We start from the raw sequence: 124,673 nt of genomic DNA, 5'->3' as shown, positions 1-124,673 counted from the left end.
TTCAGCAGTATGGCGGTCCCGTTCTGTGAGCTTGTGTGGCCTACCACTTCACGGATGAGCCGTTGTTTCTCCTAGACGTTTCCATTTCACAATAACAGCACTTACAGTTGACTGGGGCAGCTCTAGTAGGGCAGAAATTTGACGAACTGACTTGTTGGAAAGGTGGCATCCTTTGACGGTGACATGTTGAAAGTCACTCAGCTCTTCAGTAAGGCCATTCTACTGCCAATGTTTGTCTATGGAGTTTGCATGGCTGTGCTCTCGATTTTATACACCTGTCAGCAACGGGTGTGGCTGAAATAGCCAAATCCACTAATTTGAAGGGGGTGTCCACATACTTTTGTGTGTATGTACAGTAGTGTATTATGTAGTATGAGCAGAATTACTGTCTTACCTTAATTAGCCAGGAAGTTCGTAGTTTGACAGCGACTGTTTTTCTGGAAGCTGTGCTGCGCCATTTTCCCTACATTTCCCCCACGTGGGCCAGCCCCCTAGCAATTTCAGTTCAACCAATGAGCTTCAGCACCTCGCCATGTGAGTGACAGCTAGCAAGAGGCACATCATGCACCCACAGCAGAGTGAGAGAGAGAGCAATCTGCACATATGTGAAGTAGTATGCAATTTTCAAGGACCACTTTTGGCTTGTGAGCGATACTTTCACAACTACTGGCTAAATAGTGTACAAAAGTACCGGTTAATCTCTTTAATGTTATACAGTGAGGGAAAAAAATATTTGAAACCCTGCTGATTTTGTACGTTTGCCCACTGACAAAGACATGATCAGTCTATAATTTTAATGGTAGGTTTATTTGAACAGTGAGAGACAATAACAACAACAAAATCCAGAAAAACGCATGTCAAAAATGTTATAAATGGATTTGCATTTTAATGAGGGAAATAAGTATTTGACCCCTCTGCAAAACATGACTTAGTACTTGGTGGCAAAACCCTTGTTGGCAATCACAGAGGTCAGACGTTTCTTGTAGTTGGCCACCAGGTTTGCACACATCTCAGGAGGGATTTTGTTCCACTCCTCTTTGCAGATCTTCTCCAAGTCATTAAGGTTTCGAGGCTGACGTTTGGCAACTCAAACCTTCAGCTCCCTCCACAGATTTTCTATGGGATTAAGGTCTGGAGACTGGCTAGGCCACTCCAGGACCTTAATGTGCTTCTTCTTGAGCCACTCCTTTGTTGCCTTGGCCATGTGTTGGGTCATTGTCATGCTGGAATACCCATCCACGACCCATTTTCAATGCCCTGGCTGAGCGAAGGAGGATCTCACCCAAGATTTGACGGTACATGGCCCTGTCCATCTTCCCTTTGATGCGGGGAAATTGTCCTGTCCCCTTAGCAGAAAAACACCCCCAAAGCATAACGTTTCCACCTCCATGTTTGACGGTGCAGATGGTGTTCTTGGGGTCATAGGCAGCATTCCTCCTCCTCCAAACATAGCGAGTTGAGTTGATGGCAAAGAGCTCGATTTTGTGTTGTGGTCTCATCTGACCACAACACTTTCACCCAGTTCTCCTCTGAATCATTCGGATGTTCATTGGCAAACTTCAGACGGGCCTGTATATGTGCTTTCTTGAGCAGCGGGACCTTTCTGCCTTGAGATCATTGACAAGATCCTCCTGTGTAGTTCTGGGCTGATTCCTCACCGTTCTCATGATCATTGCAACTCCACGAGGTGAGATCTTGCATGGAGCCCCAGGCCGAGGGAGATTGACAGTTCTTTTGTGTTTCTTCCATTTGCGAATAATCGCACCAACTGTTGTCACCTTCTCACCAAGCTGCTTGGCGATGGTCTTGTAGCCCATTCCAACCTTGTGTAGGTCTACAATCTTGTCCCTGACATCCTTGGAGAGCTCTTTGGTCTTGGCCATGGTGGATAGTTTGGAATCTGATTGATTGATTGCTTCTGTGGACAGGTGTCTTTTATACAGGTAACAAGCTGAGATTAGGAGCACTCCCTTTAATAGTGTGCTCCTAATCTTAGCTTGTTAGCTGTATAAAAGACACCTGGGAGCCATACATCTTTCTGATTGAGAGGGGGTCAAATACTTATTTCCCTCATTAAAATGCAAATCAATTTATAACATTTTTGACATGCGTTTTTCTGGATTTTGTTGTTGTTATTCTGTCTCTCACTGTTCAAGTACACCTACCATTAAAATTATAGACTGATCATGTCTTTGTCAGTAGGCAAACATACAAAATCAGCAGGGGATCAAATACTTTTTTCCCTCACTGTATACCCATTGAATATTGAAGAATATAACTTATAAATGCCTCATGAGCTTAGTTCAACTGCTGTATCCCATCAGCTGAAGACCCATTGAGAATTTCATAATTACTTTTTAGGGAAGGGTGTGCCTGAAAAGGGCAGTTTTCTAATGTCCTCTCTGCAGCAGTTCTGAGGAGCTGGTCAGTACTGGTACTGTGTATCACTTCCTCTTTAACAAACCAGGAAAAGTGCTGGGGTGGCAACATTTCAGAGTTTCAACCACATTACTGAAGACAAAACTCAATAATTGAATGTCTGGCATTGAGATTGGAAAACCTGGTAATAAAACAGAATAGAATAGTATAGACTATTAGAGAAGAGAAGAGAAGAGAAGAGAAGAGAAGAGAAGAGAAGAGAAGAGAAGAGAAGAGAAGAGAAGAGAAGAGAAGAGAAGAGAAGAGAAGAGAAGAGAAGAGAAGAGAAATGTCAAAAGAGAACTCTCCAAACTAGTACTTTAGGTTGATCAGTTATGGTTTAGTTGCAACATCAGGAAATACTAACAGAAATACATATCAAGAACTTGAGACACGTGACGTCCTTTCTCTGATAAAAATAGTGATGTGAAACATTTTATAACCGCCCCCTCATCTAAGAAAGCAAGGACCTCTCACTATACTTTAACATTAACCTGCTGTAGTTCTACAACCAACACACACAAATGTCTTGTGTGTTTTTAAAACTGAAATGTGATTGCAAAGAAAGAGGTCGTTCAAGTAAGAATAGATTTCGATACTTTTTCATAATGGTCCCCGAGGAATCGAACCCACAACCCCTATTCCATTACTGTGCTACATTCCACGTGTAAACTACCTGACCAGGTCTTGCTCATATTCTCACCATCCTACAGACAAGGTCTTAATGACTAATGGCATCACAGTTCCAGTTAGGGGGTTTCTGTGTCTGTGTTTATATCTATGTGGTCAGACAGACAGACAGACAGACAGACAGACAGACAGACAGACAGACTCACTGTCTGTCTGTCTGTCTGTCTGTCTGTCTGTCGTCTCTTCTTTTCGTCTGTCTTTTGTGTCTGTCTCTGTCTGTCTGTCTGTCTGTCTGTCTGTCTGTCTGTCTGTCTGTCTGTCTGTCTGTCTGTCTGTCTGTCTGTCTGTCTGTCTGTCTGTCTGTCTGTCTGTCTGTCTGTCTGTCTGTCTGTCTGTCTGTCTGTCTGTCTGTGTGTGTGTGTGTGTGTGTGTGTGTGTGTGTGTGTGTGTGTGTGTGTGTGTGTAACGGAGACCAACAGACAGGAAGTGACACAAGATGTTACATGAAACGTAGAAGGGGGCCTTTGTCAGTAAGCTAGGACCCACATCCTCACAAAAAACACACTGAACAATGAGCATGCAGGATAACTCATGCAAACCCTTCTGCAGGCATACGACGCCTACATGAAAATACACACACACACCGTTCTGATACCATCAGCCTGATCATCGCATAACAGACCCCGAAAACGCACTCCTCATTGTCTAACTCTCAAGCTGAGTGAAGGGGTATTTTCAGAGAACGATTATAGATTGTGACTTCCTTTTCAACTAACATACAGGGAGTCTTTTTTAGAACAGCAGCTCTCATCAAAATAAGTCTCTACTCTCTCTTCTCTACTCTCTCTCTCTCCTCTGTGTGTTTTGGTGAGTCTAGCTAGCTACCAGTCAGTCACAGAGAGATAGGGAGGACGTACAGCCAGAGGAAACAGACACACAACACCTAACAGAGATGTCTGGTGGTCCCCTCTCCTGCTTCTCCAAACAGGGAATACTCCTAATCTCTATCCTCCACTATGGTTAGTATTGTATGGATTCTTTACTTTCTCCTGTTCATGTTTTGTATCTATTACATGTACTTGCTTGCATAATAAAGTTAGGAAAACTGTTAAACGGTTAACTTCCTTGTTGGTTTGTACATGGTGTGTGTTGAATTTGAAGTGCCTTGTCAGTGATTGGTTGGATATCTCAAAACATTTACTTTGTTACTGTGTGATAACACCTCTGCCTATATTCAGACAAACATATATGGTGTTTTGATGCTGCATTTTTTAATGAAACACATTCCGTCTGTGATGGTGTGGTTGGATCAATAGCTTTTGCAGTGCCTCTGGAAAGCAGGAGATCTTACGATCATGTTCTAGATGCATGTCATTCATTAAATGTAAGGTGATACTGGATTGTATCCAATGTTTTTAAGGCGTCCCTTACAAAAATAACTCGCTATCACTTTATTTGGATAGTCCCAAGTAGGTCGTTTGTAGATGGTTTTTAGATGTTCAATAACTGTCAACAACATTTCCACTAACTATCTACTAACCCTAACCCTAGCCCTAACTCTAACTTTAACTCTTATCCTAACCTTAACCTTTACCCTAACCATTATTCTAAACCTAACCTTAACTTGAACTTAGCAAGCAGTTGCTTTTCAACAGATAGTTTGTTGATAGTATGACCATCTGTAGATCATCTACAGTGCAATCGGAAAGTATTCAGACCCCTTCCCTTTTTCCACATTTTCTGACATTACAGCCTTATTCTAAAATGGAATAAATAAATACAAATTCTCATCAGTCTACATACAATACCCCATAATAACAATGCGAAAACAGGTTTTTTGACATTTTTGCAAATGTATTAAAAATGAAAAAACAGATACTTTACTTACATAAGTATTCAGAACCTATGCTATGAGACTTGAAATTAAGCTCAGGTGCATCCTGTTTCCATCGATCATCCTTGAGATGTGTCTAAAACTTGATTGGAGTCCACCTGCTGTACATTCAATTGATTGGACATGATTTGGAAAACACACACCTGTCTATATAAGGTCCCACAGTTGACAGTGCATGTCAGAGCAAAAACCAAGCCATGAGGTCGAAGGAATTGTCCGTAGAGCTCCGAGACAGGATTGTGTCGAGGCCCAGATCTGTGGAATGTTACCAAAAAATATCTGCAGCAATGAAGGTCACCAAGAACACAGCGGCCTCGATCATTCTTAATTGGAAGAAGTTTGGAACCACCAAGACTCTTCCTAGAGCTGGCCGCCCGGCCAAACTGAGCAATCAGGGGAGAAGGGCCTTGGTCAGGGAGGTGACCAAGAACCCGATGGTCACTCTGACAGAGCTCCAGAGTTCTTCTATGGAGATGGGTGAAACTTCCAGAAGGACAACAATCTCTGCAGCACTCCACCAATCAGGCCTTTATGGTAGAGTGGCCAGATGGAAGCCACTCCTCAGTAAAATGCACAAGACAGCCCGCTTGGAGTTTGCCAAAAGGCACCTAAAGAACTCTCAGACCATGAGAAACAAGATTCTCTGGTCTGATGAAACCAAAATTGAACTCTTTGGCCTGAATGCCAAGCGTCACATCTGGAAGAAACCTGGCACCATCTCTACGGTGAAGCATGGTGGCATCAGCATCATGCTATGGGGATTTTATCCAGCGGCAAGGACTGGCAGACTATTCAGGATCGAGGGAAAGATGAACGGAGCAAAGTAAAAAGAGGTCATTGATGAAAACCTGCTCCAGAGTGCTCAGGACCTCAGACTGGGGCGACGGTTCACCTTCCAACAGGACAACAACCCTAAGCACATAACCAAGACAATGCAGGAGTGGCTTTGGGACAAGTCTCTGAATGTCCTTGAGTGGCCCAGCCGGAGCCCACACTTGAACCCGATTGAACATCTCTGGAGAGACCTGAAAATAGCTGTGCAGCGACGATCCCCATCCAACCTGACAGAGCTTGAGAGGATCTGCAGAGAAGAATGGAGAAAATGCCCAAATACAGGTGTGCCAAGCTTGTAGCGTCATACCCTAGAAGACTCGAGGCTGTAATCGCTGCCAAAGTTGCTTCAACAAAGTACTGAGTAAAGAGTCTGAATACTTATGTAAATGTGATATTTCAGTTTTTAATTATTTATTAATTTGTACACATTTCTAACAACCTGTTTTTGCTTTGTCATTATGGGGTATTGTGTGTAGATTGATGAGGGAAAAAAACAATTGAATCAATTTTTGAATAAGGCTGTAACGTAACAAAATGTGGAAAAAGTCAAGCGGTCTGAATACTTTCCGAATGCACTGTATCTGGGACTATCCAAATAAAGTGTGACCAAGTAACTCTTGCATAATAAGTTCCACTGCAGGACAAGAAAAACTGCTGATATGTCCTACATATTAAAGTTTGCTTCATTGTAACTGCATTATTTTTTTCATAATTAATTAAAGAATACATTTTTTAAAGGTTAATAATACATGATTGATTGTTGCCCATGGAGTGTATGATGCATTTCTGGTGCATAATTACACAGTAAAAACATTATATAATATTAATAAAATAATAAATAATAATAATAGTAATTATAGTAATATTAGTAATAATAAAAAGAATAGTAACAATACAAATAACAGTAATAATAGTATTACAAATATATATATATATATATATATATATATATATATATATTTTAATAGTAATAACAATAATAATAACAACAATAATAATGACAATAGTAATAATAATAATAATAATAATAATAATGATAATAATACATGGTATTTATATAGAGCTTTTCATGGATCCAAAATGTTTGCATTTCCACATACAGTGGGGGAAAAAAGTATTTAGTCAGCCACCAATTGTGCAAGTTCTCCCACTTAAAAAGATGAGTAAGGCCTGTAATTTTCATCATAGGTACTCGTCAACTATGACAGACAAAATGAGAATTTTTTTTCCAGAATATCACATTGTAGGATTTTTAATGAATTTATTTGCAAATTATGGTGGAAAATAACTATTTGGTCAATAACAAAAGTTTCTCAATACTTTGTTATATACCCTTTGTTGGCAAAGACACAGGTCAAACGTTTTCTGTAAGTCTTCACAAGGTTTTCACACACTGTTGCTGGTATTTTGGCCCATTCCTCCATGCAGATCTCCTCTAGAGCAGTGATGTTTTGGGGCTGTCGCTGGGCAACACAGACTTTCAACTCCCTCCAAAGATTTTCTATGGGGTTGAGATCTGGAGACTGGCTAGGCCACTCCAGGACCTTGAGATGCATCTTACGAAGCCACTCCTTTGTTGCCCGGGCGGTGTGTTTGGGATCATTGTCATGCTGAAAGACCCAGCCACGTTTCATCTTCAATGCCCTTGCTGATGGAAGGAGGTTTTCACTCAAAATCTCACGATACATGGCCCCATTCATTCTTTCCTTTACACGGATCAGTCGTCCTGGTCCCTTTGCAGAAAAAACAGCCCCAAAGCATGATGTTTCCACCCCCATGCTTCACAGTAGGTATGGTGTTCTTTGGATGCAACTCAGCATTCTTTGTCCTCCAAACACGACGAGTTGAGTTTTTACCAAAAAGTTCTATTTTGGTTTCATCTGACCATATGACATTCTCCCAATCCTCTTCTGGATCATCCAAATGCACTCTAGCAAACTTCAGACGGGCCTGGACATGTACTGGCTTAAGCAGGGGGACACATCTGTCACTGCAGGATTTGAGTCCCTGGCAGCGTAATGTGTTACTGATGGTAGGCTTTGTTACTTTGGTCCCAGCTCTCTGCAGGTCATTCACTAGGTCCCCCCGTGTGGTTCTGGGATTTTTGCTCACCGTTCTTGTGATCATTTTGACCCCACGGGGTGAGATCTTGCGTGGAGCCCCAGATCGAGGGGAGATTATCAGTGGTCTTGTATGTCTTCCATTTCCTAATAATTGCTCCCACAGTTGATTTCTTCAAACCAAGCTGCTTACCTATTACAGATTCAGTCTTCCCAGCCTGGTGCAGGTCTACAATTTTGTTTCTGGTGTCCTTTGACAGCTCTTTGGTCTTGGCCATAGTGGAGTTTGGAGTATGACTGTTTGAGGTTGTGGACAGGTGTCTTTTATACTGATAACAAGTTCAAACAGGTGCCATTAATACAGGTAACGAGTGGAGGACAGAGGAGCCTCTTAAAGAAGAAGTTACAGGTCTGTGAGAGCCAGAAGTCTTGCTTGTTTGTAGGTGACCAAATACTTATTTTCCACCATAATTTGCAAATAAATTCATTGAAAATCCTACAATGTGATTTTCTGGATTTTTTTTCTCAATTGTCTGTCATAGTTGACGTGTACCTATGATGAAAATTACAGGCCTCTCTCATCTTTTTAAGTGGGAGAACTTGCACAATTGGTGGCTGACTAAATACTTTTTTTCCCCACTGTTGTTGATTTGTACTTAGACGTGAGCAGAGGATCATTTATTGATAAAGATCCACCCCACTTCTCTTTTTCTGTAATCTCATCCTGTTCTGCTGAATGTGGGGGAGGAGTGGACTTTAATAAAGTAAAGTATAGGACCCACACACTCAAATATGTAAAGATATGTTAAATGTGGATATTTAAAGTGTCATACAGTATAAATGACACCTGGAAAAGTGCTATTTAAATTAAATCCATTATTATCTATTCATTGATGGGGTAACACTCTACATTGCAGTGTATTATTGTGTCATTATTTGTGTAGGCACACTGTAGGTACACTGTGTACAGTGTAACAATGAGTAACTACAATACTTTCTACACTGTACTTACATGAATAATAAATACACAGTAATTACAGCCCTGTAGTGTAAGTGTAACCATTGATTGATGTCAGAATGTCATGTTGTGTATTTGTGTGTTTCAGGTGTGGGTATTTCTAGGTTGTTCAACAAAGGAGTGGGGGACTCAGTGGAGCTGCCCTCAGGCTTAGAAAGGAAAGATTTAATGTCAATGGAGTGGAAGTATAACAAAATGGTCATTGCAGAATTTGAAGATAACTTTACCTTACCAAGATCCCAGTTTGAGGGGAGACTAGAGATGAACGAAAATAACTTCAGTTTAACAATCAGAGAACTGACACTGCAAGACTCAGGGGAATTTCTAGTTTCTGCCGCGTCAAACGAAGGAAAACAGACTCCAACCATGACCATCCATCTTCAGATCCATGGTATGCTGCTTTGTGTTATTCCAAAGTTGTATCCTGTATTTCTCCTGAAGGTATGGTCCATTTAGAATGATTTAGAATGATTCTCTCTCTCTCTCTCTCTCTCTCTCTCTCTCTCTCTCTCTCTCTCTCTCTCTCTCTCTCTCTCTCTCTCTCTCTCTCTCTCTCTCTCTCTCTCTCTCTCTCTCTCTCTCTCTCTCTCTCTCTCTCTCTCTCTCTCTCTCTCTCTCTCTCTCTCTCTCTCTCTCTATCTCTGTGTTTCTCTCTCTGTTTATCTCTCTGTTTCTCTCTCTCTCTTGCTCTCGCTCTCTCTCAGAGCCTATATCCAAGGTGGCGATCCAGAAGAAGATGAAACTATTGGCCAACCAGTCCTGTTCAGTGTGGCTGCTGTGCAACGTGTCTGTCTGCTCCAACCTCTCCTACACCTGGGAGAGAGGGAATGAGACGTACAGGGACGACCAGCAGATACACTTCTCTCTGTCACCAGCAGATGGAGACATCAGTGTAACCTGCAACGCCTCCAACTCAGTCAGTTGGAAATCTGCATCTACAACAGTAAAGTGTAGTAATGACACAACAACCCCAGGTAACCAGATATCATAATAATCCACTCCATACACTTTTCATACAGTGTGCTTCTGTGCTTATGTTGTCAAATATAATATACAGTATTATGTAGTACATGTGATGACATTGGGGAGATATAATATACAGTATTATGTAGTACACGTGATGACATTGGGTAGATATAATATACAGTATTATGTAATACATGTGATTACATTGGGTAGATATAATATAGAACTCTGTAGGCTTTAGCATATTGCAGAGTCTAATCCAGTGGTTCCCAGCTCCAGTCCTCCAGTACCCCCAACAGTACACATTTTTATTGTAGCCCGGGACAAGCACACCTGATTATACTTGTCATTAATCATCAGGCCCTCATTGAGTTAATTCAGGTTTTTTTTTTGGTCTGGGACTACAACATAAAATGTTTGCTGTTGGGGGTACTAGAGGACTGGAGTTGGGAACCACTGGTCTAATCCAGTGTTTCTTAGTCCTGGTCCTGGGGACCCAAAGGGGGGCACAATTTAGTTGTTGCCCTAACACTACATGCTTGATTCCACTAAGGTATGATGATGAGTTGATTAGTGGAATCAGGTGTGTTAGTGCTAGGGCAAAAAAGAAAACGTGGACCCCTTTGGGTCTCCATGACCAGGTTTAAGAAACACCAGTCTAATCACATCTGTATTATAGAGGATGATACATTGCTGGCCTGGTATTGGAACTACATCGGGGTACCAGTAGGTGGCGCTGTGGTGCTGATCCTCACTGTAGCTGTGGCAGTGTATTACTGCAGGGGCCGCTGTAACACAGGTTTGTACAGCATAGGGGCCTCATCTATACTTAAAGGGACATTTTAGGCTCTGGGTGTATTCTTAGGATGTTTATGATGTGGCATAAGCATAATTAGATATTTTGTTCAAAATGTTGGGCTTAGGGATATTATGGAAATCGGAAAGAGAGTGTGGAACCTCATAAGTGGGTAATTTATTAATAACTGGGTATGTTTGTGGATATCCTGTTTAGTATCTGTCTGATTGGTTTATATTTTGTTCTTGTCATAAACAACAGATCTAACTGACAACACAAGAATGAAAGATGTAAGTATGCATTGCCATTATTATGTATCTGAATGTGTGTAAGCCAATGTGGGTCGTTCCACCCAGGGTTGCAAAGGGAATTTTGGTAACTTTCAAGAATTGTATGTAATTTATCACTAGACAACTAGAGCCCCTTTTTGGTATTTCAGATTATCACAGGTATCTGTAATTATCTCTGGCCTTCTGTGTGGCCTTATCACATGTAAAATATATGAAATAATTTAATAAGATGATTTTAAAGTAATACAATTGAATCACAAAGCTGTAAAAAAAAATCCAAAATCCAAACCATCAACTTGATGTTTAATATGAGGGTTTTAGCACAAATATCCTTTATATTTGTTTTACACGCTTAAAAAAACTGGGGTCAAACTGGTGGCACTTGTGAAGAAAGTTAATAGCGGGAAGAGTTACAGAGTTAATTGAAAATATGGCCACTGTTGATTAGATACTTTTTTTTATTAATTAGGCTAGTTTATCTTGAACCATATGGTCTATCCACTAGAAACTCACAGACAATATGGACACAGAAGAGGTGTAAAGTACTTAAGTAAAAATACTTTAAAGTACTACATAAGTAGTCATTTTGGGTATCTGTACTTTACTTTTCTATTTATATTTATGACAACTTTTACTTTTACTCCGCTACATTCCTAAAGAAAATAATGTACTTTTTACTCCATACACATCCCTGACACCCAAAAGTATTCATTACATTTTGAATGCTTAGCAGGACAGGAAAATGGTCCAATTCACACACTTATCAACAGAACATCCCTGGTCATCCCTACTGCCTCTGATCTGGTGGACTCACTAAACACAAATACTTTGTTTGTAAATTATGTCTGAGTGTTGGAGTGTGCCCATGGCTATCTGGTTTGCTTAATATAAGGAATTTGAAATGAGTTATACTTTTACTTTTGATACTTAAGTATATTTTAGCAATTACATTTACTTTTGATACTTGAGTGTATTTAAAACCAAATAGTTTTAGACTTTCACTCAAGTAGTATTTTACTAGGTGACTTTCACATTTTCTACTAAGGTAGCTTTACTTTTACTAAAGTATGACTCACCTGTTTTTACACTATGATTTGAGTACTAGACTATTAGATGAAAATAGTTTATTTTGAAAAGCGTATTTAAAAGGAATAGTTTCATCATATTAAAATGAGAGTTCAGTTCACATAACAGGGTTGTCCTTAAAATGAGGGACAGGCATCAATGAATCCCTAATTGCATTAAATAAATAATCATGTTCAGAAATTACTGCTAAAGCAACAAAACAACTAGAGCTTTACAATAATGGTGAAAACTTGGAGAAATGTTGGGGTTAAGTGGGTCAGTATCTTCCTAGAAGGGCTTCCCGAGTGGTGCAGTGCTGAGGCACCACTACAGCCTTGGGTTCGATCCCTGGCTGTGTCACAGCCGGCCGTGACCGGGAGATCCATGGGGCGGCTCACAATTGGCCCAGCGTCGTACGGGTTACGGGAGGGTTTAAAAAAAAGAATATTCCTAGAAGTCACAAGGTGCATGGAGGGACATGTCAAAATGTTGAATTTTGCCACATTAGCAAATATTTATTCATATAGAAAATCAGATGTATTCAATTCTCCACGTGGTCTAAAGGGCACATAATGTAATATAACAGGCTTTTTAAAATTCAAATGTACAATTTATACATAAAATATCAAAGGGATGTTCCTCTGGATTATATGTATAAAGTGGTTACTATGGAGACTCTGATGTCCAAGCACTGTTTTCATGGAACGACCCATCTACAGTGGGGAAAAAAAGTATTTACTCAGCCACCAATTGTGCAAGTTCTCCCACTTAAAAAGATGAGAGAGGCCTGTAATTTTCATCATAGGTACACGTCAACTATGACAGACAAAATGAGAAAAAAAATCCAGAAAATCACATTGTAGGATTTTTAATGAATTTATTTGCAAATTATGGTGGAAAATAAGTATTTGGTCACCTACAAACAAGCAAGATTTCTGGCTCTCACAGACCTGTAACTTCTTCTTTAAGAGGCTCCTCTGTCCTCCACTCGTTACCTGTATTAATGGCACCTGTTTGAACTTGTTATCAGTATAAAAGACACCTGTCCACAACCTCAAACAGTCACACTCCAAACTCCACTATGGCCAAGACCAAAGAGCTGTCAAAGGACACCAGAAACAAAATTGTAGACCTGCACCAGGCTGGGAAGACTGAATCTGCAATAGGTAAGCAGCTTGGTTTGAAGAAATCAACTCTGGGAGCAATTATTAGGAAATGGAAGACATACAAGACCACTGATAATCTCCCTCGATCTGGGGCTCCACGCAAGATCTCACCTCGTGGGGTCAAAATGATCACAAGAATGGTGAGCAAAAATCCCAGAACCACACAGGGGGACCTAGTGAATGACCCGCAGAGAGCTGGGACCAAAGTAACAAAGCCTACCATCAGTAACACACTACGCCGCCAGGGACTCAAATCCTGCAGTGGCAGACGTGTCCCCCTGCTTAAGCCAGTACATGTCCAGGCCCGTCTGAAGTTTGCTAGAGTGCATTTGGATGATCCAGAAGAGGATTGGGAGAATGTCATATGGTCAGATGAAACCAAAATAGAACTTTTTGGTAAAAACTCAACTCGTCGTGTTTGGAGGACAAAGAATGCTGAGTTGCATCCAAAGAACACCATACCTACTGTGAAGCATGGGGGTGGAAACATCATGCTTTGGGGCTGTTTTTCTGCAAAGGGACCAGGACGACTGATCCGTGTAAAGGAAAGAATGAATGGGGCCATGTATCGTGAGATTTTGAGTGTAAACCTCCTTCCATCAGCAAGGGCATTGAAGATGAAACGTGCCTGGGTCTTTCAGCATGACAATGATCCCAAACACACCGCCCGGGCAACGAAGGAGTGGCTTCGTAAGAAGCATTTCAAGGTCCTGGAGTGGCCTAGCCAGTCTCCAGATCTCAACCCCATAGAAAATCTTTGGAGGGAGTTGAAAGTCCGTGTTGCCCAGCGACAGCCCCAAAACATCACTGCTCTAGAGGAGATCTGCATGGAGGAATGGGCCAAAATACCAGCAACAGTGTGTGAAAACCTTGTGAAGACTTGCAGAAAACGTTTGACCTGTGTCATTGCCAACAAAGGGTATATAACACAGTATTGAGAAACTTTTGTTATTGACCAAATACTTATTTTCCACCATAATTTGCAAATAAATTCATTAAAAATCCTACAATGTGATTTTCAGGATTTTTTTTCTCATTTTGTCTGTCATAGTTGACGTGTACCTATGATGAAAATTACAGGCCTCTCTCATCTTTTTAAGTGGGAGAACTTGCACAATTGGTGGCTGACTAAATACTGTTTTTCCCCACTGTATGTGTACTGTATTCCACTATACTGTGTACTGTAATTGCTGATAGGCAGTGTTTTTGTGCAATGTTCATCCATTTTGTTTATAGGTTTAAGTACCTTGTTCTGTATATATTCCAGACAAGATCAAACAGTCAGGCAATGTCCATCTATGAGACCGTAGGTGATCTGGCTGTCCCAAGACTGAACACGGTGAGAGCGAGACATGAATGGTCATACCTGATATCTTTGAACATAAATAAAATAAAACTGTCTCTGCGTGAATAGGAGACTATGTAGTCTACTTGGAAATTGTCTACATTTCATAATGCTGAAACAGTTTCTTCTTGGTTGCCTGTCACATTTAGCCGCAGACTCTGTATGACAAGATCACATTTGGACGCCAGCCAGAAGCCCCTTCTTCTTCCAACCAGGAAGTACTGTGAGCTGAACAGGATGTGGTCATAAGCTGGGCTTCTATAGATATAGACCCCTCTGCATCCTCAGCATCCTTCATGTGTACCTTCTGTACATAGATGTTACTGTTTCATTTCATCACGACCTGCACATTTCTGTTTTGTTTTGCTTACTTTTTCAGAACTACAATCTTCGTCTGTTCATGATCATTATGTGGTACAACCTGTTATTTTCAAGATATTCAGAGTTACATAACTAATTCTTAGGTTCTAATAGCAATACAAAACTATTTTCTTAAATATTACCGGTGATACTGTTTCAACAAGAGTTGAAAACAATTTATTTGTATTTGTATGTATTGTAGTTTAGATGTGTATTGTACAGTAAAACATTTTACATTCCACAGACATGCTTTGTAGAAATCACATAGGACACATTCCCATCAATTCAACATATGCTCACAAACTATATTTTCTTGTTGTGTGAAAGTAGACAATGAATAGACCTTAAAACAATAATACTGTCTTTACATATTGAGAAAAAGGAGAGAACATCCTAATAAATATAATGATTTGTAGAAATCATAACGCATAGATCATATAATGATTCACAGTCACAAAAGTGCAGTATTTGAGAAAGGCTACCTTCAAGTGATAGAAAAACATGAATTACAACATAAATTACATTTTTGTATTTCAGGTGTATTATCCTCTTCATTACAGAATAATAATAATAATAATAATAATAATAATAATAATAATAATATATGTATTTTATTTAGCGATTTCATTTAAGAATCTCAAAGTCACTTTAAAAAACGATCACAAAAACAAAAGGATCTGGCAGATTCTTGGGCGATTGGCTTCAACAGCATCAGATGATAAGGCATTGAGGCAGTATGGATAGACAGTAGGTTGAGTGGGGGAGCATAGATGGAACAACCAGGGAGAAATGTCAGTCAGGGCAGGTGCTCTTCATCAGGCACTTTGTCAAGTACGATGTTCAGCTCCTCTCTATAGGTAGACTGGATTTTCTTTCAACTTCCGAAAGTGTAGCACCCACCTGGTTGATGCTTCGACGCCTGTAAAAACGCCAAAGAATACCAACAAACCTTGGTATAGAAATTTGATGTACATACCCACTGGTCAAACAGTCAAACACTGGTTGAATCAACATTGTTTCCACGTCATTTCAACCAAAACAATCTATGTGAGGAGATTGAATCAATGTGGAAAAGTGATTGGATTTGAAAAAAATCAGCAATGTAAGGGCATTTCATATTTTTTTCACCAACCTTTTAACCTAAATCCAATGACATGCTGATTTTTTGGGGTTGATTTCACATTGAATTCATATTAGTTGACAACCAAACTCAACCAAACGTAAATCAAAACTAGACGTTGAGCTGTTTGATGTCTGTGCACAGGGGGAAGTTGTTTCTAAAGAAAAGCTACTTACTTGTTGAACCTGATTGATGAGCATGTGAGGGACTCTATGACAAACATAAAACAAGGCAGTCAGTGATATCTTCTATTTTGCACCTAGCACACAAAATATAGGTTGTAACACGTCTTCATTTCAGCTAGAACTTAAATTAAGGGAACGTTTATTTATACACAAGACACTGTGAAATTTGATAGAAATTAAAATTAGTTGTAATTTAACTCCCACTCACCTCTGAAAATATATGTTAAAAGACATCCAAACAGAAATCCTAAGAGCAACTTTATGATCCCGGGGACACGGGTCTCCCCGTCCACCACCACGTCAGGCTTAAGCTGTTCATCTGAGGACATAGGAGAGAACAAAAGAGTGTGGTAACAAGGTAAGAACACAAATAAGGCCTCACTTTGTTCACAAATTCAACCGCAAGCTTGACCAGCATCTACAATAATTCCTCCCTGTCTTACTGCATAGCTGGCTGGCCTAAGAATTCCCTGCCCAAAGGTTCATGAATACACCAGTTTTTCCTGGTCAGGTCATGTGTTACAGAAATAAATCCTGGCCCTAGAAATGACTGTACCTTGGCATGTCTCCCTCACAACCCTAGAGGCGTTAGTGAGCCCATTGCTGGCAGTACATATGAAGGTGACATTTCTGTTGGGGCTGTAAGACGACCAGACAACAGATATGTTGGCATTGGGACTCCCCCTCCAGAAGGAGCCGTCAAACGAAGCCTCTGGTTCCCAAGAAAAGCTGGTGTCCTTCACTGTAGAGGAGCACTGAAGAGCCATCACGCAGTAGCCGTCCTTCAAAACGCTGAAGACCTTACGAACACTAGGCTCAATGAGACGCTCTGGACATTTGAACAGAAACAAAGGAAGGTCTTGTGAATAGATAACACATTTTACATAACCAAAACTGGCAATGAAATTTGAATAAAGTAGATATAAAAATTAGCAACACTTTGAAATGATTTTAAAGAACAGTTTTGCCTATAATAAATAGGCTATCAAACTAGTGAAATGTACAAAACGTAAAATTCCCAAACTTTTACTTCTGGGTGTGGAGGGTCAATTATGTCCAATGATTGCATTTTGTCTCACTTGCGCCCCTAGAGGCAAATCTTGTATAAATCCTACAGAGTGCACATTTAAAACAGGGCACGGTTGTGATTGAGACCCTTACCTGTCACAGTGAGCCGTACCTTACTGATCTGCTGCTCTCCCTGACCGTGTGTGAGGAGAACAGAGTAAACCATGTCATCCCCTCTCCTAACATCTCTGATCTCCAAGTCACCAGACGAGGTGTTGATACTCAGTCGACCCTTAAACGGCCCGAACCATTCTGTGTTGCGATTTTTGCCCTTGAACGTTGCAATCCAGGTATCGTTATTGTATATGGACCACGTTATCTTGGTGATGTGCCAGGATGGGTTGGCTCCAGAAGATAAGGTGACAGACTCTCCCAGGTAACCAATGGTATCTCCCATCACCACTGAAACATAACAACCAATCTGTTACTGTAATGGAATGTCTGGTCTGATGATGGCGGTAATGTTTACAGGAATAACCAAATAACTAGATGAAACACATAATTGATATAATAGTAATATAACAGTATATGTTTCTCTTTGGATATAAAATAATCATCAACTTAATCATCATCATCATCATCATCATCAATATTCTGAGGGTATGAACATAAATTACTACATACATTACTAGCTATATTAATAATTATTCAGCAGAAGAAAAAAAAAGAGCATAACAGGTTTTATGATAACTGTCAATTAATTGAGACTAGAATAGTATAGATATTATCTCATTCACATGACCATGTTTTTTAAGTCTGGAACTTTCTCTGAGTTTCCTTTTTCTGTTTCGTTCATGGGGTGAGACTTTCGCAATACATATCAAATGGAGGTTTGACATCTTAACCTTAAACACATTGTATCAAAACTAGTACATTTTGCCTAAACAACTTTTTCTCATACACGTACAACTATTTTTTGGAACAATGTTGTAAATCTTCAAAACAGAGTCCACGAGACACAGAACTCTGTGGCCTTTTGCAAAACAGGAAATGTGTTTTCAAAATGTAGTTGCCTTCTCAAAGCCTAAATGCATTCATCCAAACTACATTATACCGTCAAAATTGCAAATACATTAATCAAAAGAACACGACTGCCTGCAAAAAGATCTCTTGAGTCCAAGCAGACCAAACAGTGTGTTTTAAAAATCCCAGTAGATCAATACATTTTCTTTGCAGTCACTAAAAACTGTAATACTAGACAGAGGAAAGTTGATGTGTGCTACACACCATCAGCAGTGGAAAAAGTACTCAATTGTCATTCTTGAGTAAAAGTGAATATACCTTAATAGAAAATGACTCAAGTAAAAGTGAAAGTCATCCAGTAAAATGTTACTTATGTTAAAGTCTAAAAGTATTTGGTTTTAAATATACTTTAGTACAAAAAGTTAATGTAATTGCTAAAATATACCTGATTATCAAAAGTAAAAGTAAAAGTATAAATAATTTCAGATTCCTTATATTAAGCAAACCAGACAGCACCATTTTCTTGTTTTATTATTTTACAGATAGCCAGGGGCACACTCCAACACTCATAAAGTGATAACGGTGACATCATGGCAAGTGCCCTCATCAGGGTTTGAGGTCAATCCCATTTCAATTCAGGAGATAATTTAAAAGTCCAATTCAAAGATTTTCTTTACATTCCTGTAATATAATTTCAATTGACATCCTAGATTGAAATAGAATTCACCCCAATCCTGCCTCTTGTAGCTAATTCCTCAAAGATGACAGACAATATCAACAACAACAGACATTTAGAGAGGCTCTCAACACTATCAAGCAAAATGGAAAAGTAGAGTAAGAAGCCTACCTGGTAAGACTGTTAGGAGAGAGAGAACTAAAAGTTCTACACGTATCATCTTCAACAAGACTTTAAAAATGGACCCTGTTCCTCTCTGACACAGAGTCTTATTTCTAGTATCAACTTCCTTCTGTGGTTATATTTCTGTTATATACAAGGCCTCCAGAATGTATTCACACCCCTTTACTTGTTCCACATTCTTTTGTGTTACAGCCTGAATTTAAAATTGATTAAATTGACATTTTGTGTCACTGATCAACACACTGATTGACCCCATAATGTCAAATTATTGTTTGTAGAACATTTTTAAATAAATAATTTAAAGCTGAAATGTGTTGAGTCAATAAGTATTAAACTTTGTTATGGCAAGCCTAAATAAGTTCAGGAGTAAAAATGTGCTTAACAAATTGCATAATAAGTTGCATAGACTTATTCTGTGTTCAACAATAGTGGTTAACATCATTTTTGAATGACTACCCCATCTCTATACCCAACACATACAATTATCTGTAAGGTCCCTCAATCGAGTAATGAATTTCAGGCACAGATTCAACTACAAAGACCAGGGAGCTTTTTCATTGCCTCACAAAGAAGGGCACCGATTGGTAGATGTGTTAAACATAAAACAAAATAAAAAGCAGACACTGAATGTCCCTTTGAGCATGGTGAATTTACTAATTAGGCGGTGGATGGTGTATCAATACAACCAGTCACTACAACGATACAGGCGTCCTTCCTAACTCAGTTGCCGGAGAGGAAGGAAACTGCTCAGGGATTTCACCATGAGGCCAATGGTGTTTTTAAAACTGTTAAAGAGTTTAATGGTTGTGATATACGTGTGACGAGGTGTGAATGAAGGAGTCAGTGTCACGAACGTTGAGAGATGGGTCAGACCAAGGTGCAGCGTGGTATGCGAACATGTTTATTAAATCAAATAAACATAAACAAAACAAGAAACAACGGAACGTGAAGTCCTCAGGCTACACACATACAAGCCTAACACGGAACACAAACAAGATCCCACAACTCAGGCAGGAAAACTGGCTGCCTAAGTATGATCCCCAATCAGAGACAACGAGCGACAGCTGCCTCTGATTGGGAACCACACCCGGCCAAACATAGAAATACAAACATAGAGTTTCACACCCTGACTCAACCTAGCCACTCGCTCTCACAATAAACAATCACTCACAAAGGACAAGGGGGCAGAGGGAACACTTATACACAGACTAATGAGGGAACAAGTACCAGGTGTGTGTGTTTGACAAGACAAGACAAGACAAATGGAGTGATGATAAATGGAGCGGTGACGACGAACACCGAAACCTGCCCGAGCAAGGAGGAGGGGCAGCCTCGGCTGAATTCGTGACAATAAGAAAACTGAGGATGGATCAACAACATTGTAGTTACTCCACAATACTAACCTAAATGACAATGAAAATAAGGAAGCCTGTACAGAATACAAATATTCGAAAACATGCATCCTGTTTGTAAAAGGGCACTTAAGTAATACTGCAAAAGCTAAATTACCTTTTTGTCCTGAATACAAAGTGTTATGTTTGGGACAAATCCGACAACACATCACTGAGTACCACTCTTCATATTGTCAAGCATGGTGGCGGCTGCATCATGTATGCTTGTCATCGGCAAGGACTAGGGAGTTTTGTAGTATAAAAAGAAACAGAATACAGCTATAAACACAGGCAAAATCCTTGAGGAAAACCTGGTTCAGTCTGCTTTCCAACAAACACTGGGAGACTAATTCACCTAGCAGAAGGACAAGAACCTAAAACACAAGGCCAAATCTACACGAGTTGCTTACCAAGACGACATTGAATGTGCCTGAGTGGCCTAGTTACATTTTTTTTTCTTCAAATCAGCTTGAAAATCTATGGCAAGACGTAAAAATGGCTGTTTAGCATTGATCAACAATCAACTTGAAATAGCTTGAAGAATTTTTTTAAGAATAATGGGCAAATATTGTACATTTCAAGAGTGCAAAGCTCTTAGAGACTAACCCCAAAAGACTCACAGCTGTAATCGCCACCAAAGGTGCTTCTACAAAGTATTGACTCAGGGTTGTGAATACTTATGGAAATTTGACACTTCTGTATTTCATTTTTAATACATTTGGCAAAAATTCCGAAAGCCTGTTTTCACTTTGTCAGTGTAAGATATTGTGTGTAGATGGGTGAGAGGAATAAAAATAAAAATATATTTTTTTGAATTCAGGCTGTAACACACCAAAATGTGAAATAAGTCAAGGGGTATGAATACTTTCTGAAGGCACTGTACGTACTTTTAAAATAAGTTTGTCAAAGCGCAAGACAAAAATTATTGCACACAGTTCCTTTTGCACACAGTTCCTTTTGAATGCATTATTACTAAGCATGAACTCGAACTATGAAAATAATTATCAATATCATCCCAATACGCGGCTAGCATAAACAAAACGATGCTCATTTGAGAACTATTCTAGAGCATGTGTTATAAGCCTATCAAGGCGTATTACAGAAACGTTCCTCTCCCACCCCCTTTCACACTAGTTAACCACAGTAAATGTCTGTTAAACTTGCACCTGCAAAATGTTCAGTGGTGGAAAAAGCACACAATTGTCATACTTGAGTAGAGTAAAGATACCTTAATAGAAAATGGCTCAAGTAAAAGTGAATGCCACCCAGTAAAATACTACTTGAGTAAAAGACTAAAAGTATTTTGGTTTTAAATATACTTAAGTATCAAAAGTAAATGTAATTGCTAAAATATACTTCAGAATCAAAGTAAAAGTATAAATAAATTCAGATTCCTTATATTAAGCAAACCAGACGGCACAATATTTTTATTTTTTTATTATTAACGGATAGCCAGGGGCACTCTCCAAATCTCAGACATAATTTACAAACGAAGCATTTGTGTTTAGTGAGTCTGCCAGATCAGAGGCAGTAGGGATGACTAGGGATGTTCTCTTAATAAGTGTGTGAATTGGACCATTTCTGTCCTGCTAAGCATTCAAAATGTAACAAGTACTTTTGGGTTTCAGGGAAAATGTATGGAGTAAAAAGTTCATTCTTTTATTCAGGAATGTAGTGAAGTAAAAGTAAAAGTTGTCAAAAATATCAATAGTAAAGTACAGATACCCCAAAAAACAACTTACTTTAAGTAGTACTTTAAAGTATTTTTACTTAAGTACTTTACACCACTGAAAATGTTTACAGAGAGGTGATGACGGCCCAGTGGAAGCAGTTTACAATATTTAAGACCATTTATTTATTTATATTAGCAGAATTGAGAAGTGTTTCAGTAGAGGAAGAAGGTATCTTCTGCGTGACCGGCGTAACACTTCTTGTTTCCACACACGCCTTTTTCTAAAGAACTGACTGACATTTAAACAGCGAATAAATCATGCCCCCACACACACCCCCGCACAAGGTCAGCTTCCATGACGATGCTTGTGGTCTGTAGGGTCTCTCCTGACGTGAAACTCCTCCCCGTCCTCAACTTCCCTCCTGTTCCAAAAAACGTTGAGGTCAACTCTGCTCACACTAAGAACATACAATATATTGTGATAGAGAGAGAAAGAGAGAGAGGGAGAGAGAGAGAGAGAAAGAAATTGAGAGAAACAGACAGAGAAAGGGAGAGAGAGACAGAGAGAGAACAACGCCACATACCATCATATCAAGAGAGATCATTTATTAAAAAGGCTGTAACAATTTAGTCCTAAAATTATCCAAAATTAAAACATTTTTCAACTTCATAACCGCAATCTACAAATGTCTTTACAACACATTGGTCTTAAAAAAAAGGTTAGGGACTTTACTTCGACATGAAATGATACAAAACATTGCAGCAAAAATGTAACTTTACAAAACGTCATGTAACTACATGCATGCATCAGGGTTTATAATGAAATGAAGGTGGAATGAACACTTTTTCAGCCATTGGCTAATAAACATACGGTACACATATAAAAAGCGATAAAACCATTTATATACAACATAGGAGACTACAGTAGCTGTAAGCCGCCAAAAAGCACAAGAACCGTTGTGTGTGCAGGACCCATTAGGACTGTTACTGATAGTCACCTCAGCCTATGAATCGAACAAATCATCAAACACAATGTTTCCATCTTAAACCACACACTCAACACAAGAGGCTGCTGAGGGGAGGACGGCTCTTTATAATGGCTGGAATGGAGTGAATGGAATGGTATCAAACACGGAAACCATGTGTTTGAGGAGTTCGATACTATTCCATTAATTCCATTCCAGCCATTACTATGAGCCCCTCCTCCCAAATAAGGTGCCACCATCCTCCTGTGACACTCAAGTACAGGTTAATAAAAGCAACTGTGTTTTGGTCACATGTTCAGAACAGTACAGTAGTCATGTGGTACACTAGTCATCGCTCCTTCCTCAAACAGTGTGCACCAAAAAGTGTAGACTTGTTTACTTCGCTTCACTTCACTGATGACTGGTATAAGAAAGATGGTGGGAACTCCCTCTAGCCCATGCCTCCACCAATCCAATGCTTTTAGACTCGTGGGAAGTAGTAAAAAAGCACTTCAGGAGAAAATTGATATTATTGTGACATGCCCCTGTTTCTGGAATGGAGTGGGATTTGGCAGGAAAAACTAAAATAATGTCTCATGATGTGACAAGTGGTTCAGTTTTTTTTTTTGTATCTGTTCCTCCTCCTTCATTATAAAACCAACACTGGAATACACATAAAAAGTCCCCAACATAATATTATCCATTAACGTCACAAAACATGTCCAAAACATTGTATTTCTTGTTAAAAAAAAAACAGCCGGTTAGTGTTTCAGCTAAACATTCGTCAGCTGTCTCTAGAAGAACCCACTTCCTTGGGACCAGTAAGCAGATTTAGTCCAATGAAAATAGTTCCACTATCAGGAAGCAGTCCATATATTGGTTGATTCAGTGATATTTCAATCACCTGATTGGTTGATGTAGTAGCTTATTTCCAACTTTTGCAAGCACATATAGTTTCTACTTGACTAGTTATTTTTCATATATGTGTTCCTATTCACATGTATCTCTTCGTTGAGCCTATACTGCTAAACAGCCCATCAGCTTATTGGTTAGTAACATCAGGGCCGCAACTTTAGTTTTAGAAGTGGGGGGGACCTAATTATTATTATTTTATTTTTCTATCCTGTCGGATAAACACTACAAACAGCCTACCCGACCGCTTTGAGGCGTCCGCATGGTCCTAAAGCACACCACAGCCTCGTTTTGTATCACATTTCAATGCTAAAACTGTGGGGGACAAAAATGCAATCTCAGAATGTGGGGGGGACATGTTCCCCCAGTCCCCAGTGAAAGTTGCGTCCCTGAGTAACATAGTAATGTCAACTTCAATTGGCCGGTTGTGAATGTAGTGCAGTTATTGCCAAGGAATGAGAAACATACAGGTACCAATGACTGTAACAAAGTAACACACACACACCGTTAATAAAACAGGACAGCCACAGAGGTCTCTCCTCCAGCCCTTGGTGGCAGACGCCACATTTCCACTGCTTTGTGTGAAAACAGAGAGATAGCTGTCTAGACAGTGCTACACCTAGGATGTGTCTGAAAAAGCACCCAATTTCCTATATAGTGCAATACTTTTGACCAGGGCCCCCATAGGAAATAGGGTGCAAAAGTAGCGCACTATATAGGGAATAGGGTGACATTTCGGACTGAGCCTTAGAATTGGGAGGTATATATGCTGTGGAATGTAGAACTAAGGACGTCTACTATGAGGTTTTCTAACCAAAATCCAGGGATTTTGAGAAAACACAGCAATTGAGTTGTGTTGAACAGTCATCATCATCGTAAAGGGTTTGGGGTGGATTTAAATCACATAAGGTGGTTATTACATTGTTATAAACAGAGATAATAGGCGCTATGAGCTGTATTAAGGTCTGTGTAAGTGTAATAAATCCCTATGTCCCAGTCATGGGAACAGTATCAAGCTACATGGTGTCAACACGCTCAGGTCTAGGTGAGGCTGATGCATTGTGGGAATGATCAGCTCATGGGAGTGTCTGATTGGTCAGTCATAAACAGTAAGAGAGGACCCAGAGAGAGTTGGGCTCTGAGTAAAGTTGAAAATGTGTCTCTCTCTGTTCTTTTCCCCATCTCATTCTCTCCCTCTCTCTTTTTTCACCTTTGTGTCTTCTCTCTCTCTCACACAGAGGTCAACACTGAGAGAGTTGGGCTTTGAGCAAAGTTTAAACATAGTCTCTCTCTTCCTCGCTCATATCTTCTCTTCTCCGCTCTCTACCCTTTACTTCCTCTCTACCGTTGTGTCTTTCTCTCCCTCTCTACACAGAGGTCTCCGACTGCAGCCTCATGACGAACTTGTGGCTCTTGGGGTCGATAAACTCCTCCCCCAGGTGGAGGAATGGAAGGGGCGTCACTGTGACGACCAGGGAGAAGTCGAGACGCCGCAGAGAGAAAACCAGACCCGGGCGCAGGGCGGACGTCACCGGCTCCTCGCTCACCAGGGTCCACTGGCGCCCCCTACCATTCTCCCGCTGGTACTGCATAGTAGGGCCTGGGGAGAGGTAGCGCTCTAGAAAGGCCTGAGAGAAACACACAGAGAGAATGAGATAGACAGTCTGACAGGGTGCGACATCTTGTCATATCGAAAGTGGGTTCACGTTTGTGGTGAACACTTTCTCTCAGGTGAATGTTAAGTAGGCTAGATATGATTCATCAAGTGAATCATGCTTATTCTAATCCCTTTAAGGTCATGAATACCTCAAGTTTAATATTAGGTCATGTATGGTTATGTCAAGGGTATAGGTATCACATGAAGAATGTATGAATCATATCTTACTGCCTGAGAGGCATCTAAGGGGTCATGTTGTAAGTGTGTAGGGGACATATTAAGGGGGTATAGGGGCTCACCTTGGGGGTCATGGTAAGGGTGTAGTGGTAATGTTAAGGCAGTGGTGGTCATGTTAAGGGTGTAGTGGTCATGTTAAGGGTGTAGTGGTCATGTTAAGGGTGTAGTGGTCATGTTAAGGGTGTAGTGGTCTTGTTAAGGGTGTAGTGGTCATGCTAAGGGTGTAGTGGTCATGTTAAGGGTGTAGTGGTCATGTTAAGGGAGTAGTGGTCATGTTAAGGGTGTAGTGGTTAGGTTAAGGGTGAAGTGGTCATGTTAAGGGTGTAGTGGTCATGTTAAGGGTGTAGTGGTCATGTTAAGGGTGTAGTGGTCATGTTAAGGGTGTAGCGGTCATGTTAAGGGTGTACTGGTCATGTTAAGGGTGTAGTGGTCATGTTAAGGGAGTAGTGGTCATGTTAAGGGTGTAGGGGTCATGTTAATGGTGTAGTGGTCATGTTAAGGGAGTAGTGGTCATGTTAAGGGAGTAGTGGTCATGTTAAGGGTGTAGTGGTTTGGTTAAGGGTGTAGTGGTCATGTTAAGGGTGTAGTGGTCATGTTAAGGGTGTAGTGGTCATGTTAAGGGAGTAGTGGTCATGTTAAGGGTGTAGTGGTTAGGTTAAGGGTGTAGTGGTCATGTTAAGGGTGTAGTGGTCATGTTAAGGGTGCAGTGGTCATGTTAAGCGTGTAGTGGTCATGTTAAAGGTGTAGTGGTCATGTTAAGAGTGTAGTGGTCATGTTAAGGGTGTAGTGGTCATGTTAAGGGAGTAGTGGTCATGTTAAGGGTGTAGTGGTCATGTTAAGGGAGTAGTGGTCATGTTAAGGGTGTAGTGGCTCACCATGGGGGTCATGTTGTGCGTGATGCAGAACTGCAGGTGGTTGATAATGCTCTCCATGCTGTGGTAGGGCTGCTGGCGCGTGGTCCTCAGGTACTTCTGCATGGCCCGGGCCATGGGGGCGAAGATGGCCTGAGCCGCCTCCCGGGGGTCCATCACCTCACGGGGGTGTTTGGGGGATGAGGCGGCCGGCTCGTCATCCTGGAGACGCTTGATGTGCGTAAAAGCCTCCTCTACCGCCACCACCAGTCTGGGAGGAGGTCGGGCACGTGTTATGGATATTACATTTTAGACTGGTATACAGTTCCTGTATATCTTGTCTTGGGGGCACCAATGGCAGCCTTTTTAAGCATAATTGGCAAGTTTTAAATATTGCCATCCCTGTCTGACAAGCTCACCTGGCCTTACGCTTGCGGACCCTGCGCTCCATCTCTGCCTCCTCATAGTAATACTCATTGTGGGAGTTATCTCTCCTGCGGGCCGCCGCAGCGATCATCGCTCTGGACTGACCTGTAGAGTTATTGGTGCTGTTCTCTGGAAGATAAATCACAATAAAGAAAAAGCAAGCAACATATTCATTTAGCAAAGAACTTGTATCACTATGCGAAGACAATAAAGAGAGGGGTGAAAAGCGACTGAGGGAAAATAGGTATGAAAGGAGGAGAAGAGGAGAGAAGGAAGGAAGGATAGTATCGAGTCTTACCTTCTCCCAGAGTGTAGACTTTGAAGCCAGAAATCTTCTTAGAGAGGATGGACTTGGGCAGGTTGAGGAGAGCAGGGTTGTAGACTGGGAAATCACTGTAGTACTGGTCCAACACCCACACTGCTGCTCTCTGGATACTGGAGAGAGACAAACAAATCTGTCATTACTATGGAAAACATTCTAATTATCATCATAATCATCACCACCAAGATCAACATCATCCTCATCAACATTACCATCATTATCATTATCATCAGTAGCATCATCGTCATTATCCCTTCTGCAACATATTCAAACAAGTGTTTTACCTTCAATAGTAGCACCTGTAGCACAGACTATAGGACAGATGTGGTACTGCGGCTATTTTAGATCAGCTGTCAGCTTCACTACTTCAGTGCCTCTCTAAACAGACTAGGGTGGGAACCAGATAACTACTGGAGCAGACACAACCTCCCCCATTGGATCATACGCATGAGTGCTATCCAAATAACCTGATGCAACCTAAACACTCACACCATTCAAATGACACACGCAACAAACCGGCTGATGAGGTAATGCAGGTTTCAGTTCAACTGATTGAATGGTGGGCTAACCACATTGTTATCATAACGGTCTCAGAAACTAAAACCAATGCTGAGGGTATAGTATGAAACATGCAAATTAACACCCAAAAAAACAAACATTTGATAGCACCTGCAGAGACAGGAAAACCACACTGATATTAACATGAAACATAACACACTAAAACACACACACATTCCATGCTTTATGAAAAACTACACATGCACAAGTAACATTCATGAAACTTCACATACACACTGTAATAAACACCCACCTGAGGTGTCCCACGTTGTAGAAGCGACTAGCCCCGTCGGTGGTACGCACCATCTTGAGGCAGAAGGCAGGCTGCAGGTGTCTGACCTCCAGCAGCACTAGGGCCAGGTACTGGATGAAGAGCAGCGCGTCCACCAGCGACGCCGCGTACCCCACGATACCCCTGTAGTCCCTCTCCCGGGGCTCCAGCACACGCACGCCGTAGAACAGCCAGTAGGACGCTACGAACAGGAAGACGAGTGCCAGCAGCAGGCAGCGGAAGACGTAGAAGCGGGGCAGGGTGGCACGCGGCGGGCGTAGGAACAGAGCCCAGGTAGAGATCAGGAGGACCAGGAGTTTGAAGGCCAGTGAGACGTAGAGGCCCTCGCAGGGTGTGCCGCAGGGCTCCAGGGACTCACGCCACAGCAGCTGGGGCAGAGCCAGGAAGGCCAGGGGGGTGACCAGAGCGAAGAGGCCCAGGAGGGCACCCAACGCAGGGCCAAGGAAACGACGGCATTCCAACGGGGAGGACTCCTCGAGCTCCTTGGAGACGCGCGTCAAGTCCTCGTTAGAGACGCTGTGTTCTGATGTGCCAGTCTGCACGGTGGTGGTTTCACCCCAGTTATCATCCTGGAGTAGGGAGAAAGAGGGGGGAGAGAGAGAGAGAGATTGAGAGAGATTTATTTGAGCATACGTTGGGAGGTCATAGAGGAGAGGAAATATTACCTGAACAAATGGGAGAGGACAAGAGGATAATGAGAAAGAGACAGACTAGAGAAAGACAGCCTAGAGAAAGACAGATTACAGAAAGACAGACTAGAGAAAGACAGACTAAAGAAAGACAGACTAAAGAAAGACAGACTAGAGAAAGACGGACTAGAGAAAGACAGACTAGAGAAAGACAGATTAGAGAAAAACAGACTAGAAAAAGACAGACTAGAGAAAGCCTGACTAGAGAAAGCCTGACTATAAAAAGACAGATTAGAGGAAGAAAGACTAGAGAAAGAGACAGACTAGAGAAAGCCAGACTATAGAAAGACAGACTAGAGAAAGACAGACTAGAGAAAGACAGACTAAAGAAAGACAGACTAGAGAAAGACGGACTAGAGAAAGACAGACTAGAGAAAGCCTGACTAGAGAAAGCCTGACTATAAAAAGACAGATTAGAGGAAGAAAGACTAGAGAAAGAGACAGACTAGAGAAAGATGGACTAGAGAAAGACAGACTAGAGAAAGACAGACTAGAGAAAGACAGATTAGAGAAAGACATATTAGAGAAAGACAGACTAGAGAAAGACAGATTAGAGAACGACATATTAGAGAAAGACAGACTAGAGAAAGACAGAGAGAAAGTCAAGTAAAGGTGGAGGATAACAGGATACAGACAGATAGAAGATAGTGTTGATAGTGATGGGAAATGTATTGTAGGAAAGGACTGAACTCTGACCCTGTCATCTCCACGGGTGGACTCTGTGTCCAGTAGAGGCTCTCCAGGGGCCTGGATGGTGACTGACTTGTCTCCACGACTACTGCCGTCTCTGCTCTTGGAGCGGTGCCTGTCCCGCCTGTCCCTGAACATCACACACAGAGACAGAAACAAAGGGTTAACCCTAATATAGGTCCTAGACTCTACTTTCTAGAGGTTAACCAAACCCCATCGTCAAAATATTATACACACTAAAAGCTTCTATAATGTAGGATGTGGTCACACGCAAGTGAAAGTGAATTTACAGTGTGTGTGAGAGTGTGTGTGTGTGTGTGTCCTGATTGAGAAGGAGGCAAGGAGATATGATCCAGGGAAAGATGTCCCTGCCCTATACCACTCCTCTTTACACTCTCCTCCTACAGTGAGGGAAAAAAGTATTTGATCCCCTGCTGATTTTGTACGTTTGCCCACTGACAAAGAAATGATCAGTCTATAATTTTAATGGTAGGTTTATTTGAACAGAGAGTCAGAATAACAACAAAAAAATCCAGAAAAACGCATGTCAAAAATGTTATACATTTATTTGCATTTTAATGAGGGAAATAAGTATTTGACCCCCTCTCAATCAGAAAGATTTCTGGCTCCCAGGTGTCTTTTACACAGGTAACGAGCTGAGATTAGGAGCACACTCTTAAAGGGAGTGCTCCTAATCTCAGCTTGTTACCTGTATAAAAGACACCTGTCCACAGAAGCAATCAATCAATCAGATTCCAAACTTTTGCAGAGGGGTCAAATACTTATTTCCCTCATTAAAATGCAAATCAATTGATAACATTTTTGACATGCGTTTTTCTGGATTTTTTTGTTGTTATTCTGTCTCTCACTGTTCAAATAAACCTACCATTAAAATTATGTCTTTGTCAGTGAGCAAACGTACAAAATCAGCAGGGGATCAAATACTTTTTCCCTCACTGTAAGTATATACTGAGTACACAAAACATTCGGAACACCTTCCTAATATTGAGTTGTACAGTCAGTGTATATATATCATGTACAGTGGGGGAAAAAAGTATTTAGTCAGCCACCAATTGTGCAAGTTCTCCCACTTAAAAAGATGAGAGAGGCCTGTAATTTTCATCATAGGTACACGTCAACTATGACAGACAAACTAAGAAAAAAATATCCAGAAAATCACATTGTAGGATTTTTTATGAATTTATTTGCAAATGATGGTGGAAAATAAGTATTTGGTCACCTACAAACAAGCAAGATTTCTGGCTCTCACAGACCTGTAACTTCTTCTTTAAGAGGCTCCTCTGTCCTCCACTCATTACCTGTATTAATGGCACCTGTTTGAACTTGTTATCAGTATAAAAGACACCTGTCCACAACCTCAAACAGTCACACTCCAAACTCCACTATGGCCAAGACCAAAGAGCTGTCAAAGGACACCAGAAACAAAATTGTAGACCTGCACCAGGCTGGGAAGACTGAATCTGCAATAGGTAAGCAGCTTGGTTTGAAGAAATCAACTGTGGGAGCAATTATTAGGAAATGGAAGACATACAAGACCACTGATAATCTCCCTCGATCTGGGGCTCCACGCAAGATCTCAACCTGTGGGGTCAAAATGATCACAAGAACGGTGAGCAAAAATCCCAGAACCACACAGGGGGACCTAGTGAATGACCTGCAGAGAGCTGGGACCAAAGTAACAAAGCCTACCATCAGTAACACACTACGCCGCCAGGGACTCAAATCCTGCAGTGCCAGACGTGTCCCCCTGCTTAAGCCAGTACATGTCCAGGCCCGTCTGAAGTTTGCTAGAGTGCATTTGGATGATCCAGAAGAGGATTGGGAGAATGTCATATGGTCAGATGAAACCAAAATAGAACTTTTTGGTAAAAACTCAACTCGTCGTGTTTGGAGGACAAAGAATGCTGAGTTGCATCCAAAGAACACCATACCTACTGTGAAGCATGGGGGTGGAAACATCATGCTTTGGGGCTGTTTTTCTGCAAAGGGACCAGGACGACTGATCCGTGTAAAGGAAAGAATGAATGGGGCCATGTATCGTGAGATTTTGAGTGAAAACCTCCTTCCATCAGCAAGGGCATTGAAGATGAAACGTGGCTGGGTCTTTCAGCATGACAATGATCCCAAACACACCGCCCGGTAACGAAGGAGTGTCTTCGTAAGAAGCATTTCAAGGTCCTGGAGTGGCCTAGCCAGTCTCCAGATCTCAACCCCATAGAAAATCTTTGGAGGGAGTTGAAAGTCTGTGTTGCCCAGCGACAGCCCCAAAACATCACTGCTCTAGAGGAGATCTGCATGGAGGAATGGGCCAAAATACCAGCAACAGTGTGTGAAAACCTTGTGAAGACTTACAGAAAACGTTTGACCTGTGTCATTGCCAACAAAGGGTATATAACAAAATATTGAGAAACTTTTGCTATTGACCAAATACTTATTTTCCACCATCATTTGCAAATAAATTCATAAAAAATCCTACAATGTGATTTTCTGGATTTTTTTTCTCAGTTTGTCTGTCATAGAGTACGTGTACCTATGATAAAAATTACAGGCCTCTCTCATCTTTTTAAGTGGGAGAACTTGCACAATTGGTGGCTGACTAAATACTTTTTTCCCCACTGTATATGTTACCCACCTGTGCTTCCTGGAGCTGCGGGAGTGCGAGGACTTATAGGAGTAGCCTGAGTACTGCGACTCGTTGTCCATGTCGGAGGCCGGTGGGCGGGGTTTGCCCCTGTGGGCCCCTCCTCCCCCCGTGCCGCGCTCCCCGGCTCCGCCCAGCTGACTCTTGCGGTGGCTGATGGACTTGGAGGAGAGGGCCAGAGGCAGGCGGAGGAGCTCAACCTTACTCCTGAGGGAATCTATCTTGGAGGCCGGAGGAGAGCGGGAGGACAGACCTGACAGCGAGAGGGAGATGGGGAGGAAGAGCGAAGGGAGAGAGAATGGAGAGAGAAGGAGGGGAGCGAGGGCGGAGGAAGAGAGAGAGGTGATGGGTGAAAGAGAGGAAGAGATAGAAAACTGTTTATTAACATTTCATTACCATGTAATTTATGCTATTACCATGTTATTAGTCCTATCAGATAGGCAGGCTGTCACAACAGGACTAAAGGGAAAACATGAGAGCTCAAAGGGATGTAACCTTGATATAGCGCTCTTTAAATATGATTCAAAACAGCAATGTTGAAAAAACTAAAAAGAAATATGATCGCATTGCCTATTCACTCTGTCTGGGATATTGTCATGAAAGAACTCAGTGAGTTGTCAGTTTGCTTTCATCCGATAAACGTGGATTATTTCACAGCCTGCTCTCACAAGACACACACATGGAAGCAAGGATTGTCCATCATTGGGAGCTGGGTTAGAATAAGAGATGGGTTAAAATAAAGTCATTTTTAGAAGCAGCTGAAGAATCCTCACGATGAAGTTGTGGTAGAACTTCAGAGGTTTTAACCTCTATGGTTTTCCCTTGGATAGCCCAATAGTCCCCCTCATATGTTAGTTCAGATGGAAAATACACACCATTTAACAGCAACAAATTAGTTTCACCAAGCTGATAGGAGCTTGTTACTGCCTTTCATAATCCCAATTGTGCATGCACTACACACACACACACACACAGACACACACACTGCATTCCCCTACCATCCCCTGTGGTCTCCAGGGCAACAGAGCTTGGCTATTACTATGGGGATGAATGAGAGGTGATGGGTGAGAGGGGATGGGGGGCATGTTACCATGGTGACCTGACTATCAACTCCCCACCCTCTATCTCCCTTGCCTCTTCGTCTCACTAGAACGTGTTGCAAAGAACATGTCCAATGCCATTTTTGCTGGACCAGCACGGCTCTCTCTTGTCAGAGAGGCATTGACTCCTAATGTGATAATGTGTAGTGAATAACCACCTCTTTGCACTCTATTTCAGTCGTTCTCCGTCGCTCTCTCACTCCAATTCACTCAACTGTTTATGGAACCACATAATAGGTTTCATGTGAGAGTCAGACATGAGCTCCCTGGTTAAACACACACACACACACACACACACACTATCTATTCATTCAAATGCCAATGACATTAGCTAGAATTCTACACAGGGTATTTCGAGGCCTAAGAGGCTTGATGTGAGTTACAACCAAACCATTTAAAGAGCAACGAGAACAAAGTGAGGACTTTTGCAGAAACACCTACCCTGAAATATCAACTGCGTGCCCAGGCATTTTAAACATTGAATGAAATTGCTGAAGAAGAATTAAACGTTTATAAGCGACAGCAACCCATATCTAAAAACAGATATGGACATCATTCCCAGGGGAATAGGGTTGTTTTGAGAAGAACTGAGCTACACGAGCCTCGCAGGAATCATTGGTCTAATCAAATGAATCAGGACAGACAGCTATAGAAACAGAATAATGTTAAGATGTTATACCTTGGGTTATTAACACTGCTAACAGAGGGTGTAAGCTAATAGTAATGTCAGCTATAACGGTTATTATAAGACAGCTGCTATAACTTGAGAGTATCCTCCTTAACCCTTAAACCACTGGCGAGGATCACCATTACTGAGTTCAATCAGAGTTCATCCTCTGAACTGTTCCATAGATGCAGTGAGAATTATGTTTAAGATGTCTTCCACTTGGTCAGATTGGACTATTGTCGATTACCTCCGCACCCCTCCCCCACCATGGGCTCTCTCTCCCAAAAGCAAAACTGGCTTCATTCTTGACCTGATTTTCTACGTGAATCACGGCTAAAAGTAGTACGACCCCCTTAAGCTTGGTTTATTCGATGATTCATCAACTCAGAACTGAACTCTGCGCCTCTCTCTCTCTCTCTCTCTCTCTCTCTCTCTCTCTCTCTCTCTCTCTCTCTCTCTCTCTCTCTCTCTCAGCAGCAGGGTATTATTGTGATTGGTGTGTGTGTGGAGGTGTGGTCATTGGAATGTGTTGTAGCCCAGTGGGGAGATCACATTACCTATTATTCTCCATTTCCCCTGACCCATTTAACCCCAAACGCCTGTTAGTATTAATACAATGCAACAAAAAAGTATATAACCCAACCACTAGCGTGCGTGGAATATTGTGTGTGGTAGGCTGTGTGTTCCAGCCTTCTGCAACCATTTAACTGTAGGTCCCTGATTTAAGCAACACACAAATGTTCTGAGTGTTCCATCTGAAACCTCAATAGGTACCACCTGTGACTTCAACATAGTTTTGTGGGCTAAAAACAACCCAATTTTGGGTTATTTGGTAAACCAGCGCTGGTTTAATAGTGGACAGAACACATGTTGGGTTATTTTGACCCAGCCAGTTGGATTGTTGGGAATAGGTTATTTTCAGGAGGCATGACTTATTAGGGGCGTGTCTTTCAGCTAGCTCTTATTGGTCACCCATGAGAGTAAATGTCATTCCTGTTCATCATGTTAAGTTTACATACTACAAATAAAGACTTGATTATTATTATTTTACATACTATAATAAGGTATACCATCTTATTGTATCCCAACCATGGGATTTACATAGGTTTTTAGGGAATTCATACACTTCTGTAAGCATCATTAAAAATGTCCATGTTCAACCTTAACATATGATAACTATGCAACGGAACAGATTAACAGGAATGACATTTACTCTCATGGGTGGCTAAAAACAACTATCTGAATGCCACGCCCCTACTAAACACGCTGGGTCATATCTCAATAACCCAGCAGTTTTTAAAGAAAACAACCGAACAAAGTGACCCAACACCTGCAACCCAGCAGTTGGGTCAACCAAACAAACAACCCAGCATTTTTGTGTGCATAATAGGCTGTAAAAGTTATACAGTCCCATGTGGCAGTGCTGTGTCTGAATGCCTGCAGCTCCCATCCCTTCCACAGGCCTAGATGAAAGCCTCGGTGACGCAGCCGGGATCTGGGGCGTGGCGGCGCCTCAACCCAGAATAACTAAACTAATCGAGCCACAGGCTTCATGGGGCCTATCCATTACGCACCGGCTCATTCCTCTGGTTGACACAATGAGCCGCATGCAACTCAGACACGCAGGAATTACGAAAGGGTGAGAATAGTCTATTTTACTGTAAACCTATTATTGGTCTTTACCCAAAATATTACGTTTCTCGGTAAAGGTTAATGCAAGGCGACATGTCAAACACCGACTTGAAACAAAGTATCAAATCTCACGCCCATGCAGCAGCACAGAGATGTAGGTTGTCGATACAGATTTTAGGGAACTAGGCTACATTGAGTCTGGTTGGAAAACCACAGCATGCTCGCATTCATCAACATAAGCTATTCTAAACGAGTTTTATACCTATGCGCGTCTTTGGCTCACATGCGTGAAAGTGCAATTTGGGTGAAATACTTCATGTTGTTGCCTGGAGACATGCAACTCAAACTCATCATGAGATAAATCTGACATTACTTTTTTTGACTGAACCGCAAATCAAGCCAGATGGGCGCATTACCTGTAAAACAATGTCGACGGATGATGTTATAATTAAATGTGCAAATATGTTGACCAATTATCCTATCCATCAATGCCACTTATTCATTAATGATAAACAACCAGCCAGCAATTCAAGGATTTGAATGGAAAAATTAACGGTCTGAGTGCTTTTAATAGAGGCGGTGAATGACACAAACCTGGCAGGAGAAATAAAAAATATTTTGAAATTAATTTTACCAAAAAATAACACTCCGAGCAGTTCAGAAAGCTTACCTTTCTTTTCAAATGTGCTACCCAAATTGGTAAAAAGTGAATTGTAGCCAAAAAATCTCGACACAAAGAAAATCCCAAACAGAGATTCAAATCAGGCGGCTGGGATGTACACATATCCACATTCAGTTTCCATCCCAACTGCACCTTCCAGGGAAGAAGGGTTTGTAATTTAATCCCTCTTCAAATACGATATCCTTTTCTCAGTTGAAAATCATCCAGGCTATACAAAAGACATGAGACGCATCCCATTCTCGGTTTCTGCATCTGTTCTTCGCTGGGAGCCCCGCTGCGCGTGTGAATACGGACATTCATCACGGAGAGGGGTGCGCAAGACAGTTAAACGCTCCACATGAGACGCAATGCTTTTGTGTCGCATTAATAATCACAGAATAAAATCCATAGAGAAAATCCAAGTGTATGTTATATCAGGTAAATTATATAAATTCCATTTTGCAGTTATGAGAAGTCAAAATATCTTGCGCTTTTGTTCTGTAGTTCCTTCTAACCGCAAAACACCGTCGCCGGGTTTGGGACAAATGCTCGCCCCCCTATCCAAAGGGCGAAAATCCGCTGCAAGGTCCCTTCAGCCACCGTTTTTCTTTTGGTTTCTGTGTCCTAGTATGGAAACGGTTACCCGTTCACTCTTTCTAGATAACTAGGATCCGGATTCGATTAGTATTTTCTTCATTCAAAACCCTATTGCTCTTTGCTTTCCAACCGTAAAATCAATGGCCGGCCTCCCTCCCCTCTCCGGAGTCCCCAACAACGGTGCTCCGCCTCTTTACTCCTCCACCGCCCCCTCTTCGCTCTCTCTCTCCCCCTCCTGGTTCTGTTAAATCTCACCTTCACTTCGCTGGTAGACGAGCCGAGTGCAGGGCATAATCCTTGCTCCCATTTCACCTTTATGAAGGACAATCACAGAACTGCAGTTTGTCCAATGAGCTTTACTACAGATGCGTAGACCTAATCCTCCCCAAACTGTCCGTTTAATTTAAAGCTGACTGACCCGTGGATGCTCCCTCAATTTAGCAAACCTAACAGATGTAGGCCTATTCCCCGTATTCTGTGCTCCAGAATTAGGCCTATCACCCAAATCCTACAATTATGAATTAATTAAATGTCCGAGCTCTTGAATGTAACTGAATATGTATTTGGACAGACATATAGATAGGGCTCAACCCATAGGAAAATAATGAATACATTCATTTTGATTTCTATGGCTCAACAGCTCCAGTCAGCGCGTGGCCCGGGGCATGCGCAGCAGTACTGAATGCGATTTCTCGTGCCTCAATTGTAGTGCAACACCTGTGCCGCATTACTAAACACATCATCACGTTTAAACACACTTTACTCTGACATGCATTGTCTGCTCGACTGGAAAGTGCGTTAGGCCTACTCAGCAGAAACCTACCACCCATGCACAAGTCCTCATAAAGGGTCAAATATATCCTCTTCCAACTCCGACATCAGGTGAATCTCAATTGTTTTTCCTCTCTCCTCACCTTCTTTTCCAAATGCATTGGAGAAAGTCCTCATAAACTACATTACCAAAAGTATGTGGACACCTGCTCGTCGAAGATCTCATTCCAAAATCATGGGCATTAATATGGAGTTGGTCCCCCCTTTGCTGCTATAACAGCGTCCACTCTTATGTTAGGGCTTTCCTCTAGATGTTGGAACATTGCTGCAGGGACTTGCTTCCATTCAGCCACAAGAGCATTAGTGAGGTCGGGCACTGATGTTGGGAGATTAGGCCTGGCTCGCAGTCTGCTTTCCAATTCATCCCAAAGGTGTTCGATGGGGTTGAGGTCAGGGCTTTGTGCAGGCCAGTCAAGTTCTTCCACACCGGCCTCGACAAACCATTTCTGTATGGACCTCGCTTTTTGCACGGGGGCATTGTCATGCTGAAACAGGAAAGGGCATTCCCCAAACTGTTGCCACAAAGTTGAAAGCACAGAATCGTCTAGAATGTCATATTGTATGCTGTAGCATTAAGATTTTCCTTCACTGGAACTAAGGGGCCAAGCCCGAACAATGAAAAACAGCCCCAGACCATTATTCCTCATCCACCAAACTTTACAGTTGGCACTATGCATTTGGGCAGGTAGCGTTCTCCTGGCATCTGCCAAAGCCAGATTTGTCTGCCGGACTGCCAGATGGTGAACCGTGATTCATCACTCCAGAGAACACATTTCCACTGCTCCAGAGTCCAATGGCGGCAAGCTTTACACCCCTCCAGCTTACACTTGTGCATGGTTATCTTAGGCTTGTGTGTGGCTGCTCGGCCATGGAAACACATTTCATGAAGCTCCCAACGAACAGTTCTTGTGCTGACGTTACTTCCAGAGGCAGTTTGGAACTCGGTAGTGAGTGTTGCAAATGAGGACAGATGATTTTTACGCACTACACGCTTCAGCGGTCCGTTCTGTGAGCTTGTTGCGATCCCGTTCTACCACTTTGCTGGTTGCTCCTAGAGGTTGCTACTTCACAATAACAGCACTTACAGTTGACCGGGGCAGCTCTAGCAGGGCAGAAATTTGACGAACTGACTTGTTGGAAAGGTGGCATCCTATGACTGAGCTCTTCAGTAAGGCATTTTCTACTGCCAATGTTTGTCTATGGAGATTGCATGGCTGCGTGCACGATTTTATACACCTGTCAGAAACGGGTGTGGCTGAAATAGCCGAATCCACTAATTTGATGGGTGTCTATATACTTTTGTATATATAGTGTACCTTCTCCTCCAATGCATTTTGAGAAGGAAGCAAGGAGAGAGGACATGAGGAGTCAAGGAAATACAATTGAGATTCACCCATCATGTTAATTGCCCTTGGACTAAGGTCAGTTTGGATTTCCCTTACTGAGTAGAATATTTCCTGGCCCTCAACATCAATACTTGGCTTACTTTACTTAAGCCCTTGGCTCCTTTCCTATAAGGCGAATACAGTAGGCCGTTGACAAATGTCCATCTTCCTCAGTTTGGGGCAAGTTTTCCCAGGTCAAACCAATTGAGGCTGCTCACGGTCACCTCCGCCTGGACAGCTCTCCTCCAAGTGGTCAACTTCAATATGGGAGGCCCTAAAAGGCAATACATTTGTCGGGCCCTTGAGAGAGAAATTGGCCCGATATTGCTGTACTCAATAGTGGATGTATAATGTTTGAATACATATGCTTACTGGTAGCTTCATTTGATTCAGGATCTGTAAATGTTCAAGGTAGAGTTAGTGTCTTTCTCATATCAATGAGGGTGGGCGAGAGGACTCAAGTTTCAGGACTCAATCCTTTTTTCAAACAGTTATTTTTAATGTCATCACATTTTCCTTCTTTGCAGCTAACAATCTCACAATTTTTTTATACGGGAGAGAAAATAATTTACACTTTTTTCTTATTCATTTCTACAAAAATAAAATCTAAGAAAGGACTAAGGCTTTACAGAAGAAAAAAAACTACATAAAACAAGGTTGTAATTTCTATATTACAGGAGTGAACGAGATTTAAAATGAGAAAAGGATCATTAAAGACCTGTGTATGCATACCATAGTTTGTTGTGCAGCGGTTTGACAAAGGGAGGAAACATCAGTTCTAACCTCTATACGAGAGAGAGGTGGTTACAGAACTCAAGACCGAAATGTAGGAAAAACACAGAAGAAAAAGAAGCTACTCAAATGAGAGGGTAAACGAACGTAGAGATGAAAGTAAAAGTCTGGGATCGTCCACCATGCCTAGGTAAACGAAAAAACTGCATCCCTTCCGGAGCCCCAACACACACTTTAGTGTCACAGACATATCGTATGCTCACCACACACTTGAACAAGGGATTACATACGGTTAACAGACTTCCTCTCCCAATAAATACAAGTTGTCTGTGCAGTAGGTGTCTTTCAGTTCAAACCTATGCTACTCTGTATAAAGTAATATCCCTTCAGTTTTTGGTGTGGCAGTACAGCAAACACTACTCATGGTATCGTAGGGAGGAGGGGATTCACAGTATTATACACACACAATACAGTAGAGCATTCTTTAGGAAATAATGACGACATGATAGACAGAAATCTGTGTATTCATTGAACATGTTTCCTTTTTCGTAGTGGTGATCCCTCTATGTCTAGTAGTGCTGTTGACCAGACAACAGCCATTCAGTAGAGAACAGAGCAGTAGCAGTGTTACCACGGCTTGTCACTGTAGTAACCAGGAATACGTCGTCGCTACAGACAACCCATCCCGTAGCTTAGCAGCTGTACATACATGCAGGACTTGCTGCATTCGTCAGCATGACTGACCGACCGCAATCTTGGTTATCCCTAAACAACAACAACAAACCACCTCTTCCTTCATGGTGTTTCTCTCCTCTTGTGTGATTATGAAAACATATGTATCACATAACATGAGTGATATTATGGATGAATGAGGACTGTGCATGTTGTGATCTCTTTATGCAATTAACCTGAATACATAGATATATAGACACAGTCCTTCGATCAGCCTCCATGGCAGGCATATTGTAAAGCAACCAGTGGTAAAGAACTACCATCTTGGCTCAAACTAGGTGCAGCTTTGACTCACAATGGAGCCGGTGATCTGTCCAGTGTCCTGTCCCTCACCAATCCAATCAGCTGTGGCGTATGGATACATGACAGAGGATGCATTGTGGGTAAAGTGCTGGGTTCCTTCAGTTGTCCATTTGTTGTTATTTTCTCAAAACTTTTCACTTCTCAACTCTCTCCCTTGAACCCTGTCTTCTTTTCAAAGTATACTGACTTTTCCTTCAAATGTAGCCAACCTTATTCATTCCATTCAACATTTCATCCTTGACATTACTCCTTGTCAATTTAGATTCCTCTCACTTCTAGTACTCTCTCTTTGCTTCTTCACTGCTTCTTTACTTCTCAGTTTCTTCCTGTTTTCCCCTTCATCCTCTCGTCCCCGGACTCCTTCCTGCTCCACAGAGGTCAGGGGGCGGGAGCATCAATCCTGCATCACGTCCTGGTCTCCCAGGGCAACACCAATGACATCCCGGTACTTCATGGATTCTGCTCCCATGAGCAGTGCCTGCTGGGATTGGGGTGAGGGATGTGAGAGGGGGTTAGGGGGTAAAGGCTGGGGTCCCAGTCCATCAGTGTGTGTGTGCGTATGTCTACGGCAGGGTGGAGGTAAGTCTGTTAAGTCCTCACTGAGATGACAACTTTAGAATCCAGTGGAGAGGATCTTAGGCTTGGCTGGCTGTGCTGGGCTCGCCTCCTTTCCTGGAGGGAGGGGGGGGAGACAGAGAGAGAGGGAGGGAGGGGGGAGAAGAGAGAGACATAGAAAGAGAGAGAAAAAGGCGGGGAGAGAAAGAGAGAGGGGGGGAGAGAGAGACATAGAAAGAGAGAGGGGGGAGGGAGAGAGAGAGATAAAGAGAGGAAGAAAGAGAGAGATAGATAGATGTCAATAACAGAGTTGATGTAAACACAGACAAACCAACAACCAGAATGGCCCATATTGAATTTCAAGGTTTAAGAAATGCCTTTATGAAAAGGTGGTATCCAGACCAAATCTTTCAACAAAACCTATTCTGTATGACCCTGACATCTGCTATCTGACCCCTGAACTCACCGTCCCCCAGGTCCCGGTCCAGAAACGGTGTCCTGGCGATGGTTCCCTGGTTACGAAAGAGGTCACCAGACTCCGGATAGACAGGTGGCTCTCTCAGTGTTTTCAGGAGCTGGTGATGAGCCGTCTCTATGTCCTGAGGGGGTTATGAGTGGAGAAAATGAAAAGTAAAGGTTAGCGTGGAAATAATGTCGGTGTGTGTGTGTGTGTGTTTAAACGCCTTACCCTCAGCTGGTGCAGCTTGCTCATCAACTCCTCGATGGTGTGGAAAATCTCATCCACGTTCTTGATCACATGGCTCTGGTGGCTCTTTTGTGATTGGCCCTGCCCTTCCTCCCGACTCAGATTTCCCCTCTCTGATTGGTTGTCCGCAGACATGATGGAAACGACCTGCCCTTCTTTCTCATGAGTCTGTACGGGCGATGACATCACTTCCTGTTCCAGATCAGGAAGTTCAGTGGAGGTCGGGGTGGTGGGGTCGTCAACCTCATCTGTGTGACTCTCGTCCAGCAGTCCCTCTCCCTGCACTGGTGGCATCACCAGGTAGAACAAGTTTCCTACAGCACAGTCGGTTTACAGAGTTGCAATGAGCACCCTCAGGAACGAAAGACAATCTTCATGGTAAATCTTCACTGTGAAATCTTATAGTATGCAGCTATAGAGTATGCCCAGAGGGTTCTGTTCAGTAGGTATGAATTGGAAAACGTTTTGGAAATGGAAAAGTGAAAATGAGTGTTCTTATTGGACAAATTCAGGTAGAACCAAACTATCTGCGTTTCAAAATAGTTCTCTGAACATGACGCTGGTGTAGTAGTCAAACATGCTCAGACAGAGAGAATTGGACCTAATGGAAGATATTCAATGAAGGTTTGACGAGGGCAACTAGACTGTCTACTGGAGCGGTACCTCGTACACTGGCCTCGCCTCTCGGCTCAGAGGATTGGTCAGAGATGGAGTGAAAGACAGAGTGTGTGTGTGTGTGTGTGTCAGGCAGTAGATTTGTGTGTGTGTAGGGGAGCAGCTTCGTAGTGTCAAGGGGTGAGAGTTTGAGTGTAAGTAGAGGGAGATGATGTGATATTGTATGAGAGTGTGACAGAAGGTGGTGAGACAGAAGAAAATAAAGAAAGAAAGAACGAAAGAAGAGATCAGAAGAAAACCAGATCAGTTGAATCTAAGAGCTTTGTGACCCTGTAGAAGGAAGAGGAGGAGTGTGTGACCCTGTAGAAGGAAGAGGAGGAGTGTGACACGCAGAAGGAAGAGGAGGAGTGTGTGACCCTGTAGAAGGAAGAGGAGGAGTGTGTGACCCTGTAGAAGGAAGAGGAGGAGTGTGTGACCCTGTAGAAGGAAGAGGAGGAGTGTGTGACCCTGTAGAAGGAAGAGGAGGAGTGTGTGACCCTGTAGAAGGAAGTGGAGGAGTGTGTAACACGCAGAAGGAAGAGGAGGTGTGTGACCCTGTAGAAGGAAGAGGAGGAGTGTGTAACACGCAGAAGGAAGAGGAGGAGTGTGTGACCCTGTAGAAGGAAGAGGAGGAGTGTGTGACCCTGTAGAAGGAAGAGGAGGAGTGTGTGACCCTGTAGAAGGAAGAGGAGGAGTGTGTGACCCTGTAGAAGGAAGAGGAGGAGTGTGTGACCCTGTAGAAGGAAGAGGAGGAGTGTGTGACCCTGTAGAAGGAAGAGGAGGAGTGTGTGACCCTGCAGAAGGAAGAGGAGGAGTGTGTGACCCTGTAGAAGGAAGAGGAGGAGTGTGTGACCCTGTAGAAGGAAGAGGAGGAGTGTGTGACCCTGCAGAAGGAAGAGGAGGAGTGTGTGACCCTGTAGAAGGAAGAGGAGTGTGTAACACGCAGAAGGAAGAGGAGGAGTGTATATTATAAACAACCAGAGGCATTTAGTTGTCATTCAGTAGTCTGACTTGATTTGACCATATATTAGACACTAAGGTGTCTCCACAAAGAAACAAGCAGTCATTTAATTAAAATGGACAACAATAGGAGGTTACTGTCTAAATCTTCTGTCCTCGTTACCTTTCCTCACAACATGCACACTGGGGGACTCCACCTCCGAGGGCGGGGCTTCTGCATGCTCAGCCTCCCATTGGCTGGGACTGACGCTAAGGAGCGTCTCAGAGGACGCCGGCCTCTGTCTGTCATTGAACGGGCTCCTCTCATTGGCTGCCTCGTTTGTGGGCGTGCCGACTGAGTCGTGACTCCACCCATCTTCCTCCAGGTCGCGTAAAATCAGCTGCCTTAGCATCTCCACTGAAAAGGCAGAAAAGAGGTATTGAATAAGTGGAAAGTTGATTCTCAACCAAACACATTCTAGTGACGCTAGTACATACTTATACAAAATCATATTTTAACATGTTGAAGTCAAGTCTCTTGCTTTCTCACCGTCTTCAAGAGCTGCCTCTGCTACGCCAATTTGTTTCTTGACGTAGTCCCGCCCCTCACCATAGAGGAAAGCCCCTGATTGGTCCGTTGGTGTGGTGGGCGTAAGCTCGTTGTCCTCATCGTTAGGGGAGTCCGTCTCCATGAAAACCACCTGCTCCGTCATCGAGTTGTCTAGGGAGATGAAAGATAATCAATGTGATGAACGACAGAGGAGAGTAGGGGAATATCCTACAGAAATAAATATTTATATCTGTACTCACTATAATCCACTTCAAAAACATACATTTCCTTACTAAGACGATTTGTCTCACCTGATTGATAGACATGGCTGCCAGTTGAGACAGGGGAAGCATTGCCAAGACTTGGGGAGCTGAGTGAGTGAGAGAGAGAGAGAGGAGAGAGAGAGAAGAGAAGAGAGAGAGAGAGAGGAGAGAGAGATGGAATTAGTACGGCTTAGGACAACTATAGAGAATGGTCTGCAATGCTATCAGTCTATAGGTCTTCAATGGTAATTGATAGAAATGGGCCAGTTTAGGAATACTCACAAAATAGGTGTGGATCTGTTATTGGTCGAAGGTGAGGAGCCAGCAGCCAATGAGATGGTCTTTTCAAGTTGGTCCTTCCAGCTGTGAAAAATAAAAAATAAATAAAATGTCACTCAAAATGTCCACCAAAGCTTTTCCATGTGATGAGTAAAATGCTGCAGGTCAAAATCCTGATGAACCTCTCATGTATATTATCTGTAAATTGGTGGACTATATTCCTGGTATAGATATGGATGATGTAGATGTACTTACGTGTTTTTCTCTGAGGACGACCCTGCGACCAGTTCATAGATCTGTCTCTCTGTGGTGCTGATGACGTACAGGGCCTTGTTGTCTGAGGAGGGAATCATAGACACAATCAAACCATCATCATCACAGGGATAATAAAGCCATTATCTTATCATTATCTTGCACAATTCTCATAACGCAAAATTATTGAGATCCCATTTTCTGTTACTACATTGTTGTTTCAGCATTAACAAAAACTGTTGTCTAAATCTAACCCCAACCACTGATTCATCTATACACAACCATTGGCCACTCCACACTTTGTCCCATAACCCCTGACCTCTAACCTCTTACCTGTGGCCACAGAGCGCACCAGGAGAGAGTCTAGCTGGACCACGGGGCTGAAGGAGGCCTTGGTGTCTCCGCTACCCCCTCCTCCTCCCCCCAGCCAGCGGGACGGGCAGCGCAGCAGCAGCCGGTCGTCTGGACCTCTCTGGAGCAGAACCAGCAGGTCTGACAGCAGTAGGGCCTGGATCTCTGGGAGATGAGGGAGAACCAGAACCACATGGTTAGAACCCTTACAGAACACTGATAACTAGAACCTGCAGGTCTGACAGCAGTAGGGCCTGGATCTCTGGGAGAACCAGAACCACACGGTTAGAACCCTTACAGAACACTGATAACTAGAACCTAGAACCTGCAGGTCTGACAGCAGTAGGGCCTGGATCTCTGGGAGAACCAGAACCACACGGTTAGAACCCTTACAGAACACTGATAACTAGAACCTAGAACCTGCAGGTCTGACAGCAGTAGGGCCTGGATCTCTGGGAGAACCAGAACCACATGGTTAGAACCCTTGCAGAACACTGATAACTAGAACCTAGAACCTGCAGGTCTGACAGCAGTAGGGACTGGATCTCTGGGAGAACCAGAACCACATGGTTAGAACCCTTACAGAACACTGATAACTATAACCTATAACCTGCAGGTCTGACAGCATTAGGGCCTGGATCTCTGGGAGAATCAGAACTACATGGTTAGAACCCTTACAGAACATGGATAACTAGAACCTAAAACCTGCAGGTCTGACAGCAGTAGGGCCTGGATCTCTGGGAAAGGGAAAAATTGAAGATAGTCACCCAAAAAGTTAACAAGGCACAAAAGATTCAACTCCCAGTTTATTATCTTGTGACTGAAGCAACATTTCAGCAGAATCAGAACAGTGACTTCAATATGGAATACATGTCTAGGACAGTGTCGCCCAAATGGTAACTCGCAGCTGATTCTTTTTAGCTCTGGACAGAGTAGCCAACAGAAACTAAGGCACAACAGTTTTATCTGTGGCGTGTAGTGGGTCTTACCTAAGGTTTTGTCTTTATTGACTTTCCAGGTGAGAGGACCCTCATGGATCATTGTCTTACTGGTCAGGTCCAGACTCTGACAGGACAGAGGACATCATCATAACAGCGCTGTTCTATTATGTGTTGGAGGGAAAGATTAACTTTGAAGAGGAGGAAAATACTAACTTTGAAGTGGAGGAAAATAGGACAAAAAGAGATCAAATCTGGGCGGTACCTTGAACTGTGGCGTGGGGTCCAGCCTGCGCTGGTATTGGTTGAGCCGTTGCCGGTGTTCCGTCTCCCTGACGACTTCATTGACGGCCTGCAGTATCCCGCGGCAACAGGCCTGTGCCCGTTGGAGAGGCGGGAGGTCTGTGGAGCCACCTGTAGGAAGAGGCGGACGTTACACCCAGTGACATCACAAAATCAAATAGGACCAGTTAGTTCAAAGCAGTAGCTACTCTTACTACCACTACTAAGACTAACACACTCACCTAACTACTAAGACTAACACACTCGGCTAACTACTAAGACTAACATACTCACCTAACTACTAAGACTAACACACTCACCTAACTACTAAGACTAACACACTCACCTAACTACTAAGACTAACACATCACCTAACTACTAAGACTAACATACTCACCTAACTACTAAGACTAACACACTCACCTAACTACTAAGACTAACACACTCACCTAACTACTAAGACTAACACATCACCTAACTACTAAGACTAACACACTCGGCTAACTACTAAGACTAACACACTCACCTAACTACTAAGACTAACACATCACCTAACTACTAAGACTAACACATCCCTTAACTACTAAGACATCACCTACCTACTAAGACTAACACATCACCTACCTACTAAGACTAACACATCACCTAACTACTAAGACTAACACACTCACCTAACTACTAAGACTAACACATCACCTAACTACTAAGACTAACATACTCACCTAACTACTAAGACATCACCTAACTACTAAGACTAACACATCCCTTAACTACTAAGACATCACCTACCTACTAAGACTAACACATCACCTACCTACTAAGACTAACACATCACCTAACTACTAAGACTAACACACTCACCTAACTACTAAGACTAACACATCACCTAACTACTAAGACTAACATACTCACCTAACTACTAAGACATCACCTAACTACTAAGACTAACACATCCCTTAACTACTAAGACATCACCTACCTACTAAGACTAACACATCACCTACCTACTAAGACTAACACATCACCTAACTACTAAGACTAACACACTCACCTAACTACTAAGACTAACACATCACCTAACTACTAAGACTAACACATCCCTTAACTACTAAGACATCACCTACCTACTAAGACTAAGACATCACCTACCTACTAAGACTAACACATCACCTAACTACTAAGACTAACACATCACCTAACTACTAAGACATCACCTACCTACTAAGACTAACACATCACCTAACTACTAAGACTAACACATCACCTAACTACTAAGACTAACACATCACCTAACTACTAAGACTAACACATCACCTAACTACTAAGACTAACACATCACCTAACTACTAAGACTAACACATCACCTAACTACTAAGACTAACACATCACCTAACTACTAAGACTAACACATCACCTAACTACTAAGACTAACACATCACCTAACTACTAAGACTAACACATCACCTAACTACTAAGACTAACACATCACCTAACTACTAAGACTAACACATCCCCTAACTACTAAGACTAACACATCACCTAACTACTAAGACTAACACATCACCTAACTACTAAGACTAACACATCACCTAACTACTAAGACTAACACACTCGGCTAACTACTAAGACTAACACACTCACCTAACTACTAAGACTAACACATCACCTAACTACTAAGACTAACACATCCCTTAACTACTAAGACATCACCTACCTACTAAGACTAACACATCACCTACCTACTAAGACTAACACATCACCTAACTACTAAGACTAACACACTCACCTAACTACTAAGACTAACACATCACCTAACTACTAAGACTAACATACTCACCTAACTACTAACACATCACCTACCTACTAAGACTAACACATCACCTAACTACTAAGACTAACACATCACCTAACTACTAAGACTAACACATCACCTACCTACTAAGACTAACACATCACCTAACTACTAAGACTAACACACTCACCTAACTACTAAGACTAACACATCACCTAACTACTAAGACTAACACATCCCTTAACTACTAAGACATCACCTACCTACTAAGACTAAGACATCACCTACCTACTAAGACTAACACATCACCTAACTACTAAGACTAACACATCACCTAACTACTAAGACATCACCTACCTACTAAGACTAACACATCACCTACCTACTAAGACTAACACATCACCTAACTACTAAGACTAACACATCACCTAACTACTAAGACTAACACATCACCTAACTACTAAGACTAACACATCACCTAACTACTAAGACTAACACATCACCTAACTACTAAGACTAACACATCGCCTAACTACTAAGACTAACACATCGCCTAACTACTAAGACTAACATATCACCCAACAGTAACCTAATAAAGACCACTGGTGCTAAACTGTCAGACTGTGTGAGTGATAGAGAGATGGATCCTACGTACCTTCTGTGTTTGATGTTGTCCAGTAACAGAAGAGAGTGATAAAGAGAGAGTGATAGAGAGAGAGTGATAGAGAGAGAGATAGAGAGAGAGTGATAGAGAGAGAGATAGAGAGAGAGTGATAGAGAGAGAGTGATAGAGAGAGTGATAGAGAGAGAGTGATAGAGAGAGAGTGATAGAGAGACAGATGATGGATCCTACGTACCCTCTGTGTGTTTGATGATGTTGTCCAGTAACAGAGGGTATTTGGTAAGTCTCTGTGTCTCAGACACCAGCAGGTCCTTCAGCTGCAGTCTCCTACAGTGAGGACTGGCCTCACACTCCTGTTAATACGTCAATACATCCATCCATCAAATCAATTAACGGAAAAGCCATTGTGACTGCATGTGTGTGTGTGTTACCTGGATGATGTGTGTGTGTGTGTTACCTGGATGATGTGTGTGTGAGTGTTACCTGGATGATGCGTGTGTTACCTGGATGATGTGTGTGTGTGTGAGTGTTACCTGGATGATGCGTGTGTGTGTGTGTTACCTGGATGATGCGTGTGTGTGTGTGTGTTACCTGGATGATGAGTGTGTTTGTGTGTTACCTGGATTATGCGTGTGTGTGTGTGTGTGTTACCTGGATGATGTGTGTGTGTGTGTGTGTTACCTGGATGATGTGTGTGTGTGTGTTACCTGGATGATGATGTGTGTGTGTGTGTGTTACCTGGATGATGCGTGTGTGTGTGTGTGTGTGTTTTACCTGGATGATGTGTGTGTGTGTGTTACCTGGATGATGTGTGTGTGTGTGTTACCTGGATGATGTGTCTGTGTGTGTGTTACCTGTGTGTGTGTGTGTGTGTTACCTGGATGATGCGTGTGTGTGTGTGTGTGTGTGTGTGTGTGTGTGTTACCTGGATGATGTGTGTGTGTGTGTTACCTGTGTGTGTGTGTGAGTGTTACCTGGATGATGCGTGTGTGTGTGTGTGTGTGTGTTACCTGGATGATGTGTGTGTGTGTGTTACCTGGATGATGTGTGTGTGTGTGTTACCTGTGTGTGTGTGTGAGTGTTACCTGGATGATGCGTGTGTGTGTGTGTGTTACCTGGATGATGTGTGTGTGTGTGTGTGTTACCTGGATGATGCGTGTGTGTGTGTGTTACCTGGATGATGTGTGTGTGTGTGTGTGTGTTACCTGGATGATGCGTGTGTGTGTGTGTTACCTGGATGATGAGTGTGTGTGTGTGCGTGTGTGTTACCTGGATGATGCGTGTGTGTGTGTGTGTTACCTGGATGATGTGTGTGTGTGTGTGTGTGTGTGTTACCTGGATGATGTGTGTGTGTGTGTGTGTGTGTGTTACCTGGATGATGCGTGTGTGTGTGTGTGTGTTACCTGGATGATGTGTGTGTGTGTGTGTGTGTGTGTGTTACCTGGATGATGTGTGTGTGTGTGTGTGTGTTACCTGGATGATGTGTGTGTGTGTGTGTGTTACCTGGATGATGTGTGTGTGTGTGTGTGTTACCTGGATGATGTGTGTGTGTGTGTGTGTGTTACCTGGATGATGTGTGTGTGTGCGTGTGTGTGTTACCTGGATGATGCGTGTGTGTGTGTGTGTGTGTGTTACCTGGATGATGTGTGTGTGTGTGTGTGTTACCTGGATGATGTGTGTGTGTGTGTGTGTGTGTGTGTACCTGGATGATGTGTGTGTGTGTGTGTGTGTGTGTGTTACCTGGATGATGTGTGTGTGTGTGTGTGTGTGTGTTACCTGGATGATGTGTGTGTGTGTGTGTGTGTGTGTTACCTGGATGATGCGTGTGTGTGTGTGTGTTACCTGGATGATGTGTGTGTGTGTGTGTGTGTGTTTACCTGGATGATGCGTGTGTGTGTGTGTTACCTGGATGATGATGTGTGTGTGAGTTTGTGTGTGTGTGTGTGTTACCTGGATGATGATGTGTGTGTGAGTGTGTGTGTGTGTGTTACCTGGATGATGATGTGTGTGTGTGTGTGTTACCTGGATGATGATGTGTGTGTGTGTGTGTGTGTTACCTGGATGATGATGTGTGTGTGTGTGTGTGTGTGTGTGTGTGTGTGTTACCTGGATGATGATGTGTGTGTGTGTGTGTGTTACCTGGATGATGTGTGTGTGTGTGTGTTACCTGGATGATGCGTGTGTGTGTGTGTTACCTGGATGATGTGTGTGTTACCTGGATGATGTGTGTGTGTGTGTGTGTGTTACCTGGATGATGTGTGTGTGTGTGTGTTACCTGGATGATGCGTGTGTGTGTGTGTTACCTGGATGATGATGTGTGTGTGAGTGTGTGTGTGTGTGTGTGTGTGTTACCTGGATGATGATGTGTGTGTGAGTGTGTGTGTGTGTGTGTTACCTGGATGATGATGATGTGTGTGTGTGTGTGTGTTACCTGGATGATGATGTGTGTGTGAGTGTGTGTGTGTGTGTGTGTTACCTGGATGATGATGTGTGTGTGTGTGTGTGTGTGTGTGTGTGTGTGTGTGTGTGTGTGTGTGTGTGTGTGTGTGTGTGTGTTACCTGGATGATGATGATGTGTGTGTGTGTGTGTTACCTGGATGATGATGTGTGTGTGAGTGTGTGTGTGTGTGTGTGTTACCTGGATGATGATGTGTGTGTGTGTGTGTGTGTGTGTGTGTGTGTGTGTTTACCTGGATGATGATGATGTGTGTGTGTGTGTGTTACCTGGATGATGATGTCTGTGTGTGTGTGTGTGTGTGTGTGTGTGTGTGTTACCTGGATGATGATGTGTGTGTGTGTGTGTGTGTGTGTGTGTGTGTTTACCTGGATGATGATGTGTGTGTGTGTTACCTGGATGATGATGATGATGTGTGTGTGTGTGTGTGTGTGTGTGTGTGTGTGTGTGTGTGTGTGTGTGTGTGTGTGTGTGCGTTACCTGGATGATGATGTGTGTGTGTGTTACCTGGATGATGATGTGTGTGTGTGTGTGTGTGTTACCTGGATGATGCGTGTGTGTGTGTGTGTGTTACCTGGATGATGTGTGTGTGTGTGTGTTACCTGAATGATGCGTGTGTGTTACCTGGATGATGCGTGTGTGTGTGTGTGTTACCTGGATGATGCGTGTGTGTGTGTGTGTGTTACCTGGATGATGTGTGTGTTACCTGGATGACGTGTGTGTGTGTGTGTTACCTGGGGAATGTGTGTGTGTGTGTGTATTACCTGGATGATGTGTGTGTGTGTGTGTGTGTTACCTGGATGATGTGTGTGTGTGTGTGTGTGTTACCTGGATGATGTGTGTGTGTGTTACCTGGATGATTTGTGTTTTACCTGGATGATGTGTGTGAAGCGGGGGTCTTTGCGCTGCTTGTTCTTGATGAGCTCCAGAGCCTGAGACTGCTGGCTGCACAGGTGGGACGCCTGCTCCTGAAACTCCTCCCCCGCCACGCCCTCAAACTAACACCCAGGTACACACAGATATCCCATTCAAAACACACCACTAGACAGTATACACTGAGTGTACAAAACATTATGCTCTTTCCAGGACATAGACTGACCAGGTGAATCCAGGTGAAAGCTATGATCCCTTATTGATGTCACTTGTTAAATCCACTTCAATCAGTGTAGATGAAGGGGAGGAGACAGGTTAAAGAAGGATTTTTAAGCCTTGAGACAATTGAGACATGAATTGTGTATATGTGCCATTCAGAGGGTGAATGGGCAAGACAAAAGATTGAAGTGCCTTTGAACGGGGTATGTTAGTAGGTGCCAGGCGCACCGGTTTGTGTCAAGAACAGCAACACTGCTGGGTTTTTCACTCACAACAGTTTCCCGTGTGTATCAAGAATGGTCCACCACCCAAAGGATATCCAGCCAACTTGACACAACTGTGGAAGCATTGGAGTCAACATGGGCCAGTATCCCTGTGGAACGCTTTCAACACCTTGTAGAGTCCATGCACTGATGAATTGAGGCTATTCTGAGGGCAAAAGTGGGTGCAACTCAATATTAGGAAGGTGTTCCTAATGTTTTGTACACTCAGGTGTATACCCCTATAAGCATATGATTGAAAACAATTGGACAGGTATTATCAATAGCTAAGCCCTCAAACTGACAGCTAACAATGTAACCCTCCAGCCCACTGATGAACATGCTAACACTGCTAAACATGTGACCAATAACATTTGATTTGATGGAAAAGTAAAACAAAGACTGAGGGAGGGATGGAGAGATGTCATTTTTTACATTTGAGTCATTTAGCAGACGCTCTTATCCAGAGCGACTTACAGTTAGTGAGTTCATACATTTTCATACTTTTTTCGTACTGGTGGCCTGCGGGAATAGAACCCACAACCCTGGTGTTGCAAGCGCCATGCTCCACCTGCTGAGTCACACGGGACCGGGATGACGTGATTAGTTAGTTAAACTCACCCTGGCCAGCATGATGTCACCGATGCCCTGAACGATGGGAGATTCCCTTTTCTTCTTCATGGCTTCACACAGACTCTCTGCAACGCAATAACAACGTTGGAACAACGTTGATCAAACAATAAAAACATTGAAGCAAGATTGATCAAACACAATAACAACATTGAGCTTAATGTCAATGAGACTGACAACCAATCAAAGGCAACGCTAAAACATTGCTTCTCTACCATGCAGCAACTAAATCAAATAAAACATATGATATTTACACAGCAATGCCACAAACAGAGAACCTCTTTAATGCAACACAATCTTATCAGATCTTAAAATCCACATTGCCTGAATACATAGACAGAACTGAGAAACACACAAGCACAGACACAGACACACACTGACCATGGAGTTCGTAGACCTGAGGCAGGTTGGGGAAGATGCAGGCCAGCTCGTCAGAGTTCAGAACACATCTCATCTTCCGGAAGAACACCTGATCCAACACCCTGAGAGTACGCAGGTGAGACGCCTCTGTCGTCAACAACTCTGAGAGAGGAGAGAGAGAGGGGGAGAGAGGATGGATGGAGGGAGATAGAGGGAGAGAGAAAGAGAGAGGAATGTAAATATAATAATCGAATGATATTTCCTTCTGAAAATAACAGAATAGAAGCTGTCAGTTACAGTCAGATAGCCACTGTCTATGTTTAGAGAGGATATAGGCCCAGCTCTAGATGTATAACGTTTTCCCGTGTTCCTCTAGGCCTGAATGTATCCTTGCACATTCCTCTGCTCCTACCCAAAGTTCAATCAGTGGTTATTTACCGTAGATGACGGCCTGTCGGTCCACCTCTCGGGGACAGAGAGTGGCCAGGACCTGCGGGGCCACCGTCTCCTGCCAGTTGTGACTGTCTACCACGTCCTCCTCTAGGGCTGGGGCGTCAGGGAGCAGGGCCACAGGGGACTCCTCAATCCTACACACACACACACACACACACACAGATGCATACGCACACACACACACACACACACAGAGAGAGAAATATGTTTTAATATACTTACAGGTCCCTCATCAAAGATGAAGACCTCAGTAGGTTGTAGTGGTGACTTACTGTCGTCTAGACGACCGAGGGGTGTATGGAGGCGTGGGGTTCTCCAAGGATCTGAGGAGGAAAACCCAATCAGATCCGTTTCTATTCGGTTTTCTTTATTCTGTGCTACAATGCTGCTGCTCAACCCCCCTTCAGGAGTATGTGGATCATACAGTGTGTTCCGAAACCGTGTCTGTGTGTAAGTTTCAGCTATGTGTGTATGAGCCAGACGTGTGTGTGTGTGTGTGTGTGTGTGTGTGTGTGTAGTCTCACCGTGCGGAGCTGCTGGTGGCTGAGGAGGAGGTGCTATGGTGTAGGGGTCTCAGGCCCGGCCCCTCCATCTCCTCCCCACAGTCCTCCATGTCCACGTCGCTACGGGAACGAGGGACTGTCTCCACTACCGAGGCCCCGCCCCGCCGACGCCCCTCCCCCTGTGCCTTCAGAGACTCACTACGAGCCAGACGCACCGACACCATAGGGCTGAGAGAGAGAGCAAAAGAGAGAGAGAGTGGGGAGAGAAATAGAGAGTGAGAGAGAGAGAGAGAGGGGGAGGAGAAATAGAGAGTGAGAGAGAGAGGGAGAGAGAGAGAGAGAGAGAGAGAGAGAGGGGGGGAGAGAAATAGAGAGTGAGAGAAGGGGGGGAGAGAGAGAGAGAGAGAGAGAAAGGGGGAGAGAGATTAAGAGAGAGAGAGAGAAAGGGGGAGAGAGATTGAGAGAGAAAGGGGGAGAGAGATTAAGAGAGAGAGAAAGGGGGAGAGAGATTAAGAGAGAGAGAGAGAGAGAGAGAGAGAGAGAGAGAGAGAGAGAGGGGGGAGAAATAGAGAGAGAGAGAGAGACAAACACATAAGTAAACATGTACAATCTTGACAAACAAACAATTATGCTCAATAGGCCTGAGACACTCTCTCTCTGATACCTGTCCATGCTGTCCTCTCCCAGGCTGCTGGAGGACAGTCTCTGGGGGTCTCCCTCGGCCCCCTCCTCCCCGGGGATCTCTGTGTGGTTCTCAAACTGCTGGATGATGTTCCTCACACTGCCAGGACGCACTGAGGACAGGAGACGAGACAGGAGACACACACAGAACATCAATCAATCAAATGTATTTTATAAAGCCTGTATTATAATCAGCAGTTATTACAGAGTGCTTTACTGATACCCAGCATAAAACCCCAAAGTGAAAGCAATAACAGCACATCATGTATGCAAGCATGACTGTAAGTCTCTTTGGATAAAAAAAGTGTTATTATTATATATTGTCGTGTTTTAAAATAAGCTGAGAAAAAACTTTGAAGAACAAAGGCGATATAATAAGATATTCAAAACAATAAATACAAATAAATGATATACCTTCAGTGGGAGACAAGGGGACATGGAATGCTGGGAAATCAAAGTGAACCAAAAGAAACCATGAGACAAAAAAAGTATCAGTAAGGGTGAAAATGAAGGATAAGGTGACGGGAATTCAATCATACTGTTAGATGAAAACAGAATGTGTGTGTGTGTTTGTCTGTGAGTGTGTGTGTGTGTGTAGTTACTGGACTGGGAGGTGCTACTGGGCTTGCCGATATACTTCAGGATGGGGTTTCTCTTCCTGTCCTCTCCATCCTTCTCTTTCTTTGCACTGCTCAGCTGTAGTAGACAACAGTAAAGCTCTGTGATGTGAACCAATCATTTCAAGCACAACTTGGACATTGAGAACTTTAATAAACGTAGTATTCAGTAGTACACAGTGCCTAATGAATATGACCCAGAACACAGTATTCGACCTAGGACTCCAGCTCCTACCTTCTTGGTCTTGGGGATGAAGGCGAGCCACTTCTCCTTCTCAGAGCTGAGTCCTGGAAACACCCTGGAGTCCCTCAGCTTAATGCCTGAGTGACGGAGGTGCAGCAGTACCGCAGAGGCTAGAGGAGAACTGAGGACGGGGAGGGAGAGGCAGTGAGAGGGCGAGAAGGGGGAGAGCGAGCGAGTGAGAAAAAGGTAACAGGGGAAAGATAAAGAAAGGGGGGAAAGAGGGAGACAGAAAGAGAGGGAGAAATAACAGAAGTGAGAAGGGTATGTTTACACAAACAAACAAGCGTTATTATTCAATCATGTTCCAGCAACACAGACATGAGACGCTCCGATTTTTATTACCTTCTGTCGTCTTCGTGCTTCGAGCTGCAACACAGAAAAACAACTGTTCGCTTATTCACTTTCACTCTCACTCTCACTCTTCTGCACAAAAACAACAACCTCTCTTTTAATAAGGTCTCTGGCTTATTTCCAAAGTGTCTCGGTCCTGTTGAACAAGGTGCAAAATTTATTATCTTGGCTGATAAAAATCAAGGTGACCTGTTTTGTGTCTACCTAGTAGTGAGTCATGTGATAGGAGTGGGTAGGTGTGTGTAAAAACGTAATGTGGCTAGGACGGCCACAGCTACCTGCAGAGCCTCCCAGTGATCAGCGATCACAATCTGACCTTTGGTACGGTGAGAGGTTGAGGCTAGTTGAGCTCCCTCTACTGTCAGCTGGCCCGGTCACTGTCACATGCTGCAATACTGTTTTATTGGCCATCTATCTATCTAGGACTAGCGTGTCCTACCGTAGTTACTGTTTTGCTAATATTGAACCATCACAGCAAAGTACAAAAGTAACAATGTGTGTTATTTGTTGCCATCTTAGTAGTCATATTTACTCTCCCTTGGAATGCATTGCATATATAGGGGCCCAGAGTTTTTCCTGGTAAGGTCACATGGGATAAACATTATGTATCATAGCTAGATATTCCAACTTACAGTATCTCCCAGAGAGCAGTGACCTGTCTGTCCACCACCTGTTTTTCCTTGGCTGGGTCTCCATCCAGCTGCTGCAGGTCTCCCTCTCCAAACAGAGAGCCCAGACCCATCATCTGCTTGTTCCTACACACAAACACGTCATAGTACACAAGGTCATTGGTCACACAACCTTCAATACACACAAACTAGAGCTGGGACGATACACTGAAAATGATAGAAACCGACCACTCAATGCAGGCATTTTTGCTGATATGGTTCCGAGCTGACAAGGTAAAAATCTGTCGTTCTGCCCCTGAGCAAGGAAGTTAACCCACTGTTCTCCGGGCGCCGATGACATGGATGTTGATCAAGGCAGCCTCCCACACCTCTCTGATTCAGAGGGGTTGGGTTAAATGCGGAAGACACATTTCTGTTGAATTCATTCAGTTGTGTAACTGACTAGATATCCCCTTTCCTTTTCATTACGATAAGTAGCCTATAATAGAGAAATGTGAAGTTTGAAATGAAAAAATATTGCTAATATGGGTGATTGTTAATGGGACAATTGATTGCTACAACCATTAAACTAGTACTAGTTCTTTAAAGGATCATTTTAAAAACCTGTGGTGCACATTAATGATGTAAACCTATCGTTCTATTTATCATTATCTCATCAATTCAAGCAATTTATCACAATCTGGATTTTTGTCCATATCGCCCAGCTCTAACAAACACAATAACACACACACGGCCACTATCTGCATTTAACACAAGCCTCCATGCACACAACAATGGTTTCATATACACACACACTGTCAAACACAGACACACCTCCAGATGATTCAGCTAGGCTTGTCCCATAGACTGTACTGTACCTGTAGTCCTGTATTGGGTCCTGAATGTCAGGCAGCACCTGCTGTTGGAGCTCAGACAGTGGTCCTCTGATGTCCTCCTGGGCATTAAGACGGCTCTCTGAGACAGGACACAACACCAGACAGTAAGACTTACTGCAGACTGAACTAGAATCACAACCCTGTACTGACAGAGTTGACTTACCGCTTTACACAACTACCATAACTGGTCATGCTCTGGAGTGGTATGTGAACTACCAATCAAATCGAACCCAGTGTGTTAAGGCAGATGGTTGTAAGGCTTACACCATAGAGCTGCACTCAGGTGTGCCTCAAGGATCCATTTTAGGTCCCCTGTGGTTTATTATCTAGATCAACAACATTGGGAGACATATTGAGACAACTGATGTACATTTTTATGCAGATGATACTGTTCTGTATTCAAGTGGCAGCAGTTTGGCTTTTGACAATGCTCAAACAGCTTTAAAACATCATTCCAGATAATCTGTACGATTTGAAGCTTGTTCTGAATTCCTCTTAAACAAAATGCATGGTATTTTCCAATGCGAAACACTCTGAAAACCATGTAATTACTACCTCGGAAGGACATTCTACAGAGCATGTCAAAACGTAATATCTGGGAGTTTGGGTGGATGAGAAGTTGAGCTTCACCAGCCATGTAGAGAACCTTATCAGGAAACTCAAGCTGCATATTGGGTTTTATTACCGGCACAAAGCTTGTTTTTCCTTTGCCACCAGAAAGAAGTTGATTAGTTGTGCTTTTCTCTCTGTGTTGGACTATGGTGATACTGTTTCTGTGCGAACTTCAAGCTCTACACTGAAGGCTCTTGACTCTGTGTATCATTCTGCCTTAGTTTTGTCACAAATCTCTACAGTGTTCAGACTAGCTCAAACACTGCCCATTTTTGGAAAACTCTCTTCTAGCTCGAAATTAAAACACATACAAGCTCAGATCTCAATTTTGTTTTATGCTAACAGTCCTGAAAATGTGAAACAAGCATGGAAAAAGGTCATTTCATTCCTCAGACCCCTGGTCTTGGAATTCCCTCCAAGCCAACCTATCACTCCAGGACCTGGTGTCCCTGGAGGAGGTTAAAGGGCAAATAGATGAACAGGTTGTGGAGACATGTATTTGTTTTTAGTTGCCACCCGATGTCACTAGTTTGCTTTGCCTTCTGTAAGGAAGCATGTTGTTTTACTTCACACCACACACGCCTGCACGCACACACTGTTTGTTTGCTGTTGCCAGTGTCTTCTGTCTGAGTTGTCCATTTTGTCTTATATTGTTTAGGTTTTTATCGTAAACCCTGTCCCCACAGGAGGACTTTTGCATCTTGCCAGGCCTTCATTGTAAATAAGAATTTGTTCTTAATTGACTTGCCTGGTTAAATCTAAATAAAACCATCACAGTAACGTTAGTATGTTGAGTGGCAGCTTACCTATATCAGTCAGGTACTCTTCTCGTACTCTGATTTTTAACGGCTGAAAATTAAATCAAACATTTAAGGAACCGTTAATACAACCGTTAATACAAGAGTACAAAAATGTTTCACGATTATTAAATGGTCCGGTCTTATTAAGACTAATTCACTGAATTAATTAACTGAATAAACCCATGAGAGACGCACAGCGTCAGGGTCCAGGAAGTAGGAGCAGATCTGAGGGGCGAGGGCACGGGCGTCTTTAGGGCTGGAGCCCAGGTAGGCCTCCAACGACAGGTAGAACAGCTGTTGTAGAGAGACAAGCACAGACATACACACAGACAGACACACCAGATTAGTTCCCATGTAAGAGGTCGAACTACAGTAAATAGCAGTCCTCAGGGTCAGAGCACTGACCAGTGGGTTGGGATCCAGTAGCTGGCTGAAGATATATCTCATGAACACCGTCATGTGGGCTGGTCGCGACTTGAGAAGCTGTCCTGAAATGGACCGTCCATCTGAAGGAGGGAAAGAGAGAGGAAGGAGAAAGAGAGAGAGAGAGAGAGATTCATACCTATGTGAGATGCAGGGTACGTAGATGAGGTAAGTGATGTTTGCTGATAAAGACTGTCTCACCTCATTGAGTGTATAGCCGTCTTCCTCTTCTTCCTCTTCCTCAGGGCCAATGATCTGAGTCTTCCCAGCCTGCCAAGAGACATGTCAGAGGTCAGGATGAGGAAAATGGAACCTTTGGCATGTGTGTTTTTGTGTAGGAGAGACATTGTTCACATCACTGAGTCAGAGTAGAGGGTATATGCAGTGCACATGTGCAAATCTTCTCACTGAATCAGAATGTGTGTGAGTTTGTGAGTGAGTGGAAGAGTGTGTGTGTTGGTCTCACCGAGTCGGAGAAGGTGTGTGTGTCGGAGCCCTGTCTCCGGTGTAGGGGGGTCCTGAAGAAGAAGGGGTGAGAAGGACCATCTTTCCCAGTTTAGCATTTTCCCCACCAATGGTTAAGGTTAAGATTGGGGGAGGGGAAGCTGATCCTAGATCAGTACATAGGGGAAACTTCACCCCAGAGCAGTGTTAGGAGGCTGCTGTCATGCATTTTTTATATATATATATTTTATTTTAATTTTTTTGTCATTTAGCAGACGCTCTTATCCAGAGCGACTTACAGGAGCAATTAGGGTTAAGTGCCTTGCTTAAGGGCACATCGATAGATGTTTCACCTAGTCGGCTCGGGGATTAGAACCAGCAACCATTCGGTTACTGGCACAACGCTCTTACCCACTAAGCTACCTGCCGCCCGTAGTTTGCACACAGGCATCTCACCAGATCTTGCTGGATTTTAACCCGCACTTGTTGCGCCTGCCTCTTGGCACTTTCGATTCGCTCCTCCAGTGATGGGGAGGGGTTACATGACAGCTCCTCCATCAAGTCCTGCGGGATTGGTCAGAGTGACATTATCAGAGGCACTGATAATGGTCAATGATGATTGGTCAAACTAAATAGATACTCTCATAAGCAGTGTGTCCTTACCATTGCATATTCAGTGGGCCACAATGTTACAGCTAGAAATGCAACATATAGAACAGATATGTCTATATTCCAGATGACTGAACAGTGTCCATTCTAAGTGGGTTTGATTGTTTGGGGTTGCAACATTTACCCAAATTCCCAGAAATCTTGGTTGGAGAATTACGGATTTCCTGCTTATTCTCTACTGATTCTGGGAATCGTTTAACAGAGATTTGAAACACTGTGACTGTTGATTTTATTTTTTGGAATTTTCAGTTCCTTGTTTATATTGTCATGATCAGCAAGGCCCCGCCCCAAAGGGACTTTCCAAGGGCGGGAAAAACCAAACCCTATGGAAGCGAGCGCACCCCTGAAAACGAGCGCACCCAAATGACTGTTATCTGGAGCTCAGCCTCTCCCTGTTCCAACGTGTTCCTGTACATCTAGGTTCTAACACAATGACAGAAGAGGAGAGGGTAAAGAAACGTGTTCCTCCTCCTTATTGTTGACCCATGTTATACCACATTGGTTTGAACATCTGGTCAGTAATATGGTCAAGCTGGTATACCAGGCAATGGTCCAGGACCAGTATTTATAAAGTGTCTCAGAGTCAGAGTACCGATCTAAGATCAAGTCCCCCTTGTCCATATAATCGTATTCCTTATGATCCAGAAGGTAAAACCGATCCTAGATCAGTACTCACAGTCTGAGACACTTTATGAATACAGATCGAGGTGTGGCGTTCACCTGTAGCGGTTTGTTGAGTCTTTGGGAGGGGGTGCTGGTAAGTCCGGGGGGGAGGTGGTGGAGGCGGGGCTTCACCTCCCAGTGACATCCTCTGATTGGGTAAGAGGTCAGCGGGGAGGGGCTGTAGGAGGGGGACGGCTGCTGAAGGGGGCGGTCCTTGAAGTGTCAGAGCAACATACGTCCCAGCTGGAAGGAGAGAGAGAGTGAGAGAGAGAGACAAGATTTAATAAACAGCTGTTGGCAACGACATTTTACTGACAGCATAGACCTAAAGTCATCATAACCTTAACCATCATCATCGTTATAGAAACCAGTGACACTCACACTTGATGAGCTTCACCACCTCCTGGTGAGACATGGACGACACCAGTGAGCCGTTCACCTGAGAGAAAGAGAGAGAGAAGGAGAGAGATGAGAGAGAGATGAGAGAGAAGGAGAGAGATGAGAGAGAGAAGGAGAGAGAGAAGGAGAGAGATGAGAGAGAGAAGGAGAGAGAAGGAGAGAGTGAAGGAGAGAGGAGAGAGAGGAGAGAGATGAGAGAGAGAAGGAGAGAGATGAGAGAGAGAGAAGGAGAGAGATGAGAGAGAGATGAGAGAGAGAAGGAGAGAGATGAGAGAGAGAGAAGGAGAGAGAGAGAAGGAGAGAGATGAGAGAGATGAGAGAGAGAAGGAGAGAGATGAGAGAGAGAAGGAGAGAGAGAGAAGGAGAGAGATGAGAGAGAGAAGGAGAGAGATGAGAGAGAGAAGGAGAGAGATGAGAGAGAGAAGGAGAGAGATGAGAGAGAGAAGGAGAGAGAAAGAGAGCGAAAGAGAGAAGGAGAGAGATGAGAGAGAGGAGAGAGATGAGAGAGATGAGAGAGAGAGGAGAGAGATGAGAGAGAGAGAAGGAGAGAGATGAGAGAGAGATGGAGAGAGAGAAGGAGAGAGAAGAGAGAGAGAAGGAGAGAGATGAGAGAGAGAAGGAGAGAGATGAGAGAGCGTAAGAAAGAGAGAAGAGTCTTGAGTCTCTGACGGTTTTTAGTTGAAGTTTGAAATGAGGAGTAACCTTTATGATCCTGTCTCCCTCGTGGACCCCTGCACCACCTGCATGAAGAGACAGGTGAGAAACATTCCAGAATCATCATAGAAGTCGTGTAGAAATGGAGTCAGTTACAGTGTGGGTGTGTGTCTGACCTGGTCGAACATTCTGCACCAGCTTGATCCTCTCGCCACACACAGTGAAGCCAAACCCCAGCTGGTCTTTCTGTACCACCACACATCTCTGAACCAGACTTGGACCTGAGAGAGGGAGGGAGAGAGGGAGAAGGGGAGAGAGAGGGAAAGTGAGGAAGAGGGGGAGCGAGAGGAAGAGGGGGAGCGAGAGGAAGAGGGGAGAGAGAGGAAGAGGGGGAGAGAGAGGAAGAGGGGTGGGAGAAGGGGAGATGAGAGAGGGAGATGGAGAGAGACAAAGAGAGGGGAGTTGAGAAGAGAGATAACGAGGGAAAGAAATAGAGATGAAGAGGGAGAGATAGAGAGATAGATTAAGAGAATAAAGACCATGCAAGTCACTGGCCATACCATGAACCAGTACTAAACTGCTATATACCACATCTGTGCTACAAACCTAGCCTCGTAATTACCAGACGGATGCAGGGAACATTCATGTAAGCTTGTGAGATCGGGCGGCCTGCGAGGCTACTACAAACCCCATGTACCTGTGTTCTCATGGGGGATGTCAGCTAGAGGCTCCCTCTGCTGACCGCTGGAGGTATTGCGTTCCGAGTCTCCTATCGTCAGGCTGCTTAGCCTGGAAGGAAAGGCAGGACAAGAGGAACGTGAGACAGAGTAGGGTGAAGTTGCCCCTAGACGCTGATCTTGGGTCAGTTTAGCATTCTCCCCACCAATGGTTAAGGTTAAGATTGGGGGAGGAGAAGCTGATCCTAGATCAGTACTTAGGATAAACTTCTCCACAGAGCATGTGAGACACAAATAGGCTACTCTGGAAAGATTATTCAAATCAGGATCACTGGGAGGGCTGGGGTGAAGGAGAGGGATGTCTGGCAGGAGGTAGGAGAGGGATGTCTGGCAAGAGGTAGGAGAGGGATGTCTGGCAGGAGGTAGGAGAGGGATGTCTGGCAGGAGGTAGGAGAGGGATGTCTGGCAGGAGGTAGGAGAGGGATGTCTGGCAGGAGGTTGGAGAGGGATGTCTGGCAGGAGAGGGATGTCTGGCAGGAGGTAGGAGAAGGAGAGGGATGTCTGGCAGGAGGTAGGAGAAGGAGAGGGATGTCTGGCAGGAGGTAGGAGAAGGAGAGGGATGTCTGGCAGGAGGTAAGAGAAGGAGAGGGATGTCTGGCAGGAGGTAGGAGAAGGAGGGCGTGAGGAAAGAAGGAGAGAGAAAGGAGGAATAGACAAGATGAGTAGACATTTATAAGTTATATTCTTCAATATTCAATGGGTATACAGTGAGGGAAAAAAGTAACAAACAAACAGAAACAAAGGGTTAACCCTAATATAGGTCCTAGACTCTACTTTCTAGAGGTTAACCAAACCCCATCGTCAAAATATTATACACACTAAAAGCTTCTATAATGTAGGATGTGGTCACACGCAAGTGAAAGTGAATTTACAGTGTGTGTGAGAGTGTGTGTGTGTGTGTGTCCTGGTTGAGAAGGAGGCAAGGAGATATGATCCAGGGAAAGATGTCCCTGCCCTATACCACTCCTCTTTACACTCTCCTCATCCTACAGTGAGGGAAAAAAGTATTTGATCCCCTGCTGATTTTGTACATTTGCCCACTGACAAAGAAATGATCAGTCTATAATTTTAATGGTAGGTTTATTTGAACAGTGAGAGACAGAATAACAACAAGAAAATCCAGAAAAACATGTCAAAAATGGTATAAATTGATTCGCATTTTAATGAGGGAAATAAGTATTTGACCCCTCTGTAAAACATGACTTAGTACTTGGCAATCACAGAGGTCAGATGTTTCTTGTAGTTGGCCACCAGGTTTGCACACATCTCAGGAGGGATTTTGTCCCACTCCTCTTTGCAGATTTTCTCCAAGTCATTAAAGTTTCGAGGCTGATGTTTGGCAACTCGAACCTTCAGCTCCCTCCACAGATTTTCTATGGGATTAAGGTCTGGAGACTGGCTAGGCCACTCCAGGACCTTAATGTGCTTCTTCTTGAGCCACTCCTTTGTTGCCTTGGCCGTGTGTTTTGGGTCATTGTCATGCTGGAATACCCATCCACGACCCATTTTCAATGCCCTGGATGAGGGAAGGAGGTTCTCACCCAAGATTTGACGGTACATGGCCCCGTCCATCGTACCTTTGATGCGGTGAAGTTGTCCTGTCCCCTTAGCAGAAAAACACCCCCAAAGCATAATGTTTCCACCTCCATGTTTGACGGTGGGGATGGTGTTCTTGGGGTCATAGGCAGCATTCCTCCTCCTCCAAACACGGCGAGTTGAGTTGATGCCAAAGAGCTCAATTTTGGTCACATCTGACCACAACACTTTCACCCAGTTCTCCTCTGAATCATTCAGATGTTCATTGGCAAACTTTAGACGGCCCTGTATATGTGCTTTCTTGAGCAGGGGGTCCTTGCGGGCGCTGCAGGATTTCAGTCCTTCGCGGCGTAGTGTGTTACCAATAGTTTTCTTGGTGACTATGGTCCCAGCTGCCTTGAGATCATTGACAAGATCCTCCCGTGTAGTTCTGGGCTGATTCCTCACCGTTCTCATGATCATTGCAACTCCACGAGGTGAGATCTTGCATGGAGCCCCAGGCCGAGGGAGATTGACAGTTATTTTGTGTTTCTTCCATTTGCGAATAATCGCACCAACTGTTGTCACCTTCTCACCAAGCTGCTTGGCGATGGTCTTGTAGCCCATTCCAGCCTTGTGTAGGTCTACAATCTTGTCCCTGACATCCTTGGAGAGCTCTTTGGTCTTGGCCATGGTGGAGAGTTTGGAATCTGATTGATTGATTGCTTCTGTGGACAGGTGTCTTTTATACAGGTAACAAGAAGAGATTAGGAGCACTCCCTTTAAGAGTGTGCTCCTAATCTCAGCTCATTACCTGTATAAAAGACACATGGGAGCCAGAAATCTTTCTCATTGTGAAGGGGTCAAATACTTATTTCCCTCATTAAAATGCAAATCAATTTATAACATTTTTGACATGCGTTTTTCTGGATTTTTTTGTTGTTATTCTGTCTCTCACTGTTCAAATAAACCTACCATTACAATTATAGACTGATCATTTCTTTGTCAGTGGGCAAACGTACAAAATCAGCAGGGGATCAAATACTTTTTTCCCCTCACTGTATGAGGAGGAGAGTGTAAAGAGGAGTGGTAGAGGGCAGGGACATCTTTCCCCGGATCATATCTCCTTGCCTCCTTCTCAACCATATTGGAGAAAGTCCAAGACCCTCTCCATTCAGACCTTCTTCTCCAATACATTTTGTGAAGAAGGCAAGAGGATGTGAGGATTGAGAACAAATGTATTGAGCCAGAGCTGTAGGTAGGTGGGGGGTGAAAGGAGAAGAGTGGACACCAGGGGGTAGATAGATAGCTTTGAGGAGAGATCATGTGAGGGGAGACTGCTGGAGGTAAAGTGCAGTACTGTAATATGTGCTTAGTTTCTTCCAGCTCAACAAACTGAGCAGAAAACTCACCAAGCAGCAAAAGGGCTGAAAGCGAAGCGTCAGAAAAATAAGGAATAACAGAGAATAGACAGAAAGGGACCAAGAGAAAAGGAAAGAACATCTGTTTAGAATACAATAGAAGAGTAAAAGTGGAGAAACACTGAAAGACAAGGAGATAGGGCTGGGCGATGCGGCATAAAAATCATATCTCTATTTTTTCAAACTTTTTTCAAATTCACGAGATATGAGAGAGAGAGAGAGATTTTTTTAAATGTTTTCTCTAAATAAGTGTTGTTGTACAATTAAGGTTAAAAAACACTGCATTTCAAACAGTCATCAATAATCTAGTGAATTCAGGGCTCATATGACCGATTCTGTTGGACCAAACCTCAAATGCAAATAGCGGAAGATGTGATCTCTCAACTTTGTTGGCGTGAGGCAGGGGGAGGGGCTTGGTGTGTGTGTAAACCATAGAGGAAGAGGCAAAGCTAGAGGTTTCACTCTCGCTAAAATCTGTCCAAAATAAGCCCAATGCGTTTCTATGGGCTTATTTAGGACCTAAACTTGCCACCTGCCTTCCCGACTTTGGGACAACGACTCCCATTGTTAGGGCGGAGACGTGCATCTTGTCATTATATACAGATCTCTGGTGTAAATGGGAAGGTGCACACAGCACAGAGGAGTGAAGGAGACGAGACCAAAAATACAACATGAGAACAAGCGGACATAGAAAAGAGGCCTGGGTAGGTACGCCCAAAACCTAGTCCTAGTTCTGCTGTAGCAGCGTTCCAATCTGCAGATCTACAGAACCAACAAGGGCTCTTATTGGACGCCCAGCCTACCTGGGCAGGTAAGAGTGTTTCTTAATGGATGCCCCAGCGTCACGACAAAGACGGCAAAAGTGAGACGGGGTAAGAGGGAGAAAGAGAGAAACACATGAACAATACACAGACAGGCATGCTCACAGACATGTACAAAAGAATGGGCAGTGAGCCATAAAGGACTTCACATCAAAGGTGATACAGCTGCCTCCCAGCAGCTGAGAATATCCCTGCACAGAAGGCTAAACTGAGGGGATCACAATTTAACACAACATCCAACAGAGATGCACAAGCTTACAACTAGGCCTTACATTTGTAATGGTAGAAACAATAGGCTAATTAAGCAATAAGGCACGAGGGGGTGTGTGAGGTATACCACGGCTAAGGGCTGTTCTTAAGCACGACCAAACGCAGAGTGCCTGGATACAGCCCTTAGCCGTGGTATATAGGCCATATACCCCAAAACATGCCTCTTTGCTATTATAAACTGGTTACCAACGTAATTAGAACAATAAAAAATAATTTGTCATACCCAATCAGCATTCAGGGCTCAAACTACCCAGTTTATAATAGATCTTTGAACATAATCAGGGTTCTCCCAAGGATTTTTTAACACATTTATTTTCATTACAAAGTGGCACAGGCAGTCCAGAAGGTACTTTGGGGAGAACCCTGATAATAGTCACTGGCTGCCTGCCTATCAACAGTCACTGCCTCCCTCCTTCTCAAAGCGCATTGCATTCCCCTCCCCTCTGATATACTCCTCCAATGCGTTTTGGGAAGGATACAAGGAGAGAGGACACAAGGAATCAAGGAAATATGATTGTCCCATCTGTCATTAGCACCACCATCACCAGCAGTCAGTCCTACCTGTCCAGTGTTGAGGTGGGGTGGCAGACACTCATGGCTGCAGACGGCTGGAGCGTGTCCTCTCCTGCAGTCCAATGATGTCACAGCAGGGTGACCATCTCCTTTGTTCTTCAAGTTTCTTTACACAGAGTTCCACAGTGCTGCCGCCTGCTACGTTTAAACTCCTCACGTCAGCTAGTGGGAGCAAATTCCGTTCAGAGAGCGCTCTGAGCATATTCCTCATGTTTTCATAGACAATCTTCAAGTATCTTACAGTAGGCAGTTGAAACGGGGACCCCGGCGAATGTATTCAGTGTTAGAACTATCTAGTGCCACAGGAAAATATTAAAAATAGCTGGTTGGTGGGGGACACCTTTAAGGTGGTCCTCTGTAGCTCAGCTGGTAGAGCACGGCGCTTGTAACGCCAAGGTAGTGGGTTCGATCCCCGGGACCACCCATACACAAAAATGTATGCACGCATGACTGTAAGTCGCTTTGGATAAAAGCGTCTGCTAAATGGCATATTATTTAAGCAAGATGCATGAGATTCAGGCACCACTGACTGTGCAATATCTAGTGTTCCTTCAGAGTCTTAAGACAACGTGTCATTACATAGCAATATCAGCAACATGAAAATAAATACAAAAATAAAGATTATCTTTAAAAAGGAGAAGGTAAAAGGCTTGTTGATGTTGTTGGGTTTCCCGGGAAGTGATAGCTGTCACAATAACTTCATCAATGATGTATTAGTGACAGTGATGCTTGGTTCACTGTATGAGATCTATGTAAACAGCTCGAATGCTATTTTCTTTATTTTCTGAGATACATCAGCTAGCAAGCATCCAAAACTAATGACAAACATGTAATTCAAACTAGTATCCCAACATTAGCTTAATCTCATTCAAAATCTAAGTAATGTGTCAAAATATATTCTCTAGGTTATCATGTTGACACTGCTAAGCCAACTAACGTCAGCTAGACAACTCTACTCGCATTATCCTCAGTAAATTGGTTTCCATCCCCTGCGAGCTAAATTTAGTTACACAATCCTTTATGCTAGTTTACTGGTGTGGTTCTCTTGGAAGACCAATAGTACATTTTTGTCTGTGCGTTAGAACTTGGCTAACGCTCGATGTGGTCCAATGAACTATTCCAAGAAGCTGGCAAACTGCAACATTGATATTGCACAATTCAAACAGTCTCGTTCAATTACATACATTGGTGCAGATTACCTAGCTAAGTGTCCAGTTTGTTATCTAACTTGTTTGAGAGAAGGCTATCCGCTATAAACATAATGGCATCTGACCTGACTGGACGTTCCACTGCAACACTAGCTTGCCAGTGTGGCTAGAAGCTGGAGCCTGTGTATTGCTAGTTAGCAATGCAAAGTTAGTTAGCTACTTTGCCAGGGCTAGCTGTTGGCATGTCAGTGAATGATGCAAGGAAATGTTTCCGATAAACTATCCCAAGCAGACTAGCGACTAGCTAGCTGATGTTATTGATATCCAGGATAATATGCAGTGAGGTTTGCTAGCTGACTAGTTAACTAGTTAGTTAGGTTGCCCTTTACATCAAGTTAGCTAGTTTGCTAACTAGTTAGCCATAACCATAAGGCTGGCTGGCTGACTATCATTTCAAGACCTATAGCCAAACATTGTTTTCATGCAAATGAAACACCTCCTGTTGCCAACAAATTGCGGTTATTACTGCAGCACTCACTTGTGTAGAGAATATTTGTTTTTTGATAAGCAAATAATGTCTGGCTACATACTAACTAACTTATTCTGATAGAGACCGAATGCTATCCGCGACATCACGTGAGCTCTGTGAATGGGCACAAGTGCGTTCTCTTCTGCTATGAAGCTGACGCGACATGGGTCTAGCTGAAGCTAAATTAGCCTGCCACTCAAATGCATTAGCAAACTAGCATCTGAAACGCAGCGATTGAGGCCAGTTATCCCTCTGGAATGTAATAATATGTCCAGTGCCCTCGTATTCGTACAATGTGTTCATTAAACTTGCATGCATTTCTTTCTCGAAAGACAGTCCATTCGATTCGTCGTAGCTTGATAGATGCAGGCGACGTCTCTCCTTTCCAAACAACTTGCTTCATATGATCAAACTGGTGCATTCCATGAGGTGAGATCCCATTGTCCCATATTTCCTCGCATTCTCCGATTAATCCACATTTATGATTGCATTAATATGTTCATGTATTTAACTGCAGCCTTTAAACCGATGTTCCATATTATGTTGTTCTCCACCAATCTAAATACAGTAGCTAGCAAGTCCTCTCCCAGACAGTATTTGATAGTTGTGTATGGATATCACACCATGTCCCAAGAGCAAGACAAAGACGCCACCAACTGGTCAGACTCCAGTATTGCAACAGTCCATACAGAATTCATCAGAATTACCGGTATTGTATCAATAGTCAATGAACAGGTAAAACGTTTTGTATAATTTGTTCTTTATTAATGTTATTAAAAGAACAGTGTATCGGGCTGGAAATTACCTTTGCATTGGTGCAGTCAGATCTATAGGAGGCATGCTCTCTGATGAGAGGCAAGAAACGGATTAACGGTTTGTTCCATCAGAAGATGCGTCCCCATCAGAACACCAACATCCCCTCGGTGAGCTTCCACCACTTCTCCACACTTGGGCCATGTTCAGGTGCCAATCGTTGTTGAACGTTGACATGAATAAACACAGACACATGCATACACACACACACACACACACACACACACACAAGATAACATACGCACTATACACACACCTACACATTGATTTTGTGTTCACCTACAGCACCCGACACCTACAGCACCCGATGTCACAGGAAGGACAAAAAGGAAGGCCAAAAAGATCACATGCATACACACACACACACACAAGATAACATACGCACTATACCAGAGGTGGGACAAAGTCATTGTTATGCAAGTCACAAGTAAGTCTCAAGTCTTTGCCCTCGAGTCCCGAGTCAAGTCGAGTCAAAGATGAGGCAAGTCCCAAGTCGAGTCAAAAGTCAAAGCCATCAAGTCTCAAGTCGAGTCCAAAGTCCTACCATTTTAGTTTCGAGTCATTTCAAGTCCTCTTACCACAGAAATAAAATGTATACAAATCATGTATGTCTGTAAGATTTGTATTTATTTAAACCTTTTTATACAATAACATTAATCAAATACAGCAAAAAACAAAACATTTAATTTTCACAAAAAAAATGCTTGTATTTGAACAGCATATTGCACTAGAACAATGCAGAGAGAGAGAGAGAGAGAGAGAGAGAGAGAGAGAGAGAGAGAGAGAGAGAGAGAGAGAGAGGAGAGAGAGAGAGAGAGGAAGAGAAAAAATGGTTTACGGGAAGGACAAACACCAAAGCTCTGGAAGTAAAAACAGTGTGGGAACCTGCACTGCAAATGAACAGATCTTACTCCATGTGAAACTCCTACCACAGGAGAGAGAGAGCTGTGTGGACAGGTGATGAGCAGAGAGTGAGTGTGTGTGCGCGCATGCGTGCTGTGGACAGGTGGAGGGAGGCCCCTATACTGCATTGCATTTGCAAAAGATCAAATTGGCCAAAAGTCTGTCAGTCATTTGTGCACGATGGGGACGCAGAATGATGCCACCATGGCTGAAAACTCGCTCCACTGGAGCACTAGAAGCAGGCACTGCCAAGACTCGGATGGCTACTTGAAAGAGTGAAGGAAGAGTCTTACTGTTCAGTGCCCAGAACAAAAGGGCATTCTGTCCTTCTGCCATGTCAATGTAGTGACTTAGCTGTACTGCTGGTGGGGTCCCAACATCCCTTTTCTGCCTCTTATGGTATGCAGCAAACAGCCCTTCTCCTTCCATGTCCTCTAGTTCTTCTTCAGCAGGCACCGGCACAGGCTGCTCTGTCTCTGCAGCATCTTGCAGGATCAATTCTAAAAATAAAAATAAAAACGTGTCACAACAGCAGAAACAAAAGAGCCCTTATTTCTGATGTTGATGATAATGTTCAAGACTGAATTTTTTTATTATTGTTAAAGTCAGATTAATATCACATTAGATCCTATATCAGATTAAGATCAAATTATTGTACGTTGCATTTAAGTTGCATTGCAAGTCAATAATATTTACCTTTAACTCGTTGTGCCACCTCTGCCTTGATGTCACGGTTGACCAGCACATGGGGCTCAATCCACAGCAGACAAAAGGCTGGATCCAAGGCAGCTGCTTTCAGGTAGACTGTGTCTGAAAAGGGGGGCAGTGATCCCTTCTTGAGACTGGGCCATTTTTACATTAATGAAGATCCCAAGAAATCTTTTTTTCAGGGATGCCTGCAGACCTCTGACCAGGCCACTCAGGAAACGAACTTGAGGCTTCAGCTTCTCAAGATGGTGATTGAGGACAAGATGGATGGAACAACTGCACTGATTGTAATGACTTTCTCCCCCTGTGTCAAATCAGTTGCTTCTCCGAACGGTTTTAAGATGTCCACCAACTCCTTCAGCAGATTCCACTCTCGTGGTGTGAATGACAGTTCTTTATGTCCGGCCTTCTCAAGAACTGCGCAGAGCTTTTGCTGATCACAATGAAGGACTGCTTTTACCTGCCGCAGTGTGGAATTCCACCTCGTGCTCACTGCAGCAGGGATGCCTCTGTGCTCCCCAAATTCACCATCGAAGATGTCTTTAAACGTTGTGCTTGTGTGGAGCAGGGAGCTAAGTTTTGATAACTTGGAGAGAGAAGGACATGCCGCTTTTGTGTCTTTCAAACCGTCTCCCACAACCAGCTGCAATGTGTGTGCAAAACACTGCAGGCGCTGTTTCTTTGCCATAGCAGCATCGACGGTTTGCTGGTCTTCTTGGGTTAAGTCATGCCATAGCTCAGGATCATCAAGATTATCTCCAGCATCTTCATCTTCCTCCTGTTCGCTGGGGAAGCAGACTGTAAATGCCTTGCGCATGTTAGCAGCATTGTCACTAATTATATAGTCCAATTTAGCTTTGATGTTGTATTCATCACATATTGCCTCAAATTGGTCACAGATTCGCTCTGCTGTGTGAGAGCCTTTGAAGCGGTTGCAGGCCAAGAGATTAGTCTTTAGCTGTACCCTCTCTGCATCTCGCTCCATCCAGTGCACAGTGACACCAAGGAATCCCCTCATCTTTCGATCAGACCAAATGTCCACAGTGACTGAAACATGGTCAGTGTTGCTCAATTGAGTTTTTAACTTTGACCGTCTCTCCTCAGCAAGGCTCTCTGTTTTTGTGGTCAGCGTTCGGCGACATACTGGGGTATACTTGCTGTCCAGCACAGCCAGAAAGTGACGAAAGCTCTTATTTTCCACAATAGACAGAGGGAAATTGCAATCAATAATCAAGTCAGACAGTATCGCATTGGAGATGGCCTTCTGCTGTGGGTGGGTCAGGCTGTAACGCCCTACACGAGTGTCAAGGAATTGTGAGATTGAAGGCTGTTGTGGTTCATCTACGATGATTTTGTTCATCTGGTATTCTTCATACCTGTAACAGAGAAGAATATGAAACAGATGTCAGAAAATCCTTTACAGCCACACATGTTGTATTTGAAACTACTCTTTACTCATATCAATGTTGTTGTGTTAATATTCATTGCCTATTGTACACTACGGTTTACGATAATACATTTCAGTTTCAGTGTATGCAATATTAAGAATATTTTCACTGCTTCAAAATTCATAAGAAAGCCCTTTCCCTCAAGAAACTGAAGTCATATGCTTTATAGCAGTGGTTTTCAAAGTGGGGACGGGGACCCTTGGGTGCCGCGAGGGGGTTCTAGGGGGCCATGGCAAGTTGGCATGAAAAGTATAGAAAAACAAAATAATTGAATAAATTAAATAACTAAAGTAAACCAAATTAAACCAAAAATAAGCTAAACAATATTCCCATTAGTTAAGAACTGCACTATAATAATCTATTGCATCTCTGAACATTACTACTATAATCGTTATTATTTTATTATATACTGTATATATCCCAGTGGTGCGCTGCCTCACAGACCTACTGTAGACTACGGTAGCACTCTGTCCATGCGCTGTCTGCTGTTTGGGCATGATATGAAAAGGGAAGGCTAATGGTGGATCTACTGTGACTGTGTTATCATTTTCCTCTTTACAATGTATACGTCTTACTATGTTTCCTGTTGTACTTGGATGGGTTTAGGGATGCACCAACTACATCCGAGTTGTGAAAGGGGGTGCATTCATTGTTTAATTGTGATATTTTGTCTTCAGCGACAGTTCTGCTTAGTTGTGATTAACCAAAATTACATAAACGACCTCAATGAGGCAGCACACCAGCAACTCTGAAACTGAATTCTAAAACGCTTAACGTGAAAAACGCTTAACGTTGCTTAATGTTAATATACTAAGACAGTAATATTATAAGACCAAACTCTGCAAATATCATATTAATAAAGCATACTATGTACAAAACATCAGATGAGCCCAGAATATGAACGCAAACACGTTTAATAACACGTTGCGTTTTCCTCCCATAGAAAACCATTATAAGAAAAGGCTTAACGTGTCTTATGTACTAAGACAGTGTTATTAAAAGACCAAACTAAGTAAATATCATATCAATAAAGTATACTATGTACAAAACATCAGATGAGCCCAGAATACATAGTAGCCTACATAAGACATGTTAAGCCTTTTCTTATAATGGTTTTCTATGGGAGGAAAACACTTAACGTGTTGTTAAACGTGTTTGCGTTCATATTCTGGCCTCATCTGATGTTTTGTACATTTAGTATACTTTATTAATATGATATTTATAGTTTGGTCTTTTAATATTACTGTCTCAGTATATTAAGACACGTTAAGCCTTTTCTTATAATAGTTTTCTATGGGAGGAAAACGCAACGTGTTATTAAACGTGTTTGCGTTCATATTCTGGGCTCATCTGATGTTTTGTACATAGTATACTTTATTAATATGATATTTACAGAGTTTGGTCTTTTAATAACACTGTCTTAGTACATTAAAGAACGTTAAGCGTTTTTCACGAAAGCGTTTTAGAATGTCCATATAATAGCAGTTCAAAAATCCATATTTTTGTAAGCATGAACCAGCAAGGGAGACGTGCGTTTGTCTCGTTGATACAGTAAATATGCAGCAGCTAGCTAGTAAGTTACGGTACATCCGATAAGGTGCGTAGCATTCGTTCAAAACTTACCTTTCTTTGTGCAACTTCAGGTGTCGAACAAAGTTGGACGTTGTGGCAGCTCCGTCTGTAATCTTCGATCCGCATGTTTTGCAGATTGCAACTCGTTTTTTGTCGACTACCTCGTAATTTTTATAGCCAAACCAAACTATCTTCGGTATCATTTTGACAACTGGCGCGTTGTTGCTTGATGTGCTTCATTGGTTGTCTTGCAATGTGCCTGCTTAGATGCTGTCGAATCAAAACAACGTGGGACTACAGTGATTGGATAACGTGCAGGCAGCGCGCGCTCTCTGTATGCATACAGGTGGATGGTGCACATTTTTTTCACAGATGCAGATAAACGGAGAGCGGCGCGGCCGTGTGAAAAAAATTTTCCCCAGTTTTCATGGGAACTAGCAAGTCTTCTCGAGTCATAAGGCGCAAGTCCAAGTGAAGTCACGAGTCATTGATGTTAAAGTCCAAGTCGAGTTGCAAGTCTTTGTACATTTTGTCGAGTCGAGTCTGAAGTCATCAAATTCATGACTCGAGTCTGACTCGAGTCCAAGTCACATGACTCGAGTCCACACCTCTGCACTATACACACACCTACACATTGATTTTTTGTTCACCTACAGCACCCGACACCTACAGCACCCGATGTCACAGGAAGGCCAAAAAGATCATCAAGGACATTGACCACCCGAGCCACTGCCTGTTCACCCCACTATCATCCAGAAGGCGAGGTTAGCACAGGTGCATCAAAGCTGGGACCGAGAGACTGAAAAACAGCTTCTATCTCAAGGCCATCAGACTGTTAAATAGCCATCACTAGCACATTAACGGCTGCTGCTACCTATAGAAATCACTGGCCACTTTAAGAAATTGAACACTAGTCACTTTAATAATGTTTACATATCTTGCATTACTCATCTCATATATATATACTGTTTTCTATAATATTCTACTGTATCTTAGTCCATGCCGCTCTGTCATTCCTCGCCCATATATGTATATATTGTTAATTCCATTCCTTACTTAGATTTGTGTGTATTGGGTATATGTTGTGAAATTGTTAGATATTACTTGTTAAATATTACTGCACTGTCGGAGCTAGAAGCACAATCATTTCGCTACACCCGCAAAAACATCTGCTAAACACGTGTATGTGACAAATAAAATTTGATTTGATTTAGATATGTGGTAGTAGAGTAGTAGCCTGAGGGCACACACTTAATGTGTTGTGAAGGTATTGTAATGTTTTTAAAATGGTATAACTGCCTTAATTTTACTGGACCCCAGGGAGAGCTAATGGGGATCCATAATAAATTCAAAAACAAATAGAACCGACAATGAAACCTTGTTCTACATGTCGGCGAGGCATGTTTAACGAATACTGTATATCTAAACGTTCCAAAACGTTGTGTCCTGGTTCAGCCCCCAGTTACAGTTGCAGACAAAGGGCGCATTCCTGTGCCTAGGCGTTGCTGACGCAGGTCATTTCTTACAGCGCCTGGGTTGGTATTTTAAGTATCAGCTAACAACATCATACAGTACATTCGGAAAAGTATTCAGACCACTTTACTTTTTCCACATTTTGTGACATTGCAGCCTTATTCTAAAATGTATTAAATTTCTGTTTTTCCTCATCAATCTACACACAATACCCCATAATGAGAAAGTGAAATGTATTTTTGAAATTTTTGCAAATGTATTAAAAATATAAAACAGAACTACCTTATTTACATAAGTATTCAGACCCTTTGCTATGAGACATGAAATTGAGCTCAGGTGCATCCTGTTTCCATTGATCATCCTTGAGATGTTTCTAGAACTTGATTGGAATCCACCTGTGGTAAATTCAATTGATTGGACATGATTTGGAAAGGCACACACCTGTCTATATAAGGTCCCACAGTTGACAGTGCATGTCAGAGTAAAAACCAAGCCATGAGATGGAAGGAACTGTTCGTAGAGCTCTGAGACTGGATTGTGTCGAGGCACAGATCTGTGGAAGGGTACCAAAAGATTTCTGCAGCATTGAAGGTCCCCAAGAACACAGTGGCCTCCATCATTATTAAATGGAAGATGTTTGGAACCACCAAGACTCTTCCTAGAGCTTCCTAGAGCCCGGCCAAACTGAGCAATCAGGGGAGAAGGGCCTTTGTCAGGGAAGTGACCAAGAACCCAATGGTCACTCTGACAGAGCTCCAGGGTTCCTCTGTGGAGATGGGAGAACCTTCCAGAAGGACAACCATCTCTGCAGTACTCCACTAATCAGGCCTTTGTAGTAGAGTGGCGTAATATGATAAAATGTTTTGGTTCTAGTCAATATTCTAGCAGCCGTGTTTAGCACTAACTGAAGTTTATTTAGTGCTTTAACCGGAGAGTAAAGCATTGCAGTAGTCCAGTCTAGAAGTGACAAAAGCATGGATGAGCTTTTCTGCATCGTTTTTGGACAAAAAGTTTCTGATTTCTGCAATGTTACGAATATGGAAAAAAGCTTGATATGTTCGTCAAAAGAGAGATCAGGGTCCAGAGTAACGCCGAGGTCCTTCAGTTTTATTTGAGACGACTGTACAACCATCAAGATTAATTGTCAGATCCAACAGCAGATCTCTTTGTTTCTTGGGACCTAGAACTAGCATCTCTGTTTTGTCCGAGTTTAAAATTAAAACATTTGCCGCCATCCACTTCCTTATGTCTGAGACACATGCTTCCAGGGTAGGTAATTTTGGGGCTTCACCATGTTTCATTGAAATGTACAGCTGTGTGTCGTCCGCATAGCAGTGAAAGATATATATATATATATATATATATATATATATATATATATATATATATATATATATAGTGAAAACAATAGTGGTCCAAAAACGGAACCTTGAGAAACACCGAACCGTACAATTGATTTGTCAGACCATCCTAAGAGATGACCTGCTATCTTTCTTACAGATAAGATGTGAACCAGGCAAGAACTTGTCCGTGTAGACCAATTAGGGTTTCCAATCTCTCTAAAATAATGTGGTGATCGATGGTGTCAAAAGCGGCACTAAGGTCTAGGAGCACGAGGATAGATGCAGAGCCTTGGTCTGATGCCATTAAAAAGACAGTTACCACCTTCACGAGTGCAGTCTCAGTACTATGATGCGGTCTAAAAGTTTATTGAAAAACTGCACTTTAAAAATTGCAGTTTATTTAAATATTCAACAGCTGTCTTTCCGTTCAAAATTGACTTTGTTTACACATCTAGCCTGTATTGTAGTGTCATGACCAGAGACAAGTCTTCAAAGCACAGTATTTATTTATTCGGAGTGGTACATGCATTCATACAGTCTTGATTTATAGGATCCTTCCCACTATATGATGTATATGTCAAGTGATAAAATCCCTAGTTATCTATTACAGGTTTATGGAAAAACTGCACTTGTCCTTGTGAAAATTACAGTTTATTAATATTCTGCAGCTGTAATGTCATCAATCAAATCTAACTTTATTTATATAGCACGTCTTACAACAAATGCATTTCAAGGTGTTCATAGTCATTAATTGAAAGGCATGTGGCACTTAACATCCTTCCTCTTGGCAGGACTCTATAGGTGACCAGGGAATTCTCTCTACCACATGCAAATGCCTACATGGAGGTCATAAGTGTAGACATGCAGCCTATTTTGGCGGTTCACAATATCGGCTGTACGGATGTGGAATGCGAGTGGAGGAAGCCAGCCGTGCCCAACCAGGTGCAGTCAGTGGAGGACCTGTATCCGGCCAAAGACTACAACCCTGTGTCCTTGAGCCCACAGGGGAGGATCTTCAGTGGCTAAGGAACCGTCTCTGGGGCAGGTTCAGTGGAATGGCAGGTCTCCTTGAACTTGAGCCAGAACAACTGCTGTCATCCCTGTCTGTACCGGACATTGTTAAAAAACAAGGGTACCAGGGGCATGCAGGCATCCTGGCTGGCGTGGCGCTGTCGGTGGAGCAGCAGGAGGCTATACGGCAGGCAACAGTTGGACATCGCACCAACCCCAACTGGCACACCATGAGGAGAGGGAGGTTGACGGCAAGCAATTATGGAGCAGTGGTCAGGGCCAAGCGCATTACTCCGTCGCTGTTAAAAAAGGTATTCAGATCAGTCGTTGGATGGGGTGTTGTGGGCACTACAGCAGTGGTGGAGGTCAAGTGTCCCTATGGTGCAAGGGACCTTGTCATTGAAGAGGCAGTGAAGTTGAAGGATTTCTATATCAAGGAGGGAGGGTCTTACCGCCTCCGTGAAGACCATCCTTACTGGCACCAGGTCCAAGGTCAGCTCCACATCACTGGAAGGGACACCTGCTTCTTCGTTGTGTGGACCACCAAAGCCTCCATCACCATCCAGCGTGATGACCTCTGGCAGACTCATATTGCTCCTCCTGTCAGTACTTGTTTTCAGGGAAGCCAATGGTCCAAAAATATTCCACATAGTTCATACACACACTAGACTCCCAGAAACGCATCCAACTAAATTAATGTATTTAACTTTATCATGGGCACAGTGGGAATGTATATATGTGATGTTAAAATTATTAATTATTACTTGCTGAAGGCCCCAGTCATCCCTGCCTATACCTGACATTGTTGAAAAACAAGTGAACAATGAATAAGATGATACACAAACAATAGGCTCCCAGAATAGGTTATATTACATTGAAGTTTTGCTCAAACCAGCCAACTAAAGTAATGTAGTTCAATCACAAAGGCTGGTCTGAGTGCATCTTCTCACAGTTTCATTGAATAGTCCAACACAATTCACATTGCATTTTATCATGGGCACAGTGGGAATTTATATCTGTTATGTTTAAATGATGTCTTATGCTCAGAGTAAGAAAGAGAGTACATCACTTCCAGCTGATCTCCTTGCTGAGGGTGGCGTTGATCATGCACTGCTTCTCGTGGGGTGAGCCTGATGTTCCGCATCACACCTCATGTCTAAAACATGGGGAAAGGGGAGGGTTGTGGGTTCGATTCCCACGGGGGTATGAAAAATAGAAAAATAATGTATGCACTCACTAACTGTAAGTCGCTCTGGATAAGAGCGTCTGCTAAATGACTAAAATGTAAAAAATATGAAAGATATTTAACGTTAGCTACTTAGCGCTAATCGCTAATGTTAGGCACATTCGCCTGTCACCGCCTGTCAGGAAAGTCCGACTGAGATATGGTGCAATGTTAGCTAGCTAATGTAGCCAACTAGCCAACCAAGGTGCCTAACTAGCTAGCCCACCGGGCGATATTTAGCTAGCTATATCCCTGCCCTGGTGGGCTAACATTAGCTAGCTAGCATGTCACCACGTGATAAAGTATGACTACACAAACCGTGAGCTAATGTTAACTAACTGGCTAGCTCACAAAGGACTTGTCAATAATAAAGTCACAACAGTCATTATGCTAGCCTATGCTGGTTTTCTTTTTAATTGTAAAGAAGGTAACATGCGTTGTACACTTAACTACAGTCGGTGGTTATCCAGCTACTTTTCAAAAGCATCTAGCTAACCACAGATCTTTGACCTAACCAAAATAGCTTGTTAGCAGCTAGCAAACAGGAACTACCGTATCACACAGCTCAAGTGATGCCTCTCACTTACAGAGGTTGGAAAATGATAAAATGCTCATGTGTGCTTATCGGAGTAGTGGTTATAATCCGGTACATAGCACAGAACCATCCTTGCTTCTGATCGATGGAAAGACCTAAGGTTAACTAGTTAGCTACAAAGGTGAGGGTAATTCAAAACATTTGAGTAATAAAAAAATGCTTAGGTAGCTAGATAGGTAATTTTAAAAATGTTAAACAAGAATGCACATGACAAATACACAATATCAATTATTTACACGAGAAACTAAAAAGGCTACAATATCTACTTGCTAGGTTACTTAATACTTGTTGATAAGAGTTTGCATGGAGAAATATGGAGGTTTTTCCCACCCTGCAACTTGAGTGATTATGTCAAAGCTTGCGACAGGATGTATAGTTCTGTATGATAGCCACATTAGCTGCTAATAAGCATTTAATATTGTGGGGGGGGTAATTACAGGCGAATATATTGATAAAAGTTAACTTGTCCGAGAGAGATTTGCGCGGTTATCAAAACGTCACGCCAGGGTAAGCCTACACAAAACACAGACCTTATATGAAGTTCTAAAATCCCCTACGAAAAAAATCTATTGCGGAAAAACAATTGGAACCATTTCCGGGTTTTACCATTAAAAGTTGTATGGGTATTATGACTCATACTGTGGTACTCAATTATGAAAATATTAATACATTTCCACCCATGAGGCCACTAGAGGGAACTTTTTCATTCGACTACAGGAAAAGGTTTTAATCCCCACTGACGCATATCAAAGTAGTGTAGTGGAGGTATATACTGTATCATTATTTAGTACAACAGAGAACTCATCCACAAAGTAGCCTACACAAACACAGATTACGTGAAATATATATTCACATGTTCACAGACTAGTTCCAGCAGAATATTGGGGTGGCATGTAGCTTAGTGGTTAAGAGCGTTGTGCCAGTAACCGAAAGGTCGCTGGTTCTAATCCCCGAGCCGACTAGGTGAAAAATCTGTCTGTGCCCTTGAGCAAGGCACTTAACCCTAATTGCTCCTGTAAGTCGCTCTGGATAAGATAAGAGCGTCTGCTAAATGACTAAAAATATCAGAGAGCAAGAGCATGCAGCGCTCAACTGGTTGTCGCATGGCGCAGCTCACAGAAGAACAACATCGTTAGTTATGGGTCTTTGTGAGACGCAGGGTAGGTGAACGGATTATCTCTGCATGTGCGGTACCCACCGTGAAGCATGGAGGAGGAGGTGTTATGGTGTGCTGGTGCCAATGTTGGTGATTTATTTAGAATTCAAGTCAATCTTAACCAGCATGGCTACCACAGCATTCTGCAGCAATCCACCATCCCATCTGTTTTGCGCTTAGTGGGACTATCATTTGTTTTTCAACAGAACAATGACCCAGGCTGTGTAAGGGCTATTTGACCAAGAAGGAGCGTGATGGAGTGCTGCATCAGATGACCTGGCCTCCACAATCACCCGACCTCAACCCAATTGAGATGGTTTGGGATGACTTGGACCGCAGAGCGAAGGAAAAGCAGCCAACAAGTGCTCAGTATATGTGGGAACTCATCAAAACTGTTGGAAAAGCATTCCTCATGAAGCTGGTTGAGAGAATGCCAAGAGTGTGCAAAGCTGTCATCAAGGCAAAGGGTGGCTACTTTGAAGAATATATATTTTGATTTGTTTAACACTTTGTTGGTTACTACATGATTCCATATGTGTTATTTCATAGTTTTGATGTCTTCACTATTATTCCACAATGTATAAAATAGTAAAAATAAAGAAAAACCCTTGAATGAGTAGGTGTTCTAAAACTTTTGAATGGTACTGTATATACAGTTGAAGTCGGAAGTTTACATACACCTTAGCCAAATACATTTAAACTCAGTTTTTCACAATTCCTGACGTTTAATCCTAGTAACAATTTCCTGTCTTACGTCAGTTAGGATCACCACTTTATTTTAAGAATGTAAAATGTCAGAATAATATTAGAGAGAATGATTGATTTCAGCTTTTATTTCTTTCATCACATTCCCAGTGGGTCAGAAGTTTACATACACTCAATTAGTATTTGGTAGCATTGCCTTTAAATTGTTTAACTTGGGTCAAACGTTTCGGGTAGCCTTCCACAAGCTTCCCACAATAAGTTGGGTGAATTGTGGCCCATTCCTCCTGTCAGAGCTGGTGTAAATGAGTCAGGTTTGTAGGCCTCCTTGCTCGCACAAATTTTTTCAGTTCTGCCCACACATTTTCTATAGGATTGAGGTCAGGGCTTTGTGATGGCCAATCCAATACATTGACTTTGTTGTCCTTAAGCCATTTTGCCACAACTTTGGAAGTATGCTTGGGGTCATTGTCCATTTGGAAGACCCATTTGCGACCATGCTTTAACTTCCTGACTGATGTCTTGAGATGTTGCTTCAATATATCCACATCATTTTCCATCCTCATGATGCCAACTATTTTGTGAAGTGCACCAGTCCCTCCTGTAGCAAAGCACCCCCACAGCATGATGCTGCCACCCCCGTGCTTCACGGTTGGGATGGTGTTCCTCGGCTTGCAAGCAGTCCCCTTTTTCCTCCAAACATAACGATGGTCATTTTGGCCAAACAGTTCTATCTTTGTTTCATCAGACCAGAGGACATTTCTCCAAAAAGTACAAACTTTGTCCCCATGTGCAGTTGCAAACCGTAGTCTGGCTTTTTTATGGCGGTTTTGGAGCAGTGGCTTCTTCCTTGCTGAGCGGCCTTTCAGGTTTTGTCGATATAGGACTCATTCTACTGTGGGTATAGATACTTTTGTACCTGTTTCCTCCAGCATCTTCACAAGGTCCTTTGCTGTTGTTCTGGGATTGATTCGCACTTTTCACACCAAAGTATGTTCATCTCTAGGAGACAGAATGCGTCTCCTTCCTGAGCGGTAAGATGGCTGCGTGGTCCCATGGTGTTTATACTTGCATACTATTGTTTGTACAGATGAACATGGTACCTTCAGGCGTTTGGAAATTACTCCCAAGGATGAACCAGACTTGTGGAGGTCTACAATTGTTTTTCTGAGGTCTTGGCTGATTTCCTTTCATTTTCCCATGATGTCAAGCAAAGAAGCACTGAGTTTGAAGGCAGGCTTTGAAATAAATCCACAGGTACACCTCCAATTGACTCAAATAATGTAAATTAGCCTATCAGAAGCTTCTAAAGCCATGACATCATTTTCTTGAATTTTCCAAGCTGTTTAAAGGCACAGTCAACTTAGTGTATGTAAACTTCTGACCCACTGGAATTGTGATACAGTGAATTATAAGTGAAATAATCTGTCTTTAAACAGTTGTTAGAGAAATTATTTGTGTCATGCACAAAGTAGATGTCCTTACCTACTTGCCAAAACTATAGTTTCTTAACAATATATTTCTGGAGTGGTTGAAAAACAAGTTTTAATGTAAACTTGTATGTAAACTTCCGACTTCAACTGTATACACACACACACACACACATCTAGTACCGGGTCGGACCCCCCTTTGCCTTCAAAACAGCTTGAATTCTTCGGACCATGGATTCTATAAGTCAAAAACATTCCACAGGGATGTTGGTCCATGCTGACACGATGGCATCACGCAGTTGCTGCAGATTGGTACACCACCGCCACCAGCCTATATACCGTTGATATCAGGCAGGATGGGTTCATGGACTCATGCTGCTTACGCCAAATCCTGACTCTGCAATCAGCATTACGCAACAGGAACTGAGATTCATTGGATCAGGCTATGTTTTTCCACTCCTCAATTGTCCAGTGTTGGTGATGGCGTGCCCACTGGAGCCACTTCTTCTTGTTTTTAGCTGATAGGAGTGGAATCCGGTGTGGTCGTCTGCTGCAATAGCCCTTCTGTGACAAGGTGCAAGTTGACACATATTTCTTTGACACATATTTAACCCCTGGGTAGGCACAAAACTACCTCCATACTTCCATTCCCTTTTAAACCGGTACCAGTTGCCTTCAGATGAGTCCTGTGACACTTGTGGGGGTGTTAGAGCAAAACATAGAACACCATCATGTTCCAGGCTGAAAGAAAGGAACGTGTGGATGAAGCTGCTGCTATAGCAGAAGCTATAATGGAGCAAGCACATACTGAGGATGTGCAGGAGCCTCCAGACAATCCAAGGCGCTACCCGGAACGAAGGCACCGTCCACCAGACAGACTGGACTTATAAATAAACAAACAAACAAACACAAACAAAAACTAAGACTGTTCAAGTTCAAATCAAAGATGCAATATAACTAGAACATGTTATGGGAAATGTTTCAGTTGTGGTTTGGTAAAAGTAACTGATTGTACAAGAGAAGGAATGTTATGTTCTATTTATTACTGATGTCCCCTTTAAGAACGGCGTGCCCCTGGTCATGCGCAGTGTTGCCTTGGTCATGCGCAGTGTTGCTCTATGTGGTCCTATGTGGTCCTCTGTAGCTCAGCTGGTAGAGCACGGCGCTTGTAACGCCAAGGTAGTGGGTTCGATCCCCGGGACCACGCATACACAAAAATGTATGCACGCATGACTGTAAGTCGCTTTGGATAAAAGCGTCTGCTAAATGGCTTATTATATTATATGTCATTATTGTACTAACTAATTTAGTAAATGTGAAGCTACAGTTCACTTCCTTGTATTCGGAGTCTTATTATATCCATTAGTAATACGAGCTAAGACACTACAATGAGAATCTCCCCTTTCCACAGTGGGGTCACATTAGTTTGTAGCCCAAACGGTTTGGACGCTGTGTGATCAAACGTTTTGTGGTTGTGGTCAGAAGTTGTGTGGTTGTGGTCAGCAGTTCTGTGGTCAGTAGTTGAGTGGTCAGTAGTTGTATGGTCATAAGTCTGTGGTTGTGGTCAGTAGTTGAGTGGTCAGTCGTTTTGTGATCAAAAGTTGTGTGGTTGTGGTCAGTAGTTGTGTGGTCAGAAGGTGTGGTCAGTAGTTGTGTGGTTATGGTCAGTAGTTATGGTTAGTCGTTTGTGTTCAGTGGTTGTGGTCAGTAGTTGTGTGGTTGTGATCAGTAGTTGTGGTTAGTAGTTGTGGTCAGTAGTTGTGTGGTTCTGGTCAAATGTTGTGTGGTTGTTTGGTCAGTAGTTGTGTGGTTGTGGTCAGAAGTTGTGTGGTTGTGGTCAGCGGTTCTGTGGTTGTGGTCAGCAGTTCTGTGGTCAGTAGTTGAGTGGTTGTGGTCAGTAGTTGTGTGGTTCAGTAGTTGTGTGGTCGTAGGTGTGGTCAGTAGTTGTGTGGTTATGGTCAGTATGTGTGGTCAGTAATTTTGTTCAGTGGCTGGGTCAGTAGTTGTGTGGTTGTGGTCACTAGATATGGTCAGAAGTGTTTCTGTTCAAAGGTTGTGTGGTTGTGGTCAGTAGTTGTGGTCAGTAGTTGTGTGGTCATAAGTCTGTGGTTGTAGTCAGTAGTTGTGTGGTTGTAGTCCGAAGTTGTGTGGTTGTGGTCAGTAGTTGTGTTGTCAGTAGTTGTGTGGTCAGTATGTGTGGTCAGTAGGTGTGATCAGAAGTTTTGGTTAGTAGTTGTGGTCAGTAGTGGTCAGTAGTTTTGTGGTCAGTTGTTGTGGTTCAGTAGTTGTGTGGTTGTGGTCAGTAGTTGTTTAGTCAGTAATTGTGGTCAGTAGTTGTGATTCAGTGGTTGTGGTCAGTAGTTGTTTGGTCAGTAGTTGTGTGGTTGTGGTCAGTAATTATGGTCAGTCGTTTTGGCCAGGTGGTTGTGGTCAGTAGTTGTGGTGGTCAGTAGTTATGGTGATTAGATGTGTGGTCAGTAGTTGTGTGGTCAGCAGTTGTGTGGTTCTGGTCAGAAGTTGTGTGGTTGTGGTCAGTAGTTGTGGTCAGTAGTTGAGTTGTGTGATCAAAATGTGTGTGGTTGTGGTCTGAAGTTGTGTGATTGTGGTCAGTAATTGTGTGGTTGTGGTCAGCAGTTGTGTGGTTCAGTAGTTGTGTTGTCAGTAGGTGTGGTCAGTAGTTGTGTGGTTATGGTCAGTAGTTGGGGTCAGTAGTTTTGTTCAGTGGTAGTGGGTCAGTAGTTATGTGGTTGTGGTTAGTAGTTGTGTTGTGGTCAGTAGTTGTATGGTCAGTAGTTGTGTGGTTTTGGTCAGTAGTTGTGTGGTTGTGGTCAGTAATTGTGGTCAGTAGTTGCGTGACTGTGGTCAGTAGTTGTGTGGTTGTGGTAAGTAATTGTGGTCAGTAGTTGTGGTCAGTAGTTGTGTGGTCAGTAGTGTGGTTGTGATCAGTAATTGTGGTCAATAATTGTGGTCATTAGTTGCTGTCAGTAGTTGTGTGGTTGTGGTCACTAGTTGTGTTCAGGAGTTATGGTATGTAGTGGTGTTGTTATGGTCAGTAGTTATGTGGTCAGTAGTTGTGTTGTTGTGGTCAGTAGTTGTGTTGTTGTGGTCAATAATTGTGGTCAGTAGTTGTGTGGTTGTGGTCAGTAATTGTGGTCCCTCTCCACCCTCATCATAATTTTTGCCCTTTGTGACTATGAGTATCCATAGCAATGGCTCCGCTTGGGCTGCTCAATGATGACAGATTGAGCTGTTAGCTGACGTTAGCTAGTCACTTCTTGTCACTCTAAACTCCGACAAACAGCTGTAACATTTTATTGGTAGAAGCTATTCCTAATCCGCTCTATCCAATCACAGGGGTACAGTCCGCCTTTGTCTTTAGAGACAGGCAAACTAGCCAGTTGAGCTATTTAGAGCGCGGAGCATGATCCTGAGAAGGAGGAGGAAGCTAGTGAGCATTATAAATATTTTTATCATTGAAGGTCATCCAGACCGGGGAAGCAGTCGAAATCTTAGTGCTAGCTGTTCGGTCCAAAACAGATTCACAAATCATGGAAATTTGTCAAGCTATGAAGAAATTCTCTCCCGCCGAGTCAAGCGTTGCTAGGCAACATTAGCCTTGGCAACACTGCTCCCTTATGGCTAAAGCCAATGTGAGAAACATGCTTACAACAGCACGTCTGACCCACAAAATGTTAGACAAAGCAAGGAAAGTGAACTTCAAAACGTGATGTATTTTATTGGAATTTGCAGCTGTTAATCTGCTAGCTTCTGACATGAAGCATCTAGAAAGAGAGCCGTTGATGAGTTACTAAAACAGCTCTATCTACTGATTGGTACACGCTATTCCTAATCGGTTTTCGGATTTTAAATGCAGAAAAGTAGAGGAAAATGTCAAATACTATACATTTTTGTCTGACATATTGGGGAGGTGGTCAAAACGGCAGTTGTTTGGAAAGAGTTTGCAAAACATTTGTTAATGCAGTTACTAAAACAGCTGTATCGTTAGATCCGTAGCATATATTTTGGTTCCATTGCCATTTTTGAATAGCAAAGAAGTATACGAACAGCAATGGAGTAAAGTACTTAAGTAAAAATACTTTAACCTCTATGGGATCGGTGTCCCGTATACGGGACGGTTGAGCTAACGTGCGCTAATGTGATTAGCATGACTGTTGTAAGTAACAGCAAACTTTCCCAGACATGTCTTATATGTGCAAAATGTTTAAAGTCTTGTTAATCTAACTGCACTGTCCAATTTACAGTAGCTATTACAGTGAAAAAATACCATGCTATTGTTTGAGGAGAGTGCACAACAACAAAAAAACGTATCACGGCAACTGGTTTGATACATTCACCTCTGAAGGTAAATAATGTACTTACATTCAGTAATCTTGCTCTGAATTGTCATCCTAAGGGTCCCAGAGATAAAATGTAGTATAGTTTTGTTTGATAAAATCAATTTTAATATTCAAATGTAGGAACTGGGTTTTACAGTTTGAACCCCTGCTGTCTCTGGCTCAACACCCACCCCGCCCGGCCATCTAGTGTGAAAGTTAGTGTATAAGCTAATGATCCATCATGTATGACATTCCTGGGTGTGTGTAAACTTACATTTTGTATTACTATATCATTTTTGTATGTTCTCTATAGTTATGTACTTGAAAATGTATCAATTGCCCAATTCGGCACATTTGGGCAGACTTGATACAAAATAGTCCAGTATTGCAATGCTTCACTGGATCAATCTAAAACTTTGCACACACACACACACTGCTGCCACCTAGTGGCCAAAATCTAAATTTTGCCTAAACAGCAATATTATATTGTGGCCTTTCTCTTGCATTTCAAAGATGATACAAAAAAAAAAAAGAAGATAAAAATACCCATGTTTTTTTGTTTGTATTATCTTTTACCAGATCTAATGTGTTGTATTCTCCTACATTAATTTACCATTTCCTCAAACTTCCAAGTGTTCCCTTTCAAATGGTATCAAGAATATGCATATCCTTGCTTCAGGTCCTGAGCTATAGGCAGTTAGATTTGGGTATGTCATTTTAGGCGAAAATTGAAAAAAGGGTCAGATCCTTTAGAGGTTAAAGTACTAATTAAGTAGTTTTCTGGGGTATCTGTACTTTACTATTTATATTTTTGACTACTTTTACTTTTACTTCACTACATTCCTAAAGACAATTATGTACATTTTACTCCATACATTTTCCCTGACACCCAAAAGTACTCGTTACATTTTGAGTGCTTAGCAGGACAGGAAAATGGTCCAATTCACACACTTATCCCTGGTCATCCTGGCTGTCTCTGATCTGGCGTACTCACTAAACACACATGCTTCATTTGTAAATTATGTCTGCATGTTGTACTGTGCCCCTGGCTATCCGTAAATAAAATAAAAAAAGAACATGGTGCCGTCTGGTTTGCTTAATATAAGGAATTTGAAATTATTTATACTTTTACTTTCACTTTTGACACTTAAGTATATTTAACAATTACCTTTACTTTTGATACTTAAGTATTTTTAAAACCAAGTATTTTGAAACTTTTACTCAAGTAGTATTTTACTGGGTGGCTTTCACTTTTACTTGAGTTATTTTCTAATTAGGTATCTTTACTTTTACTCAAGTATTACTATTGGGTACTTTTTCCACCACTGACGAACAGGCATTTTGAAAAGTAACTTTTGAACCAATGTACTGTATCTGTGTGATCGTTTCAGCCTGTCAGAGAGTCTGAGTGTCTGGTTATGGTGCTCTGCTAATGTCCACCAATACTGTATTTTTACTATACACTTAGTAAACTCTGTGTTTCATATTATGTTTCATCCTTGAGTGTTTATGCTAAAAAGTGTCAGGTTCAGTAGGCAGTTTTTCTGTTGACTATTGTCTCTCCCTTTATTCAAACAATTCTTACTTGGCAGTGTATGAAGTGGGCATGATGACTTGTCTGACCTCATCTCATCCAGACTTAAGGAATTTGATGATGTCAGAATGTCACTTGAAAGTTTGATCCTGTAGTTAGCACTCTTGTATTTAACCTGCTACAAATTAGAAGTGAACAGGAGCCTCACCGTCGACATACTGTAAAGGCCTGAGAATCTAGGAAGATCCTTTCAGTTAACAAAGTGGTAAATTTTTTTAACCCACTTTCTCTGAACCGGAACTTTAGATTCAAAACTACAGAAATGCAGAGAAGTTGCTTAGATAGCTCCTCCTTCACTCTTTTGGATCAAACAAATATTCACGTTTTCACATACAGAAAAACATTCCACTTATCGATAAGCATGGAGGGTAAGTGTCTTGTTATGCATTGCTTACAGTTTTAGCAACTGTGTCATATAGGTTATGATCTATACAGTTTGTGTTAATACACTTTTAAGCAGTAATTCATGTATTAATTAAAATACAATTATTTACAAGACAATAGTTACCAATTAATGAATTAATGAAATAATTAAGAACACAGGGATTCTTTAGAGATATTTCTAATTTCTCGCATAAATTGATGAATGTTTTTCACCAGAGGCCTTCAAATATGCTACAGTCCTCTTCACTCATGGTTACCAGCTGGAAGGTAAAACCATTGAGGATTATGAAACAGGAGGAGGAATAAGAGGGGGGATAGTAGGAGCTACTGCAGCAGAGGAGGCAGAGACAGTACAGGAGGCCGCAGAGAAAGCAGCTGAGGCAGTCTGGGAGGAGGGTAAAGGATAATTGAATTGATAACAATAGTTTACTAATATGCCTACTATACAGTAGAAAAAGGTAAAACATTCTAATGTCTTGTGAAAATCAAGTGACTTCTAATCAATCAAAAATATTCAGACAAATCAAATGTTATAACAGGTCAATGTTGAGAATAATGTAATTAGAGTAGTAAATGTTTGATTAGAATGTTTTAACAGAATTACAGTAGCAAATGTTTGATTTGAATTTTTTAACAGAATTACAGTAGTAAATGTTTGCTTGTAATGTTTTAATACAATTAGAATATGAAATGTTTGATTTGAATGTTTTACCTAAATTAATTTTAATGTTATAATGTAATTAGAGTAGGAAATGTTTGGTTAATGTTTTAACACAATTAGAGTAGTAAATATTTGATTATAAGGTTTGTCTACAATACTCAAATTATATTATTTTCAAATTATTCTAAGAAAAATTATTTACTTTCTTAGTAAATTATGTATTGAGTAAATTGAAAGAAGACATTATATGTGTATGCTTTTGAATGCTGTCATTTGAACACTGTATGAATTGATAGAATTGGAGACACAGAAAAGTGGTTAATAAAATCCTATTTCGCACAACATAGATTTTATATCAGGGTTTTCCTTTTCACGGCTTAATAGCTTTTATTGTAAGTGTAGTCAGTGGCATCAGCTCAATAGCAATTACCATTATAGTGGAAATATTTACTTTACTTCAAAATGTTCCTTATGATCACCATGATGTTTTTTGTATTTACTATTTTAAATTATTAGGACTGTGACCTGGTATGTATTCCATACTCTGTTGATTGTGAACAATTAGCTATTTTATTTTATTCAATCTGTTGGATATTCATGTGTACATTACAACAGAGCAGATTAGAGTTTTCCTTATTCAGTATCTTGTTCTAAGCTAAGGGCAGATCTATCTCGAGGGTAGAAACAAATGAGATCGGTTAAGTTCAGGCAAGAAAATTGATTGGTTAAATTTACGAATACATTTCCAATTATCTTCTTATAAGAGCAGGTCAAAAGGCAGAAATAAATGTGATTGGTTAAGTTTAGGCTTAAGGGACCTTGTGTATGGCAAACCTCATGTTATGCCCCTCACCCACCACCAAGTTGACTCTTAGCTGTGTCCCACCCACTGACTGTTGAGCTTTCATCCAACCAATGACATTAATTGTGCCCTAGAGGCAGACCTTCCCTCAGAACAAGATTAAATATGGAAAACTCCACTGAGCTATTTAGAAGTCTAGAGTATTGGTTGCCATGACTGTCATCATTGATATATAGTGCCATCTACTGTCATCATTGATACAGTATATAGTGATATCTACTGTCATCATTGATATAGTGATACAGTGGGGGAAAAAAGTATTTAGTCAGCCACCAATTGTGCAAGTTCTCCCACTTAAAAAGATGAGAGAGGCTTGTAATTTTCATCATAGGTACACGTCAACTATGACAGACAAATTGAGGAAAAGAAAATCCTCTTCTGGATCATCCAAATGCACTCTAGCAAACTTCAGACGGGCCTGGACATGTACTGGCTTTGATGGTAGGCTTTGTTACTTTGGTCCCAGCTCTCTGCAGGTCATTCACTAGGTTCCCCCGTGTGGTTCTGGGATTTTTGCTCACCGTTCTTGTGATCATTTTGACCCCACGGGGTGAGATCTTGCGTGGAGCCCCAGATCGAGGGAGATTATCAGTGGTCTTGTATGTCTTCCATTTCCTAATAATTTCTCCCACAGTTGATTTCTTCAAACCAAGCTGCTTACCACTGTATATGCCCCCTTTATATATCCTATGGTTCTGACTTGGTGTACAGGGAGAATACTGTAAGAACGTCCCATGTTCTGAATTCTGTCGCTGTACATTTGTAGTGCTGAACAAATAGTTATATTGACTATGTCCATCCTAGCTCGCTTATTAATGTCTTAATCGAAATTTGTTAATCGAAAAACAGATAAAAAAATACACCTTATGGAACGGCGGGGACTGTGAAGCAACACAAACATAGGCACAGACACATTCATACACACACATGATAACATACGCTCTATACACACACATACACATGGATTTTGTGTTGTAGATATGTGGTAGTGGAGTAGGGGCCTGAGGGCACTCACTTAGTGTGCTGTGAAATCTGTTATGAATGTAATGTAATGTTTTTTTAAATGTATAACTGCCTTAATTTTGCTTGACCCCAGGAGGAGTAGCTGCCTTGGCAGCAGCTAATGGGGATCCATAATAAATACAAATACAAATACAAATAGGCTCATTCTGTTCAGAATAACCCAGGGTATGACCCGATGTCATCTTGTAACTGTAAATCAAACATAGTTGACATTGTATATAACATTAGTTTTATGATTTGGAAACTAGAAGTGCACATTTGGATTCACGGGTGTTTGGCTTGCTTGTATGACATCAACGTGGTATTTATTATAATCCTCAAAGTCTCATATTTCTAAATACATAGTCATCTTAATTTACAGCATTTCCCCTACTCAGACAACAAAAAGGGCGGTACGTCCTGTATGAACACAAACTCACTTCCTTGACAACTTCCTTCACAACAGCTCTGCTCCACGAAGCAGAAGAAGTATGAATGCCCTGACATCTGCAGAGGCCGCATCGCAGTAAATGCTGTACGGACTATACAGGTGCCAGATTGACCATCAATTGGCTTTTACTATGTTCCAATTTAATATTCAACCCCTATACAGGTACGGGTGTAAAGGTTTACGACTTAGTCTGAGTGTCTGGTTAAGGTGCTCTGCTAATGTGCACTGTAACTGTATTTCTTCTATATACCTAATAAACTCTGTTAAATATGATATTTTCATCCTTGATGCAATAAACTACATGAGTCTTAGTATACTTGTTACAGTGTTTACATTTCAACAAGTATTTTATAGTTATTTCTGTCTGTCTGTCTGTCTGAGAGTGAACAACAGTCCAAATAGCTTAGCAAGGAATTTTGAAGATGAAAAACAGACCAAGAACTCCACTACAGGTAGGATAAAAATATGTTTTGAAAATGTACACCAATGAACACTCCTACAGCCATCACTTTATGCATGTGTAATATGGTATGATGATAACATTCCCTCTCTCTGTAATGTGTTTTTGTGTCTGTAGTCAATACCATGGTCCACATGTGTGGTGCTTTATTCTACACTTTTACTCTATGCATTTCTTATTCACAATGATTTGATCTTTCAACCATCATGAACCTGTCCATCTGATGGTGCTGTTCACCAAACAACAAAACAGCATTGCTAAATCTATTGACTTGATACTCAGTAACTTGCTTTATTTTTTATGAAATCTTAGGAAATGTATGTTGTTTAAAATCCTCTATCTGAGGAAACGAAACTGATCTGAGTCTCTTCGTTGTATCACAGTAATATCAAGCGTTTATTATTGGACAAGTTGAGGTAATCCCTCCCCGTTTCAGCCCATTTGCTTTAGTTTCGTCCTAGTGAATAAGACCCTGCTCTCACGCATATAAACGTAGAACAGAGTCAGTTCATGTTGATGGAATGTGTGTACTAGACTAGGAGAGCATGTCATCAGGTGGCTCACTAGGGAGAAAGGGAGATGTAGGATGTGTCCCAAATGGCAGCATATTCCCTGTATAGTACAATACTTTTGGGCCTACAAGGCTGTGTTAAAAAATAATGCACTACATAGGGAATAGGCTGCCATTTGGGACGGAGTCGTAGAAAACAACTGGTTGTGAACCATTTCCAAGAACTGCTCGTATGTATTGAAATGTAAAACCGAGAGTCATGTTATTAGTTTCAGTTTCACAGTTATGGATGTTCTGTGAATCACCTGTCCCTAAATCTCTCTTTGTTTCTTTATGTTCTTGCAGAACACTGGATGAGAACAGAACAAGCACTGATCCCCTCCTCAGACACAACTAAAGACTCTGAACAAGCTGCTGCTGTATTCCTACTGTATTATTACTGTATTTCACTACATGTCCCCCACTCCCCTGTATAACTTGACTGTAAAACACCTCCCACCATGTAGTTGATAGTGCTGCTCACCTCCCAGCTGCTGTGGGTGTGTGTGGCTGCCCTGTTGTTCTCCTGTGTGGCCTTCAGTGTGTTTCTTTATGTTCTAAAGATTCTGAAAAATTGAGCATCTACTGTATTCCTACTGTATTATAAAACATATTTTTATTTTATTTTATATATATATACATATACATATACACATATATACACACATACATACACACATACACATACATACATACATACACTGTCACGGATTCTGCCGAGGCTGCCCCTCCTCCTTGCTCGGGCAGGTTTCGGCGTTCGTCGTCACCGGAGTACTAGCTGCTGCCGATCTATGTTCTATGTTTCTATGTTCTACCTGTTGTTGTCAGATTGTTTCACACCTGTTGCCCATCTTGTGATTACTCTGCCCCTATTTAACCCTGTGGCTCCCATTGTGTTCTGTGCGTGTTTGTTGTTTGTTTTCGGATGTCGTTGGTGAGCGGGTTTATTCCTCCCTGCGTGGAGGCTTCTTGTTTCTTTACGTGTTTAGTAAAGATACGTTTTCTTTGAGTTCTGTGTCCTGCGCCTGACTTCAGTCTACCGCATACATTAACATCGTGACATACATACATACATACATACATACATACATACATACATACATACATACATACATACATACATACATACATACACACATACATACACACATACATACACATACACATCCTTTTTAGAAATGTATTTCCTTTTATTACTTTCCAACCCCACCACCCCTTCCCTAATTGGAGGAAACTAGTGAACAACAACGCTTAGGCCTCTACTTCCAGCTTATACATACTATATACATTTTATGGACACAGTCAATTTTACAATAATTCTATTTTGTTTGTTTTTACTCCTGAACTTCCTCTACCCTCAACCTCTCCGATCATTTTCATGATGTCCATCCGGGGTGCTTCTATATGCCATCCCATATCTTTCTAACTGTGCTCTTTCACAAAAGCTCTCAACCTATAACCTATATACTTATTATGCTTATTATGGACACAGTATGCTTACATTATTAGTTATCTTGTTGTTATTGCCTGTTGTTAGATGTTAGATGTTCCTACTGTATTATTACTGTATTTCAGTACATATCCCCCACTCCCCTGTATAACTTGACCATAAAACACCTATGCGCCATAACCAATCAGCGAAGCAGTAGGAATATATGCAAATCTACCATTGCTCTATATGGATTTGTGCAATTCACTTTGAAATGGACTGTTTCACAACATGAGCGGTTGCGAGTAGATGCTCTTGTTTTGAGATCAAAGCGAGAGCTGCATGTAGCCACGTGTGCACATTTGTTCATATTATAGGTAAAATTGGTTACAACCGCCCCCAAACCTGGCAGCAGCCTGCGATGGTGACGGTTGTCGTGCTCACCACTCTCATTTACATTTACATTTACGTCATTTAGCAGACGCTCTTATCCAGAGCGACTTACAAATTGGTGCATTCACCTCATAGCCAGTGGGTTAACCACTTTACAATGTATTTTTTTTATATCATTTTTCATTTTCTATTTTTTATTTTATTTTATTTTTTATTTTATTTTTTGGGGGGGTGGGGGGGTGGTAGAAGGATTACATTATCCTATCCCAGGTATTCCTTAAAGAGGCGGGGTTTCAAATGTCTCCGGAAGGTGGTGAGTGACTCCGCTGTCCTGGCGTCGTGAGGGAGCTTGTTCCACCATTGGGGTGCCAGAGCAGCGAACAGTTTTGACTGGGCTGAGCGGGAACTGTGCTTCAGCAGAGGTAGTGGAGCCAGCAGGCCAGAGGTGGATGAACGCAATGCCTTCGTTTGGGTGTAGGGACTGATCAGAGCCTGAAGGTACGGAGGTGCCGTTCCCCTCACAGCTCCGTAGGCAAGCACCATGGTCTTGTAGCAGATGCGAGCTTCAACTGGAAGCCAGTGGAGTGTGCGGAGGAGCGGGGTGACGTGAGAGAACTTGGGAAGGTTGAACACCAGACGGGCTGCGGCATTCTGGATGAGTTGTAGGGGTTTAATGGCACAGGCAGGGAGCCCAGCCAACAGCGAGTTGCAGTAATCCAGACGGGAGATGACAAGTGCCTGGATTAGGACCTGTGCCGCTTCCTGTGTAAGGCAGGGTCGTACTCTCCGAATGTTGTAGAGCATGAACCTACAGGATCGGGTCACCGCCTTGATGTTAGCGGAGAACGACAGGGTGTTGTCCAGGGTCACGCCAAGGCTCTTCGCACTCTGGGAGGAGGACACAACGGAGTTGTCAACCGTGATGGCGAGATCATGGAACGGGCAGTCCTTCCCCGGGAGGAAGAGCAGCTCCGTCTTGCCAGGGTTCAGCTTGAGGTGGTGATCCGTCATCCATACTGATATGTCTGCCAGACATGCAGAGATGCGATTCGCCACCTGGTTATCAGAAGGGGGAAAGGAGAAGATTAGTTGTGTGTCGTCTGCATAGCAATGATAGGAGAGGCCATGTGAGGATATGACAGAGCCAAGTGACTTGGTGTATAGCGAGAATAGGAGAGGGCCTAGAACTGAGCCCTGGGGGACACCAGTGGTGAGAGCACGTGGTGCGGAGACAGCTTCTCGCCACGCCACTTGGTAGAAGAGACCGGTCAGGTAGGATGCAATCCAAGAGTGAGCCGCGCCGGAGATGCTCAGCTCGGAGAGGGTGGAGAGGAGGATCTGATGGTTCACAGTATCAAAGGCAGCAGACAGGTCTAGAAGGACAAGAGCAGAGGAGAGAGAGTTAGCTTTAGCAGTGCGGAGAGCCTCCGTGACACAGAGAAGAGCAGTCTCAGTTGAATGACCAGTCTTGAAACCTGACTGGTTTGGATCAAGAAGGTCATTCTGAGAGAGATAGCAAGAGAGTTGGCTAAAGACGGCACGCTCAATGGTTTTGGAGAGAAAAGAAAGAAGGGATACTGGTCTGTAGTTGTTGACATCAGAGGGATCGAGTGTTGGTTTTTTGAGAAGGGGTGCAACTCTCGCTCTCTTGAAGACGGAAGGGACATAGCCAGCGGTCAAGGATGAGTTGATGAGCGAGGTGAGGTAAGGGAGAAGGTCACCGGAGATGGTCTGGAGAAGAGAGGAGGGGATAGAGTCAAGCGGGCAGGTTGTTGGGCGGCCGGCCGTCACAAGTCGCAAGATTTTATCTGGAGAGAGAGGGGAGAAAGAAGTCAAAGCATAGGGTAGGGCAGTGTGAGCAGGACCAGCAGTGTCATTTGACTTAACAAACGAGGATCGGATGTCGTCAACCTTCTTTTCAAAATGGTTGACGAAGTCATCCACAGAGAGGGAGGGGGGGGGAGGGGATTCAGCAGAGAGGAGAAGGTGGCAAAGAGCTTCCTAGGGTTAGAGGCAGATGCTTGGAATTTAGAGTGGTAGAAAGTGGCCTTAGCAGCAGAAACAGATGAAGAAAATGTAGAGAGGAGGGAGTGAAAAGAAGCCAGGTCCGCAGGGAGTCTAGTTTTCCTCCATTTCCGCTCGGCTGCCCAGAGCCCTGTTCTGTGAGCTCGCAATGAGTCATCAAGCCACGGAGCTGGAGGGGAGGACCGAGCCGGCCGGGAGGATAGGGGACATAGAGAGTCAAAGGATGCAGAAAGGGAGGAGAGGAGGGTTGAGGAGGCAGAATCAGGAGATTGGAGGGAGAAGGATTGAGCAGAGGGAAGAGATGATAGGATGGAAGAGGAGAGAGTAGCGGGAGAGAGAGAGTGAAGGTTGCGACGGCGCATTACATCTGAGTAGGGGCAGAGTGAGTAGTGTTGGAGGAGAGCGAGAGAGAAAAGGATACAAAGTAGTGGTCGGAGACATGGAGGGGAGTTGCAGTGAGATTAGCAGAAGAACAGCATCTAGTAAAGATGAGGTCAAGCGTATTGCCTGCCTTGTGAGTAGGGGGGGACGGTGAGAGGGTGAGGTCAAAAGAGGAGAGGAGTGGAAAGAAGGAGGCAGAGAGAAATGAGTCAAAGGTAGACGTAGGGAGGTTGAAGTCCCCCAGAACTGTGAGGGGTGAGCCATCCTCAGGAAAGGAACTTATCAAGGCATCAAGCTCATTGATGAACTCTCCAAGGGAACCTGGAGGGCGATAGATGACAAGGATATTAAGCTTAAATGGGCTAGTGACTGTGACAGCATGGAATTCAAATGAGGAGATAGACAGATGGGTCAGGGGAAAATAGAGAAAGTCCACTTGGGAGAGATGAGGATTCCTGTGCCACCACCCCGCTGACCAGATGCTCTCGGGGTATGCGAGAACACATGGTCAGACGAGGAGAGAGCAGTAGGAGTAGCAGTGTTTTCAGTGGTAATCCATGTTTCCGTCAGCGCCAAGAAGTCGAGGGACTGGAGGGTAGCATAGGCTGAGATGAACTCTGCCTTGTTGGCAGCAGAACGGCAGTTCCAGAGGCTGCCTGAGACCTGGAACTCCACGTGGGTGGTGCGTGCAGGGACACCAGGTTAGAGAGGCAGCAGCCACGCGGTGTGAGGCGTTTGTATAGCCTGTGCGGAGAGGAGAGAACAGGGATAGACAGAGGCATAGTTGACAGGCTGCAGAAAATGGCTACAATAATGCAAAGGAGATCGGAATGAAATGAACTAAACATCTGGGAAAGGAGAGAGCGGGGCCTCCCTCACCACAACACCCAAATATAACTCTCCCAACTTCCACCTCAGAAACTATAATTGTTGTAAACTACAGCGGTTCAATGTTTTCTAGGAATAGACTAACTTAGTTTATTCAGCTAGCTGACTAGGTACAGTATTCTTCCGTGAAAATCGTCCAGGGCACCTAGTCATAAGATGCCGCAGCCAGCTAACATGCCGGACTCCAACAACACGGTTAAGCACCAATACTCGGCCACAACAAACCACCAGTGTGTCAGCACGCCAAGCAGATCGTTCGTGTCCGTGTCTAACGTTGTGGGTTAGTCCCGACAGCTTGAGCGAGTCCGTCGTCAACTTATTCAGCCAGTTAGTTAGCTAGAATAGTTAGCATACTAGCTAGCCATTGCTTTCAGACAAAGAAGAAACCCCTCCTTTCACGGCACGAACACACAGAGAGAGCCAAACTAACGTAACTAGTCACCCATGTCCCGAATTCCTTGAACGAATATGGCTACCAAAAAAAAACACAAATGTAGGTTATGACTTACCCCTAGCAGCTACTGTTAGCTAGCCAAGTGCAAAGCTAGCCACTGAATTGACTCAGCCAGTTCGCATCTGTTCGCGAGGTCGTTCCAGCTATTGTTTACTAGTTGCTATCCAGGTAGCAACAAGCTAGCTAAATTTCAAGCACAGTAGCCACTTACTACCTAGCGTTAACGGTTCAGACAATGAGGTTAGAAAACAGCTGAATGGTAGGCAATTATTGGATGTAACTATTGTAGGCAGCCAGCTGGCGTAATTACAGGCACTCTCAGGCGTGAAACAACTATACCGTTGCTAATAGTTGCCAGTAGCTATCCGCCAGCTAGTCCAGGTGGTAGGTTAGCCAGCTAGCTTCGTGCTACGCCGGGCTCAGCTGAATACAATACTAACCTACAATAATTACATACAACAACCCACGATAACTACCTACAATACCTAACTACAATCTAAATACATAGTTTTAGCCTTACTCGACAAAGCCCAAACTATGTATAAAGCCAAGCTTACCCGACGACCTCACCCGTCGCTAAAGTTACCTCTTTAGATGATCAAGACAATTTGTATTGAAAGCTGCATATTTCAAGTGCACTCATATATTTATCTTATTTCAGTCTGGGAGTTAGCTAGCTATCTCTTTTCATCTTCATCAGACAGTGCTCAGATTTTCATAAGAAGCTTCCTAATTTAACTGGCGGACCTGGCCTACTCCGCACGCCTAGTGTTTTTCAGTGTGTGAGAGAGGAGGGAGGAGGTAGAGAAACTAATGTAAAATGTATTCTGTTGATCTTTGAAAATGTGAACATTACCTTTATCTTCACCAAGCAAATGAGAAGACATTTCTTTCTCATTGCTGATGAAATGTCTAACTGTAGGTAATGTATTATGTAGGCTACAGTTGGGCTGATCTTTTTTTTACAGACTTGAAGTGTGAATATAACTGCACCATCAGGGGCATATTTCAGAAATGTCACCTATGTATTTCACTACATAGGTTATTGTTAGATAATTGTCACATTAACGATGTACCGTTGCTACAGCACAGGCATTTTGAAAAGTAACTTTTGAACCAAGGTATCTGTTTGATCTGATCAGCCTGTCAGAGAGTCTGCATGTCTGGTTGAGGTGCTCTGCTAATGTCCACTAATACTGTGTTTCTTCTATATACCTAATAAACTATGTGTTTCATATTATATTTTCATCCTTGTGTGTTTATGCTAAGTAATAAACTATGTTTGAGTCTCAACAGTATTAAGGCTCAGAAGGCAGTATTTTGTGGCTCTGAACAACTTATCTGATCAACTGAAAACTATCGACTCTCCCTTTATAAGGAAGTTATTCAAACAATTCTGACCTGGTATGAATGTATGTAGTGGGCATGAAGACTTGTAATACCTGTTGAGGGGTAGGGCACCTTTTTCCTTTCAACTCATCAAGACTTAAAATAATTTGATGATGTCAGAGAGTTTGATCCTGCGATTAACACTTGAATTTAGCCCTTCCTTCTCTCTCTCTCTCTCTCTCTCTCTCTCTCTCTCTCTCTCTCTCTCTCTCTCTCTCTCTCTCTCTCTCTCTCTCTCTCTCTCTCTCTCTCTCTCTCTCTCTCTCACTCCCCCCCCCCCTCCCTCTTTGGGAGGGGGAGAGAGAGAGAGAGAGAGAGAGAGAGAGAGAGAAGGAAGGGCTAAATTCAAGTGTTAATCGCAGGATCAAACTCTCTGACATCATCAAATTATTTTAAGCCCCACTGGTTGAATGTTATTAATATTTTTCATAATTTCATAATTATGTGTGTGTATGTGTGTGCGTGCGTGATTGTGTGTCACACTTATCTTCACGGCAGAAAGGGGTCATTACACATGAACAATACATCAAAGCAAAATCACCAGTGTTCATATCCTGGTGTAAGCAGTTTTGGGTGTTGATTCAGTGTTACTTCGTGGACGGACTGAACACCAGCTGTTGTTGCTGTTATTTAAAAATACTGTTGTTCAATCTGTGTGTTGCCTGGGTTCTACACTGTTCATCCAGGGAATAAAATTAACATTCAGTGGTGTAAAATAACCCCAGTATTGGAGTTACAGTTTTTCTCGATTGTTTACACACATTTTCTGAAAGCATGCCTCATATTCTCAGAACTCTACACACAAATCAAAAAACACACACACAATGGACAAAACCCCTCAATTCTCCAGCAAAATGAAACTTTACATTCAAAACAATGTTATTTCTTATCAAAATGGTATTTTGTTTTCAAATGACACACACAAACAATCATATGAATAGACATTTATAAGAACCAGTTGAACACTGATGTGCTCAATGTAAAACACTATGAGGGAAAAAAAAGTATTTGATCCCCTGCTGATTTTGTACGTTTGCCCACTGACAAAGACATGATCAGTCTATAATTTTAATGGTAGGTTTATTTGAACAGTGAGAGACAGAATAACAACAACAAAATCCAGAAAACGCATGTCAAAAATGATATCAATTGATTTGCATTTTAATGAGGGAAATAAGTATTTGACCCCTCTGCAAAACATGACTTAGTACTTGGTGGCAAAACCCTTGTTGGCAATCACAGAGGTCAGACGTTTCTTGTAGTTGGCCACAAGGTTTGCACACATCTCAGGAGGGATTTTGTCCCACTCCTCTTTGCAGATCTTCTCCAAGTCATTAAGGTTTCGAGGCTGACGTTTGGCAACTCGAACCTTCAGCTCCCTCCACAGATTTTCTATGGGCTTAAGGTCTGGAGACTGGCTAGGCCACTCCAGGACCTTAATGTGCTTCTTCTTGAGCCACTCCTTTGTTGCCTTGGCCGTGTGTTTTGGGTCATTGTCATGCTGGAATACCCATCCACGACCCATTTTCAATGCCCTGGCTGAGGGAAGGAGGTTCTCACCCAAGATTTGACGGTACATGGCCCCGTCCATCGTCCCTTTGATGCGGTGAAGTTGTCCTGTCCCCTTAGCAGAAAAACACCCCCAAAGCATAATGTTTCCACCTCCATGTTTGACGGTGGGGATTGTGTTCTTGGGATCATAGGCAGCATTCCTCCTCCTCCAAACAAGGCGAGTTGAGTTGTTGCCAAAGAGCTCGATTTTGGTCTCATCTGACCACAACACTTTCACCCAGTTCTCCTCTGAATCATTCAGATGTTCATTGGCAAACTTCAGACGGGCCTGTATGTGTGCTTTCTTGAGCAGGGGGACCTTGCGGGCGCTGCAGGATTTCAGTCCTTCACGGCGTAGTGTGTTACCAATTGTTTTCTTGGTGACTATGGTCCCAGCTGCCTTGAGATCATTGACAAGATCCTCCCGTGTAGTTCTGGGCTGATTCCTCACCGTTCTCAAGATCATTGCAACTCCACGAGGTGAGATCTTGCATGGAGCCCCAGGCCAAGGGAGATTGACAGTTCTTTTGTGTTTCTTCTATTTGCGAATAATCGCACCAACTGTTGTCACCTTCTCACCAAGCTGCTTGGCGATGGTCTTGTAGCCCATTCCAGCTTTGTGTAGGTCTACAATCTTGTGCCTGACATCCTTGGAGAGTTCTTTGGTCTTGGCCATGGTGGAGAGTTTGGAATCTGATTGATTGATGGCTTCTGTGGACAGGTGTCTTTTATACAGGTAACAAACTGAGATTAGGAGCACTCCCTTTAAGAGTGTGCTCCTAATCTCAGCTCGTTACCTGTATAAAAGACACCTGGGAGCCAGAAATCTTTCTGATTGAGAGGGGGTCAAATACTTATTTCCCTCATTAAAATGCAAATCAATTTCTAACATTTTTGACATGCGTTTTTCTGGATTTTCGTTGTTGTTATTCTGTCTCTCACTGTTCAAATAAACCTACCATTAAAATTATAGACTGATCATTTATTTGTCAGTGGGCAAACGTACAGAATCAGCAGGGGATCAAATACCAAGGTCAGTGGTACTGTATGACAAGTCACCTAGTTATGGGGAACTACAGAGAAAACAAGAGAGACAATGGCTCTGTTTCATTCCAGGAAGATATTCACTCCCCTCTGCTCTCATTTACTCCCCTTCACAGATCTGATAGGACTGGATATGCAAAAGCTTATCCAGGAGAGAGTTGTTTATTTTGGCACATCTGACGTAACACGTACAGGTTTCAACACGCCATTCCTTCCTCATAGCAGTCAACCTTTAGACACAGCTAAATAGATTGTTTTAAGTTCACATTCTGTCATTTGAGTAGAGGATACTTGTCTTCATGAGAAGATGGCTTCATCGTCTGGTGAGTGCTTGTTAAACAGAACACATTTTACATTTTAGATGACATTATGGGGCGGTTTCCCGGTCAGAGCTTTAATTAAATCAGGACTAGACTAATTCTGCTACTATTGCTTATCTTCTGATGACTGACTTCTAGACTATGGAGTCCTTGACTAGAGGAACTAGGTGCAGGTGGTTATGATGTGAGGTTGTTTCAGAAGCCTGGGATGGACTACAAATATTTAAGTGTCAAAAGTTGGAAAAGTGGCAGGTTCTAGGTCTGGGTTGGGCAGTCAAAGTGAAGCTTAGGCAAACAACAAAATACTTTAATTTAAACATGTATATGTTTTTTAATTATTACGTTTCAACACATTCCCTTTTCTCAATTCTGTTCAATTGCTTTGTTTCCATAAATATAATTGTCTTACTTTTTACTCTAAAAACCACGCTAGTTAAAATCAGACAAACATCCAAACCAAACCAAGAAAACGGAAAGGGGTACAAGATAGTGATACGTCCATTTTCTTAAAGGTCTCACTTCAGCTCAAACAAACTCCATTAGCCATGTGCACTCATCAAATGAAGCCGTTACATGCTCAGACAAAAACTGGGATCCACCATGAATATAAACCTTGAAATGTTTAATCTTTATAAACATTACATTCAGTTGGTTAATCTTCAGTACTTTATGAATGTAGATTTGTTTAATATATTCCGATCTCAACAGTATTTCATCACAACAATACATGCAGAAGGCTTTTTCATCTCAACACCTATAATGGTCAATCCATGTAAATTGTGCACCAATAATTAATTTAAAAAGCCTGTTATATTAAATGAAGTGCCCTTTAATATAGACCACATGGAGAATTCAATAAATCTGACTTGTATTATGATTTCTAAAGTGCCAAAATTCAGCATTTTGACATGTCCCTCTGTGCCCTCTCTGTGACTTCTAGGAAGATTTATTGCACTTAAACCCAACGTTTATCCAAGTTTTCACCATAATTAAAGCCCTAGTAATTTTGTTGCTTTGACAAAGTCAATTCTGAAGATTATTATTTATTTCACGTGATTATTGATTCATTTGCGTCTGTCCCTCATTTTAAAGGGATAGTTTGGGATGTTGGCAATGAGGCCCTTTATCTACTTCCCCAGAGTCAGATTAACTTGTTTTGCTAAGTAGTGTTAGTGCAATGACTGGAATTCTATTGGAACATCTGTTCCTGTAGACTTCCAGTCATTGTACTAACACTAATTAGCATTGGCTTGCAAAACAACCTATTAACTTCCTTCATATTTAACACAGATACATAAAAAGGTATCCACAAGTTCATATGAATCTGGGGAAGTAGATCAAATCATTTGATGACGCCAGTAAGTCACATTAAAGTTTGATCCCGAGATTAACACTTATATTTAGCCTGCTACAAATGAGAAGTGCACAGGAGGAGCCTCGCCATAGAGATACTCTATAGAGAATCTAGGAAGATCCATTAAATTAACAAAGTGGGACATTTTCTCTGAACTTAAACTTTAGATACAATATAACAGAAAGGCAGAGAAGTTGTTTAGAGAGCTTCTAAGTTCCTTCACTCTTTTGGATCAAACAAATAGTCACGTTTACTCATACAGAAAAACAAGCATGGAGAGTATCTTCTTATTCATTGCTTGTAGTTTTGTTTAGCAATTGTGTCATGTAGTTTATTTGATTTAGTTAGTTATCGTTAATTAATTTTTAAGCTAGCAGCAGTTAATGCATACATTTTTGGACTTTTAAATTAAAGATATGTACCCATTGATTCTTGAAGTATATATCTTATGCCTCATGAGCTTAATTCACCAGTCGTGCACCATCAGACCCCAAAATATATAACTATGCTTGTTTTACTCTGTTTGTAAAGAATGTGAATGTGAACAAATACTGTTTAGCCTCAAAACATTGTTACAACTATAATTTGGGTCAGATAGTAGCTCTGTCTATGAATTTGAAAGTGGTTACATTTCTCCAAGCCCATCCCGCAGCTGTTTACCAAAACAGAGGTGGGGTAACCACTTTGATATTGGTTCATTTAAGGACTCTATCTTTAATGTTGGGGACTGAGTGGCGCAGCGGTGTAAGGCACTGCATCGCAGTACTAGAGGCGTCACTACAGACCAAGGTTCTATCCCAGGCTGTATCACAACTGGACGTAATCTGGAGTCCCATAGGGCGGCGCACAATTGGCCCAGCGTCATCCGGGTTAGGGGAGGGTTTGGCCGAGGTAGGCCTTCATTGTAAATTAGAATCTGTTCTTAACTGACTTGCCTAGTTAAATGAAAGAAAATAATGTATTATTTAAGATACAATTATTTACAAGAAATTAGTTAACAATTAATACATTAATGACACAGGGATCCTTTAGAGATCTTTGTGATTATACATGTATATTACTATACATTCTATGTACAGTATTATTACAAGTAATTTAAGTCATAATGATGCCCTTCCTCCCTATAGAGTTAAACCCAATGAGGATTGTGCTGCTGGGGAAAACAGGATGGGGCAAAAGCAGTGCAGGAAACACCATCTTAGGAGGAGGAAAGGAAGAGTTCAAGATAGGTAGTTCAGCCAACTCCAAAACGCACAAGTGTGAAGCAAAGACCAACTACGTCGATGGAAGAGAAATAACTGTAGTAGACACACCTGGACTCTTTGACACAGACATCCCTGAAGAGGAGCTGAATCCTGAACTAGTGAAATGTATTGTAGAGTGTGCTCTGGGGCCACATGCCTTTCTCATTGTGCTTAGAGTGGACAGGTACACAGTCCACGAGGAACAAGTCATTGCAGAAATTGAGAAATGTTTTTCACTAAATGCTTTCAAATATGCCACAGTTCTCTTCACTCATGGTTACCAGCTGAAAGGTAAAACCATTGCGGATTTTGTGAAAACTAATAAGAAACTGAGTGATCTTGTGGAGAAATGTGGAGGCCGCTGTCACGTAATCGATAATGAATTCTGGAACAACAGTCAGCAGGATCAGTACAGGAACAACCAGTACCAAGTAGCAGAGCTACTCAACACCATAGAGAAGATGGTGAGAGAGAACGGAGGAGGATGCTACACCAACGAGTTGCTCCATGCGGTGAAGGGGGAAATAAAAGGAAAGATAGAAAGTCTTACGAACATTTTTGAACATCTTGGCATGGTTCTGTTATAATCTTCACCCGGCACAGCCAGAAGAGGACTGGCCACCCCTCATAGCCTGGTTCCTCTCTAGGTTTCTTCCTAGGTTTTCGCCTTTCTAGGGAGTTTTTCCTAGCCACCGTGCTTCTACACCTGCATTACTAGCTGTTTGGGGTTTTAGGCTGGGTTTCTGTACAGCACTTCGAGATATTAGCTGATGTAAGAAGGGCTATATAAAATCAAATTGATTGATTGATTGATCTTACAGAGAAGTCAAAAGACCAGAAGTCACCGGAAGAGATTGTTATACAGGCCACAGAAAACGTGTGGAAGACACTCCTGATCAAGCTTTCAGGGATAGCAACAGGTACAATAGTGGGAGCTCTCCTTGGGGTTGAAGGGGCAGAAAAATTTGTTCACTTAGTACTTGGTAATATACCCAAGATAACTGAACTTGCGGCAGGAGGACCAAGAGTAGTAATAACAGTAAGCATAGCTGGAGGAATTGTTGCTGGGGGAGCAATAGGAGGGGGGATGGTAGGAGCTGCTGCAGCAGAGGATGCAGAGACACCAGGAGAGGCAGCAAAGAAAGCAGCTGAGGCAGTCTGGAAGGGGGGTAAGGCAATCTTGGAGAATACTGAAGGTATTGTGGACAAAGTAAGATGTGTGTCAGAGGGGTACAGCAAACTGAGTTTGAGTTAAGAAAAGAAGTAGCAGGAGAACTCTAGGTATAAAAATACACCGGTGAAATGAATGAATGAGTGATAACAACGTGTTTCAATAGTTTACTATACACACCAGTCAGTACTATACCACAGAAGAAGAAAATCTGTTCAAACAAATAATAAACATTTCAGACAAATCAAATGTTATAACATGTAATTGTTTTAATATAATTACTGTAGCAAATGTTTTACTTCAATGTTTTCACAGAATGACAGTAGCACTTTTTTATTTCAATGTTTTATCAGAATTACGGTAGAAAATGTTTGATTTCAATGTTTTAAAATAATTACAGTAGCACATTTTTTATTTCAATGTTTTACAGAATTACAGTAGCAAATGTTTGATTGCTAATTTCAAATGATTAAAATAAAAAGTATTTCCTTTCAATGTAAATTATGTAATGAGTAAAATGAAAAACGCACACAGAACAAGAACACAGTACATATATATATAACATGAATGATTATAAGATGTCATTATAACACTGTATGAGCTGAAACAACTGGAGACAGAGAAGTGGCTCATAAAATCTTGATGACTTTTTAATGATTACTATGATCAATTGTTTATTTACTCTTTTAAATTATTACAGTAGGATTGTGTCCTGGCATGTATTCCATACTCTGTTGATTGAATTGCTTGCAAAAACAATAAAAGAGCAAATCGTTCACAATCTGATGGATATTTCTGTGTATATTACAACATGCAATTATCAAAAGCATAAGAGGTAGAGCAGTTTAGAGTTGATTTTTAATCCATCTATCTGCATATTTCAAGATATGGCATATGAGAGTGCGGTAAGATACCAAATGGGGTGGACCATACTATTCTCGTCAAAGATTTTGAAAAAACGTTAACTTAAAAACTGGAAATCAAATGATCCTCCATCACTACAACAGTGAATTAATCAAATGTATTATTTAAATATTGAAAAGGTGTGGGCTACGGAGAAAAATAGAACAGCGTATTTGAGGCCATATAGAGTGCTACAAGCACTGGAAAGTTCCAGGGGATGAAAGATGAGGGGGAGAGTCGTTGAGACATACACTACGGTCAACATTTTTGAACACACATTCATTCAAGGGTTGTCTTTATTTTTACTATTTTCTACATTGTAGAATAATAGTGAAGACATGAAAACTATGAAATAACACGTATGGAATCATGTAGTAACCAAAAAAGTGTTAAATAAATCAAAATATATTTGAGATTCTTCAAATAGCCACCCTTTGCCTTGATGGCAACTTTGCACACTCTTGGCATTCTCTCAACCAGCTTCACCTGGGATACTTTTCCAACAGTCTTGAAGGAGTTCCCACATATGCTGAGCACTTGTTGGCTGCTTTTACTTCACTCTGTGGTCTGACTCATTCCAAACCATCTCAATTTGGTTGAGGTCGGGGGATTGTGGAGGCCAGGTCATCTGATGCAGCACTCCATCACTCTCCTTCTTGGTAAAATAGCCCTTACACCACCTGGAGGTGTGTTGAGTCATTGTCCTGTTGAAAAACAAATGATAGTCCATCTAAGCCCACACCAGATGGCATGGCCTATCACTGCAGTATGCTGTGGTAGCCATGCTGGTTAAGTGTGCCTTGATTTCTAAATAAATTAAAGACATTGTCACCAGCAAAGCACCCCCACACCATAACACCTCCTCCATGCTTTATGGTGGGAAATACACATGCAGAGATCATTTGTTCACCCACACCGTGTCTCAAAAAGACACAGCAGTTGGAACCAAATAACTCCAATTTGGACTCCAGACCAAAGGACACATTTCCACCGGTCTAATGTCCATTACTTGTTTATCTTGACCAAAGCAAGTCCCTTATTATTATTGGTGTCCTTTAGTAGTGGTTTCTTTGCAGCAATTCGACCATGAAGGCCTGATTCACACAGTCTCCTCTGAACAGTTGATCTTGAGATGTGTCTGTTACTTCAACTCTGTGAAGCATTTATTTCGGCTGCAATTTCTGAGGCTGGTAACTCTAATGAACTTATCCTCTGCAGCAGAGGTAACTCTGGGTCTTCCTTTCCTGTGCCGGTCCTCACGAGAGCCAGTTTCATCATAGCGCTTGATGGTTTTTGCGATTGCACTTGAAGAAACGTTCAAAGTTCTTGACGTTTTCCGTATTAACTGACCTTCATGTCTTAAAGTAATGATGGACTGTCTTTTCTCTTTGCTTATTTGAGCTGTTCTTGCCATAATATGGACTTGATATTTTACCAAATAGAGCTTTCTACTGTATACCCCCCCTACCTTGTCACAACACAACTGATTGGCTCAAACGGATTAAGAAGGAAATAAATTCCACAAATTAAGTTTTAAGAAGGCACACCTGTTAATTGAAATGCATTCCAGGTGACTACCTCATGAAGCTGGTTGAGAGAATGCCAAGAGTGTGCAAAGCTGTCATCAAGGCAAAGGGTTGATACTTTGAAGAATCGCAAATATAAAATATATTTTGATTTGTTTAACACTTTTTTGGTTACTACATGATTCCATATGTGTTATTTCATAGTTTTGATGTCTTCACTATTATTCTACAATGTAAAAAATAGTCAAAATAAAGAAAAACCCTTGAATGAGTAGGTGTGTCTGTCACGTTCGTCTATGTCGTCTAAGTATGACCAAGGCGCAGCGTGTCCAAGAAACATGACTTTATTAATTAAACGTTATCGAACTACAAAACAAAAGACGACTCAATGAAGTCCACGGTACACTGACCGAAACGGAACAAAAACCCACAATACCCACAGGAAAACAATCAGAATAAATATGGCTCCCAATCAGAGATAACGAGCCGACAGCTGACACTCGTTACCTCCGATTGGGAGTCATCGACCAAACCTAGAAATGCAGCCAACAGAAAGGCAAACCTAGAAACAAAACCAAAACCCAACAAAACAAAATACACCCTGGCTCAAATACAAAAGTCCCAGAGCCAGAGTGTCACAGTGTCCAAACTTTTGACGGGTAGTTGATATATATAATAACTCTAATGAACTTTTCCTCTGCAGCAGAGGTAACTCTGGGTCTTCCTTTCCTGTGCCGGTCCTCATGAGAGATAGTTTCATCGTAGCGGTTGATGGTTTTTGCAACTGCACTTGAAGAAACTTTTAAAGTTCTTGAAATTTTCTGGATTGAAGAATCTCAAATATATAATATATTTTGATTTGTTTAACACTTTCTTGGTTTCTACGTGATTCCATATGGGTTATTTCATAGTTGTGATGTCTTCACTATTACTCTACAATGTAGAAAATTGTAAAAATTAAGAAAAACCCTTGAATGAGTAGGTGTTCTAAAACTTTTGACCGGTAGTGTATATCCATTGATTCTTGAAGAATATAACTTATAAATGCCTCATGAGCTTAGTTCAACTGTCACACTCCATGAGAACCCAAAATATAAGTTTGTTTTCTCCAATGTTTGTAAACATTGTAAACGTTAACAAACACTGTATAGCCTCATAACATGGTTAAAACAATTTTTTTAAATATCATGGATGGTCAGTGCTTGCATCCATAGCTCTGTCTATTAATCTGAGAGTAGTTACATTTTCCCATCCCTCAGCTTTTTACCCAAAACAGAGGCGGGGTGTACGGTTTTGTTATTGTTTCATCTGTGGATTTGCCCTTTAAACAGCTACATATTATCAAGATATCAAAGTGTCACCAACAAAAAGGTAAACAATAGGCCTGTAGCAAATGCAGCATATGGCATTCATTTTTCATATGTAAATAGCACTTTTCAGTAGTGTTCAAAGTATGCCATTCCATGAGAGCAGCATTTATTTTTCAACTCTAACGCCCAATCAGTCCTCCATGACAATAAAATCATAAACAGTAGAGTAGGGCTGGCTAATAAGTACTTAGTTTTGGGGTCATGCTCAGGTAAAACAATTAGGATAATCTATACTATTTCCAAGTCCTATTCTTGAAGGGGTACAACAATTATTGGAATGAATGGAATTCTGATAGACTTTGGTTTTTAATGTAAATATATAATGTAATCATATTATTATATGCAGTAAAAAGCGATGGGTTAGAAGAAGCCTACATAACCAACCCATAAAGTAAAATTTTACATCCATATATTGCCAGCTATGTAAACTTTAACATTGATATATCCTGCAATAGATGTCGTTCAATTGGTAACATACCTTTTTGTCTTCTTCTAATGCCTCTTAAGGGGAAAGTAATCAAAAAGTAACGGAATGTAATCAGATTACGTTTCTGAGTTTGGGTAATCCAAAAGTTACGTTACTGATTACAATTTTGGACAGGTAATTAGTAACTGTAACGGATTACATTTAGAAAGCAACCTACCCAACCCTGGTTATATGAAACTCTACCTTAGTCTCTTCTGACTCCAACCTGACCAAGTGTTCAAAAGCATCACCTCCACCATCTTCTCCTGCCTTCTTGGTTGAACAACTGATGTAGCCTACAATCCATCTAACACAATGGTTTTGATGCAACTGATATTACTGTGATGCAACAAAGAGTTTGTCTGTACAAAGAAATACAAGGGTTTGAGAGAGAGTACCAACTGGTGTCTCCATGTGAGCACACACCTCTCCAAAGTGTACACAGTTCCTAAGCAATTTCAATGCACATTCATGTCTCAAAGAAGAGACTTCAACTATAAGGTACCTTTTTGAGCTCTCCAAGCTGTGACATTGAGGAACTAGAGCAAGCACACTTTTAGTTGTTGTGTTTGGAACACAACCCTGCATCCCTGCCATCACACAATTATTGGTGTTGTTTATGCAATCCAAAAACGTTCCATGAAAAATTGCAATCTGGGTCAGGTGGGCATGATTTGAAAGCTTGTTCTATTGCATCATGTCTAGCTAAGTTACAAAATGTTATCTTACAGTGTTAGCCTTTCACAAGGCAATTCAGAGAAACAGATAGTAATTTTGGTGCGCATAGAAAGGAGTCATGAGTGCATTCAGGTGCGTGTGCTGGAAAATCTTCTTCACAATAAACAAATATAGGCTCATTCTGTTCAGAATAACCCAGGGTATGACGACATGTCATCTGGTACCTGTACATCAAACATAGCTATCATAAACATTGACACTGTATATGACATGAGTTTTATGATTTGGAAACTGGAAGTGCACATGCAGTGACCTTCTTGCCAATTGAACTTAGCCACTGCCCAAGCCTGAAGTGTGGTTGTTTTGGCACTGCCCAAGCCTGAAGTGTGGTTGTTTTGGCACTGCCCAAGCCTGAAGTGTGGTTGTTTTGGCACTGCCCAAGCCTGAAGTGTGGTTGTTTTGGATGCATACAGTCTACATTCGATGTTCCCAAAAGCCACACGGCAAAAACATTCAATGAGATCCAGGGTGCAACAAAATAGATGATTTATTTTTCCTATATCTACCAAAAATTATTCTCCAATCAACTTAAGGCATAGATTAATTGACATGAAAATACATAACATGGTCTGTTTGTTTATCCTATAACTAACACACTTACCACAGTACAATAAATGGGCATGCGGGGGAGCCAAAAACTAAGGTACACTAATAACAAAAGAATAGATCTCAATCAGGTAAACATAAATCATAAAGGTACCTAATATTTCATCACATATATTCATATTTCATATATAAACATAAATCATAAAGGTACCTAATATTTCATCACATATATTCATATTTCATATATACAGTGCCTTCGGAAAGTATTCAGACCCCTTGACTTTTTCCACATTTTGTTACATTACAGCCTTATTAAAACATGTATTCAATTGTTTTTTCCCCTCATCAATCTACACACAATACCCCATAATGATGAAGCAAAAACAGGTTTTTCAATTTTTGGGCTAATTTATTAAAACATTTAAACAGAAATATCACATTTTAAAAGTATTCAGACCCTTTACTCAGTACTTTGTTGAACCACCTTTGCACTAATTACAGCCTATAGTCTTCTTGGGTATGACACTACAAGCTTGGCACACCTGTATTTGGGGAGTTTCTCCCATTCTTCTCTGCAGATCCTCTCAAGCTCTGTCAGGTTGGATGGGGAGAGTTGCTGCACAGCTTTTTCAGGTCTCTCCAGAGATGTTCAATCGGGTTCAAGTCCGGGCTCTGGGAATTGTCCCGAAGCCACTCCAGTGTTGTCTTGGCTGTGTGCTTAGGGTCGTTGTCCTGTGGGAAGGTGAACCTTCGCCCCAGTCTGAGGTCCTAGGTGCTCTGGAGCAGGTTTTCATCATGGATCAATCTGTACTTTGCCTTGATCCTGACTAGTGTCCCAGTCCCACCGCTGATAAACACCCTGACAGCATGATGCTGCCACCACCATGCTTCACCTTAATGATGGTGCCAGGTTTCCTCCCGACGTGAAGCTTGACATTGTCTCCAGAGTGGCGCAGTGGTCTAAGGCACTGCATTGCAGTGCTAGCTGTGCCACTGGAGATCTTGGTTCGAATCCAGGTTCTGTCGTAGCCGGCTGCGACCGGGAGACCCATGGGGCAGCGCACAATTGGCCCAGGGTAGGGGAGGGAATGGCCGGCAAGGATGTAGCTCAGTTGGTAGAGCATGGTGTTTGCAACGCCAGGGTTGTGGGTTTGATTCCCACGGGGGGCCAGTATGAAAAAATAATGTATGCACTCACTAACTGTAAGTTGCTCTGGATAAGAGCATCTGCTAAATGACTAAAATGTAATTCAGGCCAAAGTATTCAATCTTGGTTTCATCAGACCAGAAAATCTTGTTTCTCATGGTCTGAGAGTCTAGGTGCCTTTTGGCAAACTCCAAGCAGCCTGTCATTTGCCGTTTACTGAGGAGTAGCTTCCAGCTGGCCACTCTACCATAAAGGCCTTGTTGGTGGAGTGCTGCAGAGATGGTTGTCCTTCTGGAAGGTTCTCCCATCTCCACAGAGGAACTCTAGAGCTCTGTCAGAATGACCATCGGGTTCTTGGGTGGCCAGCTCTAGGAAGAGTCTTGGCGGTTCCAAACTTCTTCCATTGAAGAATGATGGAGGCCACTGTGTTCTTGGGGACCTTAAATTCTTTGGTACCCTTCCCCAGATCTGTGCATCGACACAATCCTGTCTCGGAGCTTTACGGACAATTCCTTCGACCTCATGGCTTGGTTTTTGCTCTGACATGCATTGTCAACTAACTGTGGGACCTTTTATAGACAGGTGTGTGCCTTTCCAAATTATGTCCAATCAATTGAATTTACCACAGGTGGACTCCAATTAAGTTGTAGAAACATCTCAAGGCTGATAAATGGAAACAGGATGTGACTGAAATCAATTTTGAGTCTCATAGCAAAGGGTCTGAATACTTACGTAAATAACATTTTTCTGATTTTTCTGTTTAATAAATTATCTAAAATTTGTAAAAACCTGTTTTTTCGCTTAGTCATTATGGGGTATTGTGCGTAGATTGCTGAGTATTTTTTAAAATATATTTTAAAATACATTGAGGGAAAAAAGTATTTGATCCCCTGCTGATTTTGTACGTTTGCCCACTGACAAAGAAATGATCAGTCTATAATTTTAATGGTAGGTTTATTTGAATAGTGAGAGACAGAATAACAACAACAAAATCCAGAAAAACGCATGTCAAAAATATTATAAATTGATTTGCATTTTAATGAGGGAAATAAGTATTTGACCCCCTCTCAATCAGAAAGATTTCTGGCTCCCAGGTGTCTTTTATACAGGTAACGAGCTGAGAGTAGGAGCACACTCTTAAAGGAGTGCTCCTAATCTCAGTTTGTTACCTGTATAAAAGACACCTGTCCACAGAAGCAATCAATCAATCAGATTCCAAACTCTCCACCATGGCCAAGACCAAAGAGCTCTCCAAGGATGTCAGGGACAAGATTGTAGACCTACACAAGGCTGGAATGGGCTACAAGACCATCGCCAAGCAGCTTGGTGAGAAGGTGACAACAGTTGGTGCGATTATTCGCAAATGGAAGAAACACAAAATAACTGTCAATCTCCCTTGGCCTGGGGCTCCATGCAATATCTCACCTCGTGGAGTTGCAATGATCATGAGACCGGTGAGGAATCAGCCCAGAACTACACGGGAGGATCTTGTCAATGATCTCAAGGCAGCTGGGACCATAGTCACCAAGAAAACAATTGGTAACACACTTTGCCGTGAAGGTCTGAAATCCTGCAGCGCCCGCAAGGTCCCCCTGCTCAAGAAAGCACATATACATGCCCGTCTGAAGTTTGCCAATGAACATCTGAATGATTCAGAGGAGAACTGGGTGAAAGTGTTGTGGTCAGATGAGACCAAAATGGAGCTCTTTGGCATCAACTCACATCAACTCACTCTTTGGGGGTGTTTTCTGCTAAGGGGACAGGACAACTTCACCGCATCAAAGGGACGATGGACGGGGCCATGTACCGTCAAATCTTGGGTGAGAACCTCCTTCCCTCAGCCAGGGCATTGAAAATGGGTCGTGGATGGTATTCCAGCATGACAATGACCCAAAACACACGGCCAAGGCAACAAAGGAGTGGCTCAAGAAGAAGCACATTAAGGTCCTGGAGTGGCCTAGCCAGTCTCCAGACCTTAATCCCATAGAAAATCTGTGGAGGGAGCTGAAGGTTCGAGTTGCCAAACGTCAGCCTCGAAACCTTAATGACTTGGAGAACATCTGCAAAGAGGAGTGGGACAAAATCCCTCCTGAGATGTGTGCAAACCTGGTGGCCAACTACAAGAAACGTCTGACCTCTGTGATTGCCAACAAGGGTTTTGCCACCAAGTACTAAGTCATGTTTTGCAGAGGGGTCAAATACTTATTTCCCTCACTAAAATGCAAATACATGTATAAATTTTTTTACATGCATTTTTCTGGATTTTTGTTTTGTTATTCTGTCTCTCACTGTTCAAATAAACCTACCTTTAAAATTATAGACTGATCATGTCTTTGTCAGTGGGCAAACATACAAAATCAGCAGGGGATCAAATACTTTTTTCCCTCACTGTAAGTCTGTAACGTAACAAAAGGTGGAAAAAGTCAAGGGGTCTGAATACTTTCCGAAGGCACTGTATACACTCACACATACATGGAGCTCTTTATGTTCTGTCTTTTATACGAATATCTGTAAATCGGCTCTAACATACTGGCCCCTAATTGTTAACTGCACTGAATGCATAACAATGAATTAATATTTAAAAAATACACAAGACATACTATACCAGAGCAGTATTACGGTTCATAGCTATATATAAATGTACAAGGTCCCAATATAGGACAAGAGTCCATTGATCTCAGTCCCAGATTTGAAGTGTTCAACATCCAGATATTCAAAAGTTTGACGTCCAAGAATCAGAGGTGCACGTGATTCAAATATGGAGCTCTGTGTATGTCTGTGTGTGTGTGTGTGTGTCTCAGTCAGCCGCCTCCAGGAGCAGACAGAGTTTATTGATAGGTCTCTGTAAGATGTTTGTTCTTAACTGACTTGCCTAGTTAAAGAAATATATATATACAAAAAACTTGTTCATTTGAGTCACCAAAGTGATGCAGCTGTGCAGTCTTGACAGGCATCATGTACCTGTCAATCTCGAATCTGGACAGCTGGCCCAGCTTTGAGAGCCATCTATTCCATGAAATAAAGTGTTCTTTGGGGATGACTTTGTCCCATCTACACTTTAGCTTGCAAAGATCTTGAATAATTTGCTTTGCCTTTAAGATGAATGTGGCGAGGAAACCTAATGGATCGTAAACAGCTGACAGTTGAGAGAATACCTCTTTATTTTTTTTATTTTTTATTTTTTTTTAAATTTTTTAAAATTCTTTTACATTTTCGTCATTTAGCAGATGCTCTTATCCAGAGCGACTTACAAATTGGTGCATTCACCTTATGATAGCCAGTGGGACAACCACTTTACAATATGTTTTTTTTGTTTTTGCGTGGGGTAAGGGGGGATAGAAGGATTACTTTATCCTATCCCAGGTATTCCTTAAAGAGGTGGGGTTTCAAGTGTCTCCGGAAGGTGGTGAGTGACTCCGCTGTCCTGGCATCGTGAGGGAGCTTGTTCCACCATTGGGGTGCCAGAGCAGCAAACAGTTTTGACTGGGCTGAGCGGGAACTGTGCTTCCGCAGAGGTAGGGGGGCCAGCAGGCCAGAGGTGGATGAACGCAATGCCCTCGTTTGGGGGTAGGGACTGATCAGAGCCTGAAGGTACGGAGGTGCCGTTCCCCTCACAGCTCCGTAGGCAAGCACCATGGTCTTGTAGCAGATGCGAGCTTTAACTGGAAGCCAGTGGAGTATGCGGAGGAGCAGGGTGACGTGAGAGAACTTGGGAAGGTTGAACACCAGACGGGCTGCGGCGTTCTGGATGAGTTGTAGGGGTTTAATGGCACAGGCAGGGAGCCCAGCCAACAGTGAGTTGCAGTAATCCAGACGGGAGATGACAAGTGCCTGGATTAGGACCTGTGCCGCTTCCTGTGTAAGGCAGGGTCGTACTCTGCGAATGTTGTAGAGCATGAACCTACAGGATCGGGTCACCGCCTTGATGTTAGCGGAGAACGACAGGGTGTTGTCCAGGGTCACGCCAAGGCTCTTTGCACTCTGGGAGGAGGACACAACGGAGTTGTCAACCGTGATGGCGAGATCATGGAACGGGCAGTCCTTCCCCGGGAGGAAGAGCAGCTCCGTCTTGCAGAGGTTCAGCTTGAGGTCGTGATCCGTCATCCACACTGATATGTCTGCCAGACATGCAGAGATGCGATTCGCCACCTGGTTATCAGAAGGGGGAAAGGAGAAGATTAATTGTGTGTCATCTGCGTAGCAATGATAGGAGAGGCCATGTGAGGATATGACAGAGCCAAGTGACTTGGTGTATAGCGAGAATAGGAGAGGGCCTAGAACTGAGCCCTGGGGGACACCAGTGGTGAGAGCACATGTTGCGGAGACAGATTCTCGCCACGCCACCTGGTAGGAGTGACCTGTCAGGTAGGACGCAATCCAAGAGTGAGCCGCGTCGGAGATGCCCAACTCGGAGAGGGTGGAGAGGAGGATCCGATAGTTCACAGTATCAAAGGCAGCAGGTAGGTCTAGAAGGACGAGAGCAGAGGAGAGAGAGTTAGCTTTAGCAGTGCAGAGAGCCTCCATGACACAGAGAAGATCAGTCTCAGTTGAATGACCAGTCTTGAAACCTGACTGGTTTGGATCAAGAAGGTCATTCTGAGAGAGATAGCAAGAGAGTTGGCTAAAGACGGCACGCTCAAGAGTTTTGGAGAGAAGAAAAGAAGGGATACTGGTCTGTAGTTGTTGACATCGGAGGGATCTAGTGTAGGTTTTTTGAGAAGGGGTGCAACTCTCGCTCTCTTGAAGACGGAAGGGACATAGCCAGCAGTCAAGGATGAGTTGATGAGCGAGGTGAGGTAAGGGAGAAGGTCTCCGGAAATGGACTGGAGAAGAGAGGAGGGGATAGGGTCAAGCGGGCAGGTTGTTGGGCGGCCGGCCGTCACAAGTCGCAAGATTTCATCTGGAGAGAGAGGGGAGAAAGAAGTCAAAGCATAGGGTAGGGCAGTGTGAGCAGGACCACCGGTGTCATTTGACTTAACAAACGAGGATCGGATATCGTCAACCTTCTTTCAAAATGGTTGACGAAGTCATCCACAGAGAGGGAGGAGGGGGGGAGGAGGATTCAGCAGGGAGGATAAGGTGGCAAAGAGCTTCCAAGGGTTAGAGGCAGATGCTTGGAATTTAGAGTGGTAGAAAGTGGCCAGTAAAAAGATGCCAGGTCCGCAGGGAGTCTAGTTTTCCTCCATTTCCACTCGGCTGCCCGGAGCCCTGTTCTGTGAGCTCGCAATGAGTCATCAAGCCACGGAGCAGGAGGGGAGGACCGAGCCGGCCGGGAGGATAGGGGACATAGAGAGTCAAAGGATGCAGAAAGGGAGGAGAGGAGGGTTGAGGAGGTAGAATCCGGAGATTGGAGGGAGAAGGATTGAGCAGAGGGAAGATATGATAGGATGGAAGAGGAGAGAGTAGCGGGAGAGAGAGAGCGAAGGTTGCGACGCCGCATTACCCTCTGAGTAGGGGCAGAGTGAGTAGTGTTGGAGGAGAGCGAGAGAGAGAGAAAAGGATACAAAGTAGTGGTCGGAGACTTGGAGGGGAGTTGCAGTGCGATTAGTAGAAGAACAGCATCTAGTAAAGATGAGGTCAAGCGTATTGCCTGCCTTGTGAGTAGGGGGAGACGGTGAGAGGGTGAGGTCAAAAGAGGAGAAGGGTGGAAAGAAGGAGGCAGAGAGAAATGACTCAAAGGTAGACATAGGGAGGTTAAAGTCACCCAGAACTGTGAGGGGTGAGCCATCCTCAGGAAAGGAACTTATCAAGGTGTCAAGCTTATTGATGAACTCTCCAAGGGAACCTGGAGGGCGATAAATGATAAGGATGTTAAGCTTGAATGGGCTAGTGACTGTGACAGCATGGAATTCAAATGAGGAGATAGACAGATGGGTCAGGGGAGAAAGAGAGAATGTCTTCTTGGGAGAGATGAGGATTCCTGTGTCACCGCCCCGCTGACCAGATGCTCTCGGGGTATGCGAGAACACATGGTCAGACGAGGAGAGAGCAGTAGGAGTAGCAGTGTTTTCTGTGGTAATCCATGTTTCTGTCAGCGCCAAGAAGTCGAGGGACTGGAGGGTAGCATAGGCTGAGATGAACTCTGCCTTGTTGGCCGCAGAACTGCAGTTACAGAGGCTGCCGGAGACCTGGAACTCCACGTGGGTCGTGCGTGCAGGGACCACCAGGTTAGAGAGGCAGCAGCCACTCGGTGTGAGGCGTTTGTGTGGCCTGTGCGGAGAGGAGAGAACAGGGATAGACAGACACATAGTTGACAGGCTACAGAAAAGGCCACACTAATGCAAAGGAGATCGGAATTAAATTAACTAAACATCTGGGGAAGCGAGGCCTCCCTCGCTAACCTTTCACTGAAACACTCAAATACAACTCATCCAACTTCCACTTTAGAAATTATATAATTGCTGTAATCTACAGTAGTTCAATGTTTGCAGGAATAGACTAACTTAGTTTATTCAGCTAGCTAACTTGGTACAGTATTCTTCTGTGAAAACCGCCCAGGGCACCGTATCCTATGACGCCATAGCTAACTAGCATCCAATAACACAAGGTTTAGCACCAATACTTGGTTACAACAAACTACCAATGGATCATTCATGTCCGTGTCTAGTTCCTTTCATAACGCATAAGTAATTAAACGTTGGCTAGCTAGCACAAAGTCAGTCATGCTGGCTACACAAGTGGCCTACACATCTCGAATGTTCAGAAAGTGAAGCTTACGTTGCAAAATTCTCATTGACTAAAATGATAGAGTACTGCTAGCTGGTAATGTTGGCTAGCTAGCAGTGGCTGCAGTGTTGACTGTTTGAAAATGTAGCTGGCTAGCTAACTTCGATAGTTTCTCTATACTACACCTTTGTCTTTGATACCAAGACAACTATGTAGCTAGCTAACTTTACACTAATCAAATCGTTCCGTTGAAATGTATTTAGTTGCTACAGTACTGCTAACTGGTATAGTTGGCCAGCTAGCAGTGGCTGCGGTGTTGACTTAGTATGGAAAACGGCGTCACAGTGAACGAATGTAGCTGGCTAACATTACACTAATCAAATCAAATAGTTCCGTTGTAATGTATTTGGTTGCTACAGTACTGCTAGCTGGTAAGGTTGGCTAGCTAGCAGTGGCTGCGGTGTTGACTGCTAGCTGGTAAAGTTGGCTATAACTACCTACAATAACTACCTAGATAAACTATCTACAATACCTACCTACAATAATTACGGGTACTCTTAAGCGTGAAATAACATTGGAAACAACTATCCACAGTTGCTAACAGTTACCAAATTACCAGTAGCTACCCGCTAGCTAGCTAGCTTTATTGGTCCGGGTAGTGGGTTAGCGAGCTAGCCTCGTGCTTCACCGGGCTCAGCCGAATACACTACAATACTTACCTACAATAACTACCTACAATAACTACATGGATAAACTACCTACAATACCTAACTACAATACCTACCTACAATCTAAATGCATGGTTTAAGCTTTACTCTACACATATAAAGAAGAAGCCAAGCTTACCTCCCCGCTTAGAGGAACACAACCTCACCCCATCGCCTCCTCCTTGTATCGCCTCCTCCTTCTTGTAAGCGGTCTGTTCTTGACAGTGACTTGGAAGGTAAACGCATCACTTTCAATGTTCCATTGGATGCTCTTTCAACAGACAGCTTTTGTCTGTCCAGGTCCAGTACTTTTATCTGCTTGGCTTTGTGTTCATCAGGGATAAAAGCCAGCACAGCACGGCTCCTGCCCCATTGTGCATAGCAGAATTTCAGTCTCACTGCCTTTAGCTTTATGCTACCTCATGAGTCTCTCCGTAGAAAATGTTGCTGAGCTACCAGAATCAAGAAACGCCTAGGATAACACAGACTTGCTTCCATTTGCTATCTTTACTTGAACTGGCAGACTTCCAAGTGCACAATCTGTACCGGCCCTGGTATCTTCACCAGCTTCCAGTGAAACAAGAGCACTGCTGACAGTCTCCTCCCACTTTACTGCTACACCTCTCATCTCAACCTTTTGATATCTAAATCTCTCTCTTCCTTCAATGTGCAGGATAGTGGGGTGCTTTCTTTGACAGCTCTGACAGGTCATCCTTCTTTAACATTCTTTGCTTAAGTGTCCTCTCATCAAACAGCCAAGACAAAGGCCTCTTGATCTCAGAAATTCAACCTTGGATTCGTGTGACTGTGCCTTCACCTGTTGGCAGTCAACCAATGAATGCTCTCCAGCACAAAATACACACGATACTGGGAGCATCAGAAGGGTAGGTGCCTGGTCTTTTTACTTTGAATGTTTGTTCTTCTAATGGTTTTCAGAGTCGCAATCGACCACTACAGCTACTGCAGTGGCAAAGCTGCTTCCCCTACTCTTGGACTTCTGCTGTTTTGGTTTTTAAAAACATTTTGTTGAACAGGGGATCTTGAATATTCCTATGCAATGGATCCTGCAATATTCTGACCTGTTTTTCCATGAACTTCACAAGGTCAAGGAACTGGGCCCTCAGGTGGCTTCTCTCTAAAATATCACATGCTGTAGACCTCAATGTTCCCTTAGTTTGTAGCGATGTTTTGACATTATCAAATTTATGTTGGAGGGAGGATAAAGCTCTTCCATGTTCTATAGGTCTTTCATAGTATTACAGCAACCTCTAAGATAGAGTGCATAGCCACCCAGTCTCTTTTCATATTCCGGTTTGATGTTTGTCCAGTTCCAAACTTTTTCCATATAAGCAGTGGTGACTTTAATTTCATTGCCAAAGTGTTCCTTTAACAACCTCGTAGCCTCTGCATAGCCTCTTCTGTCTTCCATATGCAGACAACTGCAGAACAGATCCTTGGGCTGATCAGAGATGTACTGTTCTGTTAAGTTGCGTAATTCAAATCTGGTATCAGAACAGAATCTAACACTAAGTCACTGTATATATTCTCAGCTTTTTTATTAAACTAATTAGTCAAGCGAATAAATGGCAAATGCAATCTTCGTATATACGGGTTCACTGTAACACCTCGCAGGGCAAAACAGAGAACTAACTGTCCCAACCCAAAGTTATTATTTTAATACTCTGACAGAGATAGTTCCCGTTCAAAGCGGGCCTGTCAGAGTAGAGGCCGAGCGTATTTTAAACATACTCAACCTATCGTTGGCGCTCAGGCTGGTCCCAGGCAGTGTGTGTGTGTGTCACAAGTCTATCTCAGCCTCCCCCCTAACGGTTCCTCACATTAGTCACAGCTTGTTATGTTAAACAATCTATATCAGTACAGCACAAACCTATTATATTTAATCATTAATGTATTCTTTTTAAGCTAGGCATCACATCTAATTATAAGAAAATAGATCCCAACAATCCCCCTTTTCACACCCGCTGGGTGTGAACCCAAAATAAGAAATTTCAGGGAAATTTAGGATTCCCCCTTTTGACACCCACTAGGGTGTCACTCATTAAAATACAATACAAACAAAAATTATCACATTTTTATTAATAGGCAATAATGATAATAAAAAGGCCTTCAGTCCTTCCATCTACACCTAACTTGTACTAGGTTGGCTACCAGCCACCCAGGAACTTCAAACCGTCACATAAGGAAAGACAAACATTCACAATAGTTCAAATGGATTTATAAAACATAAAAACACAAACAGGGAATTTTG

At 42.5% G+C, this 124,673-nt stretch overlaps 4 protein-coding genes across 5 annotated transcripts; 1 reads left to right on the top strand and 3 right to left on the bottom strand.

Moving 5' to 3' along the window:
* The first annotated feature begins 3,728 nt into the window (after positions 1-3,728).
* LOC123483338 (SLAM family member 8-like) lies at positions 3,729-14,887 on the top strand. Of its 2 annotated transcripts, XM_045213142.1 has the most exons (7): positions 3,729-4,067; positions 8,943-9,245; positions 9,559-9,828; positions 10,500-10,619; positions 10,878-10,906; positions 14,405-14,476; positions 14,632-14,887. In XM_045213142.1, the coding sequence occupies exons 1-7, from the start codon at positions 4,001-4,003 to the stop codon at positions 14,707-14,709; spliced, it is 939 nt and encodes a 312-aa protein (XP_045069077.1). In that variant the 5' UTR covers positions 3,729-4,000; the 3' UTR covers positions 14,710-14,887. The 2 variants fall into 2 exon arrangements, with proteins under 2 accessions (XP_045069077.1, XP_045069078.1); XM_045213143.1 differs by lacking the exon at positions 10,500-10,619 and having other exon boundaries at positions 3,731-4,067.
* Positions 14,888-14,981: 94 nt separating this feature from the next.
* LOC123483339 (SLAM family member 5-like) lies at positions 14,982-19,123 on the bottom strand. Its single transcript, XM_045213144.1, has 6 exons — positions 19,026-19,123; positions 17,309-17,617; positions 16,704-16,976; positions 16,356-16,466; positions 16,139-16,172; positions 14,982-15,761 (listed from the first exon to the last, which is right to left on the bottom strand). The coding sequence occupies exons 1-6, from the start codon at positions 19,072-19,074 to the stop codon at positions 15,683-15,685; spliced, it is 855 nt and encodes a 284-aa protein (XP_045069079.1). The 5' UTR covers positions 19,075-19,123; the 3' UTR covers positions 14,982-15,682.
* A 5,165-nt stretch (positions 19,124-24,288) lies between these two features.
* On the bottom strand, positions 24,289-37,192 carry LOC123483327 (vang-like protein 2). The gene is made up of 8 exons (XM_045213131.1): positions 36,431-37,192; positions 32,353-32,614; positions 29,706-29,829; positions 28,282-28,889; positions 27,447-27,583; positions 27,142-27,277; positions 26,747-26,993; positions 24,289-25,605 (listed from the first exon to the last, which is right to left on the bottom strand). The coding sequence occupies exons 2-8, from the start codon at positions 32,421-32,423 to the stop codon at positions 25,345-25,347; spliced, it is 1,584 nt and encodes a 527-aa protein (XP_045069066.1). The 5' UTR covers positions 32,424-32,614; positions 36,431-37,192; the 3' UTR covers positions 24,289-25,344.
* A 2,517-nt stretch (positions 37,193-39,709) lies between these two features.
* On the bottom strand, positions 39,710-68,753 carry LOC123483332 (rho guanine nucleotide exchange factor 11-like). Its single transcript, XM_045213136.1, is given in 40 exon segments — positions 39,710-41,673; positions 42,023-42,155; positions 42,245-42,576; positions 44,040-44,273; positions 44,406-44,576; positions 44,717-44,775; positions 44,951-45,031; positions 45,203-45,284; positions 45,533-45,715; positions 46,540-46,615; positions 46,754-46,902; positions 49,420-49,537; positions 52,512-52,637; positions 53,613-53,689; positions 54,003-54,143; positions 54,420-54,568; positions 54,707-54,757; positions 54,959-55,165; positions 55,602-55,731; positions 56,033-56,062; positions 56,221-56,314; positions 56,471-56,600; positions 56,822-56,845; positions 57,463-57,585; positions 58,317-58,413; positions 59,753-59,795; positions 59,942-60,040; positions 60,152-60,231; positions 60,234-60,252; positions 60,371-60,439; positions 60,636-60,725; positions 61,037-61,177; positions 61,651-61,698; positions 61,982-62,042; positions 62,044-62,188; positions 62,327-62,384; positions 63,047-63,084; positions 63,175-63,279; positions 63,696-63,787; positions 68,324-68,753. Coding segments are annotated over 40 exon segments (4,179 nt in total). The 5' UTR covers positions 68,359-68,753; the 3' UTR covers positions 39,710-41,614.
* Between the last annotated feature and the right edge of the window lie 55,920 nt (positions 68,754-124,673).

This window comes from Coregonus clupeaformis, unplaced genomic scaffold (genome assembly GCF_020615455.1).
Source record: "Coregonus clupeaformis isolate EN_2021a unplaced genomic scaffold, ASM2061545v1 scaf0079, whole genome shotgun sequence".
NCBI lineage: Eukaryota > Metazoa > Chordata > Actinopteri > Salmoniformes > Salmonidae > Coregonus > Coregonus clupeaformis.
The sequence above is the reverse complement of the archived record's forward strand: the minus strand, read 5'-3'. Positions and strand labels throughout refer to the sequence as shown.

Excerpts from the sequence above, each read along its gene's own strand:
- LOC123483327 (XM_045213131.1), bottom strand. The coding sequence starts at position 32,423 with ATGGACAACGAGTCGCAGTACTCAGGCTACTCCTATAAGTCCTCGCAC. Across the intron at positions 27,584-28,281 it reads TACAACGTGGGACACCTCAG|TATCCAGAGAGCAGCAGTGT; the intron begins GTGGGTGTTTAT and ends GTCTCTCTCCAG. Across the intron at positions 26,994-27,141 it reads GTCCGCAAGCGTAAGGCCAG|ACTGGTGGTGGCGGTAGAGG; the intron begins GTGAGCTTGTCA and ends ACCTCCTCCCAG.
- LOC123483339 (XM_045213144.1), bottom strand. The coding sequence starts at position 19,074 with ATGATACGTGTAGAACTTTTAGTTCTCTCTCTCCTAACAGTCTTACCA. Across the intron at positions 17,618-19,025 it reads TCTCCTAACAGTCTTACCAG|TGGTGATGGGAGATACCATT; the intron begins GTAGGCTTCTTA and ends GTTATGTTTCAG. Across the intron at positions 16,977-17,308 it reads GGTACGGCTCACTGTGACAG|AGCGTCTCATTGAGCCTAGT; the intron begins GTAAGGGTCTCA and ends TCAAATGTCCAG.
- LOC123483338 (XM_045213142.1), top strand. The coding sequence starts at position 4,001 with ATGTCTGGTGGTCCCCTCTCCTGCTTCTCCAAACAGGGAATACTCCTA. Across the intron at positions 4,068-8,942 it reads AATCTCTATCCTCCACTATG|GTGTGGGTATTTCTAGGTTG; the intron begins GTTAGTATTGTA and ends TGTGTGTTTCAG. Across the intron at positions 9,829-10,499 it reads TAATGACACAACAACCCCAG|AGGATGATACATTGCTGGCC; the intron begins GTAACCAGATAT and ends TCTGTATTATAG.